Raw genomic sequence first — 144,179 nt, 5'->3', positions numbered from 1 at the left:
ATGTGACTAGTTATTAGTGACTGACCGTATGGTCAGTATTATGTGGTTTCTTAGGTAAATTGCCCAAAACAGAAATAAGAAAATGGTTGTTTAGAGAAACACTGAATTGCAAGTAGAAAGAAAATAAAGAAAAAAGAAAACACAGTGGCCCCAAAACAATAAGAAAGACCATTAAGAAAAGCAGATAAGACAAAGATGAAAACTGATATAGGCAATAGAAGAAGTGAGGTAGAAGGAGCTCGTATTGTTTGCACTTAATCCTGACAGCTCCCACTTCAATCACATACAGAGTGTGCGGTTATATGACCATCAGTCTCACACACAAGCGGATGAACATGCCTAACACATGTAAAACATACACAGCTATGCACACGCACAATTATCACAGCATACGTAGTTCAGTGGTAGCCATAAAGAATGCAGACCTGTAACCACAGGGTCTACAATTAAAAGTCCCTGCCTTCCCTGCAGGGATGTAAGTGCCCTGCCCACCTGTGGCAATGCATATTTGTAAAGCACTTAACTTTCAACACCAGTGGAAGCTACTCAGCACCCACAGTTTTTCAGTATTCTTCTGTACAAGTAAAAATGGCCTTATTTGGTGGCATTTATTTACATATTTAATACTCTGCATGTACCTGCTGTGATATCCATATTTGGTGTTAGTTTTCAAATTTGAAGAAAGGAAGTGATTGCTGGGTTATAATCAGAAGGAGGCAAAAGGAATAAATATGTTATATTTTGGTACTAATAACATAGGTTTGGTTTCGATAATGAATAAAACAAAACCAAATTAAATAGAATGGATTGATCCATGCTTTCATGTAGTTTACTTTAAATTCTGTCCCCACTATCTGCATGTTCCAGCTGAAATCAAGATTAATAAGACTGGGCAATGTTTTTAGAAAATTCTCTTCTCCAATTTTGTGAGCCTGCGTGAATTCTAGACTCCTGCTTTTAGCAGACAGGAGAGGCAACCAGAGTGGTCTTCTGCTGCTGTAGCCCATCTGCTTCAAGGTTGGATGTGTTATGCATCCAGAGATGGATTCTGCATACCTTAGTTGGAACCAGGGGTTATTGAGTTACTGCTGCTTTTCTATAATCTCCAACCAGTCTGCCAATTCTCCTTTGAACCCTTGCTTAAAAAAGGAACGTTTGTCCAGACAACTACTACTCATAGAAAATTTTCTTTTTTTGGGACCATTCTGGGTAAACCCTAGAGATGATTGTACATGAAAATCCCAGTAGGTCAGCAGTTAAAAAAAAAAAAAAATACTCAGACCAGCCCATCTGGCACCAACAACCATGCCACATCCAAAGTCCCTTAAATTTCCCTTATTCACTATATTGATGATTTAGCAAGTTATCTTGCATACCTAAGTGTTAATAAGCAATTCAACATGTGTGTTAAAGTGGTCGGTGAGTGTATGCTGCTATTATATTCTAAACATAATGCATGTTCAATTCATTTTTCATGCATGTGCATTTTATTTATACCTGATATAATTATTGCATGTTGTGCTTTGTTTTGTGTATTTGTGTGTAAATAAAAAAATGTGGTTAAGTGAAAAATTCAGAGCTTGGCATTAAATACCAGCCCAGTTGTCAGTAAATGTGGCATGTAGACACTTTGAATGCTTTTAAAATATAAAATATCTACATATCAAATATTCCCATACCATATGCTTTCAAACGACATAAAATGACAATATATTTTTTTCATTAGACTGAGCCAACTGAGAGAGAAAACAGTTTTTTTTAGCATATGACCCAGATTACTCCAACTCATTTCTCTCACACAGTGAGGCATTGTTCTTGACTATCAAAGTTTTGTCATCTTGACACATGCCATGGCCTCCTTTCTTCTGTTCCCTTCATATATGATTTATCATTCAACTCTGTTGTCCTTTCCCATCTATTCACTGGATGCTCTGAATTTTCCAATCCTCTGCCACTCACCAGATCCTGCCCCTTCCATCACACCTGTTACTCCTTTTCTTATCAACCTACCTGTCCCTTATCAACCTAGTGAGTATACGGTTCACTCTCTCCTGCCCTCATTTAGAATTAAATGCTTTTAGAGTTCAGCCATTATTCTATTGTCTGCAAGTCTATTTTTTCTTCATGAAAGGATTTTTATGTGTTGTTTTTTGTGTTTTTATCTAAATGGTGAGATTTTTCTTGCTTGAAAACGTAATAATGAACCACAGAAATGTTTCAACTATATGTTGTTTAATGTTGATTCTGTCTTTATTTTTACAAAAACACCATTGCCTTTAAATTAAAAAACACATTTAATCTTTGTTTATTAATATAAACTGGGCAGATCTGAAAACCAAGAGAATATCTCATACTGGATATTTAACTCTCCATGGTTCACTTAATGTAAATGTTTGATAACCATTAAGTCACAAAGTGGTAGTGGTCTTCTTTTTAAAATGGGTTTTAAACTTTCCACATAAGTGTCTTATCAATTTTTCAGTTTTTCTTAGATGTCTCCCATAAAAGACTGGAAAAGTAATTGACTGGGTTTTGGTTGACATCCTGAGGTCTGTCATTGCACCTCTGTATTCACTGGCCACAGTTATTCTGGAAACTTTGGTTGGTGTGCTGCCCTCAAATACCAGCAATGCCCTGCTGGCTCCATTGGTGTGTCACCAGGTCTGCAGTAACCAGCTCAAGTTTATCCACTTATCTCTGAATTTGACTTTAAATTAGTAAATGGTTAGAAGTTGTTAAACTTTTTTCTTTTTTTTTTTTTTTTTTTTGAGGAGTTGAGGTACTTCTTAATATGCAATACATTTTGGATTTACTCTTTGGGCACCTTTTTCCTACTGCAATGAATTTGTGTTTGGGGAAGGAGAAACATTCCTTGCTAATGTATCTGTAAATCTCGAATCTGCTGCTTGCCTGGTAATATAATGGCACACACACACTGACTCAACTGAGCACCTCCTCAGACAGAGTCATAAAAAAACTCATCAGAAACACAAAAAGGTCATCTGTGGCAGAGCTTCAAGGCAGACACACATTGCTTTTGTGCCTCAACTAATCAAAAACTCATCATCAACATTGTTCGACAATGACCTTAAGAATCTGCAATAGGCTAAATGACTGTGTGTAAATCTATTTTTTTTTTTTTTTTAAGTAACTTTGCATGACTTCTTTGGAAGTGGTTTTCTTTTGTATAATAAAACAATTTGGAGCACCACCTTTAGACTTCAATAACTTAATTTGATGTCGACCCAGATATAAAAGCATTTTGCAGAGCCAAAACATTCTGGAGCAGTCTCAGAGTAGACTAGTATATCATTGCATAATATAAATGGAGGTTTGTTATGATCAGGTTCTCTTCAATTTGTAGACTTCTCCTGTGTTACCACACCTGAGCTATGGTCTCAGTCTGTACAAAACAGTAGAGTGCATCACAGCATGAGGTAACAAAAAACTCCCACTTTCCTCTATTTTTTCCTGCTGTCCCCTTACCCCAAAGTCACGCTTCCCTTTTCCAAACACCCACACCTCTAAAAGCAGCAAGCTGTTAACCGAAAACTTACCTTCATCTGTTCATCTTCAAGATTTATTTGCACAACCACAAAATCCATGGAATATACACTCAGTACAGATACAGTACCTGTCAAAAGTTTGGACACAATTTCTTATTAGATTTATTTGGGAAAGTGTGTCTAAACTTGTAACTGCTACTGTATATTTTCACTATGCTCATCTCTGTCTTAACAAAACTGTCCCCTTCCCCAAAATGTGTTCATGTGACGTGCATGCATGCAGGCAGATACAGAATATAACTGCATTCAAAGAAAATATGACCTCTAGTGGCCACGAGAATTATTGCAGCTGAAAGGTAAAATGACGTCCATGTTTGAGTAGCATTGTAAAAAGAATGTATTTTAGCTCAAACTATTATTGTTTTCCGACACTACCAAAGTTACATTTTTGTCTAAACCCAACCAAATGAGAAAATTCTTCTCGTTCGGTTTTATGCAGATATTGTTACCTGATAAATGCTAAACTTTACAATGATGTCTGTTCAGGTATGGGAACACTGTTATGAAATACGGAATATTTTCCTCATAGTGCTTGTAGGGACTATACTTTACAAGTTTGTTATTATGATGAATATTAAAAGATATAAACAACTTACAGACATGACTTTTGAATTGTTGTCACTTGTTGATCTTAACTGACTGTGCTCTGCAGCGGTAGATCCAGTGTTATTCCCAGGGCAGTGCAGCAGAGCAAACACTCACTGGCTCAACAAACAGGAGGCACAGAGGCTAAATGCCTGTTCCTGCCAAGGGGGCAAGAAAGCAGAGTAGACAGTGAATTGGAGCCAGAAGCTGCTTCGATGCTTCTATTTAATTTATAGAAAAAAAAAGGGAAAAAATGTATTTTTAGGTTTAAGATCTCTCCTGGCTGAATAATACCAACAAAACCAGACAGTTGAAAGCTTTATCTTCATGAATTTATCATCAATCACTTTTGCATGCCTGCCTTTGATTTTTAACATCCATCCATCCATCCAGCCATCCATCCATTTTCTATTCTGTTTAGTCCAGTTGTGGGTTGCAGGAAAGCTGGAGTCTATCCTAGTAATTAGCTAGCGAGAGCCTAGGTAAATTTTTAATATACTAAGAATTAAAATTCTATTTAAGATTTTGTATATTGTATTGTTTCATCGCTGTCCCTGTAAATCCAGAATGGAATAAATTTTTAGTTTTTTTTACATCTTTAGTTCTTGAAGTTAGCATAAGGGAATCATTTTTAAATTAAATTTATATTAAATAAAATTTTTAAGACTCAACATTTCTGCCACACAGTTTTAGTTGAGCCACAGCTGTGTGCAGGTTGCTAGCAACATACTAGAAATTTGCCAGTTTGCAGCATTGAAACTAAACTTACTTTGCCCTGTATCAAAGATGCTACATTAATACTCGCATGAGATTTCTCTTTGTCTACCAGGGCACTGGGAAATTTGGAAAAGCTAATATGGCCACTTTTCCATCTCTCTGACAACCTAAGCTTTACAGGAATCTGTGAACATTTACAAATGTGTATCACAAATGTAGTATCTCTTCTGTGGAGCAGAATGAGAGTTAAAGATGCATAACTAACTGAGATTCATTTCATAGTCTTATTATCTCAATTTCAGCTCAAGAAAAATGCTTTCGCCCGACTGTGATCATGATTTAGTCATTAGCAAGAATTCCTTCTTTGCTCATTCCACTGCTTAAACACTATTTTCATCACTGCCATACTGACGCAAGAGCGCAGCATCCATCCCACCAGGAATTAACATCATAAGTTACACATCAATCGAAATCAATGCCGCCAATTTTTTGCTTTGATCTATAATTTCTAATCGTAAGTTAAGCTCAAATGACTTAAAATCATTTATGCATGTTGGATGTGAGAAAAATCTTGAGAATTAATGGCTTGTAGTACAAGCGTGTAAAAGATTAGGCCGCTACACTCCGTATGTCTGCAAATGTGTATGATCTTGGACTCACAGTTACATGATTGATTAAATGTTTGACATTTTTTAACAGAGATCTAATAAATGGTTTATAAAACAAAAATATTTATTTTTTTATTTTGGACCTTAGTTTTCTCCAAAGAATTTAACAATGATTAAGATCATAATTTTCTCTTAAGCTTGTGAACAAAGTTTTGTATTTTAATTGCTGAGGAACTAAATATATTTTTTTCTTTGAGAAATACTGAGGTACATTTTCCCAAAATGGTAAAAACAAACTAAAATAAACAAAAAATAATTAATCTCTCTAACACAGCATTTGTTTGACCTTTACAGCCTGAAAAAGCCTGATGTCACTACATAGTTATATGTTGTAAATTAAAATCTGCCATGGGTTTTGTATACATTTTGCTTGTGGCTGTGATGTAAAATGAAGAATATCACTTTAAAGGGATGTATTTATTATTTATTTATCTGTGTATTTATTTGGTTAAATTGTGAAAAAAATGTATACTTGGATATAAGGGGTTGCCAGCTTGTGAGAGGACAAGTCTTTTATACAGTCTATGGAGGACTGAGAACATAGCGCCAGCAACCATCATGATTTTTTAGCAGGATGCCGAGGCTTTTAGGTTTTTCTTAAACTATTTGTGGGCCGCTTCTTTTACTAGCTTCCATACCTGCAGGCTGCTGCTGTTTTGCCGACATAAAATACCAAATGCTGCGTTGTTATTTGGAAACCTTGGGGAGTCACATGTATTTGGTTAGGGAACCTGGAAGTAGTAAAGAGCTACACAGTGCACCGAAGTTATTCGGTCACATAAGTCTTATTTTGAAAGGAGAAAAGCTTGACAAAGGCATTGTTAATGTAGAGAGACAGATTGTTTAAAGCTTCCTTTTATCCCTCGCAACAAATGAGAAAATTCTTAATTATTTTTACAGAAAAAAGCCATTAAGCAGAAATTTTGCGTTTTGTTACTGCTGTGCAATAACTGGACTTGTGCTTTACTTCTTGTAAGATACATTAGACAATGTTGGAAAGTTCCACCCTGCTTAAATTTTAAAGTATGGGAAAAGAAATCCACCACCACAACCTTGATGATGGTACCTTGAGAATTTGCTCTGCCAAGGGGAGGCCTATGGGTGAGGCTCCTCTTGATAATCTGATTCATTTATTTATTTATTTACTTTGAATCACAGAATCCATGTAATCTAGCTGGACCCTAACCGGAGGGGACAGAAAAAGATGGAAAATAGCAAAAAGAAGCAAAAAGGGAAAGAAGAAAGGAGACAAACATCAGACGGAAGGCAACGACCCTTCAATCTACACCATCACCCGACAACAAGCTGGTACCTGTACATGAACACACCAGAAAATCAAATCAAAAAGATATATCATTAAAAGGAGCACAACAGCGACCAGATACTAACTCACAGGGGAAAAAAAAAAAAGAAGAATTATCTCTTAGTATATAAACCCACTGAACAACTGAGTGACTGTGTCAGCATGCAGAGCACGAGTATTAAGGAGGGATCAGTGATGAAGAGTGGTGAGTGAGATCGTGCAAATGCGACCACGCCTCTACGTGGTCAGAGGCAGACCAGGGCAGCCTGGTGGGCCAAGATCGGCAGCCACCGGCCCTGGCAGGGACCGGCCACCCAGGGTAGCCCGAGCGAAGGGCCCAGGGCCCCAGGAGCCCAGAGGCGCCCCCCCTACCCCCCAAAGACAGAGGGTCTGCACCATGCCTAGTAGAACCAGGCCCCCCGAGACAACCACCTGGTGTAGGCCAGCACACACCCCGATGTTCCAGCCGCACACCCTGGGAACCAGGGCACCATCAGCCCCCTCCCCTCCCCCCACCCACTCCAATCTCCACCCCATATAGCCCCACACTCACACCCTCCCCTGTTCCGTACCCACAAGCACTCACTATCACACAGTCACGTCACACATAACCCACCCACCATGCCCCGTGGGGGACACCCCAGGCGGACCAGAGGAAGCGAGCCCCCACCCCCCACCCCCCCTATTGTCACCTAAAAGGTGTATGACAAAATTAAATGTAAATCTTAATACTTTTAAATTAATCAGACATTTAATTTGGACCTAGTGGTTTAATTTGGGTTCCAATGCAAATTTCCTGTAAACTCAACTAATCTGATATTAGAGTGCATAAAATAAGAAAAAAAACAAGCTGAGAAGGCAGGTTGTTCTGTAAACCTGCAGAGTAGAATGGGGGAATACAAATGCTTTTCATGTGATCGTTGATTGGGAGATGCTAAAAATTACAAAATATTTTTCCTTATATTCCCTTTCCACTTCCTTCTGTTCACATCTCTCTTTTTTCAATTTCTCCCTCCTTTCTCTTACCTTCCAACCACAGAGAAACCTGGAAGCCATACCTCCTCTCAGGCTCACTGGAAGCCATCTGACACGCTCCATTACGTTGTGCTTGTTCCAATTAAAGCTGACACCATTAGCTGTCAGGAGAATAGTGATGCCCTACAGAAAGGCAACACACCTCTGTTGCACCCACTGCCTGGGGGTGTTTAATTGTTTCTTGATGTATATTATATTGTTACAAGAGGATCTTTACTGACAGATGGCTGGCCAAAGGTTGGGCATTTAAAGCTTCTCCTGTGAAAACATGTTTGCATGGTAGATTTAATTCCAAACAAATTGTTTTAAAAATATGTTTTAAAATATCTGAACTGCTACTCTACTTTTCAACTCACAAATATCTGTAAAAAAAAACTAATAAATGTATTCAGTGACTATATTGCTTTACTGGAAATTAAAGCTTGGTAGGAACATGTTTATATATTCATCTTTCTTTTTCTATAGAAGCAGCCATGATAATCTCACCAAGGAAGTAATTGGTAAGCCTTGAGACATGAGGTGGCTATTTATTCAGCCTTTTCCTTAGCCAGTTCAAATGTTCCTTACATGTGAACTGTGTCCTGAATTGCTTATACTTACAATAAAATTAACATGGTTTTTAATGCATATTTGTAAACCCGTGGGGTGTCACGTGGCAGCGGAGGTGAGGACCCAATTGCAGGCAGAATCAGGCAGAAGGAATAATCGGGCTAGGTAAAGAGTTTATTTACCAAAACGCAGGACGGGAAACCACACACAACAAGGAATAAACAATAATAAGGATCTGACAAGAGCAAACTGAAAACCACAGGGTATATATGCACAGAGGGCGTAACAAGGAACAGGTGAAGTGAATGAGTAATTAGACCAGGTGAACTAATGAGCCAGAAACAGGAACCACAGGAAGAGGGAAAACCGAACTAAATATGACAAAACTGTAAAGCTAAAGCATGAACATAACAGAAACTGAACATAACAAAAACCCAGAACTAAACCAAGAGCAAGACCGAACTCAACATGACAAAAACCAAAAACCTTAACCATGATCAACATCTAACACACCAAGACCCAGGAACCATGACAGCGTGGTGTTTGCAGAAGAACAGTAACCAGCAAATGCATTGCTCCAAAACTGCTTTTTCACTGACTTTGTCTGGTGCTTGTATTGTTCTGTCATCACTTTGCTGTTAGATTTAAATTCATACCATCTGTCTCTGGCTGTAGGTTTAAGATGCACTCTGTTCATTCTACAACTGTGAGTTGACTATATTTGCAACAATGAATGACAGTTTGAAGGATTGTGGCTCAAAGTCAAGATTTATTTCCAGTTTCATTGTTAAAAAGTTGATAAACTGAAGTCAACTTTGTATTACACACTGTAATAATCTTACATTTCCTCTGTTAACTTCTAAAAGTATACCTGTATTTTGAAGTATTTGGGTGGAATTTACTGTTTTGTTTTTGTTCTTGTTTGTTTTTTGGTGTTTTTTTAATATTATTATTCTATCAATGATGACTGTTAATATAAATTACTTTTGCAGGAACTTCAGTGAACGTCTCATCAAGCAAAGTAATGTTAATGTACAGAATCAGGGGACAGTAAAGCCCCAAATGAAACCTTCAGTTGGGAACTCAAAGCAATGAGGCTGGAAGAAAGTTAATCAGAAGCCCCCTTTTTTGACAAAATGACCACAAGTAAAGTTGTGGAGAAGCTCAATATGTTTCCTCCACAGCGGGCTGCAGTCCACCAACCACCTAGAACCAATCTGAGGCTTATGACGGTGGCAGGGGAGAAGATACATTAGGCCTCCCTCCAGTGGGTAATGAATGGAACTAATAGGAATAGGCAATCCGAGTCCACACCAGTAATATATGTGGCAAACACTAGAGGCAGCCTGTTGTTTGTACTTAAAACATACTTTGAGGACAGCTTTTAAACTGCTCCAACATTTAAGCCAAAGTTAAATATTTTCTGAGATTAAAAATACTATTTTTAATCATGCAAACAATGATATGAAGTAGCTGCAATTATTCATTTCCCCACAGGTGCATATTTCAATGTTTGTTTGATGACTGATACATTTAAGACTAATGTGATATATTTAGCACCAATGTTAACATGCTTACACGCATGTGGTAATAAAATAATAGACATTATGCTACTCACATTATTTAATGATGTTGCTTCAATGCATGGCCATAAAAAAACAAAAAAAAAACAAAAACAAGTTGTTTTAGTCTAACAGTGAATGTAATTTAATTTAAAAAATCACAATATATATTTATGTGTACAGTATCAGTCAAAAGTTTGGACATTTGGGGAAGTGTGTCCAAACTTTTGACTGGTACTGTAACCTATATATGTAATGTAATGTAAATGTAAGTTTCTAATAATTTATGATGATACCATAACAAAATACTGTCATAAACAACAATGAAACAGGTGCATTGATGACTTCCTTTAATTATTTTCTTTTTTAATAAGTTAAAGATAGACAGGAAAAAATGAAGATTTAAAAGAGAATGTGCTTTGAATCTGGTTATGACTTTATTAGGCTCTTCTGGTAAAAACTAACAGAAGATTAATATGTCTAGTGTCAGCACTGTAGAAAGAAGTTGTTACTTCTGAAATTGGCTAATTTCGTTGACACAACAAAATGGATTTCAAACCATCTAATTTTAATTATGCATGTTGGTTCCACATTTAAAAAATGTTCCCCCTCATCCTCATTACATTTAGACCACATTATGTCGTGTGGTATCTGTCTGCAATGTCAAGCTACACTGCACTGCTGAAAATGCCATTTGCTGAGGAGTTTAATCCAAAATGCTCCATGGTACTACGAGTGCACACTTCTTGAAAGCATATATCATCTGAAATGCACAAGACTTGGACCTTTTTCGTTTTTCTACAAACTGCACCTCTATGTATTTTCTTCCCCAGTGGAACCATTGTTCATGCAGTTTCGTAGCAACCTCAGACTTTCAGGCAGGGGTGAGAGTGTGGATTTTTAAGACAGTTACACAGAAATAATCAATAATCTATAACATTACTATAATTTAATGAAGCTGGTGTTACTGGGTCTGATCTGAAGTAATGAGTTGCAAGCTAGTCATAGTCAATTCAATCAAATATTTGCTTCCTCATCTCTAATGTTTGTAGACTGGTGTGGTGATCCATAATTTACACCTTTTTGAGACTGCCTAAATCTGCAGTATCTGCCATGTGTTGGGAGTTAAAAATAAACTGATTTGATTTGTTGTGACAGGGACATTATTCCCTTGTATAAGTATTCAAACAAGGTTTTTGAAAAATAATACTTTCACCAAATCTATAATGAACTCTGCAGTTGAGTATTCAGGCTGGCACAGAGAACAAGCAGATAATGAAAGCTCATAAAAGGATGGCATTGACATTTGCATGAATATTTTGAGTGTTGATCTGATTTATGCTTTTCTGCACATATATTTATAAAATTCTTCTTGTGATTGATGTGGAAATTATATATTGTATATATATACTCTAAAGTACACTATAAGCTTAAGCACTGGCATAAAACAGTGACATGAAATACAGCTTGAAATTTTGTATTTATTACACACTGTCATTTAATTTACACTCATTATTTAGCCCGTGGTTAATGTCCAAAATATTTTAGATAATTTTTTCTAACTTTAAATTGAAATTTAAGTGCAGCACTACACTAAAACTATGTTTTATAGCACTTGCAGAAATGGTAAAACAAGATGACATACTGAACCTCAGAGGCAGAGACAGCGGGGAAATCAATTTCAGTGATGGCTCACAAACAAAACCTCATCAGTACAGAAAATGGGTTTTTACAAGCACAGCAAATGGAAAGCTTTTATAAATTTTTGCAAACAAGACCAGGGTAATGTAGGCCGTAAACATTCAGATGAGCATAACAGCTATTAGGAGGTGCAGTCTGAGTATTGGCTTTGAATGATATGAGGGTGTGTAGATGTTCTTTTCCTGGATTTATTTTTGCAAAGCATTCACCAAAAAGTCTTGCAGTACTGATGGGATGTTCTCTCAGATAGATAACTTTTTTGCTTTCATTCTTATACCATATATCACCAAATATATTTATATATATAATATTTATACCTTCATGTAAAATCTAAAGTAAAACCTCTAAATTCTGATGTTTTTATGTCAAGACAAGGACAAGTCATAATATGTGTCACCATGTCATTATTTATTTATAATAAACAAATCCAAAATACGTGTAAGCAATGTGTAAAACACTAAATACATCTTAACTACTTCCACAGGAATTAAGAAGGTAAGTAACAGCCAGGTCCTGCTCATCAGGCACTGGGCAGTTTGTTGCTCTGAAGCTTTCAGATTTGTGTTAATTCAATGTTTAGGTTGTCAGCAATGATTGAAAGTGGACGGAAAGTCACAGCACAGAATGTTACTGCCTGCTCAGACATACTGTACATACACACATGGCCAAAATTGTTGGTACCCTTCAATTAATAAACGAAAAACTCACAATGGTCACAGAAATAACTTGAAAGTGACAAAAGTAATAATAAATAAAAATTCTATGAAATTTAACCAATGAAAGTCAGACATAGCTTTTCAACCATGCTTCAACAGAACTATTTAAAAAAATAAACTCATGAAACAAGCCTGGATAAAAATGATGGTATCCTTAACTTAATATTTTTGCACAACCTTTGGAGGCAATCACTGCAATTAAACGATTCCTGTAACTGTGCCTCAACTTATTAAAATGTTTGTGCAAAACTGAGGAGAAAGTGAGGGTGTTAAAACACTATGGGTGCAAAGCCCAGCCAAGTCACCCACAGTTTCTCTCCAGTTTTGCACAAACAGCCAGTTACTCTCTGCCGTGTCTGTGCTGTGGATGCCTCTTCTCCCCCTCCCTCTCTTGGGACATGACAATAGCTTTGAGACAATAAATAACAATAAGTGAGTGTCGCGACTAAAACTAAATGCAAATCAGATGTCAACATATTTGAGGCTGAGATAGAGCGAAATTTTGGACAATTTTAAAATTCCAGCCTGAATCTTGGCCTTTTGTGGGCAGTGTTGGAATCATCGTTTGTTTGGGATAATGGAAACTGCAGATTTTTAATTGATGCAAAAGTCCAACTTTAGACCGAAAAAAGTTGAAAATCTTGGGGGGAATAGACAAACAAAAAACAAAAAATACAGTAAAATCCCAAACAGCACAACATTAAACAACGTAACATGGCATATAACACGCTCCTATTTATTTAATTAATTATGCAACCTAACTTGACTTTTCAACAGCCCTGATGGATTTAACCCTTTTCCCAACCTTCTCCACAGTTACATACAGATCTCCTTCATCAAAAAGCTCTTCAAAAGGCTTTATAAACTGTTGTTGCATTTTCTTTCAGCAGTTTTGCAAACCCCGACACCCGTTGTGTTGCCACTTGAGCTAGTCTTTGTTTTTGTTCAGTATAATAAACACCCATTTACTTATTTTATCATCTGTCCACCATATATTTTGTTACACCCTTTCATACCCCTATCCTGGGTCATAACAAACATATTACCCCTGTTTTAGCCTCGCTGCACTGGCTCCCTGTACGTTTTAAAATTGATTTTGAGGTTTTACTGATTACGTTTAAAGCTCATTTAGGTCTGGCACCCGGCTACATTACAGAGTTACTGACACCCTACGAGCCTCCCCGCAGCCTTAGATCCTCAGGCAGGTCCCTTTTAGCTGTGCCAGGGTCGAAACTCAAGACCAGATGTGACGGAGCTTTCTTCAGTCCGAGCCCCTCGACTCTAGAACTACCTGCCAGAGGAGATAAGGCTGGCACCATCAGTATCATCTTTTAAGTCACTTCTTAAAACACACTTTTATCCACTGGCTTTTTTATAACATGTTTATTTACTTTATTTATTTTCAAAATGTACTCATTCATGTGTCTTTTCTTTGTTGATTTTATTACCTTACTTTGCTGTGTGCTGTTTGTAAACCTTGTTTTTTAAAAGTGCTATACAAATAAAGATTTATTATTTATTATTATTATTATCTATTCTTTTTTTTTTACCATAACAGTACAGTGATGTAAAAGATGTGTTTGATTCCTTTTTTTAATACTTTTAAGAGCAAACTTTTTATTGATGAACAAATACCTGGTTGTTTCCTGGGTACCAACATTTGTGTCCCTTTACAAGTTTTAGAATGTATATAAATCATATCGCTTAAAAAAATATGCCTTTTTAAAATTTGATTCTCAATCTCATTCTGTTATTTTTATTTTTGTCTTCTTTTTTTGATGTAAAGCACTTTGAGTTGCAGTTGTGCTTGAAATGTGCTATAAAAATAAAGAAATATACTAAATTACTTACTATTTATTTGAACATGTTAAAATAATACAACCTTAGTAAAACAATAGTCATAATGTCATTTGTTTCTCAGTGGTGTGTGCATGCTGGTGGTCTGCTGTGTTTTATATCTCTTCCAAGAAAGTCTAGCCCCAGATAGCCTAGCAAAGGAGCTTGTAAGTAAACACGGACAGCATCCTTAAAGCCCATTGCTGACTGCTGAATAATGCAAGGCCACGGTTTCCATCAAAACCAGCTTTAATTGTGTTTTTTCTCCCTGTTAGGATGTGAGTCTGCAGAATAACATCTATTCACAAAATCCTTTTGAAATAACTAGGGGGTAAAATCAATCACCATCCAATTACAGGACATAGCAAGTGTGTCCCTGTGTTTTTTTTTTTGTTTGTTTGTTTGTTTGTTTTGTTTTGTGTTGTGTTTTTTTGTTTTGTTTTGTTTTGTTTTTTGTCCAGTTTTACTTGGAAAAATAATGTCTTACATAAAACAACATTTTAAAACATGCCATTAAAAGCTAATTTTGATGTAAACACTGAAAGATATCAGTACTGCAGGTCATATCAGCCATTATTATTGTCAGTGTGTTTCTGCACAACTCTCATGTTGACAGCAGCTGGAGGACCTTCAGTACCTAAAAGAAAATAGACATTTGCTTTGCTTCAGTTGCTGGTCATACTGGTCATATGTTTTTCTATCCTGTCATTTCATTGTGTCCTGTTCAGTCAGCATGCTTTTTGACCATTTTCCCACGTTTACCATTTACATTGCTCCTTCATCTAACTAATCAGAAATGTATCTCCCTCTTCCTCCTCCAATCTCTTCATTTTTTTCACATTTGAAATTTTTTGTTGTATTTTCTATCTGGACTGAGACTAATCTGATTAAGACTGTCAAATACAGCTTCTCTGATATCAGCGAAGCAACTCAGTGCAGTTTCCTATATTTTCTGGTCTCCTCTACAATGTCTGTCAGTGCTTTCGAGCTAGGAGAGATTAGTTAAAGTGCAAGGCTAATAGTGTTTCCCATTGAAAGAGCTCAGAATAAAGTTTCATTCAAACTTCCTTTACTTTAAGGATGGCTTAAATACCAAAGTAGGCACAATGCTTTCCTGCTGTGACTGGTGTATTTCCAGATGAACTGTCTTCGTCTTACCAAAAGTGAACACTCCTTAGCATTTCATTGTGTTTGTAGGTTGCAATGCAGATTCTTCTTTTTATTGGGCCTCACCATCAGTATTGTGGAGATGTGCTTTACAGGTGCCTCCTGAGATTTGAAGTAGAGATCTTTGCCACTGACAGACATTTATTATCACACACAGTTTGTACTTCACTGTAATGTTGTTCTTGGCCTTTTCCCCAGCAAATTCTAAACAATGAGAATACTTACACAATGTCATCCCCCTAGCTAAGCTACATGTGCACAGTGCCACATACTCATAATTGGTTATCTTCCACAAGTGTATAGCTACCTGCAAAGGAGTAAGGAAGAGAAAAATACTTGAAGCAAATGCAGCTGGGATTGTCTTGTTGTTGTTGTTGTTATCTTCTGGCAGTAAAAACAATGGAACAATCAACCAAGGTTCTAGCAGGGAATCGAGCTGGTGTATTTATCTAGTTTGTTGAAGGCCACAGGGATGTTCCTTACAGCTTCTATAGTATTCCCACTGGAGATGTGATTGGTATTTAATTGCCACAGGAGGAGCTTAGCTGAGGGACAGAACAAAAGTTAATATGACAAAAAGCATATGTTGTAGCCTATAGGAAGAGATTTACTCAACCTGATACACAAAGGCTAGCGGCATAATGACTTTTAATGATGGTAGCATGCATACACATGTGAAACACTCCCTTTCCACACTTGGTATAAATGTGCTTTTTGAAATCAGATTTTTTAAGTGAACAAGGACACAGTCAAAGGACAAGAGCTGTCATTTCACCTGTCAGATGTGTTAGACACTTTATTGTACATTCATACTGGCCTGTAACTCTGCTTGATTGAAGTGCAGCAGATTGATGCTTTTAAATATATAATGTCCAAAGTTTTCTTCTAGGGGAACATGCCCCGAGACTCCCCTAGAGGGCTTGTATCCTTCTCACCTTTTTCACCCCTGACAGATGAATGCTCTTTCTAGCGTCCACTTAAATCAATACAGCCCACCATGGCCTCTTCACCAACCACCTCCATAAAAGGTGTTCAATGTACCCATCAGGTAAAACATAGACTACTTTTGTTTTGCACTGCCCCCTAACAAAGGTATTACGTGTGGACAATGATTTGGTATGTTGGGAATATTTACCCATTGGGTTGCTGCAATTCAACCAGTTAAACTGTAAGGTCAGTTTCTGTTTAGTGTTTTAAATTTGTGCTCCATGTACCCATTTTAACTTTGAGCATCTGCCCCTCCAAAGGTCTCAAGCCCTGCTAGGAAGGTATCTTTATGGAGGGATTTGGATTAAAATACCATTCTAGAATTTTGCATCGACCTTCACAGGAAATGTCTGAATGATTATGGGATTAGATGGCTTAACTTGAAACATGTACCCAAAGGATAAACCCTGGTGAGTTTGATAATAACTAACCTTCTATCTGGTGTTACCAGTAGGTCAGCCTTGTCACGCATCTACTGAGATATCAAAATCTAGAAAATGGAACTAATAATAAATCTTTGCATTTATGATATTGTATCCGAAAGGTTTTGAAGAATTCTTACTTTTCCTTTTGTAGAACAAGTGGTGTTTAGTCACCAATTCCCATAATCCTCTGGAATTTTTATGTACAAAAATTATAAATTACATTTTAGTTTGCCAGATACATCTACCTAAAAAATATATTATGTTCCACTGCACCTCCTGTTTAACTTAATTAGCAAACCTTGCTAAATAAAGAGAGTAATACATGTAATTTTATTTTACTAATGTGTTGCATTCTTCCCATCCATCCATTCATATTCTACACATTTTGTCCAAGTCAGGGTCATGAGTGGGGCTGGAGTCTGTAATATACTGCTGTCCCTTAAAAATACAGTGGCATGTTGACTGAGACACAACAATGAAGCTAGAAGGGATTTACTGTGTTGAAATAACATGCTGGGAGCACAGACACCATCAGGTTTCTCCCAAGATTGGGGTGTGTAAAGAAGCTGTGTCTCTGTCATGTCTGTCAGTCAGATGAGTTGCTCGATTTCTAGGCTGACACTTCCCACTCAAGGTTTATGTGAAATGGTTGGAGATTAATTTATTCAAAAAAGAGCAGGAACAGATTTGTATTTTCATTTCCCTGCTAATGTAAGGTGGTCCAAGCTGGAAATATTTGACTAACCCTAATTAAGTGTTTCTAGTGCTTAAAGATTGCTTATGTCTGAACCTTTCCAAACCCCAGCTTAAAGGGAAACTGAAAATAAACTGTTAAAGTGGCACAGTAAAGAAAAAAAAAAGAAGGGGTAAGGTTTCTAATGAGGAAGTGTCTGCCAAGTTGAAAGTGATGCTTATTCTGCTCTGCTACTGTTCAGTTTTGCTGTGCTTTTTTCTTTGAGACCGGGTTGTTGAGATTTCGTCTCTGCATTCTAGCATGCTAGAAATAAAATGTTGAAACTTTGTGAACTGAAGAATTGTCCCTACAGATTGTAGGGTGATTGTTTTGCACTTTGTAGTACATCAAAGTCACACAGAAACATAAAATAACCAATCAAGATGGTGGCAGACCAGCAACTACTGTGTTTGGGGATTTAGAACTACTGTTTTTGTTACAGTATACAGCTGAAAAGGCTCTCTGATGGAAAAAATACCGATTTCTGTGACCTGATAGGATTATCTGTAATTGCAAATATTTTTGTAATATTTTATTGCATTTAAGTTGGTAGCATTTCCTGAATACAATGATATTCATGCAGGGTTCTGATAATTATCTGTGATTTCTTAAAATGCCTTATCAGATTCTGTAGCTCTAAGAAATATGGAACACTTGTTTTTCATATTTCATGACACATTGAAGTTACTGTTATATATATGTATATAGCTACTAACATTTTAGGACAACAGCTAAAGTGTTAATGTCATGCACAAACCTAAATATTGTAGAAAACTGGCTTGAATGTGTTCAGACTAAAATCTGTCATGTGCAGTAATATCTCATCCAACCTCACTGCAAAGAAACAAATTCATCCTTTTAAAAATAAGCAGCTGGAGCTCTTGTTTTTGTATTTTATGAGATCATGGCTACTGTAAAATCATTACAATACACAACACTTCCCCATTTGCTCTAGTAGAGAAGAAACAAGTAACCGTATGCCAAAGTGGTACCTAATCAATTTTGTCTCTTGCATCTTTGGTGTAACATCAGCGATGTCACTAGTGCCAAACATCCTATGTAAAGGTCCGAGCATAAGCTTTTAACAAGCTCTCAGGATCACTGCAGTAAACTGGTACCAAAAGCATATTATTAAAGGAGAAATGGGAATACTGTTGCATTAGCCAGGTGATGCAACATGCATTTAGAAAAGAACACAACTAATCTGATGTTTTGAGTTGGCAGTTCACTGACAATTAGCTCTCAAATGCACAAAAGTCTCAAGACAGTTGAACTGTATGAATGTCCGGGAGGGCATAAATATAAAAATTCATAGGCACAGCACATATAAATCCTGCCCTTTGGGATGTATTTATGAAAATATTTGCAATCATCTTCCTGTGTTTGCCACTGCTGAGCAAACTGACACTTGACATCTAAAATTGACAACAGTGATAGCGGGAATCAGAATAATGCAAACACTTATGTGGAAAATAATGATCCAAACGGTAAAGAGAGATCCCCACTGAGAGGAGAATTACAACTCATTATGACAAGTGTGCACTGATCGAGATCTTGGCTTCCGCTATAGCAGCTCTCACCTCACAACAGGAAAAATACTTGGAATATGAGTTGACTCCAGCAGCGTTTTCTTTATTTAGCCAGCAGCAATTATGTTTGAGTTACAAAAGATTCAACAGTTTATTGAGTCTTACAATCTTCTCATTAAATATGACACAGAGAAGACTAACAAAGCTGAGCTAAAAACCTATGAAGACAGAAGTACAGTGTAAAAGTAATATATTTTAATATAATAACTGTTCTCACAAAATTCACAAATAAAGAATCACAAACAACATCTATACTGTAATAACGTGAAAAGACATCACAGCTGTGAATATACAATTTCATATATTCATTTAAAAAGCTTTTCAGCACCACCAAAAAGCATAAACCTTTATGCCAGAATGTTTATTATTAAGTGATTTTCTGACCATAACTCAAACCAAAAATGTTCCAACTGAATGTTTCTTGAGTTGTATATCTCATTAAATATGATCCCAATGAAAAAAGGACAAAATATTTTTTGTATGTTGAACAGTAAAATTGCAGTCTTTTCTTGCTCCGCCACAGTTTTATTAAGCAAAACTTAAACAGTTTGTGGAAAGCAAATAAATAAAACAACTGTCTGCATTTTTCTTACAATCATTAGTGCATGTGAAAGCCTTGTTGAGAGAAAGTGTGGAAAGTGGTGGTGCTTCGCTAATTCCTCACAGTCACACTTTACTCACTGAGAGTGATCACACGTCAATACCACTCCCCCCCGGGTTGTCAATCTGCTTCTCTTTGGCAACACTTTGCATCTCAAGTAAAACATGTTTAAACTTTTTGTTTGAAAAATACATTGATTTATTACTCTGCTAATTAATTTTTGTCATGCTAAGATTTATTGGGTAAGAAAAAAAACTGGTTTGGGCAATTTCCCAAATTATTAAGATAATACTTAATTAATTAAGATTAATAAGATAAGAAAAGATAAGATAAGATATCTGCAAAATTTCTGTAGTTTATCCGTTGTATAGAAAATCTGATTTCAGGTGTTATTTTCTATTACATTCACATTAGTTTAGCTTTGTTTGTATGGCACCAATTCACAACAAGGTCATCTTAAGGCTCTTACAGACATAATCATTTCAAGACAATTCACTGTGATCCTACTAAAACAAATCCACATCAGTCCAGTTTATAATAACTGTGTACATACAAGCCAATACATTTAAAACGCACAATGCTAATACTATCAAAACAACGGCCGGTTCATCATATAAACACACACAATGCATGTCTAAAATAAAGCTTGACGTAATTTTAGCGTCATTTGGAGCTTACTGCTTTGCTGTGTCCATGATTTCCATAGAGAGAAGGAACTGACCCCTCATTCAGACGCAGTCTTTCTGCAAATCCATCTTAATACTAGCGAAGGTTGCTGAAGCATTCGTCCTTTAGGTGCTTTGCACTGGCGGGAGCGTGGACCCACCTGTGGCCCCCCCTCTGAAGGTATACTCGCCTACATGAACCACGATTTATCTACTCTTCATAATCGTCTTTAGTATTTGACGTATTTGACAGTGTTTCAATATGGCTGCGCAAAGGAGAGTCATGGAGAGGGCGTCATGAGATCACATATACACTTAACTCATGGTGCAGCAAGGACAGCACAAGTGGAGCCCCAAAGCATGCTGGGAAATATTTCAGTACACCCATCCCCAGGACCAATCGATCAGCTTTCTCTGGGCGGGCCAAGCCCAGGGCCAATCAGAAAACAGCACCACTCAGGCGGACCTTTTAGCGTATCTAAACATTTAGTAGGATCTTTTAGAGCGTTGCACCCCTGAATACGGCGGTAAGTTTTGTTTTATGCAAGTATAGTATTTTTCAAATCGTTGTAATGGTATGAAATTTAGTTTTTGAAGAAAATGTTTTTATTCTTCTCGGAGTCGTTGAAGTCAGAATGCTCAAACCATACACATTAAATACAGTAAATGTATTAATGATTTATTGATAAAGATTATATCACTATAATCTTCATCAAGAAATCATTACATTTACTACAGTTACAGTGGTGTAATGGCAATGTAATGTTGAAAATGCCCGAAAAAGATAGTAGAAGCCAGAGTTTGTACTAATGGTTAAACTAAGAAGGGGGTGTCTTACTTTCTATTTTTTTCTCATAATTATTAGGGTCCGAGCCATACGAAGTATGGCAAGGCCCTATTGTTTTCCAAATGTTTATTCTTCTCCTTCTCCTTCTAAGCATTTTGAGCCTAAATATCACCCCCTAAACACCCATGAAAAGTTGTGAAACTTGGCACACACATCAAGCCCGGTGAAAAATTTGATATTCTAAAGTCCGCATTGACTTCAATGCAAAATTGGCTCAACAGCGCCACCTAGAGACACCAAAAATCCCCAAATGAATGGGGTCCCAAAAGTCTACTTCGACGTAGGAAGATGAAACTCGGCACACACGTGTAACACCCCGAGTCGAGCAAAAAAGTCAATCTAACACCTGTTGCCATGGCAACGGGGTGCCCACCATCTTGGCGTGTAAGGCCATTTCTTTGCCATTTTTTGCACTTTACACACATCGTATTTGAACGAACTAGTCTGAGGGGATTCGTGCGACTGACTGCAAACTTGGTGGGAAGCTTCCTGACAAGTTGGGGACCAAACGCTCCTCAAATCTTTCTAATAGGAGAAAGCGTGTAACCGTGGCAACCGACGGAAAAATGCCTTCTCGCCATGAAACACGGTTTGCTTATATCTCCATAGGAATATGTGGGATCTGCACCTAACTTGACAGGATTCATACAGGTTGGGTCCTTAACACATAACAGCACCTGTTGTCATGGCAACATCGGGTCCAAGCAGCTCGGACCCGATGGATGCCGCTTGCGGCTTTAATTACACTTGTGTTGCAAATGTGATATGTTGAAAAATCCTAGTTTCGTGACGGTAACAATTCACTTGTAACTTGTTTTTATAAAATAATGAAAAAAGGAATCATATATTTTGCGTCAGCCTCTTTTTTGCTCTGGGCTGAATGTGCCCCTCTGAAAAACCCACTGGCCCCAGCCTGGCCCCCCCTGTAAAGGTGGTCTAGAACCGCCACTGGTGCTTTGTGCAAACCAAAAGGACTTTCCCTGCTGATGTCAGTACATTTCCATGAAAAATTAAATCCAACCTGGCACTTCAAAGAGGCTCTGATGGCGGGGGGCGATGTAAAGAATTGCATGGGTTGATACACCCAACAACCGCACATTTTGACTTGTCTGCGGGTAACTTCGGTATAACTAAATGTGGACTACAGAATCGCTTCAAGAAAAATAAAAAATTTTTTTTAAAAATAGCGCATTCACAAAATTGGATACCTGGAAGTCCATGACCTTATTTAGCAGACCCACAGCAAATACTGTGATGTAATACATAAAAAATGTAATAGAGAATAGAGAAAACTAAACAGACTAAAATATATGGCCCAAAAAGAATATAAAAATTTATACACAGCATCAGGAGAGAATGTACTTAAATTTTCTGCATTGATAAACACTAATAGTGCACAAAAACATGTATTTAAAAGTGGATTTTTCATGATATATCCCCTTTAAGACTACAATAGATCCTAATCATCATGTAAATATGTAAAAAATAACCATGGCATATTATGCATGTAAATCTGTACTGATACTAAAAATGATTAAAAAAAAAAAAAAACAAAGAAAATCACTGATTAATACCGCTGCCTCTAAATTCACTAACAAAGCAATAGAGGATGATCTCTCACAGTGGAGGCGCTTACCCATATCACTCATGGGGAGGGTTGCCACAGTTAAAATGATGGTTCTATCTAAAGTAAACTACCTGTTTTCAATGGTACCCACTAAATCATCCTCCAGCTGGTTTAAGTCACTGGACTCACATATATCTAAATTTTTATGGAAAAACAAGCCATCACGTATCAGTCTAAAAACTTTACAACAGACTAAAGATAGAGGCGGATTGGAGCTACCCAACTTTAATCATGTTTTCTTAGCTAACAAGCTGCAGTATATCTCCAAATGGCCTAAACCTAGCAGTCTGGATGAACCATGGTTAGATGTAGAGCAAGCATTATGTGAGGATCTGGTTATCTCTGACCTGCCATTCATCAGCTCAGCCATCAAAACACATAAGTGTTTTAAAAGCATCAATATCAGTTCCTCTTTAGTGGCTTGGTGGGAATTTCGAAAAATAACCAAATCCTCACTTTTTCCATGTAAGTTTACACCCCTCTGGAACAACCCTGACATCCTGCAAAACAAAAAGCTTATCAATTTTACTCAATGGAAAAATAAAGGAATAAAACAGAACATATAATAGAAAATGGAAACTTCTCATTTAATATTCTCACTTCACAATATGGAATCAGTAGCAAAACATTTTTAGAATATCACCAGCTTAAATCTATTATATGTAAAAAATATACCATTAATCAACTAAACTTACAGCTACCTATTAGAGTGGCAGAATTCATGAATCTCAATGCCCCAAAGCTATTATCAAAAACATAAAGACTATTATCTAAACTAGAAGACTCAATCTGTCTTCCAACTTCAAAATGGGAGGTTGACTTATCCAGTAACTTTAATAAAGATGAATAGTCACAAATATGTTTAAACACCTTTAAAATGACTAAGAATTCAAATATACAACTGATACAATTCAAAATTCTGCATAGAACTCATTATACAGGACAAAGGATGTTCAGGATGGGTCTGTCACAATCAAACATCTGCCCACACTGCAATGAAAACACACCTGACAACTATCTCCATGCCTTGTGGTCCTGCACACCTGTCCTCAGGTTCTGGCTTCAGGTATGTGTGGACACAGACAGGTATGTGTAATATTCCTGCAAACCCCACACTGTGTCTACTAGGTGACTTGGGTGACATTAATATGGCAATTAACTCTACACACATGATACAAACAGCATTATGCTTCGCAAAGAAAACTATCCTTGTGAACTGGAAAACCAAAAATAATCTGTGTATTCAGCAGTTTAGGAATCTCTTAGTTGACCACATCAGTAGTGAGACAATGTCTGCCTCCTCAAAGAACCATTTAGCTGAATCTCATTCCCTCTGGTCCCCTGTGCTTAGCTCCATCACTTAGTGTAGGTGGAGGACTGTGACCCCGTTGCTTTGGGGGTTGGAAAATGGCGGGAGTGACTGGTGGTTGCGGGTTCTTTGTGGTTTCCCGTGGTGCGGGACCACGGGACTGCTCTGTGATGGGGGTGGCTCTGGGTCTGGCCCTGTCGGGGACTGTGGAAGCCAGCGGTTGGAGTCGTCTAGTGGCGGGGGGTGAGGCCACTGGTGGCGCCTGGGTTGGTGGGTGTCTGTCCTGGGCCGGGCGGGGTGGAGGTTCTGGGCTCTGGTGCCTGGGGTTGGTCCCCCTCCCTCCGAGGTGGTGAGGTCCGTATGTGCCGGGGGTCTAGGCCTGCCCGGATGTGCTGCCATGGTGTGGGTTGGTGCATGCCCTGGTGTCTGGTTGCCGCCCTGGGACCCAGGGTATGGCCCGGGGGCAGGAGGGGTGTAGGGGTTTGAAGGAGGGCTGAGTGGGATTCGGGGGATTATAGGGGGAGGTGCTGGGGTGTGAGACAGGGATGCTTGTATGTTGTGTGTGTGAAGAAAGAAAAAAGAAAAAAAGAAAAAATAAATAAATAAATAAATTCACTAACAAAGGTACCAAAATTCACATGTGTTACTGAACCCAAAGGCAAGAGCTTTGTTTTGTTTTGGGGTTTTTTTATGATCCAAATGGCTGATTATGCTTAAAGGAAAGGGGGATTTCTTTGTTTGTCTTTTTTTCTTCTTCTTCTTCTTTTTTGTTTCTTTTGTAAGCCCTATTTGACCAAACATAGCAGCCAGGGGGGCCTACATTAAATCACCCTCAGGAACTGATGCAAACAGCTAGAGCACAAATGATGCTCTTAATGCAAAGATGGTTTTAGAGGGTAAGAAAGCAGATCCCTGCTGCTCTGTCCCTCACAGAAGACGAAGATGAAAATAAACCTGTGGTGACACAAACACATTTAGTACAAGGTAAAATGAGGATGACGCTGACATCATGCCACAGCAGCACGGAAAGCCATTAATGGTGTTTGCTTGTTATATTCCTCTGTGTTTCTGTCCTGCAGGTTCACTGTTCTCAACTGCTTCTGAAAATATACCATGTTTTGTTTGTGTGTATGTCCTTTTTCCATGTTTGTGTGTCTTCATCTATACAGTTTGTGAATCCTTGTCAGTCTAAAAGTTGTTTTCAAAATGTAGTTTAACCCATTTATTTGAAAGAACAAAGCATTAGAAATTAACTGTTTGCCAAGACTAAACAAAAAACTATTAAGTAAATTTACTTTACATAGTATTAAATATAACCCATAAGGGCTTGCCTACTTTTTCATGGAGATATCTGTCTGTGTCAGTCTCATCCTTTGAAAAGTGAAGGATCTTGGATATCCAACCAACAAAGATTACCTTGTGTGTAGCCCTCCAAAGAGCTAACAAAGTCTAGTCCTCAGATATGACAAAATTCTTTGGTCGAATGTTGATTGGTTGAAAGTCAATTCAAGCCGGGGGGGGCAACAACAACAGATTTAATCACAAAAATGAAACACCAAAAACAATATTGTATTATTGTGATATGAAAACCTCAGAAAAGTGGAGACTGAAATGGATTGTAATCTTTTGTGAGCTGCTGTTTCTGTTCTCTGTTTAAACAGAATTATTAATAATGATGGAGTGTGCATGCTTATTGAAAATACGAGGAATCATCAGGGTGTAGAGCAGCAAAACGGTTGAAAAGAAAAAAAAAAAACAAAAAAAAACCTTTTTTCTGCACATAACTTTAGCCCCCAAAACTTTGGTGCGGATGATCTCATTAGTGTCTTACCAACTCGTGGGACAAATTGTCCGATAAGTCAATTCCTAGTGCCGAGGAGAGGTACCGTGAAGCATCACAAGACATTTTAAAAGGCTTCCTTCTCATCCGGGTGAGTGCCTCGACAAATAAGGAGGAGAGAAACGAGGATGGAAAAAGATGAAGGTGAAGACGTGAAGAAGCAAGGGGAATCACTCGGGCGGAATGGAATCCCTGTCGAAGGTTAATGAGCAGAAAGATAATGTTTGAGCTTCAAATACGACCCTGGTGCCATCTGGAACCCTAACAGGAAGGATTATGGAGAGTGTGGTGCAAGATAGTGACGTGTATGAATTTTGTGTGTGTTATCGGCTGTAAGAACACTCCTATATTTGAAGCATCTGATTTACTCTTTTCTTCAGACATAAAATGTTTATGTCACAGCTATGTCTGCAGGTCTTCTGCAAACATAAAAAAGTAAAATAAAAAATATATTGAGTCTGAAAGCATTGTTGTGGGTTTACAAGACTTTATGCAAACTTCATGTCAGCTAGATATATATATTTCAAGTTTCAATTTTGAGTACTTTTTGACCAAAAAATAAATAAAAACACTGATAGATCCTCACAAGGCAAACTCGATAACATAAACGACATGGCCCATGTATTTTCACTCCAAGATGTGTCTGGCAGCAACCTGTTCTGTCAGTTTTATTTTATGTTTTGTTATATTTCTGCACTTCCAGTTAGCAGCAATAAATTCATCTAACAGCTTTGTGCACTCTCGTGCAACCAGACAGCATCCCTACAACATGCATGCCATATTTTGTTTTTGCTGCACCTGCTATCACAAATGCATTTGGACATCATGTTCCTAAACACTCATTCTGTTGTCTTTTGTCCTCTGCTGCTGATTTGTTGTTTCAGAGCTTTCATTAGCTTTGTTCAGACAGAAACTGAGGCTTTGCAGCTGCGACACAAATCCCAGCTATGTCTGGATCATCCAGCAATCTCTACAGAATCAGCTGTGTTCAAATAAAACATTGATGAATTATGTAATGGTAGGTAATATCAATTAATATGATCTATAGAAATGAGAAATATCATTAACATGTCCTCTGTTATTTTCAGACCTACTATAAACTGAAAAGTAGCTGTTAACTGCACAAAATTTGAATTCTTAACATTCTTAACAAGTGGTGGATAGGCTTTTTAAAAAAGTTATATCTTTGTGTCATAAAGATCTATGTGTTCTAGTGTTTCTGGCCTCACAGTAATTTATGAACTCCAATTCACCTCTCATTTTTCTCTGACAGACGCTGCTAACCCTCACCCATCCTTCATTTATGAATTTATTTTCAAATTCTCTATGATGAATGTTTTAACTGCAGCAGCTTTCTTGTCTTTTGTTCAGCGGCTCCATGTAAACATTATGGATGTTTCACCCTGTGTCTCATTTGCTTTGGTGGTTTTTTCCCTTGAAGTTGAGATTAACCTTTTACCTAATTGTTTTGTTGCCCTATCTGAACTCTGTTAGGGATTTATTGAACTTGACTTCATGCTTTACATTGTCAGTATCCTTCCTTAATTTTGAACGTTGTAATTGTTTATTTAGTGGTTTTAGTGCCGTTGTGCCTCAACCAAAGATGATGTTTTGTTTGCAGACGTGTTTGCAGTGTTAATTGCAACAGCTTTGTGACTAAAATAACATTACTAAAGGACATTACAATAACTGCTCATCAGTGTTGCTTTGCTTTGCCACTTGCTGAAACGGCCATTCTGCATGTCACATCTTGAGGGCAAAGCCCTGACAGAAAAGGGAAGTTTTAAAAAGAAGGTAAAGCAGGAAAACAAGACATGAAAAAATTCACCAATGTCGCTCAAATCATTAATATCCCCTCCGCCTTTGACATATAAACAATAGAAGCCTACTGGGGGAAGCATTTGAATCAGTACCCATTACTTCCTAATCAAATCATATAAAATTTTATTAATAAAGTATTTTTAATACAGGAGTAGCACAAAGCACTTTACATAATAAAAACAAGAATTTTGCATATTTAAAAGAATATAAAACAACAATATAAACACACACACACTACTTGTTTTCTCTCTTTCTCACATGCATACACACACAACAATATTGGTAGTGGCATTTGCTACCAAAATTGTAACTAAAAGCCCAGCAAGATAGAAACACCAGAGAACCCCTCATTATTGTCTTTGAGATTATCTTACATCTAATAAAACCTCTGGCAGTTCTTGATGAAATGGAAACGGAGCGGTTTGGCTGACTTTAAAACATGTGGTGATGCTAAAGCAATAGATTCTCCCAGTGATTTCGTCAACCGGACATGCCAGACTGTTTCAAAAGGGAGTGGATGGAAAGCAGACAGATCCGGTGCTTGGCCTCACATTTGGCTTCATGATATCCAAGCAGCCATTTTAATCATAACTTTTAACCCACAATAACAAACACTAAAAGTGAAGTCTGAAAAACCAGGAACAATGTGAATGTGAAGCCAGAGAATCTGCAATTTGGAGTTATTTTTGCCAACCAATTTTACCCATCCACAGAGCAACAAACTTCCAACTTCATAAAGCCCTAATCCTCCGGGGACATACCCACAGAGCAGGGTGGAAAGGTGGAAGCAGACAGCAGAGAAGGAAAAGCTGAAAGAATTGATTGTATTTTCAGGAGGGGATTGGATATATGGAAACACAACAGAAAATGAGAAGGTGGAAAATTGGACAATCAAACACACACACAAACAGAAAGCAGACAATTTCAGAGGGTTGTACAGACGTCTAATCAATTTGATTTCCCTCATTCTCAGCTGACGCTACGTGCACACGCATACACCCACTCACACACACCATGGGAATGACAGCAGGGTACATTATGAATACTGTAATCGAAGGAAACGTCTCAGACGGCTCCGGCATGTTAATATTGAATAATCGCTCCCTCATTTCTCTCTCTCTGGTTCTCCGATTTATTGACAGAATAAAAATCAAGGCTGCTAAAAGAACAAATTAGAGGGTTGGAAAAGGAACACGTCCCCTGCGGGTGAGGGGACTTCAATTACAATGGAGAGCCGTGTTTGGCAAAAACAAAATAAAAAAATAATCATAATCATAATTTTAAAAAATATACAATAAAAGTTGTCTCCCGGATCTGCTGCTCGCCTTTCCTCAAGAATCAATTTGTCATATTCAGGGACGTACGTATATGAGAAGCAATCTATTTCACACTCTGAAAGAATTACTCATTTCCAATTTTCCTTGTTGACATTTGAGCCGTAGGGGTGGGGGCACTGTTTGTTTGTTTGGGTGTGTAAGTGTGTGTGTGTGTGTGTGTGTGTGTGTGTGTGTGTGTGTAAGATAGCAGCAGCATTATTTCTTCAGTTCCTTTCCTGCTTTTATTTTTATTTTTTTATGTTTTCCCTCAGTTCCTTTGAGATACACCATCATTCCTTATAGCAAACAAGCTCTCTTTTTTTCCTTTGCTGCACACAAAGAATCACTTAGTGATCCAATGTTAGGAATGCAAAGATAAGAAAAACACATTTTTAATGTAAACTTAGCACAAAGAGTAGGGAAATTTGTGTTTGGATGATTATTTCTCCCCTTTAATGATACCAAATGGTGTAGTACTATACATTGTTGGAAACCTTTACAAGTAGTTTAAACTTTGTGCTGTTTTTTTTTTGTTTGTTTGTTTTTTATTACTATGGGAGACTGCTGTCATCCAGTGGGTGGATACCATCAGGAAAATATTGCAGATGGTTTGGCACATTTTTGGGGCACTACCCATACATTTAGATGTGACTCATTGGGCTTTCCAACGATGCATAAAATAATATCATCTAGTTTTATTAAATGGGAGAAATAATCAACCAAACACAAATGTCATTACTTTATAAAAGACATCCCTGATCTGGAAAAACGTAAATGCCTTGCTATCTATTTGAGCAGTAATAATAATAATCACACAGCCACAATAATAGAAGATTTAATTTCCTCCAGAGACCTTTTTTTTTTTTTTTTTTTTTTTTTTTTTTATATATGAAAATGGATTATTTACATCACTGGAATCAAATACTGCAGAAAAGAGGTGGCTATTTAGAACGTTTAAATAAAAAACCTAAATGATTTGAAAGTAAACTAAATTCCTGTGAGATCGTGTTGATCATTGTGTGCCTTTGTGTTGGAGTCATCTTGTTGTGTAGAGATAAAACTACATAAACACATAAAGAGAAAGTGCAAGAGGCCAGATCAAGCCGGATGTCTAACATCTGTTTGAGGGGTTTGTTGATGAAGAGTCATCATTTGTGCAAGCCAGCTTTCAATCACCTGTGGAGCTGCACCGAACTGTGCTTGTTGCAAATTTTTTGACTGCTGTGGAGAAAAGTGCTGTCTCTATTTTTAATTCCAGGTTGCTTGGTTGGAAAACAGCAATCACAGAGCACAACACCAGATGCATTTTTGAATGCTAAAAAATCTAAAATGTGGGCATCGAGTCTGAATAGGTGCTCTACAACAAATTCTAAATTTACTCTTTATTTTTATAGTCTGAAACGACTAATTGGGCATGGATTGAATGCTGTCAACACACTTATGAGTCATTTAAGAACATCCTAACTGTTTGCGGTTTTACTGACACCAATGAAATCAATTAACATTCATGACTTCCTCTGACATTCTCCTGTCATACTTCACATATTTCCCTTATTCTATACTGTCTTTTTTCTACCACGTTGCACTCTTTCTCCCTCCATCTGCTTGGCTGCATTGCCAACTAGGGTCAATTAATCATCAAATACTATTTGCATATTTACAGTGGGGCTAAACTAAGCTGATTACTGTTAGTCCAATAGCCGCTGATTCAACAGGGCTTATGCTGCGACATAATGTGATGAGGATTTAGGGGAAACGGCTTTAGACCGATCTGATTGGATCTCATCCCTGAAAGCCTAGATATCAGAGGAGAGCAACATCAGTGACCTTCACAATACATTCCTCTGTCATCGACAATCCCCACAGAAATGGATTCTCTCTTTTTGTATTTCCTCTCCCTCTTGTCTTTTCTTGTGCTTTATGATACATTTTTGTGGGACAGGATAATTAGAGAACATATGCTCACAGAAACACAGTCATGCATCAGTTCATGAAACTACTAAGAAACATGCCTTGGACATGCGGGTAATTTAGTTTTAAAAGATAAAACCGTCCTCATCAGAAGGACAAGAGAGGGTGGATGTCTGACATCCAGGGCCGTCATACAGAAGACCTGTTTGTCTTCCCTCCAGACAAGACACATTCATTGTCACTTGCTCTTTAGTTTAACTTTAATTATTTAATTTAGTTCATGTTTATGCACTTAAACCATTTGCTCAAGTTAAAGAATTAAATGTCTTATTTCTACAGTGTTGGTCTAAAACATGTTTTAGGTCTCTACAAGTCCTGCCTCTTTTGCAGATTACCCTAAATCTGTTGCAAGCATGCAAAGAAAAAATACCTTGCTTTGTGTCCTCTGGGGTTTAAGAAAAAAGTAAATTCTTCATGAATATACTTTGTATTTTGGGCTTAGTCCTTCATTTACAATGAAACTAGGCTGATTACTCACAGTCTAGATGAGATCTGACACATTGCTAAAGTCCCCATGATGCCATTAGCTCTGTTATAGAGGGTTTTACAGGTTTGCATCCAAACTGTATTTAAATCTTATTGTAACTCTTGTTGTACTAGTATGGGTTTCATGTCGATATGTTCAATAATTAACCATAGGCTTACATTCGAATGTTATAATGAATCATTTTTACGGGGGAAAAATGTTCTTTCTCACACAAAGCAGGATGTGTAGCTATTACTGCAGATGCTCATTACAGTGAGCAGTGGTGCATCATAGTGTTGTACTGCTGCTTTGTTTTTCTCTCTGTTTGGATCAGGTCACACATAGTTTGGACTACTACGCTCTGGTTTATTTCAGGAAAAACCCAAGTCTCTATTAGATTGTATCTTTGTTTTAGGAGCGACAGCTTGGAGTTTTACCATGATCCTGCAGGATGAAATGGGAAACAGATGGATGTTTTAGTTGGATCTGCCATTAAAAGTGGCACTGCAGTAAACTCTGTGGTCACTGGCAAAAAAAGCTGAACTGCGAAGGTCCTGCAGTACAGTCAAACACTAGCAAGAGAAAATTCCTGGTATATTACTGTGTTAGGTGAATTCTGAGCAGCTCAGTTTGGAATTATCGAGCCGGTTTTCACTCTTATGGAATCATAAACTGCTGCAGGCATCATTCATCATCAGAGTCAGAACTTAGTGGTATGGTTTTTATCCATATTATCTATCATACTGTTACTTAATCTTGATTTATGTTTCATTGTTAAGTCAATGAAGGTTTTACATGAACAAATATTTAAATGCTATACCTGTTGTTAGCATTTACATTTGCTCAACAGTGTGTGCCCAAAGCTTTAGGTCACTGCTACTAGGAGAGAGGAAAGAGTAGTAAATTAAATTGCTTTAACTGTTGCGGCTGCAGTAATTTACAGTCCTCTATGGATGCATGGGATTAAAAATTTCACTTGAATGTATGTTTGGTCTTCATTTATTTATATTCAGGTACATTCACCTTTACAGAGTAAATCAAACATTATTACAGATAAGTACAAAGTCACTCTTTTCAATTTACGTTTTATATATAATTTATTTATTTTAATGTAATTAGCTTTTATATAATAAAACAAAACTCTTATAGTATGAACCTTATTACCTTTGCTGGTCTCACCTTATTCTATCTTCACTGACATTTACCCCTAAACTCATCTCTTCCAATTAAAATTTTTTCTGTATTTTTATGTCTGGTCATGTGGAGTATTACTGCCCCCTGGTGATGCAGTATGGACACAGATGGCCAGTACAGGGATGGAGCTGCAGTGTGTGTGCATGCGTGTGTTTATCCCCATGGACATGCTTTGGAGGAGAGGCAAAAAAAGAGAGCACAGGTTTGGTCAGTTCTGCAGTGTTGTTTTCGCCAGATAAATGTGAGTCTGCACAGTCCATGAGACACAATGATCCTTGACATTCAAAAGGTGCTCACTGATTTTATCCCTGTTAAGTAGTAAAAGAGATGCTGTCTGGGTTTAAATGTGTGATCAAATTTTCTTTGCTTCTTTCTTCCCTTATTTTCAACACAGCTCAGTTATATTGGATCTGAACATAAAGGAAAAAGGGGCATCAAATTAGATGATTTCAGTCAAAGCCATAAAATACAATAGGTAGTAAAAAAAAAGGGGGAGATAGAAGAAGCAAGCACCAACATACTGAATGTGTATATTTTTAGAAAAAACATAGATGAAGAGTTTGCATCAGAGGGATTAATACACAGCAGGGTTCACCTTTTAACTGTGACAGGCTGAGTGGCAGATGCATACACAGTGCAGGTTACAGGTTGCAGATGTTAACATGCGTGACACACAAACACAAATGTATTAATTCACTGAGGTTTGCTCTGTGTGGGATTCCCTGTGCAGGTCTGTTCATAGGCAGTAACTGTGCAGGAACAGATGCAGACACTTTGAGGAGGTTTATATGAAGGTGAAGGGGTGTCAGAAAAAAAGTGAGGTGGCTTAGAGCCAAAAGAGGAGCTGAACTCATCTTTATGTAAATTGGAGAGTCTGCAACAATTATACAGATACAGCAGTAAGTGTCCACTTGACTGATGTGAGCTCATGGAACATTATGTTCTACCTGAGACCAAAACCAACATGTTACTTCCAGTTCAGCCTGCTACAATGCAACTGCACACAGAGGAATGGAAATTACTGCAGCAAGGGCAATAAGAGAGGAAATCTTTTTGACACATGAGATCCAGCTGTGGTTAAAAAGGATATAAATGCTCAGATATGGTACAAAAAGGCTACAAGCATTTGGGTGTTTTTAATTCATTTGTGAGAGAAATTAGTATTTTTGTATCTGTTTTTGTATTAATTTCCAAAGTAGAACTTAAATAATGGAGTGGAGTGTTATTATTGATTTGAATAATGACCTCTTTCAGGTTCTGTAACATGTTCATCAAGTGACTTGAAAGGACAGAAATAAATAAAAAATAATTACATAAATTATTTTACTCCTACATTTTATACAGTTCTGCGAGTTTTTTTTTATTCCTCCAGATTGGCTCTTTTCAGGAAATGGGTATTGAGATAAATATTTTAACTGCTAGTTGTCAAGATCGAAAGTAAGAATAATTTGGCAGAAATTATATAACACAAAAAATGTGAGGAAGGCCTTGAGATACAGAGAAGGTATGGCTTTTATGAAGATGGAAAAGAAATGCAACAAGCTTTCCTAGAAAGAGATTTCCATTAGTTAGCTTCCATTAGTCATCTCTACTGCTGTACCTAAAACAAGCTTTGAAGACAACCATATACAATAAACTAAAGAGAGTTGTGAACCTTTCAAGGCACCCATGAACTTTCTATGTATTTTAACTGAAAGTAAAGTCAAGTCAATTTTATTTATATAACACATTTTGCGCAAAACCAATGTGTTTCAACAACACAGCACAGCATTACATAAGCAATACATGTAAGATTAGAAAACATAAGATTTAAAAGAAAACAGACAAAAAGAGAAATGTTGCAGATTAAAACAATTAAAAGGTAAAAGTTTACAGTTAAAAACTAAAAGCTTGTAAGAATAGAAATGCTTTGAGTCTGCATTTAAAAGAAGATACTGAAGTAGCATACTGGAGTTCATATGTTAGGGAATTCCAAAGCGTAGGATCGTAGTAACTGAAAGCACCATAAGCTGATTTTGACTGAATTCTGGGAATGCAGAGTAGACCTTTACTTGATGATCTCAAGGATCTGCCTGGTGTGTATTCAGTGAGCATGTCAGAGATGTAAGGAGTGGCTGTGCTATTCAAAGTTTTAAATACAAGTAAAATTTTCAAATCAATTCTTTGCTGTACTGGAAGCCAATGAATAGATACTAAAATGGGAGTGATGTGTTCACACCTTTTGGTTCTAGTTAAAACTCAGCGTTTTGAATAAGCTGGAGTTTATAATGTGCTTGTTTTATTAATCCTGGGTAAAGTGCGTTGCAATTATCTAACCGACTTGAAATAAAAGGATGAACCAACTTTTTAGCATCTGGTAGGGATGAAATGGGAAATATTTCCAAGATGGTACAAAGCAGTTCTGGAGATGTAAGAAATATGTTTCTGAAAGTTGAGATCAGCATCCATAATCACACCTAATATTTTTACATGTTTACTGGGTTTAACAGAGAAAGACAAATCTGGTGCCTCAGAGTCCTCGAGCCTACTAAAAGAATTTCTGTTTTATCATCATTCAGTTGTAAAAAAGTCTTCAGTCATCCAGTGTCTAACATTATTAATAAATTGAATAAGATTGTTTACTAGACTCAGGTGGTTGGCAAAAACAGATAAGTATAATTGTGTGTCATCAGCATAGGAATGATATGAAATGTTGTGCTTATGGATTATGTAACCAAGTGGGAGCATGTACAGATTGAACAAAAAAGGGCCAAGAATAGACACTTGGGGAACACCATATGAAATGCTAACTTTGCAGGATTTAAAGTCACCAACAGAAACAGTAGGATTTACAGGTTAGATAGGAAGAAAGCCAGCTTAGAGCAGTGCCTTTGAGGCCTACACATTGCTAAAGGCGCTGAAGCAGGATACAATGGTCCACAGTGTCAAAAGCGGCGCAGAGACCAAGAAGAACTAAGACAGAAACTTTGGCTGTCAGAGTTAATTTTAAGAAAGAACAAAACTTCTTTATATTTAATTTCTGTACAATGTTAGCAAAATTGTTTGGAAAGATTTCTTTATAATCCTACACAGCGCAAAGTTAAGTTAAAGGTTAAGTACATTTGTACAGTTCAGCTGAGATGCAGAGTGTTTCCTAAACTTTGGCTTTAAAGAAATCACAGGTAAGAATTCTTTTATGATATTACTATCAAAGCAGATGTGACAGTGAGCAAAATTCTGCAAATCCAGCAGCTTAGTGTTGCTACTGTTCCTAAGAGTGGGTTTTTTTTTTTCTTTTTATCCATTTAAACATCAAAATATTCTGAATAAAACAGCAGTAACATTAAGTAGCTTGATTCTTTTATACGACTGGATTTGTAAGGGTTGGAGTTGGATTTTCAACCACAACTGCTTTCAGTGTGAAGTTGAACATTTCATTAGAGAGGAAAGGACAAGATGTGGGATTTCATCTCAAGCTCAAGTGCTCTGCCAGAGTTGAGGGTCCTACGTGCAGGATATATATATATTAGGGCTGTTAAAAACAACACGTTAATGGTGGTTACTAATTTATGTATTTATTGCGTTAATACTTTTACCGCTCTGTTATAATGGCAGGATGTAGAGAGGCGAGATGAAAAAGATGAGCCACACCACACTTTTTTAAATTTTTTTACTTATCCTGCATTTTGCACCAACGTGTCTAATCTAGAGGCTCTTTGGACGTCTTTATCTATCTATCTATCTATCTATCTATCTATCTATCTATCTATCTATCTATCTATCTATCTATCTATCTATCTATCTATCTATATATATATATATATAGATATAGACAGATAGAGAGAGAGAGAGAGAGAGATAAATAGATATTTAGATAGAGAGAGAGAGAGAGAGAGAGAGAGAGATAGATAGATAGATAGATAGATAGATAGATAGATAGATAGATAGATAGATAGATAGATAGATAGATAGATAGATAGATAGATAGATAGATAAATGACAGGGGGATGATAGTGTACATTTCTCTGTATGTACGTCTTAGTACATAAGCAAAGTCTTGAACACTTTTATTGAAAACTATCAGAATGTGTTACTTTACTGTACCTTCATTATAGAAGGTATTGTAGACTTCAATAAAAGTGTTTTCAAGACTTTGCTCGACTTCTAAGATGTGCAGAGGACTCCCTGCAGTCACAGATTCTGATGGGTCACTTATCTTTGTAACTGTGTTTCGGTAAACTTGTAAAAGTTTTTCACTGGATCTAAATTTGTATTGCGAAAATGGAAGAGTGTTTCACTCGATGTAATATTGTTTTGCACTTCCTGGCCACCGTAAAAAAAAGTGCTAGGAATGTTTCTGCTAAATTTAATTTAGCAGAAACTTTCCAGTAGATCAGTTTGTACACCACAACTCATTAAACAGACTGGTTAGATAAATCAATATCAAAATATGTCAGTGATAAAAAAGTGATAAAGTACTTTTTAAAATTAGTTTTGTTACTTTTTCACATGGGCAGATAGACATGTTGTGATGGTTCTGGGTAATGTTGTGAGTCTGTGTAAATGTCCTCCTCATATCACTGGTTGTGATATGATATGGGCAAAGGGCAGGTAGCATATTCACTCTGAGCCTTTTTTAAATCTGCTCCTTTGTCACTGCCTTAATTGAAATGATAATAATTTTTTTGCTAATCAGGATGCTGTGTTCTCAAACAAGCTCCTTAACATTAAAGTGCTCATGCATAAAAGGCTTGTTAGACTGAAAATAAAATAAATAATTTGTTTAGATGTTAAAGTTATGTCTCTTGAATACCAGCCTCATTGGAATGAGCCTTCCTGTACAATCAGACAGCATCACTCTGTGTTCTGCGAGGAGCCCTCTGCAGCAGACGGCAAGCTCCATCCCACATTTCAGCTGGGAGGAACGACCAGCCAATTACATCTTCTTCCCCTCTTAAGTCCATTAATCACCTCATTACAAAGGCCTCTCTTCCCTTAAAGGGGAATTTTGTCCTGCCATCACACTTTATCACATTAGTGCTTAATTAAGAATTATGTCCTAGCATCTTGGTTTTAATTATGTGAATGCCTAGCTCCATTTGTAAAGTAACTGTTTGGTGTCACATGCAGCAGCAGCAGCCACTGCAGGGAACGACACAGAGGGAAAACAGACGGTGGCCTTTTGCTGAAGTAATGAATTTAGTTTTAATCATAAAGGAATACAGGGCAGAGCCTCCAGGCAGCAGTGGCTTACTTGGAAGAGTAAAAGGGAGACGTGAAGTATGTTTGTCACCTCACAAGGCCAAAGTTGAAAATAGATCAATGAGACAGAGCTGAAATCACTGACATTAACAGTCATGATTCCATCAGCACGATAAAAAGGATTGTTGTGAGGGGGGGTGTTCATCACTGCTTCTTTTTCCTAAGAGATGTTTGCTTTGAAGAGGGAGGATAAGAGCTGTTATTCAGAGGAGATGACACTTCTGCAACTTGTTTAGAAGGGTTAGTGCTTTGACTCCTGCTGAAATGTGTTTCTCATGTAGCGCATGCTTGCAAACATTCACGGCAGGTTGACACGCCAGCAATACTGACAAATAATGAAATCTTACTTCCGTGTGGAGTTTGGGTAATATCCACATGGATTTCCTTTCCACACACAGTCACACAAGACATGCATGTTCGGTTAATTAGTGGTTATAAATTGTGATCATGAATGGTCATTTGTATTTTGGGACCGACTCCAGTTCCAGCAGGTCTACACCAGTAAGTATCCACCTTTTTCACCTGCTTGTATCTCATTTAAAAATTTCATACAGTACTACTGTATGACGGCAGTGTTTAAAATGCATGTCACTTTTGATATGTTATTATCAAGAGTTAATATGTTATTATTTATTTAATGTGTATAAATTGAACTTTGATGACACCTGTACAGTGCACCGCTTCCCAAACCCTATTAGCTATGTGATTACATAACTAGTTTTTAAAGTTACTGGGTCTTTTATTGATAGTTTTTCTTACCATCTTTGTAAGGATTCTTGAAAGCCCCACTATTGAACTGGCAGATTTTCTCAGAGGCACTCCCCAGTGATGACTGGTTTGACATTCATCTTGTGTCCTGTCTCTACTCCATGCTCCCTCCATCCAGCAACAGCTGTAAACTATTTTACCCCTAAAACTGTGTTGTTTACAATGGGTCTTATATGATGGTTTATCATAAGTTATGCTATCATAGATGTGATTATTAAGCTTTCATATTACAATGACTAACCTCTCATGATGTGTTTTAAGGTGGCATATTAAGTTGGATGTGGTGGATCCAGCATTCTTTTTTATGCTACTGATGTTGCAGCTTGCTTGCTTTTGTTAGCTCCTGTGTGAAGTTCTTATAACACAAAATGGAAGTTTAGAGCATAAAGTGGGACGGCAACAGGTGTTCTTGCCAGGATTGCTTTGCTTTTCATTGTTTACACATGCATATGCCATGTGTATGTGTTGCAACTTAGATTTGAAGTTTTTCTCATGGTTAAGCATGCAAGAATTAACACTTCAGCTGTTAAGTCCTATGTGTTGGTTTTAAGTGTTGATGTAAGAGCTATAAACTGTGACTAAAGGAATGTGACGATAAGGAGTTACTGTCATGAGAAAAACTAATGGGAATTCCTCTCAAACTGTAAATGAGTTGTAACTTCGCAATCTATTGAATTTAGATCCCATAAAAGAATGTACATGAACTTCATCAAACAACAACTTCTACCCTGGATGAAAATACAAGGGCAACAGCTAAGTTTGGGCTGTTAGAAGAACCTACAAGGAATTACTCAAACACAGTATGAAGTGAGCTTGCGGCAAAGATGAGGAAATGTTCTTGTTACTTTCAATTAACACAAACAACTAAAGGCTTCTCACAGAAGGAGGTGGAGGTTAGGGCGTTGGATGTGATAATAATAAGTTGAATGATGCTGGATGTGATGTGGGGGACCACTGTGGGCAAGTCAGAGCAACATGATGTGGTTTGTGGATAGACGTGTGAAAAGACTCCATTTTCAGTCTCCCTGACACAGGATTCTGTCATCTGTAACTCTGCAGGATGGCAACACATGGATGGATAACAACACCTGCAGTACAACCCATCATTCTATGCTTTTTAGAATGATGGGTAGCCACTGGGAGACCACCTCTGGAACAGATATTTTGAAGCCTAAACCTTATTTTAATTCTTTCATGATTTAAAGAAGTGATCATATTTGGACAACATGATGGAGCTGCATGTAGACATAAATATCAGTTATTTAAGTAAATATTACTTTTAAAATTACTACTAGAAAATCCAAAGGAATAAATTCATATAATTGCATTATATATGTGTGTGTGTGTGCGTGCGTGCGTGTGTGTGTGTGTGTGTGTGTCATGGTTCCTGGGTTTTGGTGTGTTTGGGTTGTGTTAGATTTTGATCATGGTTTTGGTTTGTCATGTTTAGTTCTGTTTTGATCTTGGTTTCTAGTTCTGGTTTTTGTGATGTTTGGTTTTCTGTTTAGATCATCGTTTGTGTCATGTTTTAGTTTTTGTCTTGATTTTTGGTTTATAGTTCTGGGTTTTGTCACATTTAGTTAAGTTTATATGTTTTCCCTCTTGTGTTTCTGTGGTTTCTGTTTCTAGCTCGTTAGTTCACCTGGTCTAATTACTCATTCACTCCTCCTGTTCCTTGTTACTCCCCTTGTACATATATGCCCCATGGTTTTCAGTTTGCTCTTGTCAGATCCTTATGGTTTACTCCCTGTTGTGTGTGGATTTTGTGTTCCTGTTTTGGGGAATAAACCTGGTTGCCTGCACCGTTCTGTCTGCTGCCTGATCTGCCTGCATTTGGGTCCTCACCGCCGTCACCCATGACAACATATATATTTAAGGCATTAAGCATTTAAAATTTTAATTAAAAATGTAGACATTCACTTTCCATTGTTAGTGGGAAGAAGCCATTCATATAAAGGTGGCTCTGATTAGATTTTATCAAATAAATCCATTTAATTAGGAAACCAAAAGTATTTTTGTTACTTCACTGCACAGGATCAAAGAAGATATAGAGATATAGAATTTTTTATGAAAATTGTTCCTGACTTTATAGCTATAAGGTACACTGTATATCATGTCACCAAAGTCTCAGTAGTACAGTCAGATTCTAAATCTTAAACAATAAATAGAACAATAGATGTTATTACCTTTTAATAGAATTATGTTTGTAAAAAGCCTTCTTAATCAGTATGTTATTTGTTCTTGGTTGTGCTAGCTGGGTTAGTTATATTAGCATCCTATCCTTTCTGTGTAGGATCTGTAACCAAACCTTTTCCAGCCATGTTTTAAATATTTATGGCACATTTATTTAATTTAGGCACTGTGTACAGATGGAAATGTTGTATGTATATGTTAAGATAAGATTTATATTATTAATCTTTACACGCTTACAAGTTTTATTGGAACCAGCCTTTACATGCTGTCAATAATATTCCACATTGAGGCTTCATCTGTCAAAAAGGTATTCAGCTTTTACTGTCTTTAACTTACAGTTAGAATAAAGAATAAATATATTTCAATTTTTCTAAATGAAATTGTGGTACCAGCTCCCTTCAAGACAAAACACCATGGAAAAAAAATAGGCTTAAAAAAAACTAGGCAAACAACAAGGACACAGTTTTCTTTTTAATCATGTGCATAAAAGTACTTAACTTTTTCTTGTAATGCTGCATGCATTCATCATATCCAGAGCCCACAATGCAACTTGACTAACTTCAGTTTCAGGGAAAGAAATGCCCATAAAATGGTAGAAATGGCCCACATCACCTCAGGCTGCTAATCTCCAGCAGAGATGAGAAGCAGGCTACAGACTGTAGCTGGGCTAAATCTTTCACTCCACTTTTCTTTTTGAACAAGTCGTGGCATTTATTTGAAGAAATTTGAATTCATTTTGCACAATACTTTCCAGAGCTCCTTTCTTCTTCTCTTTTTTTTTAAATAGCAATGCAGCAATTTTCCCCAACACTGATGTGTAAAATCCCCTGTAATTACTTCTTGAAATGAGTGTGTACTGAATAAATCGTGTTAAAATTCTATATGAGTCATCATTCTCTCTTACACTGACATGCACACATGTGCAGGCATCCCTACCAGCATACACACATTCATATTACACACCCTCATGCACATTTAGTAAATGCATAGACGTGCTGACATAACCACTAAATAATACGTGATTGTATTCTCAGGCACACATAAACGTGCAAAAACGCAGATCCACACTGCACACATGAACATGCAGCACATTTCCATGCTTCTCCACACGCATACAAAAAAAGGGTATCTCCTCTGGGAAGTGGTATTCAAAGAGACTTTCTTTGTCACACCAGACATTGACAGCATGACTGAGCTGATGTTGTGTTGCCATTAGTGACATCTGTACAATAATGTTTTCAGCTGGCACCTTGCTGTGAAACAAGGACACTAAATTAGGACTAACCCAAAGAAAATACAAAAAGAAGAACCAACTTCCCTTCATCCTGCTATTTTCACTTATTTTCAAAATCACGTCTGTACGGACATGCTTACATTTTGCTTCACACCCTATACTATCACAAAAGAAAGACCAGTCTTTTGGAAAATCATACATTCAACCTGCTCACATCAAACACTTTGCAGCTTTGACCTTACATTTACAGATTTTCTTTTTCTTTACCTTCTTTAACTTTAACACAACTGTGTCAATCAAGTTTCAATCAAATCTAATTTTATTTATAAATCCCTTTTCATACAACAAGTAACACAAAGTGTTTTTCCATGTCAAAAACTATTTTTGAAAGTTAAAAACACAAGACACCACACACTAGTGCGGAGCAATTTGGGAAACACACAGTCAATCATACTTTAACTTTCTCTGTCTCTTTCTCTCTCACACACACACATACAGACATACCCACTAAGGACACATAGAGCCCACTCCCACCTCGCACCCCCTAACCCCATTCCAAACAGACTGTCTCTAGCACAATATGTCTATAAAAATAACATTATAAACAGGTATGTGTCCTGGCACCAAGACGTAAACCTGACAGGTGAGTAATATCTGGCAAACATTTCCAATTTTTTATTTAAAACTAAAAATCTTGAACTTATTTAATTCAGCGTTTTAGTTCGTTTGAGTCTTAAAATTTGGATTATATAGAGCAAACTTGTTTTTCTTCTTTTTAATAAGAACCTGAAAATGAATAGAATGTACAGATGAATAGAAATATAGCCTTTATTACTTTCATTTTTTACATTCTTAGGAAATATCAAATGCATTTTTAAAAAATCCTTTTTATAGATTTATTAAATTAGTATTAACTATATTAAATTCATATATTAGGACAGCCTGTAATTAGTCAAAACGTCACCAGCTAACTTAAATAGGTAGCAAACATAATTAAGCAGCTAAATAATTTTCCTCACAAAAACTTCAGTAACACATAAAAAAAATGAACACATGTGCTTTTAACTATACAAAAATTACCCAAATCTGCATTTGAAAAATAAACCTATTTAGAGGCAGCTGCAGAGCAGATGCAGTGAAATTATGTTGTGACTTGCCTGCAAAGTAAAAATGATGAGCATCCTCATTTTATAAGCTCTGCAGTTGGAAGTTTCATACAAAGTAAATAACAGCAGCGGGGACCGGCTTTGCCGTAGTGAAATTCTCCATTCAAATGTAATTAAAAAACTTCTTGCAAAGGAATGAATTACAGGCTCCCTGTAGCCTTAATAACCCTGGAATGGCAACAAGCCGGAGTTTAAACAGTCTCCTAATGGGCCTGTTAAAAGGCCCTTTAATATGTTTTCTCCTGTAAATGATCAAAACTCCCTTTTCAGTAACCTCAATAATGATCTTTATCAGGAAGTGAAACAGAAAATGTTCACAAAGGATTGGGGGGTGGCGCTCTGATGGGCTAAAGGCTAATTGTGTCTGAAATGAGTTTAAATTAGCAGAGTATGCAGCACACAGTAGCTGAGAAACTGAAGGAAAATAGGAGCAGGTCGCATATATATAAAAATGTCAGTGCTCAGAGGGTCTGACTCTTTGTTTGTGCAGCTCTCAAAGCCACACAGGACGCCTTCTGGTGATTAATTTGGCTGACTTAGAGGAGAGAACCCTGCCATTACTTAGCATATTCATCTTTCATTTCAGTCATTTAGACACACTCCTCTGCAGAGCCTCCTATGATTGAATCCATACATCAGCAAATAAAAGTAACAGATGGAACAACAAATTCACTTAAATGTGCAAAACAGAAGTTACAAGCAGACACAAGCAGATCAAGCAAGAGGACATACAAATGAGAGGATGTAGCAGAGCTGCTTAAATGGAGTTTTCAGGTTAGATGTGCAAAATGGGATTCATTTCAGTATGAAACAACGCGAAGAGGAAAAGAAGAGATGTTTGAGACATGGTGAATGGTGTTTATTGCTCCGGTAAGGGAATAAATATGATGTAGCATCTCCAGCTGTGCTCTCAGCTCTGTCAGCATGTGCGGCCGGCATGCAAATACAAGGTGATGGATGCATGTGGTGTGGTCTAAAGGGAACAAGACACTGAGGGGAAAAAAGACGAGGCTATGGTCACTCAAAGACTAATGGGCCGATTAAGAGCTTCAAGGGGGTGGCCATTTATTTGTTGTGTGTGACTGGATAAGGATTCGCTTCATTAATATAGCCCAACACTTAGCAACACTGTTTTCCTTTTCTCTTTTTTTTTAAACTTGCTCCCCAGCAAGTTTCTACCTCCCTTTTTAGTGTCTGAAGCTAAAGTGGGAAAATTGTATCTTAGAGATTAGACATTTAAGACATTTTCTTTCTTATAACAAAGCCTTTATGTGAGATACAAGTACAGTGAAAAGTGGTGTAGGCATCTACATTGTTGCTAAGGCTAATGGTGATCAGTTATGTCTCGTATTATGATGCTGAAGGACTTTCTTTGTGCTTAACTGATTTTAAAAATCCCTTTTTTTTTGTTGTTGCTCTGTAAGCCTCTATTGGGTACTTTTACATGAAATACAGCATTTTCATCATTAATGTTAAATCTGTACAACCAATAGCAACAGATTATGGAAGAAAAATTCCACTTTCACAGAGGATAAAGACACAGAAGAGTCAAGAACCTAAAACTGAATTTCTTTCAGAAAAGTTTAGTTTGAGTTTGAGACAAAAAGCCTAAATTAGGTGTGTATAAAAACAGAAGCATGCATCATTTTACTCATAATTAAGTTCATGACAGTTCAGCTAATGCAGAAACCTGAAGTGAGATCAGATTCTGGGTATGGTGTTGAGGACGATTCTATTTTCTCATCATTCAAGGTGTTCCACTTAGAAATGGTGTGAACTTTTTTTGCTTTGCTTGTGTTATATGCATTTATAGCATTGTTAAGATGTGTCAGTCAAGGGGGGGCTACCCCACTTTAGAGCCTGAAGCAATGGAGATTCACCTTTATTCCAGATGATGCACATGGTATGTTTTTATTCTCTGGATAAGTTCCAGTGCCGTGACATTAGATGTTACATAGCATGTTTCAAGCAACAGCCTACAGATGTGTTGTAAGGGTAGATATGTAAACTAAAACTAAATATGATGAAAATCCTTTCATAGAGAAACATTGTAAAACTGTATAAAAATTTAAAATAAGGTCATTTTAATGGTCAGTCTATATATTTTTTAGATATAACAAAATGCAAAGCTTTTTTTTTTTGACTCTCAAACGCGTCCTCTGTAATGAGAAACAGCATGCAAAAGCACTAGAGTTGGATGTTTGCGAGATGTTTGTCATCTTCAGCTCTCCTAAAAGAGATGGCTGATATCAGTCCCTGTTATTTAAGTTCTTTTCTGTAATTATTTAGAGGATTTTTAAATACTGTCTGTTTTCTTAGAAGGGATGATGATAAATAGTTTTAATGATTTTGTGGATCTTTTTTTTTCTTACTCAAGTCACTATACTGAGCACATCCAATGCCACCTCGCCTAGATGTCTTATATTGAATTTCCCTGCAAGGGATTAATAAAGTATTTCTGATCTGATCTGATCTGAATAATGTTGAAGTAAAGAGGTAAGAGACCACTGATTTTTGGGCTAGTTCATGTGTGATGTGGCATTTTTCCCTGTTGCTCATCTTCTGTACTTATTTAGGCCTTCACTTTTCCAATTTTCTCATATATTTTAAGGATAGTGGCTGAACTAGACTTTTATACATGGGTGACCAGAGGGTGGGCAAGACTATAATCAGTGGGGTTTTTAAGAAAGCTAATTATTACGTTTCTCTCTTTAACACAGTCACACTAGAGATACATGAGAAATAACACCTTTACATTGGTAATCTGTATCACCAAGTAGTAATATCTGCAACAAATTCAAAATGGTCAATCGAAAGGCAAGTTGGTTGTAATGGGGTGCAGTATGTGGCACTTGATGTGGTAGTACAGGGATCATTGGCTTTCCCCCCTAGCAGTTCTGGCTTACTGTTTGGTGGCACTGGTAGACTGGATCCATGGGTCTCAACACAATAACTTGCATGGCTAGTTTCTCGTTAGGAGCTTCAGGGTTGCTGATACTGGGGCTGGGGTCTGACTCGGTAGGATCTGTGTCCTTTCTCTTTACAAAAAAGTAAGAAATATATTAATTTCTCTTCAGACTCTGTTGAATAGAGTCTATTCTCATACAAAATAAACTGGTTACAGACTGTATTTCTCCACATTTTTAAAGCTGTAGCTTAAAATCAACTAGCAGCCTTGCTAGCTTTCTGTTTAAATTAAACTTGATCATGGTGCTGTAGCTTGGTAACTTGGATACTGAGGTACTCTGAAAGCTTAATAAACTTGGTTGATGTTTTGTCCTTATATTCACTATAAACTAATAATGACATGGTTTCCCAACATTATCTATAATTTGCTAAATTTGAGGTGTATCTTCTGCTGTTTTAATAGTACTGTTGTGTCCTCTTCTTTTGAACTTACAGAATTAACACCACCCAGGAGATCTTTGTTGGAATATTGCCCCTCCCTGTTATTCCCATTTTTACCTTCTCTCTTGATATGTCAGACCATTTGAGATGCTAGCATAGGAAGTGAAAAACAAACAGAAATGAGTCAATGCACAAAGCATTCAATAAATGAGATATCCCAACTTAAGAATCATCATTTTAAAGCTGAGCCAGTTTAATGACGTATTGCATCTGTTGTTTTGTTAAATCTGCACATTCCTGGGGCATTCATTGCCTTGCAGCATCCTGGAACTGCGAACTCCACCCTCACAAGTTAATGTTACACCTCAGGGCATCACATGGCAGCTGTGTTTTGCTGTGTTAGAAACAGATCATATGGTTTTTCATTGTTTTCATTCTTTCTGAATAGTTGCATCATCATGTCTTTTAACAGGTCTAACAAAGCATGAATATGCTACTCCAGCCTTGGACTCCCTTCACTGCCTCCCTGTCTGTTCCTGAATTGGCTTTAAGGTTTTTAAAATAATTTCTGCCATCTTTATTGGGCATACCTTCTACACAAAAACACCTTATAAAACATTGAGCTGTCCAGCCATTAGTTTTAGATGTTGTTGGATTACCATAAAATACAGATAATCAATGTTTTGCTGTGGCTTCAGTGAACCATGAGTTTCCCTCTCCACAAATGCATCACTCAAGACTTAAGCTGTTTTCAAAATGCTACTAAAGTCTATTTTCACCAGGTTTTCTTCATGCTTACTTTCAAACAAGCTTATTTTCAGTATGGCCACTGGAGAATATCTAAGTGGATGTTGAAAAGACAAGACATCCACTATCAAGTCACCAAGTCTTTGATATTTGGAGTTCATAAAGATGAGGCACCTCCAATGATTCAGTCTTATTCCCTTTAAACAAAAGACAGCACTGACAGATTGAACTCGACAAAGTCATTATGGGGATACTGCTTAGTGATGTGATTTACTAGGCAGAAATGTAATAAAAGCTTAAGGCTATAATGGGGCCTGTCATATCAACCAGCTTGTCAACATAATTGCCACTTTCATCTGCAATTAGATCCCACTGCATTCAGTACTTTCCATTTCCATGTGGGCCATTCAGCTGTCTGATAGTCAACCATTAAGTGAGAGGTTTTAATGTCATGCTGAAGGACATTTTGATGGACATACTAACTGACTGCCACGCACTCTGAACTTACAGGTATGTGTTGTTTCTCCAGCCGCTGTAACACCTCTAGTTCTCCAAACTGTCTTAAATTTATAACTAAAAAACATCCAAAGTTTCTTGCTCCTTTTGTTCAACTAAACTACAGCTGGGACAGCATAAACTTTTGTCCTTAAAAGTCCTCTTCCTCCTGTTTCTCCTTAGTTTTAACCCTGGCTGAGTTTAGCAGAATAAAGAAATCAAACTCTTGAGTTGTTAAAGTAATTGCCAAGCTGGCACGTCCCCAGTTCCTCTGCAAAGAGACGGCGGCCACTTCAGAATGTTAATGGCCACCCTGATCCAGCAAGGGCAATGCAAGCTTGGCATACGCACTGGTAGTAGTAGTAGATTTTATGCAATGGTCATGGTCATGTGTCTATGCAAAGGTGAACCAATGCCTAAATCAACAAATTATCCAAAAGTCTAAGATTTCTTGTTCTTTTAGTGACCTTTAATTTAACTTGTTTCCTCTACCCACCAACTTTCTTTCAGGTTTGTGCATCAGAACAGAGAGGCCATTTAAACTGATCATGTCTAACTGATATTGTTTTATCACTCTGGTGTGATGTGTTGTTTAAGAATTGTATCGTTCATTAATCATCTCGAACAGAGGGTCATGATCTATGTATGACATACATCCCAAATATTATGAAATGTGACGCTGCATCCATTTTGGATCTTTTGTGGAGCACTGCTTGCAAATTATTCAGAAAGTCTCCAGAAACAAGTTGTTGCTGACAGCCCTGTCACAAATTTGAACCAAGAGCAGGCGGATAGGGTCCCTTGGGGAAATATGTAAAGACAATACAAATCTGGAATACCCAATGACAGTTTTACTTTTGACAGCAAGTTGTTAAATGGAACAGTATTGTAAAATTTACACTACTCTCTATGACCTGAGTAGATGTACAGGTCAAGAGAAAATTAACATCCTTATAGTCAAACCTGATAAAAAGATACTAAGAAAAGGCCACTGTCTTAAACACAACCCTGTGTGTTTGCATAATTTCTTTGGCTTGTGGATTAAAATGTGTGTTCAAACATGAAAAACACACATACATACACACAGAAACAAACAAGAAAGCACACATCTAACACACCTCATTTGCGTAAGTCAAATGCCCTTACAGGAAACCTGGTATAATTTTTTTAGGGGGTTTCTTTTCATGCAATTAGCAGGCAGTTCTTACTAATTGCATATACCATGTATAAATAACTAGTGTGATGTTCTCAGGAAGGAAGCACAAAAAACACAGTTCCCTGCTGTGTGTTTAACGCTACACACAGAATGCTGTCAATGAGCCACTGCAGCAATGAATAAAACACCCTGTCCGTTTTGAACTACAAATTCATGCTATTTCTTCATCTAAGGACCATTGCAGTTACCCAATTTAGACCACGCTATCCTTCATTTTCACCATCACTGAACTTATCAACAGGAACGCATAAAAATATTCTGATTTCAGTCATTTTCATTTATTAAATTGGCCAAAAGCAGCAAACCGCTAAAATAAAACAGACTGACGAGGTAATTAAATTTGAGATCATTTGAAAACTATGGTGCATAATTTATAAAACAGATTTAAAAATAGTGTTTGCAACTAATCAAACGAAGGTTGATGCACATCAGTGATGTGGGAGAGCTGTATTTTGGAATATATAAGAACTCAAGCCTGAGGTAAACTTAGCTTGTGCTTTTTGTGATAGGATGTTAACAATTAAAGGCGTGAGAAATTAATTACCACATAGGTGTTTTTAAATACCTTGTGCTGTTCTAGAAATGGTGCGTCAAATAAAGAGAAATGTACCTGTTTCTGACAGTGCTCCTGAGTGCGTTGGCATCATTTCAGAGTAAATCGCAAAATAGCTGCTTTCTGTTTAACTTGATCTGATTTATAGATCCCGGGTGCAGATATTACACAGGTGACTGGGTAATAACACACCATGATTTATTAAATTCACAGACAAGTTAGCTTTAGAACAGACCAAGACTTAAGTTTCCTGGAAATTATAGCCAGCTTCATGACCAAATAGAAATTCATTTTTAGTGACCACAAATATTTCATCTTAGTGTAATAAAAAGGTTAAGTGATTTATCTGATTTACTTTTTGGATCTTTATGGTACTAAACACACAAACACGAAGAGCTGGTGTGACTGGCAACCCACTTTAATCCCCATGAATTAACATGTTTTAATGGATGTCAAAAGCAACTTATTTCTGTTTCAAACATTTCAGTTTCAAAAGGAAAAGGAAGAAGAAACTTGTGACATTTATAAATTTGATTCACAACACAAGGCATGTGGTATGTACACCAGACGACGTTGGGTGGGGGGTATCAGTTCATCAGTAGTTTCGTATTTCTGTAGCACCTTTGAAGCACAGAGTAGCCATATCCGGGGAAAACTAAAACAAAGACAAATGTTAGTTATTGGGAAACTATCTCACAGTAAAACTACTGTAAAGAAAGGTATAAATATTCATTTATAGCCAAGTTTGTGACTTCAGTTCAAAATAATTAACACAGGAAGGGCACAGAACAGAACAGACATCATTCAGCTAATTACAATACTGATTTACATATACAATATAAATCGAGAAGGGTGCAATATATCCAGATTTTAGGGTTCCTACAAATTTTTCCTTTTACAAAATCATCTTAACAGACAATGTTGGCCAGTTGAAGTGCTAAAAGTGGCTATTTGACAGTTTGACAGAGGGCAAACTACAGAAGAACAGAATCAAGTTGCATATTTCCAAGCCCAATATGAGTGAGAAAAATTTCTGGGTCGTCGTATACATCCCACACAGCATGAAGACTTGAAGATTAAAATTTATTTTCCAAACGTAGGAACCCTGAGAGATTTTCGGTGTTTTCAAAAAATGAAGAAAAAAAACAAAACAAAACAAAAAAAAACAAAAAAAAAAACAGTGGAGCCGCCATATGAAATCAATACATAAAGATGTCATCTGTTAACTACTGTGACACATCTTCACAAAATGCAATGCATCCTGCAGACAAATCTACTAGTGTTTGCATTCAACAGTTATTTTCTATTACAAATAATTCTTTCAATATTTGACTAAGACATTTAAATACTGAGTTCCCACTACAATACATTTCTTTTTTAATCCCCTTTCCCCCCATTTACCTCTTGCAGTCCAACAAGAACACCTCACTGAAAATATCCTGTAGATGAACAATATGACACTAACTTTACCAGTTTCAAAGCCATCATTGGCTGGCTTGAAAAATAGATTTTGTGTTTGCTGGTTATCGGTTTAAAAAAAAAAAAAAGAGAGAGAGACAGAGAGAGAGAGTTCGTGTCCATCACTGCCTCATTGCTGAGAGGCCACCGTAACAATTCCTATAGAAAGAACAAGGGAGTGTGCTGTTATTTAGTAAATGCAACGAGGTATGGAGTTGATGCCGCTCAGACATATTTATATTAAGATGAAAAGAAAAAAAAACAGCAGCTGAACAAAAACAAAAAGCAACACAGTCTTTAAAAGCTAACAAAAAAATCCACCAATTATAATAATAATAATAATAATATTAATGTCAATGAAAAAAAAGCCCTGTGCTCTTTAGCTGCTGCTTCAGAGTAGACTAAAGCATCACTGCAAATACGTTTACTCAAAAATAGAAAAGTAACATGCATTAAAAGAGTGCTTGTGATTCCGTGTTGTTTCCCTCTCCTGCTCATAGCTCTCAGAGCCACAGAAGGAAATATTTGTCCAATAATACAGCACTCAGAGTCCACCTCCATTAGCTTACTTCCTATGAGCCCAGCCTACACCGGCTGAGTAAGAACAATGGTTGGTTTTTAATACAGGGGGCCGGGGCCTTCGTCCTGAGGAAAACGTGAGTGAAGGAGAGTCTCCATGTAGGAAACAAAGCCACTGCTGGGTGTGTAGCTGTTGGACATGTGCTGGGGTGGAGGCAGAGGGGACGGGGTGGACAGGAGGGGATCAGAGTTCAAAGTAGCCTGAAAGGTGTTGGACTGTGGCGTCAGCAAGGGGTCTGAGACCAGGGGCGACTCTGTGAGAGAATCGGTGAGGGTGTCCATGTCCATCTGACTGCCACTGGAAGGGACAGGGGCTTCCTGTGGGGTTGCGGTGGGTTGGGACAAAGGCTCTGAGATTGGTGGTGAACTAATACTGTCATGCAGCAGGGCTGGTACTGCAGTTTGGGGGCCAACTGACAGATTACTTGTTTCCATGGGGACATCAGCAGGTGGGGTTGAACTGGAGGGCAGTCGGGGGCGTTTAGCTGCTTGGGCTTCATCTGCTGGGGAAACCTCCTCCTGTGCAGCGGGTATAGCCTGAGAGAAGACAGAATATATACGGTTTTGGTAGGGAGAAAGGTTACTTTTAACTCATCATAGGTCTGCTTTCCCTCAGTTTTTTAATTTTTGTATATTCGCTTCTCTTTTATCAACCAAACAATAACAGCAAGGCGCAGCACTAGCGTCTCATGTTGGTGTGGGATACGTTTGATGTTGGAATGCTGTTGCTGGTAAATTGGTAAGCTCATGCTTAATCCTCTTAGGGATGAAACAGGCCGTTGCTTCCAAGTGCCAGCTCAAACTAACTTTTAGTCAATCAGTATTTGACCTGTATTCAGTGTCATTTAACATGTCCTGCTACAACTGCTCCCCAGGCACTGAAACATGGCAGCCCACTGCTCTCAATTACATCTAGAGATGGGTTTAATGCAGAGCTAAATTTCTCAATAGGGATTAATAAAGAAAATATCCATATATCATTATCATTATTATTATTGTCTGTCAATATATGCAAAGTAGCTTTTACACAAACTGTCTGCATTGACTGAATAATCAATTACTCAACTCAGTATGGGATGAAATAAGAAATATTTTAATTATTTATAATAAAGACTATAAAAGAGAGTGTATTGGAGGGCTCATCATGCAGCCCATCAAAAAACTTCTTATTCGTGAGACCGATAGACATCTGTTTCACTTTCTCATAACAACACGAGGAGACAGTTTCACCCTAGGTCTTTTTGAGATGAGTCATGTCTTATTTTAATTTTTAATAACACTTTTTTTCAACAATTTATATAGGTTTCAGAGGTCCAACAACACTGTTTTCAAAGTGTATTAACCCAAATTCCGCCTTGGTCCTTAATTTCAGCCATTCTAAATGTGGCTCTAGTGAGCTCTAATGAGAACGGGCTGTTTCCATGTCTGAACCTTTAAATTTTCATGAGTGGTGCCTGTCCACAACCCTCTCTGAGAGAGGGTCCGGCCTTCACTGGCCCCCGCTTGGTTATTTTAGAGCGCAGGCTCAGCTAGCCCGGCCCTTGGCTCCATATGTTTTTCTCCAGCTGGACCTCTTTAAATTTTAGTTGAATACCCCTGCTCTAAAATATAAATATGAGGCCAACCAAGGTACACCAAATTAAAACTAGAGTGTTTGAGCTTTAACACACACAAAGAATTTAACTGCTCTCTCTGGTCACGGTGCCAGGTTCTAAATATTGTATTGCATATTTATCTTTTAAGGTACTGCTTTCACCTTTCATTTCTCAATGTTTTTTTGGGAGCTAATTTAAGGCCAAAAAAGGTAAAATAAGTGAAAAAAAAACCAACAAAAAATTAATTGAGAGATGTTAATCTATTGGTGGTTCTGTTTGAGGCTAATGTTTTGCCAACACAAACTTTACTCTATTACCATTTACATAGAATGCCAGTTTACTATCTAACATAATCTGTGGTTGTCCCAGAAAGTGTTTTTTTTCCTGGTACAATACAACTAAGATGACAGAAAGTCCATCTAGGATGCGAATGTGCCGTTTTATTCACAGAATGTTTTTTTTTTTTTTTAACAGCTACTTAATTTACTACTTGGCCATAACGTATGAAATATGTAAGTGTGTGTGCAAGCTTTGTGGTAAATAATTGTAATCTTAATCTTAAATCTGCCCACCCTTCTCTTGACATAAATGCTGATGGAGTCTCTTACATCTTTCTCTGTAGATAAAATCAATATTTACTCAGACTAACAATGCCATTTTACCCAAACATCCTCTGTGATTAAATAGCCGTTTCATTTGCAGCTACTTTAACTGTCTTTTACTAAAGAAGAAAACCAAACGTATCCTTTGGCTGGTGTAAGAGGACAGCAGCATTTCACGAGCATACTTACCAACCGGGCTTTGACCCTTTTAGGTAATTCATGGTCCTGGTGGAAGATCTCCGAGTGTTTGAGCATCAGTTGACTTTGGTCCTGAAACTCAACCTATACAGATACGACAAAACAGCAGATTAACTCATATTTTCTGTAGTTTTTCTGCAGCGATTTAAGAAAAACCTATTGTGTGCACACGAAGAGGTGTGAGAAAAAATATCCCAACACACTTATGAGTTTACATGAGCTAGTAAGAATATAAATTGAATGACAAATGAGGACATATTTGTGAGGCTCACAGTAACGAATTGTTCCATTAACCATGCGCTCTCACCAAATTGCCCTTGAGTGTTTCATTGAACAAACGCTGTTTACTGACTGCGCACGAGCCTACATTAAGCAATATTCAGACCGTATTAAAAATGAAATAAGTAAAATGTTTGAATTTAAAAAAAAAAATCATCAGAAGGGGATAGGCTCAGGTTTGATGGCTCTGTGTCTGTGACCAGCAGGAGGCTTGTTTGTCGCTCAACACAGCAGCACATGAAACACATGAAAGAAAAAAAGAACAGAAAAAATGGTGTTTCTATGCAATTAAAATGTAAGCAAACTGAAAAAATTAAAGGGACAAAAAAAATCCACCTGAAAAAAAAAAAAAAAAAAAAACACAACCAAGATAAATCAAATAGCTGATTATAAGAAAACAAAGTGTATCCTTAATCATCATAATCATCGTGGCAACTTTAACCTTTGTGTTTGGTTGCATTCTTGTGTTTGTATGTTTGCAAATCATTTTTAGCATGTTTCTTCTCAAGTAGAACTCAAAAAGTTAGTATTTTCTGCTTTTTTTACTCCTTAAGCAGTGTTGATTTGGCCCAATCAATCACCAAAAACATCACTCCACTTCATTTCTCAATCCAAACTGTATCACAATGATCCACCATCATCTGCAGGAATTAATCTGCAGCCACATTGGTTAATAACAAACCTGGGAGCAAAACCAGATGCTAGAAACAAAACACTTTTTTACCAAAAGTCCACATAATGGGTCACCTAAAGTCCTTTTGCAAAGGAGCATCATATGAAATGTTCAAACAATAACGCCACATTTAACCTCACAAAAGAATCAATAACGGATCTGTAAAATGTAATAAAAGAAGGCTTGCAGAGTTTCCCTCACCTGGTAGAGCTTGTGAACGTGCTGTTTGATAAAGGATGCATTGAGGATCTGACCGTCAGGTGTGTTCACCACAATCATTTCCCCTGCTTCAGGAGGACCGTTACGCAGGCAGTCGTGACTCTAAAGGATGAGGAGGGAATGAAGGCGGGGGGGTACAGAATGTAGAGAAGCTGAGTTTGTGAGTGAGACATTTATGAGGTTCAAGCTGCTAAATGCAGATAAAATTGAGAATTTCAATTCCTCTGAAATTTATTTAGTAGATGTGATAATTCTGGTAATTTACATTAGACTTCTATAAATAGTTTTCACATAGTTCAACCACATCTTTAGTCGATGTTTATCCCTCAGGGGATTTAGGTTATTAAATTTCAGTTAGTTCCTAACTTAAAGCTTATTAAAGCTTACACACATTTAGATTTAGTCATTATAATTTCAAGTCGCTCAGTCTACAAAGCACACGCATCAGTTGCTAGGATATCTCTGAGTTTAAAATGGAAAATTATACTTTTCAATTAGGAGTTAGGAATTCAAGAAAGGATACTCACTACTACGTTTTCTGGGTGTAGGTTGTCCCAGTATGACCCGTCATCAAAGTTGACCTCAAAGAACGTCTGTGTTGCCATGCCGATGATGGTGCAGGGGTAGTACCAGCCATCGTTGCTGCGTCCAATCACCTTCTGGCCCAGGTCCAGTTCTTGTGGGGTTTTGGGAGCTGTTCGAGGCTAAAATGAACAAAACAGACACAAGGGTTAGAACTGACATTTTACTGGAAATGTGCGTGTTTTTTCAAATTTAAAACAGACATGTTCTGAAAATCAAAATTTAAAGCAAATTGATCAAAAACAAGGCGGTTATATTTAAAATAAATGCACTGTCAAGCACTTGTCTTTGTTTTAATTATCCAGTCAACTGGAAAGGGCTTTATGCAGCTCAACAATGACAATATTCGGTAGAACATTTCTACAAACATGTCTAATCTCAGAATTAAGTACATGCTTAAATCAACTAAGATTGAAGGCATCTAAAACAGAAAAATATCCAAAAGCCTGACAGAAAGGTCAGTGTTGAAAACTTAGAAAGAATAAAACAAAATAAACATTGATGGCTGAAATATGTGGCTTGCATTTTAAATGACTGCTTTTCCATGATATTTGGCATTAATTAATGTTCGTATACATTTTTTATATTGTATGTTTTATTGATTGTTGTTTTATTACTTTATTTTTTTTTATTTGTTTTCTATAAAATGGCTGCTCTCGGTGGGGGGGAGTATTCATGTTCTCCTCGTGTAAGCGTGGGTTAATTGATGACTCTAAATTCTCGAGTGCGAGTTGTTTGTCCCCTATGTGTTGGCCCTGTAATGGACTGGTGATCTGTCCAGAGTGTACCCTGCCTCTCATCTGTTAATGCTGGGATAGGCTCCAGCTTACCTGCAACCCTTAATGGACTAAGCAGTTCAGACAATGAATGTTTTAACATCTTCTGAAAAATTTGCCGTGGTCTAGAATCAAGCGTATTTCATATAATATTCATCAACTTGCATTGTCCTGTCCAAATAATTCATTTTAATGGAAAAAAGGGAGGGGCAGACACAATAACGGCGATCTCCATTTCCTTGATTTGCACTTACCTTCGGGGTGCTCCTTTTATGCTTTTGACAGGTGACGGACACCACGTAGGGCCAGTCAGCAGGCTTCATCACCACTCCAGCTATCTGGGCACAGGTGACGTGGAAGGAGGTGGCACAGTTCTCATACGTGCACTGGATGCAGGCGCCACGGTTCTGATTAAAACTCTTGCTATGGCAGAACACACATTTCTGCAAATAAACAAAAATATAAAATCATTTGGTTTTTCCTTACAGGTTAAAGGTACTTTGCACTGACACAAGAAATTCCAATTATAAGAACTTATCTATTTCACTGGCAACAAATTGACCTCTGAAAAAGTTCAATATCTCATCAGCACATCTGACCTATCTGACCTTGAAACAACGTTTCTTTTATAGAAGCAAGAGACGATGGATAGAGCCAATTTGCTTCATTCATGTGTTCTTAACAATTCATATTCATTCTAAGTAAATTACAGATATGAACACAAACCTGATTTTTAACCTCAGTTAAACTCTTACTTGTTTTTAAAACTGGGAAATCTGGTAATTTAATCTGTTTTAACTTAGGTTGCTTATCAAGAGAATAACAATCTTTATTTATTTTTTAAAAATGAAAACAGACACCAATTTGTGGTCTTGCTTTTATTTGTATATAAATCAATGTGTGTATCCTACTCCACAAAACGATCAGTTACTTGGTTGTGAAAGTTCTGAGAGTGATGCTGTGAAAATTTGCTGGTGCACCCAAATTAAAAAGTTAGGTGCACCAGTGCATCCAATGCTAAAAGTTAGTCTGGATTTATTTCACTCTTCTTGTTTGAAAAAGAGTGAAATTGCAGTAATTGCAGGAAATTTCATGAAATGGAAAGAAGCAGGAATCAACCTTGTTTTAGTTTTCTTGTCTCTTTGATCTTAGATTCTTCTTTTCTCAAAAAGATTTTTTCCTCATTAAAAATAGAACGGCTGTTTTCACCTTTGTACACAACAAGCTTGTCTAATCATCTGTGTCACTTGGGTTAGTGCAGTGGTGACATTTTATTTATTTTTTTTTTAAGTTTACACTTGTTAATTAAACCAGACTGAAGTATCACTTTGACATTCAAAAGATCATTTTTATTCCATAGTCCTTTTTTTTGGCATTTTACCTTGCTTGTTCACCTTTAACAAATCCTGCATGGATGCTCTTCTCAAATCTCCAGTGTCCCTTCAGGACGCACCACTCGTTACACAGGACTTAATTATTCTACATTTTAAATTACTTCAAAGCCAACCATGTCAACTGGTTTTTGTCCATCTACCTTCCTTTACCATCCCCCATTTTCCCCTAAATTGAAATAAATGTGCTTTATGTAAGACCGCTACCTTTAAAAACAGATTAAACTATTTATCACACTTAACTCCCACACTGCTTACAAAATCCATCACAGTAAGCTGATGTCTCACACACCAAACCGACTTTAAGATCCAGAGGCTGCCTGAGCACGGCCCCTGATCTAAACCCTACTAAATGAATAAGTCTAAAAACAGAGGCTACTGGAGCCTGATAATAGCAACGGAGCAAACACACTGACAATACAACGCCTAAAGCCTGCCGCACACGAGAACTATCTACTGAGCTAAAAGTCATTCGAGACTGTTTTCTCAGCAGAGAGCTCGCCGTGTGCGCCTTATTTTCGCTGACCTTTCTACCTCGCGAGGCCTTGAGGTGAAAATCAAACACGTTAGATATTTCTTGCCTCGCGAGGCAAAAAACTCACCGTCTGCGTGGTACGAAAGTTACGTGCTGAGGGCAGAAATTCAAGTGACCAATCAAGACTCACATGATTCGCTCACATGATTCCAAGATGGCCACCCACAGCGAAGTTGTCAATGACTACATTTTGGAAGATAAATTGGTCGAAATGTGGCCAGACTATCCTTGTTTATATGATGTCACCTAGTCGGACTTCAAAAACAGGGACAGGCTTGCACAGTGGACCACACACCATTGTTGTTGTCACACTTTTGAATCTCCAATGCTGGCCTGCCATTTTGAAAGCACACACATGGATGACAGATCAATAATGTGTGGGTCACCTAACAGCATCTCAATGTGACAAGGGCAGCTGTTACGGAGTACCATTTGGGTTTATAAATTTGTGTAAATTTGTCTACAGCCTAATTATTGAAAACAGCAGCAGCCCTTTTAAGAATCTCAACGACTCATGAAAACACACTTGGATGCTACAGACTATATAACATCCTGCTAGCTTTGACATGTATTAACTAAATACAGTCATTTCAGTTAATTATACTGCATTCTATTTGGCTCTCATGTGAATCTCTACCATCTCCCAAACACCTGCCCAATCCCTCATTATTCCACCTTCTCCATCCCTCTTTTGTGTATTCACTTCCTCTGGAAAAATAAAAAAGACTGCAAGTAGCTGTAGCACAGCACCAATCAATAGATAAACTAAATTATTTTATTACCATGTCAATACACAACCCCAAAACAGCAACATTTAGCTGCAGATGTGTACATTAAGGGTCTCAATTAAGTTGAGCTTACTACTAAAATTTTACATCTTGGGTTTAATTTAAGATGGTTTACACCTCATCTACTATAAAAGAAGATTGCAGACTTTGACTGCAAAGTTTACCAACAAAGAACAAAATAAGAGTGGAGCAGCATTTTAACTTTTGTATTCTGACATTTTTCTTGACTTAATGTTTGTAGGTCTCACTCAAATGTTTTTCTTGGATGTTGTATCAGTGCAGAAGTGTGTGTGTTTGTTGGAATCAACCAGTGTTTACACCAGAAACACTGATTTTTGTTGGAAAATATGACTTGTGTTTCAACACTACAGGCCTTTGTATTAAAAAAAAGAGCCCTGAAATGATCTTGTAGACTAAATTCAATGTGGTTTAACTTTACACCAATTCATATTACTGGTCATAAGACCAGTTTTGCTCAGCTTACTGGGTGAAAGAGTCTTCAAAAAAAGAAAAAAGGAAACTTTTTGACTTAACAATTAATCCACAAGAAGTTAACTGGCCAGCTGATAAACAAAACAAATCAATTCAATGTTTTGTGTAGGAGCCATTATTTCCTTTCCTTATTTGGTCCAGGCTCATCACAGTGGTGGTATTTGTTTATATTGAGAACGGCACAGGTGACTTGAATTCCCCTCCGCTATTGGTGGCGGGGTGGAGGGGAAGGGCATAAATGGGTGGAGACGGCAGAGCGCGGTGTGCTTGGGTAACGGGAGGTCGTACGGTTTTTTACCGCTACGCTAAGGAACGCTAAGAGGATAGAACACTGACAGAGAACGCTGAGACCACGCTGAAAGTCACGCTGATAGTCAGCAGAAAAGGAAAGGTTAAGAAGTCAGAGAACACTAACCAGCTTAGCGCCTGGACACGTCTTAACTGTTGGTCGTCATAGCTCATTAGACTCATCTTTATCACTTCCACCTGTCGTCGTATACCGCCCTCTTGGAATGCAAGTAACTATATCTTTTGTGCAATAAATGGGAGTTAACCCGAACAAACCTTATCGTCTGGACAGTGTTTCATTGAAGCGCATTATAACCAGGATCCCCCGTACCCAGAGCGACTAATAAAGGATAGGACAAGATAGTCGCTACATTTTGTGTTTAGTATTTTGGATGTTGCAGGACATTGAACCTTTGATGGCTACTGGAAAACAGTTTAGAAAATGGACTCTTTTCAGCAGCTTGCATTTCTAAGCTTGAGACAATGTTAAAAAAAACAAATAATTGTAGCTCTACTGTAAGTGCAAGATGCAACTTTTGGGAATGGTACATCTATTAAGGAATTGAGCTGCAATAAAGTGTCTGAGAAAGTCTGAAATAACCAAGAATTAAAATAAATAAATAGATAAAAAGCGATTTGAATAAAATCTTTCCATCCTTGAGAGCCAAGTGTTCAAGGGTGGGAGGGGAACACACAGATTGCTGAACATGGTGCAAAATAAACTGGTTCCACGGCTGCATGTTCACATTTGATCAGCCCAGGCATCTGCATCATTAGACTGCACAGCTTCTTCTCAAAGGCTTTTAAGAAGAAACAGAGGAAACCTGCTTTGACAGCACTCCGATGCAAATGTCACCCAGCTTGTCTTTGATAGATTATTCAGAGAGGAGGAGGGAGTGAGGTGACATTATTTGTGGGTTTGTGATAATGTATCAGCAAGCACTGCTATGACTTGACAAGGAGCAGAGACTGAAGGATGGATGAAAATAAAAGGAGGAAAGGATGGTATGAGCAAGTTGTGTTCAAAGATGCGGCAGCAATTGGGAAATTGCTTTCAGCCTACGGGATCGATGCAGTTCATTTGGCGCAGTGAGAAATGACAGCTGATTATTCAGCCAATCCCCTGAGCGTGTCTGTGTTACCCCACTTCTCTGGAAAAAACAGATCTACCCATCCACCAAGAAAAGGGGAGGGGGGCTAAAAAAAAATGACAGATATAGAAGCAGTGAACAGAGAAGGCAGTAATCTGTTTTAGAGTAAGACTAGAAGAGCAAGAAAAGAAGATCAAGGATGAGGGAAAGATTTCACGAAAAGAAAAATTAAACCTCTGCAGCGGGCATAAGTACAGTCTAGCTGAACGTTCTTTGAAGACAGGGGATGACGATTGTCAATATAAAGATGGCCCTGTTTGGATTTAAATGCTGACCTCTGCCTGTTCATGTGCCTTAACTTACCAGATTCTTGCGGGTTTCTGGGACAGCGCTGACATCCACTGGCTCCCTCTCAATGGCATTGATGAAGCGAGCTTCTGCTACAGCAATGGCACAGATAACATGGACCCACCTGATGACAAAGCCAGGAAGAGAAGGCAACTTGAAAACATGAGCAAAAAAAAAAAAAAAAAAAGGACAGAAAAAGAGTAACTACTTTGGTTTTATTAGAGAATCATGTACAAGCAAAAGCCCAAGCACTAACCTGTTATCTGTGGTAGTTTTCAAAGCTCCCCCACGTAAGTTACAGAGACAGCATTCCTAAAGAGAGATTATCCATAAAATGAAGATTAAGTTTTTCTGGATGTTAACTTGGATTTAGCATGCATTCCTATAAATGTAGGTTGGTACTTGTCCATATAGACTGCATTAACAGATGCTCACTAAATTCTGCAATGTTAAAGTCTCAGTTAAAGCAACCACTTACCACTGTCCAGGCTCCTGCTGCACACCTGGAGCACATCCAGGAGTCACTAACAGAGTCGGGCTTTACACCATAACAGCCTGTGAAAGAAGAGATATAATTCACATTTGTAGACGTGCACTGTGTTAATATTCAGTCAGATCTGCATGGCAACAAGGCTTCCATCTCTATTTACCCGTATGATTTAAAGACCAATCCTGTCTGTTAGCCTTTTGTTTTGTTTTTTCGCAACAAACACACAATCTTCCCTTCACTATCTCTTATTTCAGCTTCTCAATCCAGAGGCCAGTAGGTTTACGCAACACCTGAGCAAGTCTGAATACTCTTTCAGTCCCATTTCCACTCCAGAACCATGTGGAGCAGAGACATGGGATGAAGACCTGGCATTTTTTGACAGGAACTCTTTCTGTTTGAAGCCCTCTTATCAATAGTAGTGCTGTTTCGGCAGCTGAACTCAGCTCATTCCTGGATGACTAATGAACAGGCTTTGAAGGTGCACTCCAGCTTTAGGGATAATAAGAACCCAGGAGGGTTGATGTGTGTGTTATGTACTACGGATGTGTCCACATGTCCGTGGTGTGATTTATGTGTTTGTGTTTAAACGGGCCTAAGACATCTATCCGAGCAGATATTTCCAAAAATGTAGCTGCTGTTAATGTATGCATACAAGACAATTTGTTTATTCACAACACTAAACAAACTTGAAGATATTTAGTCTTAAAAGCTTCTCTTTGGAGTTTGAAATATGAAGCAATGCAGAGATCTCTCATTCACACATTCATGATAACAAGCGGCCTGCTTGCTTACACTCTACTTCTAAAAGTCAACTACTTTCTTTTAGAATTCGGTGAAGCGAGGAAAATGGTGTAAATAAGGGCTGGCAAGGGTTTATGGTTAACTGCTTTCAGAAGGAACTTTGCTTAACTCCAACAGCTTCTTCACTTGATACGAGGAGAGTAAGACAAGGAAGCCTCACTGACTGCGGCAAAGGGGGAAATGAGAAACACACTGATATACCCAGTGGTGTCTGTTTGTAAAATGACTGAGACCAAGACTCTGTGTTTTCATTTAAATGTTGCACAACAGAATAAATAAATAAAATAGTAGTAATAATAAAAAAAATAAAAACTTTTTTTTGCCCTCTAAAGAGAGCCTGTATGATCACATTTGCACATTGCTAATCTATAAACCATTAGCTATGAATGTTAATTACACAATTGAGTCCTAAATATGTCTTAATAGTTGCATCTATTCTTCTGTAAATGTAAAAATTTGATCATTCAGATAAAATAAGATTTTCTGTACATTCATAACTAGTACAGATGATTATTAAGTAAACTATATGTAAAGCTGGGCTTAACTTACTGGGTTTTGCACTGGGGGTAAACAATAAAAATAACGGATTAGATTTATATTTTATGATTTCACATTGTATCCATTTTTGATTCCCTCCTCATTCATACTTGGTGATGGTAAGCTACATGTGCAGACACAGCTGCCCTGGGACGAACTGACAGAAACGTGGAAGCCAATGGCCTCGCCGACCACCGCCAAACTTTCATACACATGTTAGCGATGTTGACACTGGAGGCAAGGAGGGTGAGTGTCTTGCCCAAGGACACAATAACAGATGACTGTGGTTAGTGGGATTCGAACCGTCAACCTTCTGGTCATTGGATGGCCTGCTCTACCACCTGAGTGCAAACAAACAATTGTGGCCATTAGCTAGGTTTCCAAAAGGTGAAAGAAAAAAAAAAACTTCCACTAATTTGCAGAAAAGTTCACATGCTAGCTTGAGGTGGTTTCTGCCTGTTTAGATGAAGATGTACTGAAGGGGACACAGAAACAGCTTTACCATGCCTGACCTGGCAAAAAGTATATAATACACCATTTCTTATCTGAGTCAGCAAACAATCAAACCACATCAATTTGTGGCATCTTCACAGATAATTTATATCCTGATCATGAGATTAAAGAATTCCCTGAAGAAGAGCCCTCTGCATTTTCTTCTTGTGGATGTCCACTGCAACTGTTTATTTTTCCTTCCTCAAGGTTTGTTTCTGGTGAGCTACTTATTCAACTGAATTAAAACCATGACTAATGAAGCTGAGACTGTCAGCTTCTGGTGACATGAAGTGGATTACATTATTCAGTTCCAAACAGATCATTTCCAAAGACTGCTTCAGATATGCTTCACTAGTGAATAAAACCCAACTATCATCTTTCTTTCTGTTGTGACAACTTACTTGCATGAACCTGCATAAAGCAAGACGGACACCGAATCAGAAGACTGGTTCCATCCTCTCCGATGTGGTAGTTGGTAGGCGGTGGCTCTGTGCTTCCTGCACCAACGCTGAAGCACATCTCTGGGACAAGTGGACGAGTCGCACTGCCATGACGGGGCAGAGAGGCATCGGGGGTATCATTTACAATGGAGGCATCTTTCTGTGATTGGAAGGGTCATGGAAAGAAAAGAGCCTTTAAATGGTAGAAACATGAGTTTAACATACCTAGCATTACTACACCACCGATGTGTGAATCTGCAGCAGTGTGCATGTACCTTTGTGTATGGACAGAAAAGGGAACAGACAGCACAGTGTGGTTGGAGTGCAGCCACTGCAGCATTAAAGGACTTTTCTGCCACAAAGTTGGGGGAGTGATTCTGCCACAGGTGCTCCTGTTTCTTCATGTCGCTGTCCAGCGGCATTGGAGAGGACAGCTCTGAGGACAAAACGGAAAATATGACTGGCTGCTGCAGGTGTGTAAACAGATACTAACAACATGTAGTAATTCATACCTTTTGTAGATGTGACAATATTCATTTCTGGTAATAATTTTTATCTTTTAAATGCCTACAAACCATTTTCAGAAGAGCCCTTGAAAAATAATAATAGTGTATGAAGACAACAACAAAGCCCGATATAATTAGCTGTTTAACAAAATATCACAAAATAATTTGCTGCTCTGGGTCAAGATAAATTTTGCTTTGAAGCTGTCAAGCTACTGATCCACGCCGTTTGTTAAATTCGGACAGAAGTAGGAGGATTCTTTAACTTGTGTTTCCCTCCCCCATCCACCCTTCTGAAGGACAAGAGTCAGATCCTTGGCTGCCAGCCTTAAGTGACTTTGAAAGCAGGTAATTGGAAGTCATGATCCCCAGATCAATAAATGTCAGTCAGAAAATAAAAAACAAAAACAGACAGAAGGTATGGGGGGGGGGTCTTGGTTTCATTGTCCCTAAAGGGCGATTTAAGTTTAAAAGCTTGTTTTTCTTTCAGCAGATCAGTAATCAAAAAGTCTTTTCCTTATTTCAAGTGTTGTGATGGAAATATCTAACTGAAATTAATAACTGATATTTCTTTCAGCTTAACTTCTTTCATGGCAATTATGTTGTCCTCTGTCCTTTCAAACAGTTTAGAAAGGAAACTGAAAAAGGGTTCATTAAATGTGCAGTGACATAAAAAGCTCATACCTTTGTCACTGGTTGGGTCTTGCTTGACAATGGACAGTGGTGTCCGCATGGGTGGCTTGCTGAGCGGGTGTCGGCGACTCTTCTTCACCTCTGTTGGCATTTTCATCTTGGGGTAGCTCGTCTAATAAAGCAGAGTTATTTCATATTGTCTTGAAGTTTCACTGAACATATTTTAACTTTATAAAATCCATCTCAACAAAAAAATTCTCCAATCAGCATACTTTTTTATTTTTTTAAGTTTAAAATAATTTTTAAGAACTTTGAGGATTAATCTATTGACTTTCAGTTACCTGGGTGGTAGTCACATCCATTTTGCTGTTAGCCGGGATGTCCCTGTGTCTCGGAAACTCAGCGTCGAAATGACCGACCATTTTATTCTTTGAATTTTTCATGTTAGCTGAAGTAAACTGTTGAAATGCTTCTTCAAATCCAGACATGATAGCTGGGATAGTAGAGATCCTCTTTTGCTTTTTGATTTTCTTTTTGTCAGCATCATCCATTAAGTTCTGTGGTTTGGTTTCTGGTTCTTGTTGTGGAAAAGAGTCCCAAAAAATAAATAAATAAAAAAGAGAAAAGAGAGGGAAAAGTCAGGAGATTAGTGACAACTGGTACACTGCTTGGGGTATTGCAAACAAAGACTATGGAATCTGCAGATAACATTTGTCTTGGTTCTGATTACACATTCTGAATGATGCACATAAACAACATGTAGTCTTTTTGTTGTCGTCATATCCTCCTCACCCTCTGTGACTGAAGAGTCTGCTGCTTTAGCAGCAGCCTCAGCAGCCTCCTGCTCCTCGCGTTCCATGGCCTCCAGTGTCATCATGGCCTCTCTAGCTAAACGCTCCTCCCTCTCTTGTCTGCGCTGAGCCTCACGTTCCTCCACCTGCCGCTGATAATCAGCAGCATTCAGCTCAATTCCTTCCTCCGCCAGCACCTTTACCTCCTCCAGCTTTAGACGACGAATCTGCTTCATCTTTTGCATTGCCCTGGGATCGTGCAAAAAGCAACTAAGTTAAGTCTTTCAAATGACATCCAACACTGATCCTTAGTTTTTAGTTCTGTATACTACAAACACAGGAGATGCCATTATGTTAACTGCATTTATGTTAACAGCTGAGTTTATTGGGGAACTACCTGTCAACATCTTATGCATCAGAACATAAGTGCATGCAGTTTATGTCTCACCTTCGCAAGAGGCTTTCTCTGAAGGTGACTCTATGCTCCCTCCAGCGCTCTAGCTCAGGACTGCTCAGCACTGTGGGCTTCAGGTGGTCCAACACCGTAATGTCTTTTCCCTGCTTCCATAGCTCGTAGCGATCAGGTTGCAGTCGGCGGACAAACACGTCCATTGAGATCTTGACCATGTCCTTTCGGCACGAACACTGGACAAAAACATGAAGAGAGGGACAACTCTGTGTTAAAGCAGAGAACAGCTGCAGGGTAAGGAAGATCAACATTTTGCAGTTACAAACTGGGCCTGTGAAACAGTTTCACATCAAACTGCATTCAGATTTTTAGAGCCTAATCCCCATGTCTTCTGTCTACGAATGAAATGTCTTACTATGTATAATAACGATAAAGCTGATTCTGTTCGCTGGCTACCACAGATGGCACTTTTCAAGCTACACTTCACACTTCTACACTTTTTTTTGACACATATCTCAGTGCAGTCAGGGATCAAAAGAGGAGGCAACCCTGTGTGACAAACTGCTAAACAATGCCACTGGCAGCAGAAAAGAGGACAGTGAAGAACAACAAGGAGAGAGCAGCAAAACAGCAGGAATCACACTTCACAAAGAAATGTCTCTCAAATGTTAATATTATGTATTTATACAGATAATTTGTCAAGTTTCTGAATTAATAAATCCTTGTGTTCAGATGTCTGTTAAGCACAATCAACACAACTCTCCTTTTAATGTGCATCAAGACATTTTTGCCTCATCCTCAATATGTCAATAACCAAGCTACATTTACAAAGGACTGATAATCATCTTTAATTATATTTATATTATATCTATATAATATAAATATATTTATTATATAGAGTGAGGTGGAAGAAGGTTAAAAGGATAACAAGAGTAGAAAGAAAGTAACTGGGAATCAAATATCTGCATAGTAAATCTCTGACACTGTCATCTATCTGGGTTACATGAACCCAGCTGGAAAAACACAAATGCAGTGAGAGTGGCAGCTAAATCCGATGACCAGTCACTTCCAAATGACTCCAAAAACCTTAACAGTGACGTTACACATTGATGAATCATTCTGCTGACTAAAGAAGGGATATTCTTTATAATGTAACCACGGCACAGGATATAAGCAAGTGGAAAAATAGCAGGTGCAACACGACTTAGTCTGGGAATAAAGGAAACAAAATGAGGGAGAAAAAAAAATTACCAACCAAAAAATAGGTAGGAGCCAGGGAGAGACGGGAATGTTTTCTTTTCTGCATTGCTTGTTGTATTACATTCTGGCCCTATCGTCCTTTGAGCTGTACTCAGAGCCTTATGTTCAATTATGGGAAACACAACAGCTCGAACCACAACAGCAAAACAATATCCTGCCTACATCTCATCTTGGCACCACTTGACAGGCGGAAACATTAAAATATGGTGTTGGGTGGAAGGTGTTGGAGCAGGGAGTAGGAGGGCAGAGAGGGGCAAGTAAGCATGAGTACAGTAGACTGGAACCATCATGAAACCTTCAGAGGAGAGCACCTGTCAAAATATACCATTTTTATTAATAAAAGTCCTTATTCTTTTGAATCTATGAAAACCTCTTAACTGCAGCCATCCCTATGGTCCAAGACATGCTATACTGTGTCCATATATAAAAACTTTATTAGAAGAAACACATTTGAAGATGCCAAATCTTTTAACTTAGGACAGTGAGCCAGGAAGTATACTCATAACAGAGTCTGCACTGACACTAAGATAGGTTGTGTCATTTTTTAACAAGTATATGATGCTAATCTCAGGTGTAATAATTAATGAGGACTGCAGGAGTGCATGCTATTTTGTTGTCAAACATGCACAAAAGCAAACATTTCTCCAATTGGAATGCAGCCCTGAATAGAGCTGTTTTAACAATCTTTGTAATAAAGATAAATAATTGCAGTACTGAGGTAATTATACATTCTCAAAGTGCAACTCTACTCATTCTAAAGCCACTTTTCTATTTTTTAACCTGTAGCAGGAAAACTTTATGAACCCTTGAACACAATGAAAGTGCAAATATTAACAACACAACCAGGTTCATGACCCAACCGTCCTGTACCACAAAGGAGAGAAAACTTATAATATCTAAACTTAAAATAATGATAATGATCCTAAGAACAAGGAATCATTTCAGAGGCCATCACAGATTGTTAAGACACAAAATGCTGATTATTTTACACTTGGAGATGAGAAACGTAGATATATTATTTAGTAAGTGTAGTTACATGTTTGATTTTTGTTGCATCAAGTTCTCTTTGTTTTTTTAGGCTATATTTCATCCATGATCTCAGAAGTATGTGATTATCACAATGCGTGACCAGAAGTTTCTGCTTTACTTTCATTTCAACTAACACTGCCTCATTATGATGCATCTCCCTTTTAATAGCATTGTATACAGGCACAGTGTGTTTAACATACTTGAATGATGAATTTACAAGATGCTACAGTTATAATATCAGGCTTTTATTGGAGTTGAGTTCAACTGGCAGTGTTTCAAACAACCACAAATTATGCTTTTAAAAAATTTTGTATAAAGATGCAGAAATACGTAGTTTAAAGCTTATGCAGTGTACATGCAGAAGGCAATCTACATCCAACCACATATTCTGGGTGTATAAGCCTGGTTTCGACAGCCTTGATTTTTCATTTTCCAAATTTCAGTTGGACAGACATTCATATGCATTTTTTTTTCTAGTGAAATGTAAACTTACTGCTCAATGTTAACAATGCACTTGGCATTATAAGCCCTGCCTCCACACTGGAGGATGGAAAGACGTGAACGGCAAATACAAGTTGCAATTCTATATGACTAATTTCCTGATTAATAATGTATTATGACTAAATAATAAAAATAAGGAGCAAATATATTGAAACCAAGTCTGAAAGAGCATGATTATGTCCAGGTTAAGTGATTTTTTTTTTTTTTTTTAAATTTTACATTGATACCCATCAGTCTGGCATGTTATTGCTATGCCAGCTGCAGAAGATTAATTGTTTATTCAAAATGTTCAGATTTATGGCACACTGCATTATTTGCAGTGTGCCATAGGCCTGTTGTGGGCTAGTTAAAATCTCATGAGGACCAACTGTGTAAATGTGTTCATGCTTCTATTCACCTGACTAACACTGAAACCATTATGAATAAAATCACAGGTTTCTAATGTGACATGAATGTTTGCATTCTATCTTTGTTGTATTAGCTGAGAAATTCTCATAAACACAGGAACAATTATGCTTCTCTGTTAAATAACCAACAACTTAAATAACACATTTTTTAACCGATTACCATGAACTTACTGTAAGGTGGACATGAAGTATTGTAAGAATCTGCAAGTCAGCAAACATAAACAGAACTATGGAGCGAGGCATCTACAGTTGACTATCGAGGAGAAAAAGTGCTGTGATTTAAACTGAGAGCAGGGAGGATGATTTCAGCTCTTCTCCCAGACAGAAAAATCACCCTGAAATCCTAAAGGAGCAGCGGCAAACACTGACTGAGCACCAAATGAACAGAGAGAGGCTTTCACTGAGAATTCAGCAGACTCAGAAGACAAACTGTTTACTCTCTGCAGCATAATGGTGTGGCAGCCATAACTGCAATAAGCTGGAGGATCCGTTTTTCCACCTTCAGTTCTTCAGAGGGCTCAATACTCTATGCTGTCTAGCAAACAGTGTAGAATTTGTAAACCATTGTAGCTACTTGTGCAAAACTTTTTTTATTCCATGTGCAAGTTATCTGCTTGTTTATGTCATACGTACAATTTTTAATAAGGATGACAGGGCTTAGACAATTTTTGTTCAATCTGCATAGAACTGTGTGATGGACTATGTACAAGCCGCTGAACCTGTGAATTACAACATACATTTCAGTTGGTTTGGTTCCTTATACAACAGAAGTAAATGAATACGCGACACGTTAAAAAAAATAGAGTGCTGACAACAGGGCTACTTTAAACGCAGGTGTGTATTTGGCTGGTAAGTCAGACAGACTGGTCAGCACTTGAGGAGCATGCATTCAATAAGACCGGGAAAAAAGGCATGGTCAAGCTCCCCGTCTCACCTCCCCACTATAGTGTACTGGCAGCCCCAAAACGGTGACAAATTCAATACTGAGCCCCATCGTTCACTGTCCTGTTTGGTGCTGACAGAAAAGAGCTTGGTAGGCGGGAAAAGGAGAAGAGACAGCCAAATGAGCTAATGGATGACTGTTTGAGCCAAAACAGACACAAAAAAAAAGATGAGGGAGTTAAGAGGAAGCCTGAGAGAAAATGAGAGGCTTGATTGTTGCCAAGCAAATGGTTGGTTTGGGTGAGCTATTTAGAAATAACGCATCATGAATTGCTAAAAAGAAACAAAAATAGCTAAGAAAAAGGGTAACTGAAGCATGGGTATAGTTCTTGAGGGCTATTCAGTGAGAAGACATTTTAGTATTTTAAACCTGGATCTGAAGGCTAATTTGTATTTAATAAAATTACTTTTTATCAGGGAAAAATTATGAATGTATCAAGGCTTACTGAATTGGTAAGATTACTTCTCAGCACGATTTTCTGTAAAATCATCCAGCTCTTTTAACAGCAGAATCTCTGAACAGTGTCGCTAAAACAGAGTGAAAATGCTTCTATGAAACATAAAGATAAAGAACGCTGGACACTATAGATATGTAGGTATACGTTAGTAGTGCAAAAATGAGCACTCATCTTTATCAAACTGAAACAAAGTGTTCTGGAGATGCTCCCCCAAGGATCAGAGCCTGGACTACGGGTTCTTAAATTACATGTGGCCACATGGGTAAAATAGGAAGGCTAAAAATGAGCAAGAGTGAGAAGAGAGGGAGATGTACTTCTGCAGACTGGCACCTCATAAATCTGACATGCAGCCAAGTAGAGAGGAAAGCAGGGAGAATTGGACACACACACACACATAAATGCAATGAGAAAGAGAGGGACAAGGAGTGCAGAGAAAATATAGTAGAATATACAGAATAAAGGGGGGTTCTTCGAGAGGACACTGCATTTGTGCTTCTTTCAACAACAAACCCATGCCTTGATAATGTCATGCTTAAAAGCCCACAAGCAAAGAGGCAGTTTGCGTCAGTGTGAGGATGCAAGGGTACAGTTAGTGTTGGTAACAGATGGTGTGCAACAGAGATGTAGAAACTACTCTTATATTTTGATATGATCTACTACTTCATCCCTTAAGAGAAGCAAACAGAGCAGGAAAACTGCAGAGCTGCTTCTGAATCACATGGGAGGAAATTTTATTTGAGGTCTCCATTTGTCTGCAGAGTATTTTTATGATGATTAAGATAAGTAGCGGCTAAAAGTCGTACTAACACAGACATATATCAATTCCTGTTTCACATGTCACATATTTATAATCTTCAATGTTTACTATTAATAAAGTCTTAGCTTTTCCGGAAACAGTTGTACTACAGCTTCCCAAACCGACACACTTACCACTACTCCAAAAGATTTCAAGTCAACAAAAATAAACATTTCACAATATTGCTAACATAACTGCTAAAACTGTTAACACAAGGTCAGACGTTCATGTGTGTTATTCTCTGTGCAGCAAGTTTGAAATAACCTGCTGATCTGAATTTTCTTACCAGGGCCGCATTCTTGCCATAGTCCACCCAGCGAAGAGTGGCAAAGTTTGTGGACTCGGCGCAGTTGAAGCCGTGGTTGAAACCAGCGTGGTAGCCATAAGGAAAAGTGACCATAAACTCTCCTTCATTCTGAGTTATCTGTGCATATACAGATGAGAAAAGAAAGGTTAAAAATGTCAGAATATTAACAGATTCTTGACTTTTTATGCACAATCCTATTTTTTGCCTGAGTGCTGAAATTATTAATGGTGTAGGCATGGCTTCAATCCATTTAGACAATTTCGTGCAGGTATGACTCATGACGTTCTGATTTCAGGAAGTGCAAAACACTCTCTTATTACTGATGAGTCACAGAAAGACAACACTGCCATTAAGGTTTGAAAGATAAACAAGGACTTCAGCTCCAGACAACCAACTTCTTCCTAAACTTTTCTGACTTTAACGTGACTGCTGCTTCCAGTGTTGCACGTCTTCCTGTAAGCTCAGTGTTTTTCTGAGAATGTTTAAGAAAGTGAGGACAAGCACATTCTCTGTTTGCCTGTTGCACCCAAAACGTAAGCCCAATGTATATGACTGTGGATCTCAACATATTTGTGAAGCCTTCGATCAAGAGATGCAGCAAGCCAGACGAAGAGACAGGCATGAAGAGAAAAAAAAAGGAGGTAGGGGCTGAAAGCAGGAGATAAACTTCCTCAACATATCCAACGTTTCTCTTCACAGAGGCAGAAAAATTTTTATTTTTACACACGAAACAGTAAAAGATACTGAAGATGTTTAACAAGTAACATGTTCACTGTGATAATGACGTCCTGGAGGGAAGGGGATGATACAGGTTGGGTGAGGGGAGGGGGCCTTTTTGATGGTTGTGGGAAACTTTAGATGCCTTTTTTTTTTATCTCCTTCAACCTTTCCATTACATTTTTGGCACTGTGGAGGACTGAACAGCGAGTTGAACAGAACAAAATACAGAAAGGTGAAAAGATGCCAATTAATTTCCTGTGACAGACACACGAGATTTTCTTTATTCACAACAAGCCCACCTCTTCTGCAATTTAAAACAACCCCACGTAGAACAGCAGGTAAAAATACATGATTTCCCTTCTTCGGTATTCAGATATCAGTCTTGTCATCGTGGTCATCACTGTGGCTACTGAGGCTGAAGATGAATGGATGAAGATAAACGAATAATGCCATATCAATTTATTTATGTGACTTCATCTAATGTAACTCTCATGACTGATTATGTAATGGAAGAAAAAAGAAAGAGAAAGAGCTTTAACTTATACATATATTGACTGTGTTGATGGTGTATGCATGGATGATTTGCCACTCACCCTGTCAAAGGGAATGCTGTATTTCTTTAGGATAGAAGGAGAAATCAGTGTCATCTTGTGGCGAAGAAAGGCGTCACAGCCTTGGGAACTGCCGGGGAAGAAGCCTGCAGGGGATGACAGTGTGCACAAGTTAACAAGAGCATGTAACCACCTAGAAACCCAGATTGTGCTGTAATGGCATAAACAATAAACTACAGCTTGTGAGTGTCCATTAGAAATAAAAGGATGCTGGTAATGCATACATAGATTGTATAGGACAAAAAAAAACCTGATTTCATATTTAGGCTTCAGATCATCAGACATCTTTACAAGTATTGAAGAAGTTTGATTATTTTTAATCGTTATATAGATTTCTAAGCATCCTTTATATATTTTAAATGTATTTTAGACACCCATCATCGAGAAGCTCTCTGTAGCTGAAACATAGCCGTGTTTATCACATTACTGTTAATCCCAGAACAAGCAAAAAGGAAATCTGGTTTCCCTTTGACACAGAAATAAATTAATTTACTGCCTTGAGTGTGATATAATCACATTATCACAGTGCCTGTAAATGCACTGATTGTGTGCCTCCAGGTTAGATTTCAGGGTAAATTTGATGGACTTCACTATGAAATGAAGGAACGTGGCAGCATTAAAATGAAACTGGATGCTGTCACCTCAGAAAGCTATGATCTCATTCAGCGCAAGAGAAAATCTTTGCCTCAAGACTTGCTTTATTTAAAACACACTATTAATTTTAAAAGATTAACACTAAGCAACACTGAAAGACAGAGGATAATATTGTACACTCATTTGGTTCTTGCAATACAATTAATCTTGAATCCTGGTTGTTAGAGCTTTCAAACTGTATTGTGCAAATGCACCAACAAAGTCCTGTCTAGCTGCCTTAAATTACCAAAATTGCATTATTTTTTTTTTTTAAAACAAAAACGGAATTCTTTAACCCATTAAGGCACGACTTATGAAAAAATCTACCATTTATTACCATGTGATATATTAAAAATATTATGTGGTTTTCAGCTTCTGGGTATCTATTAGGGGACAGAAGACAAGTATCAGATTGTGATTTTGAGCAAAGTTTATACCATAAATTGAAGCAAAATGTCTCAGAAACTGTATGTAATAAATATGTCACGTCGGGCTCTTATGGGTTTAAAAGGCACAGACAGCTTTGAGATCATTATACATGTGACTTTTTAACTTTTAAAGCCACAACTTGCTTGCTTAAACAAAAGCTCACTTATCTCATACAGCCTCTGCATAATAAAAAACATACAAACAAAACAAAAATTCACCATCACACATCCTCCCACTCTTTACTATCTGTATCTACTAGTCCCTTTTGGGAAGGGGGGCATCTAAGCCTCCATCCTGTTAAACTTCAATGTGACTGACAGTATAATTGGCACCTATTTCATCATTTATTTTCACTGCTTTGTTTCAACCTCTGTTCCACCCTACAAAGCCAAAGAGGGAGAGAGGGAGCCTACACTCTCATTGCATGCCTGCTTGTTGGAGCTGATAAAGGTGAATAATGCGCCGACAGAGAACGGGTATTAATCCTTATTAAAATGCAGCTGGCTCTCTGAGCTCTCCACGGGGTAATATTAACTTAAACGGCTTCATTCTGTCCTTTCTGAGTTTGAGAATTAACTTGCTGTCTTAAACCCTACACCCTCTGCTTCCATCTCGTCCACCCTTCAACAAAAGTCTAAAGATATTAGTGAAATAATGCAGTTATAGCTGCCACTGTGTCAAATATTTGAAAAGAAATTTTCAAGTAACAACAGCATTGTACCAGTCCAAATTGGCATTCCTGTTACACTCATAGCTGTCACTTTAGGACCTCAACAGGTGGCCGTGTGTGCCGACTAAGGCTTTGATAGGTCAGTGGGTGCTTGTTAAATGCTGCTGGTACTGCTTCACCCTTCAACTGCCAGCTGCTTCGATAAGAAAAGGGAAAGGCTGCAGTCTAATTGAAAGAGTAATGCTGGAGTTGACATTGAATATGTATTTTATAATATGTTGGCTTGATTTACCCAAATCTAACCCAATCAAGCAAGTCTTCAATAAAGCAAAACAAGGAAATATCAGAAAGAGAGATTGAATGTGGTGTTAAAATAAAAAAAAATGCACGTTTCTATAAATTTTTTTGTCTAATGTCCACATGCTTCTTTTTTTTAGTTTTTGGAAAATACTTTCATGGGTGAGCCATGTTTTTCCTTCCATGTTTATGCATGGACTGGTCAATCAGGTTTTTTTTTTTTTTGCAATGTCAGACTGGACTGTGTGCCACTATCTCCGTAAGCAATCTGTGTCGAGCTTCCCTTGGTTTACATGATGACGAGTGCCAACCTTGGAAACAGGACCTTTTGCATGTTTACACATCAATAAGAACTGCTACATACATGCAACAGTCCAACAACACAGAACCAAACAACGTCGCTTGCTTTGGACCAGACTCGGATTGATGGGACAGCTTAGAATGATGCGGTTTTTGGTGAAAAATGATTTTCTTTTTTGTTTTTTGCATGCCAGGCCACTTTAACGTGTCTATTACATATGCAAGTCCCTTTAGTATGAATGGATGGTATATGGTAGTAGACTAATTTGTTCTGAGCCTTTTTCTTTTGTTTGTTTGTTTTTTTTTTTTTTTATAATGTGCCTTGGATGGGGCAACTCTTTATCTCTATCTTTTACTTTATTCTGAGTAACATGCAAAACTAAAGCTAATACCTACTGTTCAATATAGGGATAAAGAGGAGGTGAGGAGGGGTGTTTGAATAGAAACAGGGGGAATGAAATGAGGCTTATTTTGTCCCCAAAAAGCAAAACAGAATGGCTATAAGATCTGGGCTGTGTCCGAATGTCCACCCTACTCCCTAACCCCTCGTTCACTACATATGGCTGCACTATATAGCACACTACATAGTGGACTCATTCTCTTGGCATTTCGGACACGAAGCTGCCTCTTTTTTCCTCCCCGCAAACCAAGCGACTATCAGCCGTCAACACGGCAACCACAACGTGTGCCAAGATGTCATTCCAAATCCAGTCCAAAGTTGTGTGTAAATATTTTCCCTTTTATTCCTTATGTTGTATTTTGTTCTTTGTTTGTTTGCTGTTGTTTGCCGCTTGATTTTTTTCACTTCTTTGCGCCATGTTGAGCTTCTGCCCGCAATGCATTGTGGTCTATATTGGCACATCTAGTGACCATCGATGCTCACTACTTTTCAAGATGCATTCTGGGTAAATTTTGAGTGCACAACTTTTTTCTCTCAATTCGGACACATTGACAAAATGGCATGACCCCTATATAGGGCACTACGTAGGGAATAGGGTGCACATTCGGACACAGCCCTGGACTCGACTTGCACTCGCACTCAAAAGATTTGACACTAAACTCAGACTCGTGATTTGAGACTCGAGAACAATCTTTTTTTTTTTCCTTTCTTCATGATCTTCTTTCTGTCCGATCTCTTGTCTGCTGTCATTTCTTCAGACATAACACTGACATAACATCACAGACATGCACACAATATTCGAGCAATCAGTTAAAACATTGGCAGCACCAAAGAACACAACTGTTGCTGCAGCGCCATTGTCAGTTTTGGGTATTAAAAACTTAATAAAAAGGGACCGGTATAAGGGCAGCAAACTGGAACGTCTGTGGTATGAAAGTCTAGGACGTTGGATCCCACACACCCACCTTCATCCACCTTAAAACACACCTGGAGAGGTTAGTCACTGTAATATAAAATCTAATGTTAGCACCGATGTTAGCAACGACATTAGAGCAACAGCAGCATAAATGTTAGCTTGTTACTACCTTAGTACAAAACTAATATTGACTCCAGATTGGCTGAAAAACCAGGGACAGAGCCAAAAAACCAGAGAGGCACAGGAAATTTTAGAAAAAAAGATCTCTTGCAACAAAAAACATAACTTCTAAAGATGATAGTTCTGGGCCCATAAAAGAAGTCAACAAAACAAACTTCAACATAGGAAATTAAAACAATAACTAACCTCAAAAACTGACACACGAGGGAAACCATATACTGGCTGATCAGGCCATTTTGACACAAAAGGGGAAAAATAAAATAACTATCTAAGCAAACCACAACAAAGACTTAACTAATTAGTACAAATCTAAAGAGTAACATATCCAACACTGAAGACAGATGCTCTGCCAACTGAACTATCCAGCCTCTCTCATACAACAGAGGGCCAGCACAAATGATATGACAGCATGGTGCTGTGCACTCTGTGAATATGTTACATAAGCAGCATTTATATTATCTTAAAGAGTCTGCATAACAGTCTTTTACACTTAATGCACACTACTCAGAACAGCAAAAGCAAGGAAGCAGCTAAACATATCCAACAACAACAAAAGAACAACTAATGGTTATCAACAGAAAGCAGGTCCTTACCTTGTGCCAGCCTCTCCAGCCTCTTGCCATGTTCAGGTGGGATAGTGTACCTGCAGAGAAAGACGGAAAATGTGATCAGTTTGGTATATTACCAAGAGAACAAGAGGAACAGAAACTTGATTTCATAAGTGAAAAGCAAACTGTAGTAAACAGTATTCTGCCACCTAATTAGTTTAAATTTCTATCATTCATATTGCTCCTCCACAAATGTTGTCCATGAAAAGAAATAATGATATTCATGTATAATCAGGAGTGTAAGTTTATTGTTAGCTAGCTATGTTCTATGTCTGCAGAGCTCTTTTGCTGGTTATCTAAGGCAAAAGAGAGGGAAAAAGTGGAAGGCAAAAAACATCCCAAGGATAAAATTCATACCTTACGTAAGGATATTAATTAAACATTAAAACTGACACAACTCTGTCAATCTCTATAAGGTGTGCTAAATGAATCTACACCTGAGATACATAAAATAACTTGTGTTCTGAAGGAGAGTAGAAAGAATAAGAAGGGGGGGGTGTGATGGAACAGATAAAATAGTCGGTGAAGGACAGGAACAGGTGAAATCACTGTTTTGGGAGTGCTGGGTCATTTCTCAGCCCTTGGCACTTAGCAGTTTAAGAAATTAAATTGTCCGTGACTAATCCCTTACTATCCCTCTCTAAAAGTTCTTTTACTCATGTACTCATTTTCAATTTTCTTATTCATATCAGAGGGATGGCATCATTACCTTTGCTCACACTGCTTTGAACAACAGTATCTTCATTTTAATGCTTTATTTTTAAAGTGAAAAACCTGTACAAATATGCCAACACCCACACTTTGTGTGTTTCACCATGATTTAATATCTTTTCATCTTCTACCTCATTACTGTACAAACACAAAACCCAGTGGCTTTGGTTCTCTGTTGCTGCAGAGTTAGGTATTACCATATCAAGTGTGTTTATGCTGGTATAACAGGAGGTAGGCACTGTAAAGTATGAAGCATTTCCCCAAATGTCAGATGCTGCATTTAGAAAGCAAATTTATTTGTATACCTGAGTGGGAGGGAGTCAGCAAGCTCAACTCTAATCTGTTCATTTGTGAAGATATTACATACTCTTTATAACTGCAATTATTTCCTGTGGGTTGTATAATCCTCCAGAGACCTAAGGCAATGAAGTATGGGTGGAAAAACCCTACAACTCTCCTTTCTTGCTGAGCAACATGGGTGCTTGAAACAAACTAAGAAATAAAGTAAGAAAAGAAGAAAGGCAGGGATGGTGAGAGGCAACAACTGTTAATGAAAGAAAAGAAAAATGAGAAGGACATAGAGAGAGAGAGATAAAAAAAAATAAACAGAACAAAAGTAAAATACAACGTCTATCTCAGCAAGACTTGCCAAAGACATGGAGCCATACTGCCACCTGTAGACAAAAACTTAGACCTTCACATGGTCAAAGTCATCTCAGTGTATTATCACTTTTATATGAGCATTCAACAATCATCAAGGGCTTGTGAACAACAATATGATCAATAAACACCAAAGGTTCATTATCAAAATCAGGTAATAAATGTAATCAGCAGACAACTAAATAAAATTCTGACTAAACAAAATGTAGTGAATTTAAATAGTCATCCCAAGAGTTTTACCTGATCACTATAGGGTAAATTCATTAAATTTACACATTGTCTCCCCCCAAATCTGTACACAAAGAACACACTGCGAATGTATGTTTTTCACTCTTATGCATAATGGCTGAGGCAAAAATTAATCAGGTTATACGATCAGAGTAATTGTCCTGTGGCTGTAAGACAAAAACAATAAAAAAGTAATAACTTCTGACTGCTGGCAGGTCCCATTATCCTTCAGAGATAACTGAGAACTTTGCATTTATTCAAATCAAACCTGACCTTGGGTTATGATTTTTCATTATCTACCTCACACTGCATGTGCCCAGCAGGCGTTCTCTAGTGCCAATATGACCACATAAAGCCCTCAGACTTTGTCTCTTCATAGGCGTGACTCTACCTCGTTTACCCTTTCACATTGTGGTTTCACCAAACAAGTCGTTCAAACAGCCCTGCAACACTGGTTTTCTATTGCACACCAAGTCTTTCAGGTGTTATCTGCAAAGCTGCAACAAGAGCTTTTTTTAATGTAATATTGTTTGTTGTACATGCAAATCACTTCTATGCAAACATTTGTGTCCAATATTTTAATGGCAATGCAGCTCAAAACATAATTCCTGCATTTAGCGGATACTGCACTCATTGTGACATAATTCCTCAAGTCATGTTGGGACCATCCCATAGATCTGTTCGATAAATCTTTTAACATGGGGGTCTTAAGTCGGCTGTCTTCATATCCATGTTCTTCAGAAGTAAATACATTTTCTACTACGTTTTATCATTTCTTTAAAAGGTTATGCAGCTAGTTTGCATTGTCCGAGTTTTCTGTCTAAATGTGCAAATTCAAAATGCTGCACAAGGAAAGTCTCAGACAAACCCTGCTTACAAGCTACAAACTAAATAAGATGAACCGTTCAGCATGTAGCTTTCTGCACTCTCCTTCTTCCAATGACCATGGTTACCATGGCAGCAACACACTTCACTTTAGCAGCAGAGAGAAACTTAAAACTGCACATATGAAATTAATACTTAAAACTTTAATCACCTTAAAACTTTTACACCTTTCTGATGAGAATGATTTGAACATGATGGGATAAGAGTTATCACAGCATGGACAATGTTTAACACAAAATTACAATATATTTGTGGCACCCATACTTAACTTTGTTTCATTAAAAATATGCTGTAATACGATATTTTCTGATGAACCCATAACTGATGAGAAAGTGGATAACATACATTTCAGATCGGATGTTATTTTCCTGCTTCCTAGACATCAAATCTGTAATATATTGATATTAGGGTGCACATTTTTTTTTTTAGCTCCAATACTTCCAAATCCAAAATGTTTTTTTTTTTGTAAAACACAGTAACAACTGTGGGAGATTTTAACCTGAGAAAACAATGATAGCCAGAAAATGCACTTTTAGTAACAAAATACATTAATTTAAAGCTAAGATCATCCCAGCCAGTCTCCGAGCAGCAGTACCAATACATCTAATGTGGATCTTTAGCTCTTCACTTCTCTCCTCTGAGACACTTCAAACGAGAATGGTTCAAACCTATTGGACTACAGAGAGGGTGGTGAATGGACGGATTTATCATAAGTCCTTTCTTCCCAGCAAAATGCGGCTGGGCTTCATTTAAAAAATATCCATTTCTATTCTCTTATGCTAGCCTTTTCCTACTATTCCCCTTACATGCTCAGAGGCTAATCTTTCATCTGACAGCAGAAGTACTGTTGTGTGTTGGGATAAAGAGGTGACTGAGAGGCTTTCAGCATTGAAAAGAAAGAAGAAAGAATGATGGAGGGATGTAGACAGGAAGAAAGTGACTGGCAGCCATGGATGTGATCTCTACACATTCACTAGTGTGTATAAGGAGGAGTAGTAGTTATAGTGGGTGACTTTGATGGGAGCAGAGTTGCTGGGGGAATACACTTAATTTCACAAACGATTGCACCATGAGAGGAGAGGAACAGAAAGACAAAGAGAGCATGTATGTGTGTTTTATAGGAGCATGCTCTGTTTAACAGCCTGTAATTACCCTATCACCTGCTAGTATAAAAGGTAAAAAATTATTAAGTTTCAAAAAATAAAAATATGGCAAGGAGAGACAAATGTTAAAAAAATTAAGACAAAGAGAACTTAAGAGCAATAAAACCTAAAATGGCAAATTGTACAAGAATGATAAAAACTTATATAGTGAGTGTCATACACTACCGTTCAAAAGTTTGGGGTCACTTCCCTATTGAATCCCATGGCAAAGTGACCCCAAACTTTTGAACGGTAGTGTATGTACATGTCCATTAAAGTCATTATAACAGACTTTTTACACTAGGAAACTAATACGCCCTTAATACTTGCTGTGCAACTAAACAGTTGTGCTTTGACTGTTTTTTGACAATATTCTAAGTCTTCCAAGCTAATACATTCATCATTCCCCACTACAGCAAACATAAACCTTATAGGCCCTAAAAAACACCTAAAAAGACATACCCAAAGTAAAAGAAGAATTGCTCTGTAATAAGGTTAATATGCATGTTCTTTGTATCTACGGATATCTACGGACATACAAGAACCTAAGCAAATATATTCCCAGTGTAAAAAAATGGTGTCTGTTACTAAGCCTGAGTAAATGGCAATAAAATAAGGGAAAAAATGTGACATTTGTGACACAAATGTCTTTGAAAAAAGTTCAATCATTACTACACATTAATGTTTGAACTAATATACAGTCTTGTTTTGTAGACATTATGATCTAAACTTTAAGTACCAGTTAAAAAAATCATCACTGTCCTGCTTTATTTATTTTTAAATAGTAGGTGATCATCTCTGTTATTTTTTCCACCTCACTTAAAAGACCAATCGAGCTTTAAAGGTAACCAAAATCTCTTAATGGGTAACAGCACTGCAAAAGACACTTGCATTTGTCACCTCAATTTTTATGTTGTCTTTTTACTCTAGTTCTATTAACAGCTAAATGTCTCCCATGAAATAATTAAAGGAAAAAAAGCCAAGACCATGCAAATAACACTATATTAAAAAGCTACAAAAGCCCTTTTTTCCCCATGTTTTTTCTATCCTAGTTCAGTGTTTCAGCCTAGTAACGCTACTGGACCCAAGATGGGCACTGAAAGAAAAAGATAAAAATAACCAGTGCAGCAAATGCAGACATTTAGCTCATTTAGTGAACTGTTCTTTGTGATCAGTTTTCTCTCAATGCAGAGTTTGCTGTGGCATGTAGGTGCAATTAATGTTAGTGACTGGATGAACAACATTGCTTAGCACCATGTAAGGATTTCCATGTCTTTCTACATATATAAGTATAGTTCACACAATCTCTTAAGAGACTGCTTGGTACTTCAAAACATTGCTGATTTTGTTCTAGAAATGTTTCTGTGTAGCTTGATGAATGTCATTTTCATCCACAGATGTGCTCATACTTTGACGCTAAGTTCTATCAAAGCATGCCTGCTCTTGGTGAGCAGCGTGGAAACAAAATCAATGATTCTAATGAGATCACATCACAGAGAAGGAGGGCTCTAACACACACAGATCCTACAGCACACCGGGAGGTAGACAGGAAGGGGGAAAGCATACTGTGAAGAAAAAGAAGACAGGTGAGAGGCAAATATAGAAGAAAGGCTTGGAAACAAACACACACACACACACACACACACCCAGTTATAAAACTATAATTCAGAAAGCTGGATTGGCTCTGCACCCCCCCTCCCCTGGGGAGCCTGAGATGGAAAACAACATGGAGGGAAAGACAAGATGGGGAAAAAAACAAACAAAAAAAAAAACCACACACACACACAAACACACACACAGGAAAAAAAAAATCAATCAAAAGACAATGAAGGTTAAGGGAAAAAAAGTGATTTTCCTCAAGAACCAGGTGCTTCCAGTTATGTGTAACATAAAGGACAGAGGCAAATGTAAAGATGATGCTAACAACAGAAAGCATAAAGCAAAATGTCAACTTAAATCCCTAACACTTCTTATTGATATGATGTAACCAGCCAAACGCTTATAAACACAGCCTAACACAGAGAAGAAAAGTCAATTAAAGAGCACATTAAGATAAAAATGGAATAAAAATAAAATAAGATTGGAAGCAATTCTTACACATATGCAATGGAAAGTCAGACTGTGCAATGAGAAAACCGTCACTGTGGTGAGTTTAACTGTGTCAGGTTCTGGGGAAGTACAGTTTGAAGACACTTCTCTCTGCTTTCAGATAAAGATTATTCCTGAGGAGAAATACGTATCACTGCTGCACAATCTACATTACATGTGTGGGGTGATACTGTCCTTTAAACACAGAATATTAAAAAAAAAAATACATATATAGATGTAATGTAACATATGTATATATCATAGGACAATGACCAAAAAAATAAATAAATTGCCACATTGACTGGAGTCCCTGAAAGGAGTGCTCATGTGTTCATGTCTCTGTATTAAAGACTAATCTGCTTCTTTACACGTCTCTGTTGCTTTTCCAGCTTTGATTTCTAAAACCTTTGCACTGCTAGGATAAACCGTCAAACTAGATTTTGCTTTCTGCTGCTACAGCTGTCATTAACATGAGCGTACTGCCTTTTTTTTTTCTTTTGAATAAACATCTGGAAGAAGAAAAAGGAAAATGTTGGGTCATTCTGAGAAAAGATATTTTCTAATAATCCCATCATAGGAGGGGATTATGTCAATCTTTCATTTTTTTAAACAAGTGACAGCCCTAAGGCCACTCTGATTGTGTGTGTGTGTGTGTATTTTCAAAAAGAAAACTATAACTGACCAGGATTTGGGCTGCCCAAAATGCAGATAGTTGATGCTGTAGAGGTCCATGTCCTCAGTGTGCCATGCAAAGGTGGTCTTCCACATGCCAAAATACAGGTAAGGAGTATTGACACCCTCAATGACAATACCACACTCCTGCTCCACCATATCCAGTAGTGTGTTGAGCCGGCCAATGTTCCACTCTTGAATGTCCTGGAAAAAATACCATGCATTCTCATGATAAATCTGCACAGAAATGCCACTTGAAGCCTTTTTGAGGCAGATCACAGACCACCAGATGGTGCTGGAATTAGCTACATCAGCACATGCTCTTTGATTATTGATCTGGTTGTCTTTATATCACATTTCTCATTTTTATATAAAATTGGGAGATGCGTTTGATTGGTGCTGTATAATAAAGAAGCGTTAAGAGTGTTAACCCTCACCTCATCATAGATAGAGCCACTAACATCAGCACCATAAATAGGTGACACAAATGTCAGGTTCTTCCAGTACTTTCGCTCAAGGTCATCAAAGTCTTTGTGGCGCGGGGTGCAGTACCTAAAGACAAAACAGGAACAGTGACAATTAAAACGTGTTTAAAAAAAAAAAAACAAAAAAAAAAAAAAGCACGTCAGCTAAACCCTCAAACATCCAAAAGCATGAACTACACAAATGTTTGACTTCTCAATCAATAGGAAGTTTTTTTAACTTCTACTTGTATTGGATGGATCCAACAAACTGTCAAATTGTAAGGACAATTGCACAAATTTTTTTTAGCATCCAGGGACCCAGATGAACAACAGAATCATGTTTAATGCGCAGACCGTGAGACTATCAAGTCCAAACCCAAGTCTAACATTATATTAGCAGGTTATAGAGTGACGGATAAAAACATAATGGCTACACTGCATTTAAATAAACACACAACTACAGGATTTACTAAGTGCTATCATTTGTTTACTTTACAATTACCATTAATGTCAGTAAATATACAATTGAATAATATTAACTCAAGCAAAAGCATTTTAAAGCCACTAGAGGGTGGAAAACACTACTTTAAACTGCAGCACACAACTTAGTATAGTACAGAGGTCTATAGTAGGTTTTAAAGTCTTAACAGTGTTAAATAGTAACAGTAATAGTGTTAGAAGCAGTGCATCTCTACTGTCCTTGCAGCAGCAGTGCAACATTAAACACGTGTGGCATGTACCTAATTGCTCTAATTATCTTATCAGGCCACACCTGAAAGTGTAGCAAAAAGGCTTGTCTGGTGCGGATTACATGGCGGCTCATTACTCTTGTGCTGCTGCAGGTTGCCTTCAATAGCATAAAAATAGACTTACACATTTTTGTAGTAAGACCTATTTCTAAACTTCTTATGTTAACCAAAAGAAATCATCTTTGTCAGAATTCTTTAAATAATCCATAAATCCATTTTTGAAAATGTTCAAATGACTCATTTAAAGTTCAGCTGAAAACACTTTTTCTGGCAAAGTTACATGACAAACATAAATCAAATTAAACATCTGGGCTTGAAGCTCTTGTGCGTGCTGCTAATTCCTAAAATCAAACATTATGCTAACATTTGATTTATCAAAAACCATTTCTTACACATCATGCTTAACAACTAAAATGTCAGCAGTTGCCAGAATGTATGTTTTTTTGTAAACATCAAACCAGAGGGAAAAGGGGAGAATTAAAAAGATCTTGTCTTTTGTTTTATATGAAGGACAGAATCTACATGAACTGTTCAAATTTTATGTATTATTTATGAATGACGCCACATCACTGGGGACCTACTTACTTCTTGCTGTTGGCCAACTTGCGGTATTCACTTACAGTCATGGATTTCTTCTGTATGTTGTACTGAGTGAACAGACCTGACTGGCCAGTCACCACCTGCATTATAGGAGCTGGAATGACCATGTCTTCAATAGTGTCGTAGGACTTGCGTGGCTTCCAGCCCTTTGGGGGAATCACCTGAAAATGAAAAGTGGTAGTTATCAAATTAAATCAATTTTATTTATAAAGCACTTTTCCTACCAAAGGCAACACAAACTGCTTTACATGATCAAAACAGTTTATGCATATTAAATAAAACAAGCCTTCACACATCAAAGTAGCATAGCATTTATAAAAAAAAAATTCTAAAATTTAAAAAAAATTCATTGTTATCTTTCTCACATGTAGTCACACCGACATCAACACACATGTAGACAGAGCAGTGAACCCCTATTCTAGAATAATAAATTATATAATATACATATATATGTGTGTGTGTGTGTGTGTGTGTGTGTGTGTGTGTAGCCATCGGATCTTTAAATAATTAAAAGTAAGACATTAAAAAGAATAAATATAAATATTAAAATCTGGCTTGACGCTGCTGTGGGGAAATGAAGTTAACACTTAAATGTAGTAAGCTGACATTTAATACACTGTATATCTTAAGTTGCTAATGGGAATGAAGCTGTGCAAACAAGACTATTGCCTTTGTTTGCAGAGGACTATAATGAGTATGTAAAAGGAGGGGTTGCTGTCCTTACCTTTGCCAGGCCAGCACGATGGGCTCCCTGACTCTCCATGTAGACGATATATTTAGCAAAGTCTTTGAACTCCTCCATAGTGGGCCGAAATGTCATGATCTTGCAGCTGGGATTCTTGGCGGAGGCTGTGGATAGGGGTGGTGGCAGGGGTCCCAGTGGAGGGACTGAGGGTAGTTGAGAACCTGGAACAAGTTGTGGTGCCACATTTGGGTCTGTAGAGTGAGCTGGGGTGTGCTCTGAGGTCACTGCAGGATCAGGGGTTTCAGTGATTGCTGGGTCTTGGGTGGAACTCTGGTCCTGATCTGTACTGGAGCTGAGAGCAGGAAAGGGGGCTGGGACAGGATCAGGGAGTGAGACTGGGGTAGGGTTAGGAGCCGACATGGTGCCCATGGGCATGTCGGTAGCCATCAGGTCTTTAAAGGATTGCAGGTAAACCTGTAGGAAACAATCAGAAATGTTTTATTTAAATGCAAGGAACTGAGGTTAGCGTTAACAGCAAAACATAAATATAAACAACAAACTAAAATAATACATGCACACAATGAACCTTTACAGCTCTACCAAGACCACTTCTCTTTTTGACATTTTTGTTGTAGTTTGTTATTTAAATTACAATGGATATATGGCTGTTTTGTGTGTGAGCTGTGCTTTCATTTGAGTGTTCCTAATCCAGGAAATATGAAAATTGTAATTGATACTTTTTGCTGCCTCTTGGCCAGGACTCCCTGCAAAAGAGGTTTTTAATACCAATGGGACTTTCCTGGTTAAATAAAGGATAAATAAAATTAAAAAAAAATCTCTTCGCAACAATACTGGATGAACATGTATATACACCAATTTGCTGCATGAATTAAAATTACTGGTCATGCAAGCTAAACTGGGTGGAATCATCAGGGTGTTGAGTTTCCTTGTTTGGCAACAAACCATTAATTCCTCTAAATGGTGGCACACGATGTGCTCCTGCTTAAAGAAAAAAAAAGAAAGTGTTTTGTGGTTTTGCAGGGTGTAGATATTCAACATGCAAACATTTGGAATATATACCATTTTAGCCTGCAATGCTGTATCAATAAAGTTTACTTTATTTAAAAGTTCAGGGAATGAGCCATTATTTTTTCATTTTCAAGCAGTCTTGAATTATGAAAATTCCAACATTAGATGCAACTACCTTCCTGTTAGTAATAAAGAAGTTGGCAATGACGCGCAGAGCTGTTTGCAAACCACTGTTAAACAACATTTCACAACAGCCAACATCTGTGAATTTAATGGTGTAAATATAAGAAGAGCACGAAAAGCTAAAGATTACAACTTTTTGTCTGGAACTCAAACAAAAATGAGGTCTATTTCATATGATCTAGGTAAAGCTGGTATAACACAAGTCTACCATGATTATGCACTTTCATTTAAGAATAAAGCCTCCAGCACACATTTGTCACAAATCTATGAAGTAGTTCATCATCATACTGAAACATTTAGTTTTTTACAAAAGAACATGACAAGTGTTGTATAAAACACTCCTACTTCCTCATTTATATGTGTTTGTGAATGTTCTGGATCTGTGTTGGATTTGAATGTGTGTGTGTGTGTGTGCTGGAGTTGGGGTGTGACTGCAATGCTTCACCATTTCTTAAAAAACTCCCTTGTCTCTACGAAAAGATGTTAAATTAAAAGAACAGTTTCCCACAAACAGGTGCAACAGGTGTAATCTCTCTGAAGATCAACTTAGACCCTGTCAGTTACATTGGTGTCACCCAAACACAATGAAGAAACTATTTCTCAGCGGCTGTCTGCAACAGAGATGTGCAATATAGAACAGACATATCTCAGGAAACTAGTCCTGATATTTTCTGTATACAGTATTTATACAATAATAATTTAAAACTGTACTTTGCTATATATCATCATATTGTTATTTCCAGGCAAGTGTCAGACATTAATAGTTCTCTAAAAAATGATTTATTAAAACTATACATTAGTAACTGTTATTTGCATTGTATACAATACTATTATCAGACAACAGAACAAGTCAGAAACTATGACTCTAGATCCTGAGTAAAAATGGTAGCAGCTGTTTTCATTTCAATGTTTTACTGTTATCAAAACAAGAGAACAAACCTGAAGTTGTGACTTAAATGCAGCTGTAAACATTAACCACTAATCACTGACTAAATCACCATTTTTGACTTGCAAAATGCCCAAAGAAAACTTTTGTGCTTAAATTTCAGCTACAATGGGATGTACATGGAAAATCAAATCAAGCAATTTGTTGTTTTTGGGTCTGAGGCTATAATAATTTTTTTTCATTATTTTTACAAACTAAACATGCAAAAATTGAGAAAATAATTAGATATTTAATTCATAATGAAAATGATTCAATAGTTTTTGGATGAACTGTAACAGACTGACTCCTTCCCCACCAACTTAATTTGCTAAACATTTGATTTATAATTATGCATGTGTTAATAAATAAATAAAAAGCTAAACATGATAGTATAAAGTCAGCATGCTTCTGCTTTCATTTTGATTTTGCTTTAGACTTTTTTCTTTTCATATTGTAAGTACAATTTGTACACTAAATAAAAGTTTTTTTAACACATCCTTACAAGCCTTTCACCTGTATTTGTTTTTATGTGATGCAAATTTTTTTAACTTAAGTTAAGTGTAGCCCCAGGATAATCCACATACAACAGCAAAGTAAAGTTTTCATTTACAACCTTAAAAAAGTTACTGTTAAAATATCACTAGTTTTAATACTTTAGGCACTGTGAGTTCCTACTTTAACGCAAAACAAATTGAGACTACTACGTAGAAAGTCATTTGCATCAGACACAAAACCCTTCTGTGCTGAGAACATGAAAATCCAGTCCATTCCCATGTAGGTGAATGGAAAATCAATGGATTTATAAAAGACAAATGCATTATTTTAAGCAATATTCGCTGAATTAAATATACTGTTTTATAATTACATAAAAAAGTCTTCTGAAAAAACTATTCACAAATGCTAACAAGTAATAATACAAGTATTAATATATTTGAGATGAACAGTAGCTGCTCCAGACTTTTAAATCATCTCAGTAATGAACAGCATCATTTAAATAATGGTCCTTCTTCCGAAGGCCACATGACCCCCAGCTGCTTAGACAACAAAAAAGGGCCTACATGGCCCCTTTAACTGCATTTCGGCCTTACAACTTGTGTCAATGTTGAATCAAGTGTCCTTCTTTCTTGAAAGCAAAGATTATATCGTTTATGTATTATATCCCACACCTTGAGACCGATTTAATCAAATGTGCTTGTTTCACACTCCTGTGCGTCAGAATGTTAATTATTACTCATTGCTGCTAAAGGCGACGCTAGCCTTGCACAGCTGACATTAACTGCTAGCATTTTATTCAGCATGACAACAAAGAGGTGAAAATCCATAGCAGGCGCCCACTGCAATGAGTAAAATGCGGATAATGTAAAAACGACCTGTGCATTTTCTAAGTAATTATTCTATACAAGCCAACAATTACAATTTAAAGAGCTACAGTTTGCCGTGCTTTCACATTCGCTAGCATCTAGCTAACTGCTTCCATATCTGCATTTAGGGAAAAAAAAAACAAACACCGCGACGACTGAAGAGCACACATCACGATTAACCGACTTAACGACCCATGGTCTTGCATCAAATTAAACTTGTTGGAAGATATTACCTCCTGCAGCAGAAAGGGGTCCTTTTCTCTTTTCTGTTCAAATAATTTGTTCTCGTTTAGCAGATTCTCAGTATCGATTTTCTCCTAGCATTAGCTAGATGAGGCTGTTGAGGTTTAACGCCCACTTCCCAAATTGTTTCATGTGATTGGTTGGGTGACGTAGAGGCAGGCTTTGTTAGTGAGAATGTGCTAAATCTGGTTGGTTTCTTTATTATTGACATACAAATCGACCAATTGATTCACACGCTAACAACTACGCTTGATCAGATGCTTCTACGTGCCACACGCCACGCACGTACACACTAGCGAGTTTAGTAAAAGGGCTGTGAAGCTCCGCAGCCATCAGGAAAAACAAATTGCCCAGTGCAGGGAAATGTATTTACCTTCTCTCTTAAGTTTAGTGTTAAAAAAACTAACTACATGTAATGCTCAATTTTAGTCAGATTCCTTAAGATTTTGTGGATTTTAGCGGTCAGTAAGAAAGCTCAAAATTAGCCAACAATTACATGGTTTACTCTCCAGATCACTGTACGCCGACATTTTATCTTAAAAATGACTTCATAAACACCAATAATCCATAACCTGGCTACTGGCTAAAATTTTTATTAAAAAATTGAATATTTATGTCAGAAATATACCTATAACAAATATATAACACATTCATAAGAAATTAATAATACACATCCCACTCAAAAACAGGTACAGTATACCAAATTTGAAGTTATGTTTATTGAACAATGAAAACGTTTAGTCAAAATTCTGCACCAATGTGTGCAAGGAATTCTAAAACTACTAAACAAATCTAAAATTGCCTAAAATAATGTACAATTTCAGAGAATATACATTTTCCCAACCTATGAAAATATTCATCTTTCACAAGACATGAAGCACTTAGATTAGAATTGGTACACATCGTTTATCAACTTAAAAAAAATAATAAGTAAACGGACAAAAGGAATAGTAAAAAGCTGCTGATAAATTTAGTTCAGTTGAATTGCAACAAGATTTCAGGAACAGCATGTGCATTTACCCTAATATTTAATGAAGGCATTTCTTGCATTTTAAATGAGGTGAGGTATGAAGTGAAAACCAGCAAGAAAAAAGGATTGTACCCCTTCCCCCCATTATATATATATATATATAAAAAAAAATGGCAGTAAATAGATTATAAAAAAGGACAAAAAAAAATATATATATATACACATACGCACATACTTCAGCTTCATCAAAAAAAAAATTAAGTCACTAATCACATTTAGGTTTGAGTGTTAGGGACAAAATCTAGAGCTAGACAGATTGGAGTTCTACTTCCATCACATCTTTGGACTATTTAATCGCAAATCTTTCCAAAAGATGAGGGAATCTATATCTGTTAGGATAAAATTTTTCTTTTCAATTCATTATTATGTCTTTCAAAGTTTTATCAAACTCAGAAGCATTTTCCAACTTTAGGAAACTTCACATACAAAAAAAGAAAAAAAAAAAAAAAAAGAAAAAAAATCCTTTTGACAATATTAACGGGTTGATTAGTTAACGAGTTAAAAAGAAAAAGGCACAAATGAACAGTCCCCAGATAAAGACACCTCCTCTCAGACTAAAGCACGGGAAAGCAGAATCTGTTCTCATCCACTTTGTGCTTGTAGATTTTGGTTTAGTCTGCATTTTAAGAAGCAGTTAAAGTCTCAACTTTTGTTCACTTGTCACAAAGTACAATTTAAATCTAATCATGCCAGAACCAATTAAAATTAATCAAAGTCTTAAATCCACAATTAGATCTTTTTGAAGATTGCACCAGAAATATATGACCAACTAAAGAAAATAACAGAGAGAAATAACGAGAACGTAAACAGCCAATAATGGCCTCAAACAAAAGCTTTTCCAGCTTTGGGAAACGGCTTAAAAATCACACTGACTAAACCTTAACAAGTGTGAAACATGGAAGAATTATTAAAAGGGGGGTGGAGTGTCAAATTACTGACATTAGCAATAGTTAAATGGCATAAAACACTTAATCAAGATTGGCATCCTTAATGGTATAATGGCACAGTCTATTACAAAGAAATTCTCAACTTATCAAAAGTACAACATGGCGGATCCAAGGTGAAAGTGGCAGCATTTCAATCCACAAATATTGTAGTTCTTTAATCATAGAAAATATATTAAAAGAAACAGATTCTTTAATCGCCTCTGCTGAAAATGCCCCTTACGGTTTTCATTGCGCTTCCTCGAGGTCTTGGTAAGCAAAACCAATGATCATCGGCCATTGCTGTACCCGGGGAAAAACTGATTTAGAATGTCTTGCAGAGCTTTGTTGACGGACATGGAGTAGTTTTTCCCCAGGTCATGTCTGCAGGCTGGACAGGTGTACACTTCTGCCCTGAAGGACCGTTGAAGACATTCCTAAAGTGAAACACAACATAAAAACATTAGTTCTCCACAGATTGTTGCTGTTAAATTTCAGAGAAACTTGCCAGAGGTGCAGGAGGTAGGTATGAAGTAGATATGCATTAAAAGATAACATGCAATCAAATAATTTATGCTAACAATCCTAATCCTTCCATTATCTTTTTAGGTCAGTAGTATGATTAGTTTCCAAGTACAATCTGGTCATATTAAAAGAAAAAGATTTGCTGAATGTTTTCTCATTTTCCACAACATAACTTTAGGAAAGATCATCCAAAGTATACTACATAGTGGCAATGTATCCATGGAGGTCTTAGCCCTTTTAAGACCATCTATAAAATATGGCGAGAAGACTCCCTTAACTTGATGTTATGTTATCAGAGGAGCAACAGTGCATCTAGAGTAGCACATTTCTCTAACCCAGCTCCTCCAAAGGGCTCTTACCCACCAGCAATCAGAAGTCAGAAATGTCTGACACATTACTGAACCTCTGTTTGTCTTGAATTTTTGACCACAGCTTTTTGGGATGATTCAGGAAGCCGAGTCACAAATAGATCTGATTGTGACAAAGCTCACAAGTCCATACACAGATGATCAGTTCAACTGTTTAACTGCTTGCACTGCTTATTTAGAGGCATAACAACTTGACACCTCTCCATTCTGCCTCCTTTCCTGACTAAAGAGCAGCAAAAACCACACCTTGAGAGGCCAGCGTAAAAAGAAAAATGCTTTGAAAATCAGTCCATTTGCAGCGGCCACTAATCTTAATTAACCAAATAAGTTTAACTTTCTTACCCTGCAGACATTGTGCTGGCACTCTGTGGTGACGGGCTGGTAAACCACCTCTTGGCAGCAAATGCAGAGGAAAACTTCTTCAACTTTGCTCAAGAATTTCTGTAGGAAAATATTCAAAATCAAAAATGTTGTCAGATACTTAAACACTTGTGTTGCAACTTGGTTAAAAAAAAATAAAGAAAAGAAAAGAAAAACTACATCAACAAGCTCAAATGCTTGCCAACAAGTTTGTAAATTTTATTTACTTTGTAGCATGCAAAAAAAGGACACTTGCAGCTTCCCTAAATTAACATGTAATGAATCTGATAAATTGGTCAAATTTGAAGGTTTTTCCTGCCGTAAGCGTCGCCATGGTCTCAGCTGCAGTAACATACAAAGCTATCATTTGTAAAACTGCTTCGAATTTTAACTTCAGCACATTACTGTGTGAGAAAACTTTGCTACTGTGCACCTCCATAGAAAATGCAAAAAACATTTGCTTAGCACTAATGGCTCCACTAGCATTGTGCAGCTCAAGTAGTGGTTTTGCATAGGAAATTTTAGTTCAGAGCATTTTATAAACTCTTGTGGTCATCTAATGACATGTACTGCCATGCTCACCGGTCCGAGTGACAGAGACCCCATGGCTTCATCCCACAGCTTCTTGTTTTGCTTATCACTCTTGATGAGGGCTTTCTGTGCCTGGGAAAGCTTATACACCTCCACTTTGATCTTCTTAGGAGACTTGGCTGGTGAGGTCTTTGGGGATTCTGAAAAAAACCAAGACACATTTTTCCATTTATTAGGTCTTTTAGATTAGATTAATAGTTTTTGCTCCAACATCAGTCTGCCACCTGCACCCTCAGATTGTGATCACCTTTTCCAAATGTGTCCTTTTCCATGTTAGTTTAATCATATTCAACCATAAATGCATGGCCTTGGGGTAATTTGCAACAAAGAAAAAAAGAAAAGAAACCAAAACTACAACCCATCAACTTGGCATAAAGAACATACCAGTGCCCTGAGATTTTCTCTTCCTCTTTGCCTTGCTGGGTGTCGCTTCCTCCTCTACTTCATTTTTGTTCTCTTTTTCTTTCTGATAGCCGGCAGGATACTACAACAGGAGTCCACACAATCAGTTTTAAACAATATAAGCATGTTAATGAGAGTCAACAGTAATTTGACTACCTGATGCAACACTCTGCATTTACCAGCTTACATAGTCACCTGCTCAGTCACTGCAACAAAACAAGTGCATGCAGAATGAAATCAATGATCTTAACCTGAATGGTGAGACCAAGCTTCTTGATGCGTTCTTTGCCATCTCTGGTCCAAGGCGCCGGCTCGTCATCATCGCGCTTTAGCAGGTACCTCCAGACCAGGAAACCAGACTTGCCTTTATCTGGCCAGTACTTGACCACCTATAGAAAATGAAAAATATAACACATTTTATCGGTATAGTTAGTTAACCAACACCCTTGCGTTTTAAAGTTGGTACATCTGCACCTATAGGCACATGCTGACATCTTCCCTTCCCAAATAACGGTATGAAAACCAGTTTGGTGTTCTCTCATACCTTGTATATACCATCATATCGGTTTCCTTCCTCAGGGCAGTATTTACTGTGCTTGCGTCCCTTGCAGTTGCGCACGACTCTTACTGGTTTCCCTTCCTTCCAGTTTTTGGACTCTGCTCCATTTTTGTCATTGACAGGGACGTTGCAGTTGAGAGCCAGAGCTCTAATGGGCCCCAAAAACAAAACAAAAAAATTACTATACAGAAAACAAAATCAAAGCCTAAACAAAATGCCATAAATTGAAAGTCCATGACATTTGTCTTTCACTGCCATACCTGTTCATGTGGGTAAGTGTCTGATCACATGACTGCTCAGCAGTTCTCTTGTTTCCAGATAGATCTCGCCCTCCTGAGCCAGTGTAAGTGAACTCATTACCATCATCCTATAGGGAAACATAAATATTACACACAAGAAATAACACTACAACAGTTACGTAAGTAAAGTTTTTTTTCCACATAAATTTGAGACACACATTCAATGAGACTGGGATAAGATTGCCCTGAAAACTGACAGAAAGCAGCACCCAATAAAGAAGCGTACCACATCATCCTCATAGCCTCCTGCCAGGACCAAAGAGTAAGCACCATCATTGCTCCTGCCATGAATTCCAGCAACATGAGGCCTGTGGACACCAGATTCACTGACCTGGAAGAAATAAAAATAAATAAAGGAGCAACATTATTGTAGGTTGTTACAGATTTTTCTCAATTTATCCACTTTATTAATAAATTTGTAGCTTGTGTTGGATCCCCAGCGTCAGATGTCTTCATTATTGTCTTACTAAAGAACAAACTTTAAATTAACATTTTAATTACATGTTTTATTTACAGTTCAGCAAGTGTTTATAGATTTCATGCGACTCTTAAATAACCCTAATGAATTTCAAGTTCATGTTTTGGTGCAACAGAGTTAGACTGGCCTGCACTCTGAACTTCCACAGAGAGCCAACAGGGATGCCAGGTATTGGGCCGTAATGGTTGGACGGGACAATGGTGCACTGCTTGGTTCGACCCACACATGCCATTCCCTGAAAGGTGAGAAATTTCAATTCAAGACTTGTGGCATTTCAGTTCCTAGAAATAACCAAGTCTAGTCATAATTTTACACATGTAAATAAATTAATTAATTACATAAATGTATGTATTTTTTTTTTAGATATATGAACAAGATTTGCTGCCCATCACCTTGCCCCAGTCCCTCTGGCTTGAGGAGCTAGCAGAAGCCATTTTAGCTTTCTTCTTGCTCTCCTTGAGCTTCTCTCCTGCCAACACAACCTCGCTGGTGTCATTACGGCAACCTGGGCAATACCTGAGATAGTAAAAGATGTAAAAGTCAATCTCACCATTGTGATAAATCTTCCAGACAGTGACAGAAGAGGTACAAGTAGGGGCTCAGAAATAAGACCTGTGTATATCCCATTGCAGATCAAGTCTAAAAACAAAACATTTCTACAAAGTGGAATATTACATCACCATATTAGCTATAAAATCAATTCAATTGTTAAGATTTGAACGGTAATTTCCCAACTTGATAGGTAATCTGTTTGTCCTGAATACACTGTGGAATGAAGAATCTACTAACCAGTCCTCATCTTCGGGGATGGAGGTCAGTGGAGGATTCAGACAGTAAGTGTGATAGGCCATGTCACACTCGTCACACAGCAACTGTTTGTCAGGATCCTGCTTGATGCCGCAGATATGGCAGTTACACCAGCGACAGTTCTTCTTTGGATCATCCTTACAGTGTTTGCACTCAGGTCCATTTGATCCTGGACAGTACAGATATTACATACTGTATTTAATTATACAGCAAATTTAAAAAAGGTATCAAACATCCATGCCAAGAAGCTTCCAAGACAAATCTTGATGTTTTACATGTCAACTTCTGTCAACTCCAGTAGTGAAAAGATACTATTGGGATCTGTCACTCAATGCCGAATTGCAATGTAAAAATTAAACCTACTTTTTAATGGACTCTCAGACCCAGCTGGGGTGTCACTCAAAGACCCAGGCTCCTCGATTTTGTAGATTTCCGTTATAAACATGATACGGCAGTCATTGAGAGAGTCACCAGCATCACTGCGAACAAAAACAAATGGTCAAAGTTTCCTACAAAGCAGTAATATAGTTGCACATTTGATGTCCAATATTATAAATATAATACTCCACAACATGACGACATGAAAACAGAAAATCTGCATCTACTGCTTGTGGCTTTACAAACCCAACAAACTGCGATAATGTTAGAATGACACTTCCAAAGACAATGCCTACCTGCCACCACAGATAGCTGAGAAATATTTTACAATAAAGCTCATGACAACTGACCCTGCGAAATATTATGATTCATGATCTCTTATGGGACTGTACCCTTACCCAAGAATGATCTTGGCATAGATCTCCCGCAGAGTACGAGTCTCCCGCTTCCTCTGGATCTCAGCATCGTACCAGTATCCACGTTCCTTAGGGTCATCAGGGTTGTAGTTGACCATAACAATCATTCCTGGTTCCAGCTGGTGCCACTGGTACACTGTACGGGCCCTTGGGCGAACATCCTTAGCCAGAAGCTGAATCACTCCATTCTCTGGATAACTAACAATTAATGCAGTAATGTGTCATTTAGTAGCTCAACTAAAAGACATTTGTCATCACAGTTCGCGTGGTTCTGCAGTCTTGTCTACTTTATGTATTATAGGAAATTTGCCATTTGATCTTTATTAATACACCACTAGAAGGCAAATCTGGGTTGACTGTGATATGATTGTCTTAATCTAGACAATACTGACATTTTTGCAGGACAAGATTCTTCCAAGTGAAAATCTAACAATAGATAGCTTTTGAGAAAAGATCAAAACTAACAAAACGGATACTTACTCTTCATATTTAACATGGTACAGGATCTCTTCCTCGTCTGCATCAGCAGCCTCTTTGGGTGTTTTAGTCGTTTTTGTTACACTGACGATCTGGGCCTCAAACCACGCTCCCATGTTTAGGTCTCTTGCATCCACTAACTCGTTGATCTTCAAACACAGAAAAGACAGAGTTGCAAACTAATCAAAAAGTTTTACAACAAGCTGTATCTTTCCATAGCAATTAGTAAATAAGACATTCCTTCACTAAAAAAACAATAAAACATACATTTATAAGTTTAGCTCATAAAATTAAACATCATAATGCCTGTAACAGCTGTCTTTTCTGATTAACATTATTTGTACATTCGTGCAGGAAGTGCACTACACTAACAGCCATCACAACTAAAAACAAGGAGATGAAATCGACACTCAAACGACAACACAGAAAACAGTAGAGCAAAGTCGGTCCTCAAGGGCCGCTGTCCTGCAGGTTTTAATGTTTCCTTGCTCCGACACACCGGACTCAAATTAAATGTCTCCAATGGCATATAAACTTTTGCACAATGACTCAAACATTGAAACAAAAAAATGAAACATTGAAACTCTGCAAGATTGTGGCCCTTGAGGACCAAAGATGGACAGCCCTGCAGTAGAGGTACCACGTTACTGTTTTCCACAGACTTCTGTCCTGGTTTCAAAAATGCTGCTTTTTAAATATAAATCTAAAAATCTAAAAAATAAAATGCATTACACACATTAAACCTGCAGCCACACAGATGAATGAGCAACGTACCCCAGCATTGCATTATCCTTTGAAAAAGTCTTTTTGATAAGACCTTAATGCTAGAGAATTTTGAACAATGGCCGCTTTCTCACATCTGTACAGCTGATAATGTACAGCATATTGTTGGTATTGATGTCAAATATTCAGTTTTTGAAAGTTGCAGAAATGGTCAAATGGCCTCCCTCAATCTGATGTCTGAAAGCCGTGGGATATTATAAGTTTTTGAAGCCATTTAGTATTTATGAAGAACAGCAGCTCATACTGTTGGAGCCACGAGGAAGGCCAGAACACAACAATATAACTTTAACATAATTCTGCATCCACATTTTTAAAGCACTTTACGCACTTCATGTCACATACATTTTCTTTTCTACACAGATTTGAACACTGAAATTCTTAAATAAATTTGGTTTTAACCCAGCAAAAGTACAGCCATTTTTAACCAATAAACATGGCCCCAATCTAATCTTGACCAAAATCTTTAAAAACGTACCTTGTAAAGTCCAAATCCTGGGTCGATGAGCTCTGGAGTGTTTGTCTGAGCAGAGGTACCAGCAGTCTGACCCTCTACCTCACCATGAGTCGAGTTCTTGTCAGACTCACTTTGAGTTGAACCACAGCCAGAATCAGAATCAGAGAGCTCAGCTTCTTTGTCCTTGCTTTTTACAATATTGGGAGGGGGCATCTCCTGCCTAACAAGCAGCTGGACTATGTCGTTTAGCCCCACATTATAATCAAATATGGTATGGCCGTCTTCCATCTGATATTTAGGGGGGGGAAAAAAAACACAAACAATATTATTAAAAAACAGAAATAAATCAACATTTTCCCTATTTTCTTGAAGTGGTTTTTCAGTTTTCATAAATCTATGATTGTAACTGTCCAACAATAACAGTCCCTTCACAGAAACGTGAAGAGTGGATGAAATAAGCTTAAACAAACCAAATTATTCTAACATGTTATCCTTGAGAGTTTTGCAATTTCTGGACTCACAGAGATATAAAAACAACCAACTATGAAGAACAAAGGTACTCTGAACAAACATTTCACCATGCTGCCTCACCTGCTTGCCACGATAGAAGAGCCTCTGCCTCTCTGGCTCCACCTTGAAGAGCTCCATGATTTTCAGACGCAGCTCATCCACTTTGGTGAGTTTGGACAGGGAATCCACCCGGTGGGTTTCCTTCCCATCCATTGTGCGCACTTGAATCCACATTGCAGCTGCCCTGCGTAAACACCCAAATCACAGTGACCTTACAGCAAAGGGTTAATCCTTTTAGCACTTGTATTACCATCTATAATCAAAATCACCTTTACTGAATGATCTGATTTCATGAATCATTTTACTAAAGCGGGCATTTTAATAATGTAAGGAAACAGTGTTTATTTAATACGCTGAACATCACCGAATGAGAAACAAGAGTGATTTGAGGTGGACTGTCTCTGGTTTAAAAGAATGGGAGCCAAAAATGCAGGTGACGCTGATTAACAAACATCACCTACTGTATGTTACAAGTCTGACAAGGTCCAAAATAAATCTGTTCATTACTAGTTGCTAGTGCTATGTTAATACTAATATGCTCCAATTGTGAATAGTGCTTTATGGTTAACATAAAGTCTTAAATATCTGTCTAATCAGATCTAAGTGTGCCTGGAAACAGCAACACAGCACTATTCATATCTTCTGAAATCATTTTGCAACCAAATGATGCTCATTCCCCATCTACCTGCATGTGTAAGCCAATACCTACAGCTGACAGGCATTCAGCGTTATGCTGACCAATAAGGGAGTTTTTACACAAAAAATGGCAACCTCATTCTCTATGTGTTCAAACTTCAAATGAATGTTTCCGGGTTTTGTTAAGCTTTTCATCCAAAACACGCCAGGACTGAAATGCCTGCAGTTTCCTTTTAAACTGAGAGATACACTAAACAAGTGTTTGCTTTATAACCAGAAATATTTCTCTCTCCCTCTCTTCCTGAGAAGTGTACTGTATTGTGCAGCTGCAAGTAGTGGGTTGTCACTTCATCGGAAAATCAGAAAGGGAGGGAACAGTCCGATTTAAATACAGTGCGGGAAACTGAAGCTGCAGGCCACGCCCCGTTCTTTTAAAAGCACATCCGGACGCGAGGGAGTGCTAGCAAACAATGTGCCGTCGCTCACTGACAATAAAACACAGCGATATACTACTTATGTTTACGTCTGGATGGAATATTAATCCTACAGAGACATGTTTTCTAGAAATATTCGTGTTGGGGTCATTCTAAATAGTCCGGGGATGGCTTAGTGGCTGCTTGTTTTTACTTTTGCGCTCTCAGCTGAGGTCTTGCTCCCCTGATGGCTCGAAGTAAACCCATGGCAGTGAATGAAAAATACACCAACTTTGTCTTTAAAAAAACACACATTATTCTACTCATGGGACACTAAATTTAGTATACAATTAATTTAATTTAGCAGAATAAAAATGCTATTGCGTTGCAAGGCAAAACAGACAAACAGGAAAATGAGCTATTTTTTTGGTTAGCGTACTTGTTTTTTATCTATTGAGAGCGTTGCATGTACAATGCAAACACACTTTAACATGCGGTGTATGTTATTTACATGAACAACAAACAAAATGAGCAATCTAACAGCTCGCTGTGCTCAAGTACATCGCCCACCCATATCAACGCTTATAGCATACCACGTTACAGTTTATTGTTACAGAGCTTTATAATAAACTAAATCCATGTAAGCGACCACAGTAGTCAAAAGCAAAAAATCTGCCCCGATTATTGAAATTTTAATGTTTCTGAACTACATATTAAGCTGAATGCCCACTTTAGTACAGATAATAATAAAATAAGATAGGACTTTGTCAAGTTAGCTAACCTTACTATGCTAGCTACTGAGTAAAGATGTCAATGAAAACCATTTTAAAAGTTAACAGAACACGCATGAAAAACTGTTTTACCTGTTTGGTCGTCCAAATAAAACCAATAAATTGACGTTTAAAGAATAACGTGAACGGTTTCCCCCAAACAACTTCTTTGAAAGGTTGGTGCGACCAACTCTCTGCCTTGGTAGATTTCGATCAATGAGTTATTCTTCAAGACTTTGACATCCCGCCTGCTCTAAAAGTACAGCTTCACCATTGGCTGCTTTTTTCTAAATATATTAACTTTATTGGATAGTAGAGCTGTCAATCTGAATAGTGACTGGAGCTTAGCGTCAGCGCGCGAAACGACCAACTCGTGGGTGCAACTCGCCTGCGGATATTTATCGCGAGATTATGGAGTGTCCTACAAACCGGTAATCCAGAAAAAGACAGATGGTGGGTCCAGTAAACAACCTCACTGTTACCTCTCAAATGTGTCTTCTTCTTTATGCTGTTTGCGAATGAATTTCCTCTGTCAAACTAGTCATCTTAATATGCGGAGATACCGATTAGACTTTCATTATTTAATTTACCATGTGTACCTATATCACTTTCAGTTTGGCGGGCTCAAAGTAAAAGAGGCCAAGTCAGATAAAGATTAAAACGAGAAGTGTCGGCACAGGTGCGAGGAAAACTGAATTCCGGTACGTGGGAGAGACTGAGACTTTGCAACATACGCTTACGAGCAACATGTGCCTCCTTCGCTTGTGCATTCCAAAAGTAGAAACTTCTCTTTGATTTTATCATATAGTTTTCCTATGGTTTGCAAAAGTCTGTTGATCATGAGCTCAGCTTTAATTGGTGGGAGAAAAAAGCTAGAAAAAACAGCTCTGGGGGCGAAAGAGTTTATTAGCAGGAAGCATCTGCTGGACAGATATATTACATATATCAGGTACATAAAACATATGTACATGCCTGCTATAAAAATAAATAAATAAAAACATGAGACTTTTAATATTGCATTTTAGTACATTTGTAGTCTTCAAATCCAGAAACTTGATGAGATGCAGACTAAAATACTAGAATATAAAGAATTTGTGTTCTTTTATGCTATGGCCATTGCAAAACAAATGGAATAATCTGCACTTACTATACATAGTGTATTTTAACCAAAGTAATGTATCTCCCATGTACTTTAATTACTCATTAACAAACATACAAATTCCAGTGTACAAGGTACTTGTAGGCCTTCAGACACAACTTGCAGGCTTAGGGTTGAACCAACAACATTGTGAGAAGCAACTGTATCACTTGAGCCACAGCCAGTGGAAAACAGGGTAAATAATTAGCCAAATTATCAATAAATAAGGCCATACACCATAAAGAAGTTATTGACAGACACAACACAATTAGAGAATTGCAAATATAATTTCTAAAGAAAAAAAAGGAAAATCACAGCTACCACATCATTATTGTTCTAAATCTAAGAAAAGCAACTTTTAAAAAGTTACAAATGCTTTTTTCATTCACTCCTGGGGCCACCATACATAACCCTGCCATCAAATAGAAGTCATTTTTCATTAGTTTTCCCCATTATATGATCTTTAAGATAGCAAGCCTTCTTTTTTAACAGAGACCAGGACTGGTATTTAAAACTGCTCCTTTAATACTTCAGAAAGACTTCAATTAAATGAAATGAAAAATATTTTATTTATCCCAGAGGTAAATTACAAATAATCAGTAGGTTCTTGAAAAGATTCATGTTGTTATAGCATCCACTATTAGCACAGCTTTATAGCTGTTTAGCTAACAATGTTACAAGCACTAATTTAGCCTAAATGCCACTGGTGTAGCTAGTTCTTCTATTAAAGCTTTTATTGGCAATGTAGAAGTTGTGTTAGGTGTTTTAGTCATCCTAGACAGCACTCTTTCCTTTCACTCCCACATTAACAGTATCACCCGGTCTGCATATTTTCACTTGAGAAACATTTCTTGTCTCCGTTCCTCTTCCACCCCCCACACCACTGCCATCCTCGTCCACAGTCTTGTTACCTCCCGGATTGACTATTACAACTCTCCCCTCTTTGGTCTTCCCAATAAATCCCTCCAGAAACTGCAGCTCCTCCAAAACTCTGTGGCACGCATCATTACATGGACCCCTACTACTCACCACATCACCCCCATCTTACAACAACTTCACTGGCTCCCTGTAAAACAAAGAATTATCTTCAAAATTCTCCTCATTACATTCAAAGCACTCCACAATCTGGCCCCACCATATATATCTGATCTTCTGCACATTGCCACTCCGGTCCGTTCACTTCGCTTCTCCTCCTCTCTCCAGCTTCTTGTCCCCCCTGCCAGTCTCATCACTATGGGGAGGCAAGCATTCAGCCGCTCTGCTCCCCATCTCTGGAACTCTCTTCCCCTTGACATCCGTACCATAGACTTTCTTCCTCTCTTCAAATCACAACTCAAAACACATTTGTTCAGACAGTCCTATGCCATCTAGTCACTCTCCATCATCATGTTGTCCTCCGTTCCGTTTTGTGTTGTACTTATTGTTTTTTTTAACCATTTTAATGTTTGTGTTGTACTTATTGTTTTTTTTAACCATTTTAATGTTTGTTTTGTACTTATTGTTTTTTAACTATTTTAATTCTCTTTTGTACAGTGTCCTTGGGTGTTTTGAAAGGCGCTTTTAAATAAAATGTATTATTATTATTATTATTATTATTTTGTTTGTTTGTTTTGTGTTTTTTTCTGTTATTTTATTGATTGGCTCTTATGTGCTGATATTGACTTAAAGGATTTTACTTGCTGCATGATAGCTAGTGGCCCATATAATTAGTGTTTTTTGTTATACATCAAGAATTTTCATTAGTGAAGCTTAATGGATAGAGGCTCAAACATTATAGAGAAAGGTCTACCTAAGACTCCCACCAAAAATAAAATAAATGAATAATAAATATATTTATTTAAGGTTTAAGATGTGGCTACCCAGTCTCTGGACTATTTGTGAAACCCTGATGAGAGGATGAAGACTCCTCCCTTCTTCTAAAATACCAGTACAATTACTTCCCCTCTCCCTGGAGTTGTTCATTATTTTACACACAAATGACACTGAGTGAGCTCTATCAGCTGTATGGTGTCTCTGGTGTGGTGGACCCTGGACAGAGCTGCTTGGCAGGCACTGAGCAGCACTCAGAGCTCAGGGAGGATGACAGGAAGTGAACACGACAAGCCAAGTCATCCAGGAAATCCTTTTGTATCTTTGTTATTGCTTGAGAGAGCACAACAGGTAGCGACTGCACACCGAGAAGCATTGAGTCCAGTTTCTCTTCCAGAGCTATGATCCTCCTGTCCAACTCCCCACTTCGGTGCTGCAGCTCTGACACTAGATCATACATCATGTTCTGAGTCTGGAAAACAACACAGAGACGGTACAACCATCTGATAAGGTGTGGTCATTTTCAGGATAGTGAAACGATGCAGGATATATATACATACACACATATACATATATATATATATATATATATATATATATATATATATATATATATATATATATATATATATATATATATATATATATATGAATATATTTAGAATTCTGATTAAAATAATAAGTACACAAACCTTAGCAAGATCAGCAACTGTATTGGCCTGGTCAGTTAACTTCCTTTGCTCCATTTTGACTCTTCGCAGTCTAAATTTGAAGACCAGAGCCTAAGTCACTTTTTTTCCAGAATGAAATGAGGGTAGTGGACAATTTCTCTTGGCAGCATCTTCACTAACGTCTAAAGTTTTAACATTTAATAATAAAGGGAAAGGTGCAGATCCTAGCTGCCCTCCCTGATGGTGATAACAAGTATTGATGCCTACTGGTGGATGGCTTGGAGGAATTTACGCTGATGGTGACGTATGCGGGCATGGTCAATCCTTTTGACCAACTTGGTGTTTTTGTAGATGAGCCACGTCTCCCTCAGTACATTTGCTGCTGTGTTTTTGATCTGAGGATGTAAAATCATGGGAATGAAAAAGCAGAGCAGAAATGTAAATACAACACAATTTAAATCAAGTTGGTGTGATGTACTACTTTCATTATCATTGGTTAGACATGACCTAGACTGAAACCAAACTAACCCCTGATCTGACCACTTTGGTCACAAAAGCAAAAATAGTTTAACTCTTTCCACAGAAAGTTTGCGTTTCTGTGTCTAAACAGACCTTTTTGTAGAGCTGTGTATCCATCATAAAGTTATGAACGTGTTTCTCAGCTCTGGTGAGCTCTGACTTCCTTGCAACAACAGCTACCACTAAGGCTGTACATCCTGCTCCCTGCGGAGAAGAGAAGCAGCAGTTACCATCGCAGAGGAGATGCAGTAAAAGCATGTTTAAGAACAGGCTTTAGACTTGTATTTTAACAACATACAGTATACATTTAGAGGGATTTTCTATCAGGGCTACAGAAGACAAAGTTATGTCAATAGGTGAGACGAAAATAAATCTCAGCCTTGAGGAAAAAATTAAGCCAAAGTTAGTGGTAATAAATTAAAAAGGTTATTAATGCACAAGGAAGTTCAGTAATTAAAACATACAGGTATACCCATTGATTTATTTCAAATTAAAAAATGCTTTGTTTTGTGAATATGACTGATATTAACCCAACATCTTGACCCCAACTGAATCGCTGCAAGTATTTCTCATACCATAATTCCTGTTAAGAGGCAAACCCCTTTTCCACAGTAGGTGTGAGGGACCATGTCCCCATAGCCAATGGACAGGAAGGTGATGGAGATCAGCCACATTGCTCCAAGGAAGGTGCCGGTTACTTCCTGCGAATCATGATACCTGTTGAGACATGACACCTGGCTGTAACGCCATTTCGTGTTCAAGCTAAAGAAAAACTGAAGAGAGGAGCATGTTATAGTACAAGACTACTGTTTATAATACTTTATTAGATTATCTTATTGATTATATTGAAATAAAGTAATTAAAGTTGATACCTCTCACATACACGCACGGTCCATGCAGCTATGATCCAACAGGACACACTGAAGACCAGCAGCACTGTGCCAGGGCAGATGGTCATCAGAGTCTTCATGACAAAACGAGTGTCAAAACTGATCTTGTTGAGCGCCCCAATGCTGCGCGAGGAAGCATCTGTGAACAACTTGCTGTGGAGCAGCATGACCCGCCCAATCAGGTACAGGCGCAGGAACATTGGCACTGAGAGGATGATGTCGACATCAGCGTCTGCCATTGATGCAGTGTAGCTGAAGGCCAGTCGAGCAGTCCAGGTGAACACATACCGACCAGGGATCGGATGGATGGTACAGACAAGAAGCTCCAACGCAATGAAGAAGATGCGCTCAAAGGTCATGGCTATTCTCCAGTCATCTGCCCCATTGTCCACCATGAAGAGCTGGAGGGGATGAGAACAAGACTTAGGGGTTTTAATGATCCTTTCAAAATTCCCAGTTTTATTCAATTTTTTTCCCCGCTCTTTCTCTCTTTTTTTCTTTTTTTTTTATGTTTTTTAATCTGCTTTATGTGGTTTAATTTCTAAATCATTCTGTTACATTCTTAAGAAAAAGTGTTAATACATAAATTTATGGTTATTATACCTGGATCTCTCTTGCATGGTACATCAGAATGAGTCCGAGAAGAATGGCAGTAGAAATACTGATTAGGCCTTTTAGTACATATGAATAAATAGATTCCTGTACATAACAGAAACATATGAACATTATGAGTGTAGCCTGAAACAGCAAAAACAAACTGTTATACGAGGAAATATCTGCAAGATTTTTTATTCACCCAGAATGTGGTCATTGTAATAGCTGGATCTCAACACAAAACTGAATCTAAAATTAAAGTCCAGTTCTAAATTAACTCTTTTCCATGTGTCTATCCTAGGTTCTCACAGCTTAGGCTCCACAATACTTCCTTGGTTATGCCAAATCTACCACTATTTTTGCTCCTCTCTTCAACTCTGGCAGACCAGTCTGGTATGCTGCACTATAAAATAACTTACTTAGCTAATTTCAATGGTAATCATGTTGATGTTGAAGTCCAGCTGTCCAGTTTTAAGTCATATTATCCAGTAGTGCATTTGCTGTGTTGGTATTAATTGTATTTGAAGGTTAAAGTTAAGTGTGTCCCAATCAGTCACTGGGAAGGTGTCACATATCTGCCCTTCAATTAGCTGTATCAGTCTGTCAGTGAATAGGAATCATTTTCCTTGCATCTTCTAGTCCAACTACAAACAACTACAAACACATTATTAGGCACATTATGTGATATACAAAGTGTCAAAAAACACAACAGTAAAAAAATATTTTCAAATTTTAGCATTTCTGTTCTGATGTGGCCAGCTTGTTCATCTGCACTGTTTTATAAATAAACTGATATCTGAACACTTCAGCAGTACCTTGCTGTAAAATGCTCTTGACAGCTCTGTCTCAATCACCATGACGATGATGCCAAACATCCCACAGACTAACGCATAATCGCTCAGTTGTTTCCGTTTCCCAAAAAGCGCTCTCCTCTGTCCCAGCCGGTAGCTTATGTCCTTGGTCTTCTTCTGTGGCATTCTACTTTCTTCTCTGATAAGATTTTCACTGTTGGCCTTACTGGAGTCCTCTCTAATGACTTTGGAGAAGGCATCCTCGAGGATGGTACTATGAAGAAGCTGAAGAGGCTGCTGACCTGATTGAAGATCTGAAAGACTAGATCTCAAAGTACCCTGACTGCTGAGGGGTCTAACTGTATCCCCGTTTAGTATGTTTTCAGTTTCTAAATTGTCAGGAAGTGGAGGAGAGTGTTTAATGGGGGGCTGTTTGAGTCCACTGAAGTGCTGAGAGTTTGCCTGCAAAAGGAGGCAAGACTGTCAACACAGGTTATGTGATGTGCTCACAAACAGAAGAACACAGAAATTGTTTTCTAAACATTGAAGACTTGCAGCTATCATACAATGATCATGCTGAAATGATTTGTAACTCTATGGAATACATAAACTGTCACATAAAAAATGACGTACCTGATTTTGTTGCTGCCTTGTTCTCCCCTCCACTACCTCCTGGTTCTCCAGTGAGCTACACTGACTGGTGGATATAGACTTGACACTTTTCTGACTGAAAGGTGTAGATGACCTGTTCACCCACTGTGTGCTGGTGGGACGACTATAAGGGAGAGGACGGCACTTGAGCATGAAGGATGGATATCCAGATGACATGAAGGTTTGATCACCAGCTGTAGAGCACTTGGAGTCTTTCTTTTGACGTTGCTGAATCAACAGGGGCTCTTTACCAAAAAGCTCTCTCCAGCTGATGTCTGCACTAACTGCAGCATGAGGCTGTTGTTGAAGTTTCATATTTGTTGTGGCACAGTCAATGGAGTTTGGAGGAATGTTAAACAAATTTGTACGAGTTAGTCGGCTGCTGTCTTTGAGTTTCAAATGATTGCTACGCTGTTCTTTTCTAACTTCTTGATCAGCGCCGTAAGGCATGTCCTTTTGATAGCGTGTTGTGTGTTTCTGAAGATCTTCTTTCTTTGTTTGTCGTTCAAAAACCTGGCAGGTGGTAGAAATGTGGGTGTTTTGACCGAGAGGCTGTGCGTGAGATGATGAAAGGGTTTTCTTATTTGTTACTCTTGAGAGGCCATCCTGAACTGTGCCCTGCCTTGGTTGTGAGTGAAAACTAGAAGCCTCCGAATGTGGGGGAGCATCAGGACAGGAGCATCCACATCTTTCATTGTGGTTTAGATGTCCAACAGTGGTCCCTGTTTTTCGTGATGGGGGTGGATCGTCTCCTTCGCTACTTACCTGGCCACAAAGCAGCAGCCAGTCCTGGTCACTCAGCTGTGATAAGGTGAGGTTTTGGTTTTTCAGTGGTGACATTTTGGCTGAACCTCTTGGTGGACTAACCCCATTAGATCTTTCATGGAGTGAAGGCAAAGTAAAGCACTGATTCTTTTCCTGTGAGGGTGAAGATGTTTCACCTGAGGTTCCAGAGTATAAGTCATACTTCTCCTCAGGACCTCCCGAGGCACAATGTTCACGGTCCCCATCACGGAGGACTTCGCCTGTTGAGTCAAGACGCCGCGTTGCATTGGTGGGTTTAACCAGAATCAACCTCATGGTGTCACTGTAAAGCTTAGAAGATATCATGTAGATGTACACAGTGCAGCTGTAAGCGTCTCTGTTTCTCACAAATTTAACACAAAAATAAATGTAAAAAAAAGTAGGGGTGCAGAATCATTCCAGAATGATCCAAGAAAATAATACAAATCTCTAAGATAATAACTCTGCACATCAGAAATGCTGTGCTCCAAGTGCATTTAATATTTTATATGTGCAACAAGACAAATTTAAACGTCTTTTAAAAAATCATCAGTACCTACTTGGAAATGATCATAACACATATTCATGTAGAATATTTATGTTGCAGATAGTTTATGTACAAATAGAAAACTTGTGGATTTCACAGTGTTTTAAAATAATGTTTTATCATTATAACTAATTTTGTTTTCCTCTTATAAACATGAAGCAGCAAAGAAACCAAGTAAAGCTATAAAGTAAACACAGTGAGAATAAAATGTAATCTTTTCTTTTGAGCTGCAGTCTCAATTAAGTCTACTTTGAGTTTGTGGCACAGTACATAAACATATGAGCGTTTCACCATTATTAATTATAATTAATAATATTAATATAAGTCATAACACATAACAGATAAAGACTTAAAAAAAAAAAGATTTTGCTAAAGAAACACATAATATAACTCCTGTTGCCTTACCTGGTAATGTAGGCTTGATAAAGAGCCGAACTTATTATTCAGGGTCAGTAGTCACTGTTGTAAAAGGAATCATTTGTATAATATCAGACTGTGTTTTCAGAAGCTTTTCAATAAGAAACACTCTGTCAGGAGCAGATGTGCCCCCCCACTTCTTATGTTTTTTTTACTGAGCCTGGTAATCAGAAAGGCTGAGAGTATAAGTCTGAGCAGTTTCATGCAGTATATAACTTAAGTAGAAGAAACTAGTACATATACTCAGATACAGCCAAAAGGTCAACCAACAACCATCAATAAACCCCTCAATTAAATATAAATACTCGATGCATAAATGTAATGTATGAATACATCAATATAACAATTATATGATTTTTAAATTTGGTATTTTTTTAAGTAATTTCAAATGAAACAATTATGTATTTTTCATAAAATAGCCCTTTAGCTGCAATTTCTCTATTTATATGTAAATAATTTTTACATGGAGATATGTGACCCAATCCCCACCACCACAGGTCATTCTTACCTTCCTCCTCCATCTGCTAGTTTATCCAAACATGAAGAAGCAGGCTGCAAACAAGTAGTGCACCCCATATGCAGAAATCTTAAGAAGAGAAGTCTGAGTGGGTGTTGGACAGCAGCTTGTCTCCTCCCAGTGCAAGCACTTGATAAAGGAGCTTCAGAGACCTTCTCCTTTGAAAGTAATGATTAGAATTCAACATGAAGAAAGAAATGGGCAGCTGCTTGGTGAAGGGTTGCCATGCAAATGGAAGGGAGCGGGAGGGTGCAGGCTGTGATACAGAGAGAAAAAAAGTATCATCCACGGTGTTACGGCGGAACATCACATGTAAGCTCAAAGAGGCTGCTATAAATTGGGAATGGACAGGTAAGCTGGAAGAGAAAAGGAATTGATAGCTTTCAATGCAAAGCAGAAAATAAAAGGCCAGTTGAACTTGTCACAGAAGCTTTGTGGTTCAAAGGCCTTCGCACAGTCTCTTATCTCTTCCGCCTCAAGAGCCTGGAGGACAAAAGTGTCCATTTTTAAACCCAGCTCTGAATGAATCAAGCGAGTGAGCGGAGGGCCTCATCAGATGTGTCCGGAAGATCTAACAAATGCAACAGGAGCTATTTAGTAATCATTGTGCAAAAAGACAAATTCAAAAACACCACTGCCCTTTAAAGAAAACATAAAGGTTTCAAGAGCACCTTAACTCAGATCATGTTTCAACATCCAGACTCGGTGAGAATGGTGTCGTTTTCTCAGCCATTTTACACTAAACTATATGTATTTAATTTGCTTTTAAAAAAAGCTTAATTCAAAAACTATATAGTCAACTTAGCATATACAGTGTACATTCACTATTTCTTTTTTTCACTTTGTTTGAATTTAGTTAAGGGTTACTCTAACCATACTTTCATATCTGTGAAGTTAAATCCTTTTCCCATATAAAACAGTTGACACTGATACCTGTACCATAGTTGCCTTTAGGCAGCCTCAGCCTTATTTCATCTGTCCTCGTGGTTGTATCAGACAAACCTGGAAAGTATGCAGCTTGCTGTCTCAGCAGCTCAGTATTTGAATGTTGCTGTGCTGGAAAAAACCTTTGTCTCCAGCAGCAGCCTCACTGCATCTCTTCACTGGTTAAATAAATTATCTCCAAATATATTTAAAAAAATCTTGACAGTATTCAGAAATAAGAAAATACTTCAACAACTATGAGATTTTTTTCTCTGCCTGTAAAAGACATTGCTACACATGGCATTACTTTATATTCTGAAAGAAGGTTTTAGTTTAGACACCAAGAGCTGAGAGGACAAAGTAAGCAAGGCAACAATGTTTTGGGTCATGCCCCAAGTCTTTACTTTTAGAAAGTCATCATCTCTATTCTGTTAGAGAGAAAGAGACTTCAAAGTTACAACTGAGTAAAAGCCAAAGGATCTGGCATAAAAAAAATTTTAAACAAACTTTATGCTTGTGGGATAAAATTATAGTCTTGATCACAGTTCAAAATGTTTTCTAAACAAACAGGAAACCATGTCTATTGTTGCTGAAAACAACTACATCGGGAATCAGACAAAATTTTATGTTAATTTCTTAATTTGGTATGTTATCAGGCAACATATCTGACATTTGGTTTTCCTGGAAAGAAAAACAAAATATCCTGCTCTTAGCAATCCTAAACCAGATACTATGGACAGCAATAGAGAGCACCAATTCTAGCTTTATTTCTAATTAATGCATGTTTGTTAAAGAAAAAAAGGTTAAGAATTATTGTGCATTTGAAACACACAATGAAGATATAATCTTAATCCATATGCAGCTTTAAGATTAAGGCAATCTGTTTAGATGTTTAGGCAAGGTAGCAGCACCTCTGAAGGAAATAGCAAGCCAAAATATCTACAACGACCTAAAACACCCTTTGAAAACGTTCAAAATTCTGTGGTTGGCATATACTGTAAACACTGGACTCTACATTTGACTTTGATCTTGTATATAGGAAGGTAATTCATTTTGTACACCTACCAAATCTCATTTTAGTTTTTGCTGCTATGTCCTCACAGCATGGGCTGCACAGTTAAAAGCGACACAAGCTATTGAAGATTGAGCAGCGATCTTTAATAATTTACTCTCAAAACATCTGGGTTCTCATTGTTCCAGAAAGGGTAGGAATAAAAAAAACAAACAAACAAAAAAACATGTATTAGATGCTGAGATCTCTCATTTGAAGCCTCATGCACAAATCATAGTTATCAGCTGTTAATTTAATCAGAAAAAAATTGGATTCTCCTTGTTAGTGAATAGAACAACAGAGTTGAGTCATCTGGCACAAGAGTGTTTATGGGTGCTTAATTGTAAAGTTTTTGTCTGCAACACTCGTTCTTCAATGAAATTATTACATTTTCCAATGGAAGTCTCCAATGTGCATAGGCAGAGTTTTCAAGCGGCGTTATCAGAGAAAAAGTGAATTCACTTTGAGTTATAGTTGACAAAGCGCTGGTTCAGGGGGTTCTCTGGTGCTTTACCCCACTCCTTCTTCAACTGTTGCTTCAGCTGCGACAACCTCATGTTGGGGTTCTCTTTTTTTAGACGGGGCATGTTTGCTTCCTCATATGCTGCAAAGGCGGCTTTCATTCGTCGCTCTGGGTGACGGTCCAGGTCCTCAGGGCCAGTGCTGAGAGACAGAAAGAGGTCAGGACAGGTCAGCTACAGCAAATTGCTAACATCCCTATATGAACAAAGTGACAAGAGTGCCACACACGCCGAGTACCTGAGCACAGCAATGGCATCCTCTATTGTTCTGGCTTCCACAGTTCCTTCTTCAGGAATAATTCGGTTAATGTTCTCTTCCAGCGGAGTCTCCAAGTGACTCTTTTCTGCATGGTACACAGGACAGTTAGAGTCACAATCAAAGATAATTTATTTGTTTTAAGATATTGTTGATTTTTATGAGGGAATTTCATCTTTTTTTAAATATACACCTGTCATCTTCGCAAACATGAACTTTACCTTTTGGCTTAATCTGCTCCTGTTGCTCCTGCTCATTCTTAAGAGTCTCTTCAATCTGGGCACGAGTCACTTTTCCACCAGCTACAGCCTCCTTCTGAGCTCTGCCTTTCAATCTGGCATTCTCCTCATCTAGCAGGCGCTGGTTTTCCTTTTTCCTCTCAAGGAGTTCCAACCTCTTTTTCTCTTTTTCATCCTGCAGCAACATAACAGTTTTAGTGTTCACACAGCACTAGTTATGGCTTTGCTATTCACTGATGGTCATCCAACATATCTGAAGATAAAGAGTCTTACTTCCAGATATTTGTATCAGACATGTTGACATTATAAAAGAAATGCTAAAATATGTTGATAACATACAAGACAGAACAAAAAATGATGTCTGGGATTTATTTCTCTCAACAAAACATAAAGGCACCTAGCTTTACTTTGCAGCCATTATTTCACAGGTCATGTTTAAATGGACGAGACTGAATGATATAAAATTTGGGTTTCTGTAGTGGCTTTGTTTTCTCTTTTGAATATGATACATTTCTGTAGTGATTGTCAACACTAAACATTTAACATGTCATATCAGTGCAAACATGAGTTAGGATTGATCACCTCGTAAATTTGAACATCACCACTGCATGAAGAGACAACTCACCTTTCTGAACTCTTTTTTAAGTACATGTTTGTCAGTTTCCTGCCAGAGAGCATCCTCTTCTTCTTGCTTCTTGCGGGCGTCCGCCTCAGCCTTCGCCTCAGCCTTGCGAGCTCTGGCGGCGGCTGACTTGGAGTTCTCACCCTGGAACTTCTTTGGCATCCTAACAGCTGCTTTTTAGCTGAGGAAGACAAGGAAATAAATAAGAAAAATCAGAAGAGATATAATAATAAGTATCTTCCACGGCAGGTGTATAGTATGGAGAGCCTTTTTATTCAGAATTTAATAAATAAATACTTAAATTAATAAATAGCCCATATTATAAAGAGCAAAGAATTTAATAAAATATAAAATTGTCAGTGAATGTTTATTTAATGACACATATTGTTTTATATCATTTATTATAAATTATTTATTTTGTATTGTTTCGTATTATTTAGTTATCGTGCTAATGACCTCTCCTTAGGATGCTTACCAAAATCCACACTGTTAAAATGAAGGTATGTGGTATATTCTATAGGACAAAATCAAATGATGTAGCTACACGGTAAACTACCAAAAATAATGCCATAAAATATGTAAATAAGGTAGCGCGAGCCAATTAGGTAATCCATTAACATTTAAAATTCTCACTTCAACTCATTGCTTACCTACAAGCAAGTCTGCAAAGAAGTTAAACAATAACGTAAATAAAAAACGTTATTAAAGTTACAAATTAAGTCTCTGTTATTAAAAAAAAAAAAGAATTGAGGAAAAATTGCCATGTAGCTAGCATTAGCTAGCTCCTTTTAGCCCGATAAACCAGACTGGTCTACTTATCAACGAGTTGCCTTACCCACATACTACTCATTTAGCTAAAATGATAAACACGGTAACACATAATTAGTCAACTATAAATATTGTTTCATACCAGTATGAGAGGAAAACCAAATCCTAGGCAAACAACAGGGTTGTTTCGAAGAGGCATCCGCCACCTCCTCCGAAACTAGCGCGCACAATGATGACATCATGCTTCCTTTGTTATAACCAACCCGGTACTAACGGTTCCATCGATCATGTATATATATATATATATATGTATACATATATATATATATATATGTATACATATATATATATATGCATATATATATATATATGTATACATGCATATATATATATATATATATATATATATATATATATATATATAATATGATCATACGGAAAACATAACCACACAAATAGTATATCTTAAAGTGATGCTTACCATCTACTACAAAGTTCTGTATGTAGATCATGAAAATTACATATGCTTGAGTAAATCACTCCTGAACCTCTAGATGTGAGTTAAGGTGTTTACTATTTAGTTGGCGTGTTATACATCTAAAAAATTAACATCTTGTGTTATTGTAGGCTGATCAAGAAGTCTTTTATTCAAGTTTATTTTTGTTATATAAATTAATATCTATCATTGCTAGTCTGTTTTGATAGATATTTCTTTTTAGATTTTTGGTCATATATTGAGCATATACATAAAAAACAAATATTGACAAAAAAAAAAAAAAAACTGCAAAAATATTTTATTTACATGCCACAGCAAAGTTAAAAGTACCACAGTCTTTTCCCAATGACTTAATCATGATTTAAACTGAAAATGATTTAAAAACAAAACAAAACAAAAAAACATGTTTCTCTTAATTGGAAAAGAAAATACACACAACATATTCAAATATACAAATGTTTTATTTATTTAAGTAATTGTAGTACTTTATATACATACTCAAAAACAGGAGCTACATTGGGAATTGAAAAAATAATGTACATGTTTGAGAAGAAACAAGGTTATATATTGTCAGCTGGAATATAGAATCAGATGGAGCTCATGAGCATGTGTGTGCTTCATTCAGAAGTCATTATCACTCTCCTCCAGCAGAGGGGGTCTCATACCACCTCTAGAAGGACGATTACTCCTTGACAATGGGCCATCCAAACTATCATCATCCAAATCCTTGCCTTCTTCCTCCACACCCTCCTCATCTTCCTCATCATCCTCATCCACATCAATCTCACTGTCTTCAGTCTGAAACAGCAGACGCACAACAAAAACCACAATCAAAACAAACACAAAAAGGCCAAAGCTTGTTCCGGTGTAGTGATTTAAGACGTAAAATTAGGCTTTTCTGCGCTACTGACACAGTCACTGTAGAATCACAATATTAGTAGGGCAAGTTTTCATCTAAGCACAGAACGATTCCTAACACTATTTCAAAACACGAGAATCTAATGTTTTAGATCCTTCCTTTTGGCAATGAAGACATTGCATTTCACTAATTTAAAGGAAAATCCACCCTAAAATTAAACTGAAACATTTCTTTGTTAAAAAATGATACTGGTGACAAGGCCAGGGAATATTCTTTTTCTCTGTCTTGGTTTTTACTCAGTCAGCAGCACTTAACATACTGGTAGTGAGGTTTCCTGTGTTTTTATAGAATTAACTGTACAGTGATTAGTGGAAATATACAATGTAACATAACCATTGATATATACCTCTGTTCCATTGTTAAAAAGAACATTATTAACATTATTTAAACTATGTAACACAGATTTGAATACTTTTCTTTTACTTTCAGAATTTAAGAGTGGATTTTTCCTTTAAATTCACAAGGAAGGGAAAAAAAGAGTGAATTCCTTGTCCTGCACAAACCTTTCCTTTCCTTTGATTTTTGGAATGAGTGATTGGCCTTCTGGACATTCCTAAAAAGGCCTTTTGAAATACAAGTGAATGATAGAAAACCATTAAATGAAGAAATAACAAGAAAAGCAAAAAGAGGTGGGAAACTGACTAGAGGGCCTGATAAACACTCTGACCTGACTAAAGAGCAAGTCGCCCACAACAAATACCATCTAAAACTCAAAATGACTATATCAACACAAAAGCTGGCACGTTTTCAGCTGTAGCACATAAAATGAGGGGCAGAACAGAACAAAATATATTGTTATAACAAGACATTACTAACCTCATCACTGTCACCACCTTGCATGTTACCAATGAAACGCCCTCCTCCCCCTTGTTAGAAGAAGAAAAAAGAAATTCTAAAATCATCTGAAAGGAGGAGCCAAAAATGTTATTACACTGCATATTTACTTTTGAGAGCCAGGTAAAGAGATAAAATCTTCAGTCAGAACCTATTTTAACCAGGGACTTATTTTCCTTTTTATTTGGGTATGAAATATGTATATGAAAAAGATGTAAAAACTCTTGTTGATACACTCATTATTGAAGATTGTCATCTTTGCAAAACCAATTTTTACCAGCAAAACTGCTTCCTGTAAAACACAAGAAGGAAACCTACACTAGAGCAACTTTTCCAAAAGAAAAAAAGGCAGTTTAAGGACCAGGAATTCCTGCTGCTGATGTAATAAAAGAAGTTTGATTAGCAAATAGCCATTTGAAACATCTGGTTGCTGATGGTTGCTCTATGTTTATACTGTACACAGTTTCTAGATCATCACATATATAATTAAAAATAAAAAACAGGGATCGTCATCAAATTCAGTTCCCTTGTGGAAATAAATTAATGTTAGTATTTCACTCTATAAAGGGTTTTCTACCAACTTTTCCAGGAATTTTTATTACTTGCTATTTATTTACCAGAGTAATATAATTCCTGGTAATCTGCGTGGTTTGCATTTCCACTGCACCACAAAGTTCTGGAAAATTAATTCTAATCAGGCTAATACCAGTTGGTACGGCATTTGGGCCCATTTCGGCCAATGCAGTCATTCAGCTTCTTATCTTATTTTAGTTTCTTTAAAATTTCCTGAATTGTGTGTGCTAAATGTTTGTGTGCGCTACATCCAGCTCTACCAGCTCGCCAACAATTGTTCCAGACACTGCTGTTTGCAAGTTGATGGCAAATATGCTCAAAAGAGCCTGGATCTTATCATGTGCACTCTTCAAAGCTCTATTTTCCAAGCAATTAAAACATCGAGTTAAGTTAAATAAACTGTTTGTAGCCACACACCGACATAAACATATGGTGAACTGAAGTGTGAATGCTGCATATTAATAATTTAAACCCAAATGGAACAGAAAATAGTGTCCAACATACAGAAACGTTCTTCGATTCTCCTCGAATAAGAAAAAGAAAAAGTTAAAGGCTATCATTATGACTCTACCTTACACTGGCATTATCATGTCTATATTTAACATTTACCTGTTCCTGTGCCAAGCAGCAATTAAAAATGAATCATACCATGGACTTGGCTACAGCTTATCTGCGTACCTGCCATGAGGCCGTTTCTTGTTGGTCGTGGTTTAGAGGGACGAGATTCTTCAAGATCGGTGTCTGAACCTTCATCCTCTGGAAGTTCTAAATCAGAATCCTCATCTTTCACTGCAAGAAACAAGTTAAACAAATGTTTCCATTCATGAAAAAAGGGGTTGGGAACATATTTGTAACTCCTGCTTTTAGTGTCTAGGTTTGTTTATCTCACAGGAGCCCTTCATCAAGTCTCTCTCCTCTTCTCTCAGTTTATGTTGCATTATCCTCAGCGTGTTTTCAGCTTCCTGCAGGGGAGACCAGACATGTTTACTGGAATATGCTGGCATTTCCAGTCTTCAGATCATTCTCTTCTATTTTACCCAGACAAATTAATTAGTTGGTGATTCTTCCTTCTACATATACGGTACTCATTCAGTCCACAAACCTCAAACCTTTCCTGTTCCAGGCTGTGGTATTCATCCAGTTGAGACTCCAGGAAGCTGAGGTTCCTGAACTTCTCCACATAAATGTCATACTGCTTCTGTAGATCTTCTTCTATCTTCTCATATTCATCCATGAATGCTGGCCTGAGATATCAAGAGAAAAACAAAACCTTAATTAGAAGTTTCTTATCTGTGTAAGATTTCTTTAAAGACCTTCTCTAAGTGGAAACAGACAGGTTTAAGTGGAAGGGATTTTTTTTTCTTATACCAAAAATATATAAGTACTGTGGCTTTGTCTTTTGCCTGTTCGGTAACAAACTGACCTGACACTTTGCAGCGTCTGGAGTCTCTTTCGATGCCTTTCCAGTTCTTGCTTCTTCTTTTCTATCTTGGCATCCAAACTGGTCTCATCGGAGACAACATTACTCAGCATCTCTTTGGTTTTTTTCACACTTTCCTTGAACACAAATGAGTAATACAACATTCAATGCAACGTTATTTAAAATGGAAAAACAAGCCATGGAACTTGCCAGGATGAACACTGACCAAAACTTCCTTGATGGCAGCTCTCAGGGCCTTTTCAGTCTCATTGATCTCCAGAGGCTGAGCAATGGCTGCAGTTCTCATTTCCTGTGAGTGACATGAAGACAAAGACAGAAAAATAACTATTGTCACTGGTTCTGAAAAAGATGCTGCTCTCATCTGAGATTATGTTAACTTCAGAAAAACAAAGCCAACTCATGCCGTCATCACTCAGAGAATATTAGTTAAAAGCTGAAATGTCAGTTCAGCGTGAAAAGCAGTTATTAGGCAGAACATTTGTTAAAATGATCGTTAATCAATACTGAATTAACAGTAAAATAACCCAGTGTCTTTTGAACAAAAATATTACTGTGTAGCTTAAGGTCATGAAAACTTAGTATCAGTGGTTTTGCTCACCCTTAGGTCCACCTCTTTTCCCAGTAAATCATATAGAGATGCTCCTTTAGATGTGACCTCTGATGCCAGCTGACGAGCTGCTTTTAGATCTGAAATCTACAATAAGGACAAAGTGATCAGCAGCCTGTTCTGTTCTAGAATATGAAATACAGCTAAATAAGATATGAGAAAAACAGCAAAATTCTGAGCTGTTTTGAAATAAGAAATTAATAACAAAACAAAAAACAATGTGACTCACAATCTAAAACTTAATGCACATCTGGGTCAGATAAAATATATTTTTAATTAGATAATGTAGCCAAAATATAATTAAACAATTGGTGATTCACAGTCACAACTGAGACTTTACTATATATGCCAGTAAGCAATAATATTTAAATGTGCTCAATATTGTCCAGATCATGACACCAAAACAGCTTTCACTGAAAATGGCATGGGTTCTAAAAGTTGTTTTGTGATACTGGTCATCAAGACTCTGGCTTCTAAGTTCTGAGAGTTGCAATGACACCTTTCTCCCTTGTTAAATGGTTCATGTCTGATGCATTGTAGGAGCTTTCAGCAGAGAATCAGCATGAAGATTCTAATGGATCTACAGCTATAAACAACAAGCATTCATGGTGTTATGACACTTTCAGCATTTTCTACTGCAGTAGTTCTTCTGTGGGATCAGGGCACATGGGCTGAGCTTCTTTTCCCACATGTGCAAGTGATTCATTGGTTGCCCTTATACTTAATGTTAGGTAATAACCACAAAGTGGCAAAAAGAAGTCCCGGGAGAGTAGGAGCGTTCAGTGGTGATTATCAGAGAGACAGAGCTAGAGATGGAGATAATATTTTATTCTGCTGTTTATAGTGTGTTTTATATAGTTTTACCATTGTTTTCAGTAGATTTTACCACAGTTAGTCGTTTTAGCATAGAAAATTACTCATTTTTACCACAGTTCTTCAGCAGGCTTAGCATAGTTTCTTGTTTGTTTTTAGCATTACAGCATTAGTTTTTAGCTTAGTTTACATTAGAGTAAGTTAGATAAGTCTTAGCATCGTTCTTAGTTTTTTTCTGCACATCAATGGCACAGAGGAAACGCTTACTGAACTTACTGTACATCCAGTACTTGCAAATAAACCTGCACTCTGTACATAAAACATAGTTTCAGAAACAAACATAACAAAAAGATATATAGTTCAAATAACTTTACTAACCATTTCATATTTTTCTGCATTCATAAGTGTTTTGGTTAAAGGATTAATTGTTTTGGTCTGTTTATTTAGCAACACTAACCTCTAACAACACTAACTAACCTGAATTTGAATTTATATATGTTTTTAGTCTTTCAATGCTCCATAACAGCTTTGTTTCTATTGTACATATTCTAGGGATATAAAGCAGTTAAAAATGTTTCATCAGATGACAGTAGAGTGGAAAAAATGCCCATGTATATATTTAAGTTGCTTTGTATTGCAGGTGAAACATTTAATCAATCAAAACGCCTTCATACTCTGCTCCTAATGAGTGTATCTAAAAAAACTAAGAGATTAGACCATTGTAATAACTTGTATGGTGTAAAGAAACATTTTCTTTATTTTTGGATATTTAAAAATGTTTTGGATCATTAAGTTTTGTGTGTTTATTTAGCAAAATGTGATGAAAGTTTTTCAGAATTTTGTGTATTTTTTATATTTATGGTATAATTTCAACACTTTTATAAGTTATTATTGCCCATTGACTGTCATAATCTTTTAGCTTAAGATGTACAGATCATTGAAATATGAAGCACTTGAGGAAACTCCAAGAAATGACTCCACTACGCACAATAAGTAGTAGGCACAGGTGGATCATTTCTATTGCAGTTTTTAAAGGGTTAATCAGCTTTAGAAACAGACGAAGATCAACATTTATACGCAGTGTAAAAAGTGTGCCTCACCCTTGAGCCGAGGTCAAATTTGAACTTGTTGGTGTCTTCTTCTAATTTTTCTTCTAGAGCCATCTGCTTGGTTTTCATAGCATTGTAAAGCACAGAAGTGATCTTCAACATCTCTTTCACTGCATACCCATCAGCCTGATAGAGACGCTTCGTATTAAGCTTGATGTGAGCTTTTGTTGCCTGCAATTCAATGAGATAGTAATTAAGACAGACTCCTGAACTGCAACTCTTTTACAGTCAAAGAGAAAAGGCAGAATCTTAAATTGAGAAGATAGGAATTACCATGAACTGAGCCACAGCCTTAATGAAGAATATTCTGTCTGACTCTGTGTCCACATCAGTAGGAATATCAATGGTGGGCTCATATCTATAAAGAGAGAGAAATAAAAGGACAAGGAAGAAAATACAAAAAATTATCAAGGGGACAGAAACAAAGAGTTTGTGGTAGAGTGGGTGGTATAACAGTTCCAGCTTAACCATCACAGACTTCTACATAGTGGCTTTTTTCCACTTGATATAAATAACTTAATGTGAATTTTGAAATCTCTGGTATACCTCTTTACAATCCATATTAGGATTTCTGCCACAAGAGCGAAGTTAGGAGTTCTGAAATTTTCCATCGATATCAAGCGAGGATAGCCCAACGCCCTCATCATTTCTGTGAAATCTGCAAAATAAGAAACAAGTCCAATAAAGCTCTTTCTACTGAGCAATGTAATGTTTATCACAGAAAATGTGAAGAAGATAACTAGTAAGACTTACGTCTTAGGTCTCTGAAGGACATTTTTAACCAGAAACTCACTGGTTCCTATTCTGTTAAAAATAAAAACAAAAGAAACAAACAGAAGTACTGACAATGAACATAACCTGCCAAGTACTTAAAGATAAGTCTTGTGTTGTTAACCAGTCTTTGGAAATCTCAGATACATATGGGTGATTTGGATTGGAATACATGCACATTGTGATAAGCTTACAAGAACTACAGTCCGTCCACAGCGTCAGGCGTTTTTAGTTTAGTAAAAGCTGATATTGTGACGGTAATATCGCGGTTAATAAATTTTAATTGATTGAGATTTATGTAAACTGCATTTAAAGGCAACGATCGTTTGTTAAAGCGTTATGTTGGTTAACAGGCACAGCGTTGATTCCACAGTTTCGGTAGCTTCGTTAGCTGCACGTTAGCGAAAAGCTAACATTAGAAGTAGCCAGTAGCTAACGGTAAGCTAACCTTTCAAAATGCATGATATTTTCACTATCTAGTCAACGGATATTAAGACGAGTCGATTTGGTTTATGGGATTGTTTTGTTACCTGTTATCTTTATATCAAAGACAAATTTTCCAGTAGTCTCCACCACAGATGGTCTCTATGGTAACAAATCCTTATCTACGGAAACTCGAGATGGTCAAAATGTTAGAAGGAACTTTAATAATAATAATAACAATAATAATAATACAATTATTATATAAAAAATAAACATAAACCAATCAAAATTTTGTTACGGGGGCAGTTCCAGAAAGGAGTTCAGCTAATTCTTAATCTAAAAAGAAACTAGGCCAGAGTGCAGCAACTCTGAACAATTCCCATTCCAGAACAGCTGCTTTGAGTTGGTTCAATCAGTTATGAGAATCTTAACTCAGAGTTGAGAATAAAAAAAAAATCATCATTAATGGAGCCCCAATACCTGGATTTACCATCACAAATTCACAAAGAGCTAGTTATGCCACCCATTTGAAGCAAGAAGTTCTTATTCAAACATATGGGAAATAATAAGAGGCGTTTCATTAATAAGGAACACTACTGCTGCTAAGGAGAGAAAAGCTTCCTTGGAGAAAACTGCTCCCTCAGTCAGTGGGGAAGTTGAAATCCACTAGCCCACTGACTTTAGCAACTTTAGCATGTGGATTAAAATATTGGTGGATAGAATAAAATCCTAGTTAAGTTTAAGTAGACAACTGAAAATGAAGTATAAAAAGGTCTTTTTGAAAGGTAACACATATTGTTCTAGACCTAGATGATTGGACATCTTTTTATTTCTATTTCATGCTGGTTGATATACAAATTCAATATTTAGTGGCAGTTTTTAAATCTAATCATTTACACCCCCCCGCCCCCCCAACAAATGCTCTCTCTCTCTCTCTCTCTCTCTCTCTCTCTCTATATATATATATATATATATATATATATGTATACTGTCATAGTTAAGAATAATGTTATGTAGCCTCCAACCATAATAGAAAGCCCCCTTTTTTTCTAATCCTGTTGTTCTAAGTACCCAGTCGCATACACAGTTTAAAATAACTGATCTCTATCATGGGAGGAAAAAGAGGATGGTGAAGAGATACTGTCTGCTGGGATGACTACAATAATGTGACATAAAAAAAAAAAAAAAAAACACAATGTCTAGATCTACCCATCCACACAGGATTATTTATGGAATTATGTCCATAAGGACTTTCCTCATAACTCAACATACCAATGTTTTGTGTTGTGTTTTTTAAAAAAGCATTTCAGTGCAAAGCACAAATTTTGCTGTAAGGTTATCTCACGGCCATGGTGTTTGATGTTCGATATAAAAGGCAGGAGAATTTGAGTGAGTAATTATTTACGTCTTTTTCAGGAAGAATGTGGCTAAAATTAAATAGGCATTTTTTTATTATAAATTCAAACAAATTTTGTAGCTGTTACCATTTCCTCTTTTATTCTTATATGCACACTTGAAATTAAACTCACAAAATTACTAACACACTGAGTTTATAAGGTGTAGAATCACATATTGCTATTAATCTAGTTTTAGTTTTCAAGAAGGAATGAATGTCAGCAATGTTGTTGGGTATCAAACAGATTGTTGTTGTTACACTAAACTGACACTTGTGGCTTTTCCAAAGCCTAAATAAATTTCAATGGTGCTTGTATAAACTACAAACTTAGTATATAAAATACAGTTTTGGTAAAAATTAATCTTTTAAATATACACATGATATTAAATGTCAACTAATACACAAGCACAATGGCCTTCATGATGCTTAAAGCACATGCCATACTTATGTACATTTTAAAAGTTTTACAAAGTGAGAGTCATCTTTGTGTTTCTAGTTATGCATCTGGACTATGACTAGTCGTGTTGAAATATTGCAATACTATCAGTGACCACGAGGCGGCGACATATCTCGCTCTCCGGCACCACTATTCTTCTATGACCATGGGCTGCTTTCCTGACGCAGAGCACTATGGAGCAAACTGGTGAGCCCCCCTATAACAATAACAGCGCGGCTGACATCGAACCTTCTGCATGCGGCCTCCACACTAAGCGTTTAAAAGAGCTGGAAAATGCCGCCCTGCAAACTACATTAATATCAAGAATGGAGACGGAATCTGGGGCGGACACGGGGAGCTTGACGGAGCAGCAATCCGCGGAAGGTGAGCAGTCGAACGGCTTGTCCTTGAACCACCGACCGGCCCCTCTGCAGCTTGGAGCGGACACCGAGATGGAAGAAGTGGAGCCGGGAAAAAATATGACCAAACAACGTGTCGAAGACGAAAGAACACTGACGGACCATTTAAACAAACGGCTGCTCTCGTCGTTTCTTGAAAAGCTTAACGAAAGGGATCTGGCGCTCCCCGGCGTTCAGCGCCTGGACTGTGCTGTAGCCGAGGAGGACTCAAACAGGGCCGCAGATGAGTGGTGAAGCCCCGGGCTGAGGAACAGCAGCGGTATCAACATGGAGATGGTGGAGGGACTCAGGACCAACGTGCACGGAAGCACAATGGCACGTCATTGAAGACAGACATGCATATCTTCTCACTAGTTGAATTTAGGAGCTTGGGTGTCTGGAAATGTTATGTTTACTTCAGTTTTGTCAGATTGGATGAATGATTAAGAAAAAAATCACAATAAATGATCATATAAAATGAAGTGCCGTTGCAGTTATTCAAGCTGGCAGCCATTATGGATGCAGCTGTAGTTAGGTGTGGTAATAAATGTTCATCACCAGATGTCAGTATACGCTAAAGTTGAGGGAAGCAAGCACTGCAGCTGCTATTTTATATAAGTTATAAATTCAGATGCCACACACTTAGTGTGTTATTGTTTTATTGTGCTTTTCCCCTAATATATCACATATGAGGCCTAAAGGATGCTTCTTGAGGGAAGGGTCATATTTATCATAGCCTAAGTGTAACAGAATAACAACCAATATCCAGTACACCGACACTGGCTGTCAAAGTTGATCTATTAGAAGTAGGAATGCAGTCACAGAAATGTTGTCATGAAGAATACATTTTATTTGTCTTAAGAGCTGTGCATTTTACATATAGGATAAAACACTGTCCTGAAGATTCACTGTAATATTGACAAATTGCCTTCTAAGAACAGCAAAGTTTAAATGCTTCTGCCAGCTTCATGGCCTTTTAAGAAGAAAGTCTTAAGTTATTCACTATCCATAGGGAAAAAACTGACTTAATAAAGATGTGTTAGGGCTCTACCTTAAATATCAAGGGTACAGCATGACTTTACAGTACGTAATGAGGAAACAGTAACTGAACTGTTGTTCAAGTACACACAGACTCCCTTTTGTATTCTGTTGACCCTGGTAGACGTGCAGGTGTGGATTGTTCCAGATTTGGAACATACCAGGCCACACTAATATTGGAATTACAAAAAGACGCTGAAACCAAAACTTTTTAAAGGAGCCGAGCTGGAAAGGAGGAAATAAAATTGTAACGTTTTACTGCCACTACAGAGGAAAAGGTCCCAGTAATCTTTTAATGACAAATGGGATAACAACCTTGCCAACATCTTAATTCTGAATACCACTTTAATATGCCGATCATCTGTTAGTTATTTAGTCTTTTACTGAACATCTTCTTTGTGCAGGTTCACCAAAGGCACCACATGTGGTTTATCTGACACTTTGTCTTCCTGCAAAAAAAGACCAGAATTAAGGTTCAAAAACCATCCCGACATCTGTTTTTCTGTATCTTGCAGTTATAATCAAAGGGATGATTTATTTGGTTGTTTTACCTGGTTATTCCTTCTCAGGTTCACAGGTGTATGCACCGTATCCCAACATGCAGGGAAGTTATAAATCCTGGACACTGTGGCAGTCTTAGGGTAAACAAAAGATATCAAGACCTATGTTATATTAAATTCATGGTGATTCAGTATCATATGAAAATGAACAGATTTTCTAAACAAAACACATCTACGAAGGAGCACTGCCTCTGACATCCTTCAAGGTTTTACAACTATTTGTCCATTGACATACAGTATATAGAACTTCTCAGGTAGCGATCAAGCACTTACTCTATGTTCTGATAGGACCTTCACTGTCTTTTTATTCAGGTCCCACCACAACAAACCCTCTTTAATATGACTCCGCTTTGTTGGTCCTGTGTTGAAATAGAAACAATAGAATTCACTCATATTACATAAGTGAAACTTAACATGTTTTTACTACACTGGGAACATTTTAAATAGTTTTGGGTGTGGTTTAATAGGTGTGTGTGTTACTGAGAAGTTTCCATCAATGTGATTGTAAATCTGCACAAAACTCATGTCACTGTCACAATGTCTCAAAATTTTTTTCTTCTTCTTTTTAATGACTTTACCTGTTGCATAACTCACTATCAGCCCGACGAGTACAACTGAACTTGTGGCCATGGCTCCAAAGTAGAGGTAAGACATGGAGTAGAAGTTATGGATGCCTCTAATTTGGAAACAGCAAGGGAAAAAATGTGCTATTATCTTTAAAAGATTTTACATTTTGAATTTTAACAACACCTGACAATTTACTCTGTGCATGGTCAAATATTCTGAAGTGAATAGTTAACTGAGATGAGGATAAAGTCATTCCTAAAAAGCCTTAAAGATTAAATATTCTTTTCATTAATTTAAGGAAAATGAGTTTTTCTCTCTCTCTCTCTGTGCTGTGTTAGAGAGGACAAAAGAGATCCAAGAGATCATCATAGAAAAGTGGACTCACGGACCCTTGGTTAATGGGATGAAGAGGGGTGGAGATGGAGTGTTGGCCATGGTTAGTGCTACTGCTCAGAGTGATGTTACTTGGTTCGCAGTTTCCTGTGAAGCTGGGCAGGACGCCCATGGTGTCCTCACTGGGTGGGTAAAGAGTCGAGCCAACAGCCAACCACAGGGAGACACAGTAGCCTACTAATATCCCAGAGAATGCCCCCTGGAAGACAGATACAGTAATGATCTGTTGCGATGTTGTTGAGCAACTCTGTGCTGTGTGTGTTTGAAACCCCCTTTTTTTGTCCATGGTTTCCATCCAAATATCCAAATATGATCTCCTTGTTGAATAACTCACAAAGGTGGATGAGATATTATCACAGCTTTGATAATCAGTGAATTTAAAGTTTCTCCTTCCTTCTTTTTTCTTTTCAAATTTTTGTTGTGCAGCAGTAGCCCTGTTCATGCAGTTTTATTTGATATCTTCTTTAGACTTGTTTGATTTCCCCCCCATTACAATACTGATTTTTTAAAAAATATTTTAATGCTGCTTTGGGGATTTATGCAGATTATTCTGAGACTTTTTAAACATTTTGAAGATCTCATCAAGACAAAAGAAAATGTTTCTTTGAATTTTTTCTCCTTTGGACAATAGTAATAAGAAAATAAATGTGTTTTTTCTAAACAAATGTTTGAGGTGACAGTTGTTACTATAGTAAACAATCATAAAATCCTCAAATATGAAAACAGAAAGGAAATAACAAACTTGTTTTTTGCATTACATACCTCATCTAAGTGGTAGAGAGGATTCGGGTAGGTTTACTTCTATTTTTTAAAATAAATTAAGTATATTAACTGAAAAATTGCTTTACCAAATGATGCAAAAGATTGTTAAATAGCTCAAACAAACAAACAAAATGATCTGTTCTGATGTGCAGCCATGCCAGCAAGAGAGCTGATTACATGTGGGAACAGCTGATTGAGCTTTCCAAACACAAGTAATGTCCAAGAGGAGACCCAGAAATGATCATGGAAAATCTGAGGTGAGTTTGGAGCAGTAGCACAAACCCCAAGAGAGTGTTTTATTAAGGCTGACATGGCTGCAGCACTTCTCTACACTACTTTCAGATGATAAAGACAGTCAGAGACTGAGCTGTTGTAATCTAGGACATCTTATTTTTGTACTCCAGATATTGAACTGTTGACTGTAAGTATTTGTTAATGTCACACATTGAGTGAGTACACTTGTGTCCCTTGTGTTATTCTGCGTTTCTTATCATACACAACTTTCAACACTGCATGATACAATCAGTTGCAGATGTTGCCAAGCTACAAACACAGTCCTAATGCGCTCTCTCTCTCTGTCTCTCTCTCTCTCTCTCTCTGCTAAATGTCAGCCAAACTCATAGATTTACAAAGGAAATCATCTTTTGTGCTTTGCCTCTCTGTTCAGTGATTTCTCTTCATTTCCCCTAGAAGTCAGTTTGATTTGATCAGTTTTGACGATATATATCAGTTATTTTGATTTATCAAGCAATAGCTTAAAACAAGTGTAGAAATATTGATTATTTATTTGAATCATTATTTGATTGTTCTGTCCTTTTTCTGAGAATTAGAGTTTGTTAATAACAAATGTTTCCTGCATGTTTTTTCTGGTTTTTTGAAACACAAGTTACTCACCAGCCTGTTTGTTGCTGGAACAAACATTCCCAAAATAAATACACCGAGTAATGGACCACTGACCACACCCATGACAGTGAACGAACCCTAAAGTGAAAGGACAAAAACATGCTCTGGAAAATCAACTGAGTATCTCAGACTTAATCAAACAGTATATATTTTATTGCAGCTCATTGTGAGTCAAACTTGAGAGCTCCATCACGGATCATCAGCTTAGGTATCGTACCTGAAGAACCCCCCAGTCCAGGAAAGAGGAGAGAGCAGCTACGGTGATGCAGCCAGCTCCATAAAGGAAAGCTTAGAGAAAACAGAGAAAATAAATACAATATAAACGTGCAAAACTGGACATAGCATGGCATATAGCTTTCATCTGAGACTAAAACCATTATTATAGGAGGGATTGTATTAATTGTGAAAAAAGAAATATACTATCTAGTTCTTTTATCAGTGACACAACAACAGAGTTAGAAGTGTTTGGTCTCAGCAAACAAAGCAGAAGCTCACAGATCTTCTGGTTTTCAGGTTAGAATGTTTTGATATTAGGACAAAAGAAGTTAATAATGTCTTAAAGTTAAATCAGTTGTTAGTGCGAGTCAACCTACACAGTCCTTTGGAAACAAAGATCAGTTTCTTCTGGGTCATGTGGAGCAGATGGGGTCGTAGCAGGTCCTCCATAGTAACTGCAGCCATGGCATTCATGCTTGTGGAAGCCGTACTGTTAAAAATGACACCAGTAATGTTTGGAGCTAAGTGACTCATTTTTACATAATATCATTTCCATCTCTATGGAGGTGGCTTCACCAAAGGTTTACCTTAAAACAAAAAAATATATAAAACTAAACGCAAAAATCAGCTGGTTTAATAAATCTACTGACTGTAGATATAGAACAAATATGATAATATAAGTAAGTAAAGGGGAAACAAGTAAAACAAACATGTTTTTGGACTGTGAGACAAGGCTGGAGTACCCAGAGAGAGCCCATGTAGCATGGTAAGAACATACAAACGCTACACTTAATGAGCCCAGCCAAGGTTCAAACCAGTAAACATCTTGCAATGAGCTGATGGTGCCAGCCACAACAGCCAAAGTACAATTTATTCCTTAGACATGAAGTGTAATTAAATACGATTACATTTCTCCCTGGCTTTCTGTATTTTGGTAAAATCTCTCTTATAAAGGTATCTATACAGGTGAATTAAAAATTAAAATACCTGAGAGTCCCACTGTATGCACAGGCAAGAAAAAGACCTGGAAAGCCTGGATGATTTCTGAATATGTCCAACACGAAGAACGGCATATACTTCATCAATTGAGCAAAGAGATAAAAGTAAAAATGTGATTATTAATATGTAAAACATTTAAAAGAAGCACATCATATAAGCAAGAGAAACAGAATTTCTCAAAATATTGAAAAGAGGTTGGTCTTTTCTATCTTGGTCTAAACCAAATATAACAAAACAGAATATCTGCAACAGGGTCTCCCTGAGTAAAATCTGGTGTACAATATTACATGAATGACAATCTTATTTAAATAATTAATTATGATGATTGGAAAACAATGACTGCAGCATCATAACAATAAAATTCAGCTGAACTTGCAGGTTACTGTGAGACATCTGTGCTAGTCCAGAGAAATATACATACCAAATCTGGTGCAGAAATCTTCCCTGACTTCAGGGGATCACAGTTGTGGTAATAAGCAAACATGACGATGCCGCAGGTTGCTGCACTGCTGACGATGAGGCACAGACCCACCTGATTCACAAACAGAGCCCTGCAATGAAAAAGAAGCACATTTTAGTACAGCTGTTTAGACCTTTTTCACTAGGTGCTCATTTAACTGCAGATGATTAAACAGATTCTCGCAGATCTAACATTTCAAAGAGTTTGGTTTAGCTGAAAAATAGTAAAACAAGTAGGCAGGAATTACACAAGCATGTTACAGGATCATGTAGGTAGTTAACAGATGTAAAGACTTGACCACTGGGTAGTTGAAGCAGTGTCTTCGGTGGGAAAAAAAACTCCTTTTGGTGCAAAATTCTGGCCTCTGTAACTTTGAAGAGCTTTTACATGTATAAAAACTAAATAACACTTTCTCATTAAAGAGAAAAACAACCAAACAATTATATAAAATAGAAGGAGTTAGAACTTAAAGAAAATAGAAATATTTATATATTTATAGTGCGTTAAGTTTAACCCGTCTACACTAATTTCAAATAGATATAACCAAATGAATTTACTCTGCTTTAAAGCACATTGCTTGGACAGCAAAATGCAATGTCAGGAAATACGATATGTTACCCAACTAAACATACAACACAGAGATCATTTATATCAGTGCAAACAAGGACATTGTGTTCTGAGTAATTACTTCTATTCTAACATTTCTCTTTTCTATTGAATTCTTTGTTAACCCAGGCTTTCTTCATATCACTTTATAAAAGGTCTCTGTCAATTTTAATAAGACTGTCTCACTTTTAATTAAGATAGGGAGTCATAATGTACATTGACTATGATGATGAAGGTGATGGATGGATGGATGGATGGATGGATGGATAATTCAATCATCCAATTATTATGATGGTGGTGATAATAATGGTAATAATAATGATGATGTATTTTCTGTTGACATCTGTTATTACATATTACCCATTGTATGTGTTCTCCTGTCGTTTCTTATGAATATGTACAGCAGACCGGGCTGCCTCATAAATGAAATATGCTATATAAATAGATATACCTTGCATGATTACCTGTCACTTCAGCCACAGGAGAAGGTATGGAGAATATTTGAAAAATGGACATATAGCTATACCTTTGCTCCAAATAAAGCCAAAAATGAATTCTTGCAGAAAATTATTAATAGGCTATTTAATACCCAGTGTACTAACTTTTATGTTTAGTATGTTAGTTGCACATGAAGTCGATTACACTTTAAACAAATCTGTTTTTGCTTTCTCTGCTCAGTTAGTTGTGTATATACTTGCCAGCAAAATGAGACCAAGAATGAAAATAGACTTCAGTGTTTCCTGAATCACCAACAACACACTATGTTTACTTTGCCTCGCTGGTGCTGCATTACTGTTTTAAGTTGTGTTTATGGGCCTAAGTGTGTTTGTTTATGTGATTTATTACTGCTGCTGAAGTTATTAATTCAGCTGGAGTTCAGGTCAAAGTTCTTGAAGTTAATCAGTTGTGGTTGCAAATTTGATTTTCATCCATTGATCACTCAGTTTCCTTTTAAATAAGCTTTTACTGTGAGGCATCAACATAGAGTCCAAATTATGAAGTATTTTAACATGATTTTGACCTGGAATATCACAAGGAAAAAATTAGTTCAGCTTGATGCGTTTCATAATGAGGTTTAACAATGACATACATACTTGAAGAGATTTAGGCCATGTACTTGGTGGTCAGGTTGTCTCAAGACAGAAATAGGTGAACAACATGCTGCAGAACAAAGTGGCTTGATGCACCAGATGGTGCATTAGATTGTGCTTAGACTCCAGACATCCAGGACACTTCTTCACTAAACATGCATGTTTCTTTAGGTAATACCTTGAATAAAAGCCTTTATTTAAAATAACAAAAACACTCCCATTCCCAAGTTTCAGCACAATGAATGATATCACACTCTGTGCTATCAGTTAGTGGAAATTCATTTATTTATTTTCAGCTTAGTACAATTAGGGTTGTGGGAAAGCTGGAGCAGCAGTGCTGGGATTTTGAGTGACCAGGTAACCTTACAGGCTGGTGCACATGGTGAAAACCCACAGATACATGGGGAGAACATGCATTCACTCTAATTCACATCTTAATATAAATTTATCTTAAATCCAGCTAATTGCCGATATATTAAGTCTTAAAGTGCAGGAACTTTAAGCTATAAACATGTCTCCACTCACCACTGGGCATCTCGCTCCGATCGGCAGGAGATGTACCGCTGGACTTGTGCTTGGTTTACTCCATACATGGACAACCAAACCAAGGTACCGCCAACAGAGAGGGTCCAGAAGGTGTAACGCTTCCTTGGGTCAAAGTCAAAACTGTGGAGGAATATCACAACCATCTATTAATACGCTACTATCCTGTGTGGGCCCTTTGAGTAATTCCTACCCATGGACTTTACTGCATAATATCTAATGATAAAATATACCTAATATCTAATAATAACAACAACAACAACAACAACAACAATAATAATAATAATAAAAATAAATAATAATAATAATAATAATATCTCTATTTAGTTGCAATATCTACTTATTATCTAAATATTTGTTGCACTGAAAATGTATTTACTCATTAAAATTAACACGGGATCCATTGATGGCGATCTCCAGTACTTGTGAAGGACTACCAACCAGAACTGTGCCATGGATCAAAACTGCTATGAACCCTGACAACATGACAATGATTTGGAACACGTCAGTCCAGATCACAGCCTTCATGCCACCCTGCACACAAAAGATGACAGAGACAGAGAGAAGGATTGTCAAGGTGAGAAAAAGACTTAGTTTGAACTTTGGGGACACATTAGTATTTTATTATAAGCATCTGTTCAAACTCATGATTGAAATTTCCTAATCTGTGTAACAGAAAACACAAAAATGATAAACCAAGTGACAGTTTAGTATATAATAAATTAAAAATAAACAGTATAAAGTATTATTCTTTTTCCTCCTGTCCCTTTTCCTGCCATCTTGGTGGGAGGTAATCAATAAATCTTGAAGAACTTCCATCAAGTACACTGAGGGGGAAAAATATGCTGCACATACGAGTGTCGATACAAATGATTCTTCTTCGAAGAGTGGCTGTCTAAACTGACAGTCTGATAAAGATATAAATGGTATGTTCTTACCAGAGTAGTGTACAATGTGCAGATTATCCCAGTGGAAAATAGGGAAACCCACATATTGAGTCCAGTAGCTGCAAAAGCAAAAGTTGTTCTGTTGTTTTATTGAGTTTGACGCTCAACATTTACCACAGTTAGTCCTCACTTTTTTGATTCCTAAAAAAATAAATAAGTAAATCTAGTGGGCAAAAACTTCACCAAAACAATTATCTTGTTTACTGCACAACCCACTGGAATGATCACATGTGAAAATAGAAAACATAACAATGGATGATAAGGAATTCAACAAAACTGAAGATTCAGTGCACTATATTGATTTCCTGTGTGTAATATAGTTCTTTTTGTTTTTGTTTTTTTTTGGTGGCTGGCAATCATGGCCTGCCGGGGTCTATGCCCTGCTCTGGCTGGTGGTGGGGTGACTTGGGTTCGTGCTGCGAGATTGCTGCTGATTGCCAGGTCTCTGTGCTGCCCTAGTCTGCCTCTAGCCTCCATAGATGTAGAATTGCACAATCACACTCATCTCTGATCACTCCTCATTCCTCACACACAGTCACTGAGATGTCCAGTGGGTTTATACACTAACAGCTTTTTGTTCTGTGAGTGTTTACTTGGTACTTTGGTTGTAGTGATAAATGTTTTTTTTTCTTTTGTTTTTTATCTTTTGTTGTTGATCTCTGTGTGAATGTCCCAGAGTGGGAAAGTTCACATACTCCCCATGTCTTGCCACTCATAGAAATTATTGTAATTTTTAAATATTACTGTTATAACCATGGAATCTAAATTTGCTGTGCTTCACAGTATGATCAGTACAGTATAAAATTATTCCAAAAGGTTATTCACGATGTTGTAGAACATGTCTACACCTTGAATACCTTGGAATTTGCATTGAGAAAATCATGATCAATCATATATATATATATATATATATATATATATAATGTAAACAAAATTCATAATGGAAATGTCTTATTATTTTCTTCAGAAACGTTTAGTCTCACCTACCTTGGTTGAGAATCAAGGCTGGTGCATAGATGACGATCCCTGTGTAAAGCAGCTGAGAATATGCAAACACAAGCAGATTACAAGCAAATGCAAGAAGGAAAATTTGCATTTGCAGACATTTGCATTAAATATTTTTCATCTCTGTAATAGCACTAAACACTGAACTTTGAGTAAGCTGATAACAAGGCCTGTTTTACCGTTGCAAGGACAAACTGGATGCTTCCCAGCAGCTGCATGCCTCTGCCAAATCTCATCTTCAGGTACTGTGACAGGCAGATGGCTAGAGTTATATCATCATGGAATATTACTGCATACAGCTTTCATCCTTCTTCACCTCTATTTGCCTTTTTTTCATAGCTTACAGGTGCGTTTTTATCAGCTTGAGAAAAAACCTGATTTTGTTTCTAAGCTGTCATTGACTGGTTGGAATGTAATCCTGATTATAAATTATTTTTGTAATTAAACTTTGAAATCTCTAACTATTTCCTCATCAAAAATAAATCTTTTTTTTAAACTTATACATGAATATTGCTGTGTATAGCTGTTTTTGTATAAACTAAGGAAAGTATGGGTAAATATCTTTTTGGTAAATACTTTTAGCTGTATATAAATAGCATTGGGATGCTTGGTGTCTAAATAATATCTACTTGTAAATTATCAGTGGTAAAATTTTGTCCAAACTCTTTTTATTTAATCTGTCACCACCTTTTCCAAGATGGGTTAGCACAACTTCTTTTTCTTTTAGTTTTATCTGTTCCAAACACAAAGCTGAACAGTAAGGGTGACAGAGTGCTTGCAGTCAAAGCCCCTAAACTGGAATAAACTGCCTGCCAGAGCATCTAAATTTGAGTTGGGTAACAGACCCACCATGACTCTGCATTGGAATAAGAAAGTATAGAAACTGGATGGATGGATTATAACAGCTTAAAGCTCTCAATGGCTGATACTGGATAGGAGAAAACATGTAACTTGAGGTTGCCATTACTCTAGTCAGACTTTCAACAATAGACTCCAGTTTATGAAATGCCTGAAGCAACAGCTGACCTGATTAGTGCTAGTGATGCCCAGTCGAAAGAAAACTGGCATGAACAGGTAAGCTGTCAGCAGGGAGTTGATGCTTTGGCCGAGGCACATATAAAGGAATTTAAAGCCATAGCGAAAACCTTCAGAGGGAACACCCAGAACCTGGACGGCTGACATAAAACTGGCACAGAGTGACAGTCCAACAGGCACAGCTGGCAAGCTGCGGCCTCCTGTGAAGAAGTCATCAGCACATGAGTCCCCTGACTTCCTCTTCAGGGCCTGAAAAAGACCTATTGCCATAGATATTGACAACATGGCAGCAAAGACAGCGTAGTCGGCCAGAACGAAGCCTGGTTCTGATGGTTCACCTGCAGACTGCTGCTTCATTATTTGAGTTTGAGGCCTCTGTCTTGTAGATGGTTTTGGATCCAGATGTTCAGTGAGCCTGTCAGAGTTACAGTCAGTTAGTGATAAAAAAAAAACAACAAACAAAAAAACAAACAAAAAAAAGAAAAAAAAAACAGATGAAGAAACAAAGCACGTACAGTATTTGGGAAAAATTTAATTGAAAGGGTTTCACAGGAACTTAACAATAATGAAATAATCATTTTTATGTCTCTTTACTTTCAATGAGAAAATGCAACCAAAAAGTCTTTAGAAATAACTAACATCTATAATCAGAAGTGTTCACCCAGCTTCAAAATTAGCTCTCTTCAAATTAATTTTCTACCTTTCTTTGTTAGACCACTATTTAGTTTTGAGCTGTGCATTAACATTGGTCATCACCATCATTGGTGGCTCTGAAGTCGGACTCAAACACACACTCATAGAAGCCAGGTATGGTAAACAAACACTTGAATCCATAGGCAGAACAATGAAAACTGATACCCTACTGGTAGGTTACAACAAAGAGCTGACAACTAACACACACACAAAAAAGGAGAGAATAAAGAAACAATATATCTACAAAGATGAGCAATAAACAGAAGCAAAATCTGAAATACAAAAGGCAACAAACTTTTAAAATGAAATAGGATGTAAGCTAAGCTAAGCTGCAACATGGCAGAAAATACAACACAAAAGTCAAAAGATAAAATTCACATAAAGAGGAAGAACATATCTAAAACTTATAGACCATGCCAGTTATCTTTGTACTCATCTTCATCATCAGGTGTCACATTTAAATGCAGCTGATAACCTTTAGCAAATTCTTTCAACATGCTAGGTAGTGATCTGCAACAGTGTGTTAATGGTTGAGGAAATTTAATTTAGCAAAATCAAAGTTTTGAGGTAAGAGATGGTGGACATGCATGGACAAGACTTTCTCTCAGGAGGCTGGAGTTCAAGTCATAAAAAAATTATTAGAATGGGGGGCAGGAATAAGTACGTATGTACTTCATCCGGCTCTTTTTTGAATTTCATAACACTTCTTTTTAACTGTTCTGTTGTTAATTTAATATGTTTTTTTCTTTATTTATTTTTTTTTATTAAGAATAAATAAAAGAATACTGAATACATAGAGGACATAACTGGTTAGTGCTTAGTTTGTGTCCTATAGGCTCAAATGAAAAAACTACACTCTCCATGTTTCTGCACAAACCTGTCTTTTTACATGTAACAGGCAAGTCACCAGCAGAAACATTTGGCTACATTTACATGGCATGAATTTAACACAGGGGGATTTCTACAGAGTCCAGCTGCCAGCTCGTATTTTGAATAAAGTATGCTAGAATGCATTTTTAAATCTGATACCAAGGAACCAAGACCTCATTCCTTAAAGAATCATTGTAAGTGAGGGAGAGTTGTTTATTAGTACGTTTTTATTCTTTAAGGCCTTAAATGCTAAAACAGTCATTCTCTGAGAAAGCCCATAAAATGAAACCTTTACTTGTTTGTAATGAAAAAACATAATTCATGTTCATAGCTATAAAAATTACAATTCTATGAGCTATGTCAGTAGTTCAATAGTTTTGTTTAATCTCTACCAGCTTTACAAAAAAGGGACTAATCTCAGCCTAATTTACATAACACTTTCTCAAAGTGCAACAGAGCAAATCAAAAGCTTAAAAAAACATAAATAAAATGGCAATAAAATAAAATAAAAAAGATTAAAAATAAAAATTAAAAATGAATGAATGAAAGAACGATAAAATTCTACATTTCTATTCTACTGCTTTTTGTTTTTGCATCGTTTACAAATAAACAACAATAAAAAAAGGATTCACAAATATTTAGGTCATGATTATAAAATGATCCCTAAAGTCACTGCTTCACTTTGTCTCAAAGTTTGCTGCATGAATATGCTTATGCTTTGTAAAAGCCCCCAAAACTGTTAGCACCATAGCCACTATTTGTAATATAATAATGCACAAGTTAATAATATTAAATTTATGTCTATGTTAAAACTTTAGCCTGATATATATTTACCTTAGATGACTTCTTGTCTTTCTCTTTCAGCTGCAAAAACATACTTTAAAGAAGTGTTTTCCCTGTCGAAGGATAAATGCAGCTAAAAAAGTTCTATAGTCCATGAGGTTTGCTTCTAGCACCTTGAGCACCTTGTTCGTTTCAATATGTACAGCTTAGCCAACAACTGTCAATGAGACTTTAGAGGTTAATGTGTTTTATTGCAGTTTATATAAACAAAGCAGAAGTTACCTGCTTTAAACAAGTTGAATTAAAAAATCAAGTAAAGTATTTCAAAGACTCACCAGTTCTCTCCTGTTAGTTCAGTCCAGTAATAAAGAATGTGCTGACAGTGCTCTTCGCTCTTCAGCAGCTGCCTCCCCTCCAAAGACCTACTCTGAAACACACGTGTGTATGAGTGATGGTTGAGCACATCATGAGAGGTTTCTTACAGATAAGTACTCAGGTGTGAGGGTCAGGGAGGGTTTGGAAAGCGTAACTGAACAGAAAGGGTTACGTAGAATAGTTTGTGTTGAAGAGAGGCGAGGACCTGCTGGAGAAGAAAGCAGCCAACTTTCTACATCACATGATCTTATGTGGCTGTGTGTGTATGTGTCTTTATGAGAGACAAAGAGAAAAAGCCAGGGATGTAAGGGAGAAAAGGCAGATGGCAGAAGTTGTTTCTGTCACAAAAAACATGTGTTCTGCATGTAAAATATGTTTAGTATGGTCCAGCACATCTTAATATAGATAACTCATCCTTGTTAAATAAAAGCTATGAACCATTAGTTCAAGAAACCGTCTTTCAGCTATGGTTGCTATACAGGGATTTCTCTCCATAATCTAATAGATCTGAACAAATCCTGAGCCAATGACTTACCTTTACCCTGCATTTCTACTTCTGTCTTGCTTTCAAGTACATAATCACCACATAATCTGAGAGAATTTACTTTGACCCCAACCAGTTTTTAAGATTTTTCTGATTTCTACCAGAACTTCTTTCACTGGAAACATTTAGTGTCACAAAGTTACATCACTTCTGGTAATTTTCAATTTTATTTAATTAAATTTTAATGATGTAATTAACATGTTTTTTTTGTGTATTTATTTTTACTTAATTATTGATTTATTTTTTGTTTATATATTTATTTATTTTTATTACTTATTTGCTTAATATTTAACTGTAGTTTATTTTATTGCAAATAGCTTCTCATTCCAGTAGTTGGGATACTGAATGTGTTACCACTTTATGTGTAGAGTTTGCATGTACTCCAGCTTCTTTCCACAGTCTAAAAACAAGCATGTTTCTAGACAGCATTTTTAAAGTGTGAGTGGTTGTTGGCTCTGTCACGGACTGGCAACCTGTCCAGAGTGTACCCTGCATCTCGCCTAATAGCAGCTTGGACTGGGATAGCTTCCAGCCAATGTACAGCAGAAATGAAATAGCTGTTGCTTCCATGTAATTTTATCTATACTGCTTTCTTTTACCCTATTCACCTCAAATAATTTTGTAAATAATAAATAAAAATTCTACCATAATTCATCTCTCTCGATTACATATGGCAGGTTCTCCAGCTTTATAGAGTAAAGTTTATCAATAGTTTTACGTATTTATTCAAAAATAAACATATGGTCTTGGATTATATCTGATCTAGATAACAGACTCTCCACTTTGAATCTGACCCGCTTTGAATCAATTTTCAGACAATCCAGCTGAGCTGTTTATGTGCAGAAAGGACAGCTGATGTTTTAGGCTCACAACACCAGATTGTGTGCTGCCAGCTGTGTGGCTTACATCACAATATGCACTGTTAACTCTTTTGTTTACTTGGTAACAGTAGATGTAGCTAAGATCCTGCTAGCACCAATCTTTACAGGACTTTTTTATATTTGCATTTATTTATTCTATTCTATTCTATTCTACAGTCATTTAGCAGATGCTTTTATCCAAAGCGACTTGTCACTGAGAATTCTGAAGAACGACAGCATCACACCTTGTTACTGAGAAAACGCCACCTACTTATTTTTGTATTTACCAGAAACTTTTTTTTTTTCTTTTTTTGTCAGCCTTTTGATTCTGAGAGATGTATTAGGATTGCAAAATAGATATGTTTGTGTGAAAAGGCCCTACATTAGCATTTCTGTACAAAAAACCACCTTGATGCCAGTGATAAAAAACTAGGTGCATATGAGTAGAGTATTATAGTTATAAAACTGTCATGGTTTGGACCCTAATGCACATTAAACAGGCAAAAACATGAAAAAAATGACAGCTTTGGTTTTTAGAAAGCTAAGGAAATACATAAGAAAACTTGAACAAGGAACAAAGAACACAGCTGCTAAAAATAACAGGAAGCTCACACAAAATCACAAAACGAGATCCTCAAAAATAAGGATTAAAGCCCAACCCAGAGCAATAGAGCTACATGTAAACCATAAAACAAAACAGAAAACCCAACCTTAGCTTAGCAAGGCCTATTAGGCACATCATAATGAAATACAGAGCCGAAAGCACATACCATAACAGAAACAGACATTGCACAACCCACCTTATCAATATATGGGATCATAGTGAAAACATATATTTATAGAAAAAACATAGCTTTCATATGGAAATAACAGGACACACAAAGGAAAAGAACATAGAAAACTGTTCCTGAAAATATGTGTGGAAAACAGAACATAAAACAAGGAGAAAGTAGATAAAGCAGATCAGAATACTCACTATAGAATAGAATAGAAATACTTTATTAATCCCTTTGGAGAGTCCTCAGGGAAATTTGGGTACATACATTTGGGTACATATCTACACTTACCAAGTAAGTGTAAATCTTGTCTAGAGGACAATATTTTTAAGTGCAGGGGAAGATTTAAGATAAGATAAGAGAAAAGAGGAAGACAACACTTCAATGTCAGCTTGCATGGAAAATTTTATTGCAGTACCATTTCAACTATATTCTTTGATATGACATTAAAAACACCTTAACCATAAAAACAATCCGAATCAACAATAAAATTAATTACACATTTAAAAATGCATTCTTAAGTCATTCACTTTAATAATAGGATGAATTATGAAATGAAAATTGCAATGTTGTACTATTTTTTTTATTTTTTAAATGAAAACCATAATAATTAATTAGATGGTAAAGCCTTGTTCCAGAGGGTAATAGCTGTTGGCAGGAATTACCTCCTGTACCATTTTGTCTTGCACTGGACTAGAATGAAAGCTTAAAATATTACTCGTCATCTTATTCATCAAATATCATCTTAAAATATAGTAACAGAATGATACCTTGCAAATTCTTGCAGTTTAGCACCAACATTAGTGAATAGCCAACATGAACTCTGTTCTAAAACCATTCTGGTGTGTTATAACTACATGACCTTTCTCATTTTGAGAGTAATTTCAGGCTATGACATGAGGGGATGGCACCCTGCATACATTTGAAGTAAACCATAGCCATTTTCTTTTAGAATGCAAAGTCATGTCAAGTCATCTTTGAGTTCATTTTATTTACATATACAGTGGGTTTTATTATTTTAAAGATTGGCTTTAATCTTGGGACTCATTTAAACATTAGATATATTCAACATTTGGCTATGACGCATTTCTTAGAGGCTATATCTACAGTATATCCATAAAAACACAATACTGTGTCTGGAATGTGGGGTCCAAAACAAGCAGGAGTACAATATGGTGTTTAAATGGATCACACACATAATTTCAACATCATAAATGATTCACAAATGTACCTGGTGCAGCCTGTGATTTATACTAATTGCACATGCATTGCAAACAAAATCTGACATTGGGCAGGTTGTGCTGTTTGATTTGAGTTAGGCATGGGACAAATATTCTGTTCCCATGCCTTAGCAACACATCATGACAGCACAATATCTTTTCTAACATGTCACTAGGAGGGTTCCATAGACAATATCACAGTTACATTTTGCAAGCATATATTTAGATAACACTGAAATAGAGGAAATGCAAAAAAATGTCTATGAATAATAATAAATAAAGATAAATATCTTCATAGTATTTTGTCAGAAATCAGAAAAGGCTCATTTCTGTTAGTCTTATCACACAAAGAGGGCATTAAAACAGTAAAATTGACTGTACTGGTCTAAGTGCCAGAAAGATGATGGTTGTAATCTTTTGACTTTAAAACTTCTGCTATCTTTAGCCTTTTATTGCAGACAGGGGAAATCCTGTTCACGAGGGCCACTGTCCTGCAGTTCTTAGATGTTTTCCTGCTCCAACGCATCAATTCAAATTATTGGATTTCCTCAATAGCTTATTTGAGTCATGTTTACTGAAACAGGAAAACACCGGTACAACCGGTAGGACAGTGGCCCTTGACGACCACAACAAGATACCTGTGCCGTAGACTTTGAAACAACTGCATGCACTATGTAATGAGACCATTGTACCTTCATAGGTCTGTTACAAAAGGTGAGGGAAATGAAAGAAAAGAGCTCTCATGTGTTATTTTAAATTATTGAAGAAAATTGTGTAAAACAGAAAATATAGTCATGGAATAATGCATAAGGGGGTGTGTAGGGAAGGTATAGGTGACGTGTAGGGTACAGGTATAGAAATACTGTTCTGTGTACAGTAAACTGAATTTCAATAAAAAGAAAAAACTCTCCCTTGTCAGTGACAGATGATTACC

At 37.3% G+C, this 144,179-nt stretch overlaps 6 protein-coding genes across 11 annotated transcripts; all 6 read right to left on the bottom strand.

Moving 5' to 3' along the window:
• Window positions 1-50,154: 50,154 nt before the first annotated feature.
• Window positions 50,155-90,964, bottom strand: kdm4b (lysine (K)-specific demethylase 4B). 3 transcript variants are annotated; one of them, XM_042006139.1, is made up of 22 exons: window positions 90,827-90,959; window positions 87,135-87,569; window positions 86,396-86,571; window positions 85,035-85,149; window positions 84,608-84,801; window positions 78,197-78,246; window positions 73,761-73,864; window positions 72,427-72,564; window positions 66,787-66,983; window positions 66,340-66,587; window positions 65,889-66,124; window positions 65,599-65,719; window positions 64,687-64,847; window positions 64,373-64,571; window positions 62,130-62,206; window positions 61,908-61,963; window positions 61,667-61,775; window positions 56,973-57,161; window positions 55,888-56,064; window positions 55,343-55,462; window positions 54,181-54,273; window positions 50,155-52,331 (listed from the first exon to the last, which is right to left on the bottom strand). In XM_042006139.1, exons 2-22 carry the CDS (start codon window positions 87,540-87,542, stop codon window positions 51,834-51,836), a joined length of 3,666 nt encoding a protein of 1,221 aa, XP_041862073.1. In that variant the 5' UTR covers window positions 87,543-87,569; window positions 90,827-90,959; the 3' UTR covers window positions 50,155-51,833. The 3 variants fall into 3 exon arrangements, with proteins under 3 accessions (XP_041862073.1, XP_041862074.1, XP_041862075.1); XM_042006140.1 differs by having other exon boundaries at window positions 65,889-66,118; XM_042006141.1 differs by lacking the exons at window positions 50,155-52,331; window positions 54,181-54,273; window positions 55,343-55,462; ... (3 more) ...; window positions 61,908-61,963; window positions 62,130-62,206 and adding an exon at window positions 62,215-63,820 and having other exon boundaries at window positions 90,827-90,964.
• A 572-nt stretch (window positions 90,965-91,536) lies between these two features.
• Window positions 91,537-102,315, bottom strand: uhrf1 (ubiquitin-like with PHD and ring finger domains 1). The gene is made up of 17 exons (XM_042007370.1): window positions 102,169-102,315; window positions 100,278-100,440; window positions 99,708-99,974; window positions 98,453-98,598; window positions 97,955-98,170; window positions 97,542-97,657; window positions 97,161-97,347; window positions 96,764-96,887; window positions 96,499-96,606; window positions 96,120-96,224; window positions 95,855-95,961; window positions 95,580-95,742; window positions 95,287-95,424; window positions 95,018-95,117; window positions 94,625-94,773; window positions 94,025-94,123; window positions 91,537-93,226 (listed from the first exon to the last, which is right to left on the bottom strand). Exons 2-17 carry the CDS (start codon window positions 100,428-100,430, stop codon window positions 93,080-93,082), a joined length of 2,325 nt encoding a protein of 774 aa, XP_041863304.1. The 5' UTR covers window positions 100,431-100,440; window positions 102,169-102,315; the 3' UTR covers window positions 91,537-93,079.
• A 2,577-nt stretch (window positions 102,316-104,892) lies between these two features.
• On the bottom strand, window positions 104,893-112,106 carry kcnn1b (potassium intermediate/small conductance calcium-activated channel, subfamily N, member 1b). Of its 2 annotated transcripts, XM_042005249.1 has the most exons (11): window positions 111,394-112,106; window positions 110,874-110,927; window positions 109,121-110,233; window positions 108,512-108,949; window positions 107,706-107,801; window positions 107,085-107,503; window positions 106,788-106,929; window positions 106,306-106,416; window positions 105,961-106,088; window positions 105,715-105,784; window positions 104,893-105,494 (listed from the first exon to the last, which is right to left on the bottom strand). In XM_042005249.1, exons 3-11 carry the CDS (start codon window positions 110,216-110,218, stop codon window positions 105,210-105,212), a joined length of 2,787 nt encoding a protein of 928 aa, XP_041861183.1. In that variant the 5' UTR covers window positions 110,219-110,233; window positions 110,874-110,927; window positions 111,394-112,106; the 3' UTR covers window positions 104,893-105,209. The 2 variants fall into 2 exon arrangements, with proteins under 2 accessions (XP_041861183.1, XP_041861182.1); XM_042005248.1 differs by lacking the exons at window positions 110,874-110,927; window positions 111,394-112,106 and having other exon boundaries at window positions 109,121-110,569.
• Window positions 112,107-113,462: 1,356 nt separating this feature from the next.
• ccdc124 (coiled-coil domain containing 124) lies at window positions 113,463-116,009 on the bottom strand. The gene is made up of 5 exons (XM_042007278.1): window positions 115,926-116,009; window positions 115,019-115,196; window positions 114,376-114,568; window positions 114,137-114,242; window positions 113,463-114,040 (listed from the first exon to the last, which is right to left on the bottom strand). The coding sequence occupies exons 2-5, from the start codon at window positions 115,175-115,177 to the stop codon at window positions 113,836-113,838; spliced, it is 663 nt and encodes a 220-aa protein (XP_041863212.1). The 5' UTR covers window positions 115,178-115,196; window positions 115,926-116,009; the 3' UTR covers window positions 113,463-113,835.
• A 715-nt stretch (window positions 116,010-116,724) lies between these two features.
• Window positions 116,725-123,987, bottom strand: cluap1 (clusterin associated protein 1). 2 transcript variants are annotated; one of them, XM_042007353.1, is made up of 13 exons: window positions 123,877-123,987; window positions 123,329-123,379; window positions 123,122-123,233; window positions 122,849-122,933; window positions 122,567-122,746; window positions 120,645-120,740; window positions 120,252-120,335; window positions 120,029-120,162; window positions 119,708-119,849; window positions 119,495-119,567; window positions 119,284-119,394; window positions 118,015-118,064; window positions 116,725-117,077 (listed from the first exon to the last, which is right to left on the bottom strand). In XM_042007353.1, exons 2-13 carry the CDS (start codon window positions 123,348-123,350, stop codon window positions 116,901-116,903), a joined length of 1,266 nt encoding a protein of 421 aa, XP_041863287.1. In that variant the 5' UTR covers window positions 123,351-123,379; window positions 123,877-123,987; the 3' UTR covers window positions 116,725-116,900. The 2 variants fall into 2 exon arrangements, with proteins under 2 accessions (XP_041863287.1, XP_041863288.1); XM_042007354.1 differs by lacking the exon at window positions 123,877-123,987 and adding an exon at window positions 123,541-123,853.
• Window positions 123,988-126,828: 2,841 nt separating this feature from the next.
• Window positions 126,829-140,001, bottom strand: slc5a5 (solute carrier family 5 member 5). 2 transcript variants are annotated; one of them, XM_042007169.1, is made up of 18 exons: window positions 139,806-140,001; window positions 137,463-137,539; window positions 137,116-137,384; window positions 136,269-136,334; window positions 136,072-136,123; window positions 135,076-135,143; window positions 134,517-134,671; window positions 134,120-134,260; window positions 131,859-131,988; window positions 131,426-131,514; window positions 130,816-130,928; window positions 130,440-130,510; window positions 130,214-130,300; window positions 128,554-128,756; window positions 128,176-128,273; window positions 127,871-127,956; window positions 127,589-127,672; window positions 126,829-127,486 (listed from the first exon to the last, which is right to left on the bottom strand). In XM_042007169.1, exons 2-18 carry the CDS (start codon window positions 137,479-137,481, stop codon window positions 127,418-127,420), a joined length of 1,800 nt encoding a protein of 599 aa, XP_041863103.1. In that variant the 5' UTR covers window positions 137,482-137,539; window positions 139,806-140,001; the 3' UTR covers window positions 126,829-127,417. The 2 variants fall into 2 exon arrangements, with proteins under 2 accessions (XP_041863103.1, XP_041863102.1); XM_042007168.1 differs by having other exon boundaries at window positions 137,116-137,539.
• Between the last annotated feature and the right edge of the window lie 4,178 nt (window positions 140,002-144,179).

Source organism: Melanotaenia boesemani, chromosome 14 (genome assembly GCF_017639745.1).
Source record: "Melanotaenia boesemani isolate fMelBoe1 chromosome 14, fMelBoe1.pri, whole genome shotgun sequence".
Lineage (NCBI taxonomy): Eukaryota > Metazoa > Chordata > Actinopteri > Atheriniformes > Melanotaeniidae > Melanotaenia > Melanotaenia boesemani.
Note: the sequence above shows the minus strand (reverse complement) of the source record. Positions and strands in the feature narration are given on the sequence as shown.

What these genes read in the sequence shown, in the direction of transcription:
- kdm4b (XM_042006139.1), bottom strand. Translation starts at nt 87,542, where the DNA reads ATGGCTACCGACATGCCCATGGGCACCATGTCGGCTCCTAACCCTACC. An exon ending in ATGGCAAGAATGCGGCCCTG is followed by an intron (nt 66,984 to 72,426) that starts GTAAGAAAATTC and finishes GTTTTTGTCCAG; the next exon opens with TGTTCGTGCCGAAAGGACAT. An exon ending in ATAAAAGGAGCACCCCGAAG is followed by an intron (nt 56,065 to 56,972) that starts GTAAGTGCAAAT and finishes TGTTCATTTTAG; the next exon opens with CCTCGAACAGCTCCCAAAAC.
- uhrf1 (XM_042007370.1), bottom strand. Translation starts at nt 100,430, where the DNA reads ATGTGGATTCAAGTGCGCACAATGGATGGGAAGGAAACCCACCGGGTG. An exon ending in TACCATGTTAAATATGAAGA is followed by an intron (nt 98,171 to 98,452) that starts GTAAGTATCCGT and finishes ATTAATTGTTAG; the next exon opens with TTATCCAGAGAATGGAGTGA. An exon ending in GCCAGAGGGACTGGGGCAAG is followed by an intron (nt 96,607 to 96,763) that starts GTGATGGGCAGC and finishes CTCACCTTTCAG; the next exon opens with GGAATGGCATGTGTGGGTCG.
- kcnn1b (XM_042005248.1), bottom strand. Translation starts at nt 110,248, where the DNA reads ATGATATCTTCTAAGCTTTACAGTGACACCATGAGGTTGATTCTGGTT. An exon ending in ACCATGCAAGAGAGATCCAG is followed by an intron (nt 107,504 to 107,705) that starts GTATAATAACCA and finishes CATCCCCTCCAG; the next exon opens with CTCTTCATGGTGGACAATGG. An exon ending in ACCGTGCGTGTATGTGAGAG is followed by an intron (nt 106,930 to 107,084) that starts GTATCAACTTTA and finishes ATGTCTCAACAG; the next exon opens with GTATCATGATTCGCAGGAAG.
- ccdc124 (XM_042007278.1), bottom strand. Translation starts at nt 115,177, where the DNA reads ATGCCAAAGAAGTTCCAGGGTGAGAACTCCAAGTCAGCCGCCGCCAGA. An exon ending in GGAGCAGATTAAGCCAAAAG is followed by an intron (nt 114,243 to 114,375) that starts GTAAAGTTCATG and finishes TGTACCATGCAG; the next exon opens with AAAAGAGTCACTTGGAGACT. An exon ending in GATGCCATTGCTGTGCTCAG is followed by an intron (nt 114,041 to 114,136) that starts GTACTCGGCGTG and finishes TCTGTCTCTCAG; the next exon opens with CACTGGCCCTGAGGACCTGG.
- cluap1 (XM_042007353.1), bottom strand. Translation starts at nt 123,350, where the DNA reads ATGTCCTTCAGAGACCTAAGAC. An exon ending in AGGCTGTGGCTCAGTTCATG is followed by an intron (nt 122,747 to 122,848) that starts GTAATTCCTATC and finishes ATTGAATTGCAG; the next exon opens with GCAACAAAAGCTCACATCAA. An exon ending in AATTTGACCTCGGCTCAAGG is followed by an intron (nt 120,741 to 122,566) that starts GTGAGGCACACT and finishes TCCTTATTGTAG; the next exon opens with ATTTCAGATCTAAAAGCAGC.
- slc5a5 (XM_042007168.1), bottom strand. Translation starts at nt 137,481, where the DNA reads ATGAAGCAGCAGTCTGCAGGTGAACCATCAGAACCAGGCTTCGTTCTG. An exon ending in CTTCATCCCATTAACCAAGG is followed by an intron (nt 128,274 to 128,553) that starts GTCCGTGAGTCC and finishes TTTCCAAATTAG; the next exon opens with AGGCATCCATAACTTCTACT. An exon ending in GATAGTGAGTTATGCAACAG is followed by an intron (nt 127,957 to 128,175) that starts GTAAAGTCATTA and finishes ATTTCAACACAG; the next exon opens with GACCAACAAAGCGGAGTCAT.